This window comes from Canis lupus, chromosome X, assembly GCF_003254725.2.
Source record: "Canis lupus dingo isolate Sandy chromosome X, ASM325472v2, whole genome shotgun sequence".
Lineage (NCBI taxonomy): Eukaryota > Metazoa > Chordata > Mammalia > Carnivora > Canidae > Canis > Canis lupus.
This window is the reverse complement of record NC_064281.1, coordinates 122,050,882-122,185,831: the sequence shown is the minus strand read 5'-3', so window position 1 is coordinate 122,185,831 and position 134,950 is coordinate 122,050,882. Positions and strand designations below refer to the sequence as shown.

Genomic DNA, 134,950 nt, shown 5'->3' with positions numbered 1-134,950 from the left:
CCACTCTCGGAGGAGAGAAGACTCAAGGTTACCTCCGCACACCGGATCCATTTGCCATCCAGTCCACCCACAGCCAGTTTGCCTAATGACTAGTTGGTCTAATTACCGGGTCACCTCCAAGCCGGGATTTGGAATTCAAATGAAGGAATTTATTTTCACCTTTTATTCTAACAGTGACTCCAGCTTAATCAGTCCTTTAATGATCAATTTGCCCAATTAAAAAAAATCATGCATTTGCAACCAATTCACCGAAAGGCCCTTCTGTGGCCCTGGTGCGTTTCCAAGGATCCCTGCGCAGCTGGGTTGGGGGTTCCTCGCTCTCCTGGGAGCTCTTTCTCGTCTTGCCATCTTGCCAACGTGGCCGGGTCCCTGCCGCAAATGTGTCTCCACGTTGCAGGGTTTCCTAGAGCTGCCCATTAGCCCCTGCAGCACCGGCCACATGGCGGGGAGGGGGGCACTCGCGCCACCGCCACCAGTTTTGTCCACTGAAGGGGCAGGTGGGACAGCCAGTTACTGCCCTTGGCTGCACGTTATGTTGCACTCTATCGAATTCACAAAGGAAATGGGTTTGTGAAACACAAAATGTACAAAATATGTTAATAAAATATACTCATGTCTAGAACAAAACAACCTTTAGGGAAAGATCTTTATATACCAAAAGGCAAAGAAAAGTCCTTGATGTAGTCCAAAGAAGATAGAAGTGGACAAATGTGGTGGGTGTCCCCCTGGCTTCTCATGGCCTCTGGATCCGATGACTCTGCTGTCACTGGCCCTTGACCCCGGACTGGTTATACCAACCTCCTCCTCCCTAAAATGGGGCAAGAACAGCGTGTCCTTCAGAGGAGGAGGAGTAGGCGAGTTAATCCATTTACTGTTTGCTGTGGAGGCCAGCAGATCCACTTTAACTACTATAGAAACACAGATTAAAGCGAGCTACCCTGGGAGGAATGCTTTGTTTTCCTCCTTTTTTTTTTTAAATTTTAATCTTTAAAATGCCAAAAAGTTGGGAGAAAATAAAGCCCTGGATATAGACGGGGTTTGATGCACCTGATGCCTGGGATGGGAGTGGAGGCCCCTACAGCCTCTGGGTACCTTCCTGGGGCAGCCTGGCTTCCTCCCGTTGAGTTGAGTTTCTCTTGCCTTTCCCTTAGCAAGGAGAGTTCCACCCAGACCTCTAGATCTTTCTCTTCCTTTACTATCCTCCCCTACAAGCCGTTGCTCCCCATGAGCCTCCACCACCTTTGGGGGGCAAGGCCTTCTCTGCTGTCCTTCACCCAGAAGCTCTTGATGGTCTTGTGGGGGGAAGGGTGATCCCCAGCCCAGGGTCGAGGGGGCTCAGAGTGTCACTTGGGAAGAAGGACCCCTTGCTGTGTCACTTCAGGGCTGCCTCCCAAGTGGGAAGTGAGGTATGGGGAGCGAATTCTAGGGAGAGCTGGGCTAGTGGCCCTGGGAAAGTGGGCGCACATGGACTCAGGCGTGGGTACCTGCGGCTGCCTGCTGGGGCTTCTGGAGGCACGGCATTTGCTGGTGGAGCTGCCCAGCTGGCCCAGGAGGGACTGTGCTGGGAGAGAAAGGATGGGGCACCCGTACCCTGGCTCCACTCCACCCTAGAGGCAGGAAACCTTGGGTCCAGAGGGCCGAGATGGGGAGCACTGCCTGGACAGCGGTCCTTGCAGGGGGGACTCACCTGGGGTGCGGGCTGTGGACGTGGCTGGGGCCCCAAGAGGATGGGGCTTGCCAACCTTAAAGAATTATCAGCAAAGAGGGGGCTGAGCCCACCCTGGGAAAGAGGTGACCCCCTTGGCAGAAGCCACAGGCAAAGATGGAGCACCCTCCTCCCTTCGACCTTGGGCCCGAGACAAGGCCTGCCGGCCTCAGCCCAGGAGGGGGTGGGGAGGGGAGGGGAAGTCAGAGCACCCTGTCTCTATTCCAGTCCATTCCAGTCCTGGGGCTGGGGAGGGGGAGTTTCAAATAGGATGTGAATCTGGGCTGAATTTTAATCACCCAAAAGAACCAGAAAAGTTAATGGTCAGGGGTGAGGGAGTGGGGGTCGGAGGAGGTGCCGGAGCACACCTGACTTGCATAAACAAATGTTACCCTGACTTCCCTTGGCAGGAAATGTCTGGAAAGGTTGGTGGAGCCCCAGGAAGTGCCAGGGCGGCCGTGGGCCCAGGTGCACCCCCTCTTGCGGGGCTCTGTATGCCCTGCCCCCCCCAGATGGGGCCATGGGCCATGGCTGGGGCTCACCCGTGGCCGAGCAGGAAGCATTGCAGCATGTGGGGCAAGGGCCCCCTTCTAGGAGGCAGCCAGGATGGGGGTCTGGGGGCAGTGGGGCCGCACCCCAAATGACTCTCTATTTTCCTAAAGCCAAGCCAGGCTGATGTGCAGCCCCAGGAGACATCTCCCCTAACTGAGGCTACGGGGACAGAGTCGGGGAGACAGTCAGTGAAGACAGAAAGGTCACTGGGCTGTGCTTTCAGGGTAAACTGGGGCAGAGGTGAGGGTCCCAGAGCCGGCCCAGGGCAGCCTGTAGATCTGGGGGGCAGAGGGACTCAGGTGTTTACCCGCTCTCCTGGGAGGGTGGCAGGTTGCCTGGGGTGGGCAGGCCTACAGGGCATCCCTGGGCCCTTGCAAAACAGACCTGGCTCAACAGCGGAGCCGCAGCCCATGGGGAACCCCCTTGCCCGCACCCCTGCTCCGACCTACTAGCAATTTCCTAAGGCTCCAAATGTCAGGGCGGAACAGAGCTGGACCTCAGAGTCTGTGGTGCTGCAGCGCAGGCTGGGGCCCCCCAAGACACTCCTCCCGTGGGTAGCATGGCCTTTGGCGCTCTCCCCTCTTGCTCTGCTTCCCGGGCCCGGAGAGAAGAGGGGCTCCCCGGCGGAGAACCCAGCCCCGTGGCCAAACCAACTGCACCCCCCCCCCCCCGCACCCAGCTGTGTTAACTTTTGACTTTTTATTTATGAATTGTTTTGATGGTTTTTGGCAGTGCCTCTCTTCAAGGCCTCTTGATCGGTGTATGCTCTGGGAGTGTGTCACGCCCTGACATTTACTCTGGGGCGGGGGACCTCGGGGACCAGGGGTGTTCCCTCCGGGGCCAGCATCCCGTCGCAGGAAATGGCTCCCGAGCCGGCTGCCGGCTAGCAGGGTGGAAACCATGGCAACGGGAAGCTGGGAGGATCTTCCCTTCACCCCGCGGAAAGGGCAGCCTATTTCTGGGACCTGAGCCCAGTTATTCACTGGTTCTGCATTTTGCTGTGAATTTCAATTCTGGAGAGCTGGCGTCGGGGTGACTGGGCCCGAGCTTGGGGGCGCGGGACGAGGACGCGCTCCCCTTCTTCCTCGGAGGCCCCGCAGCTCCGGCCCCCAACCTTGGCTCCCCGCAATTCGATCCCTGGCTCAGGCGGGACGGGGGAAGATGGGTGCTTTGGAGGGGCCTGGGGGGCGGCCCGACCCCGCTGGGCTCCCCCTCCCGGGCCTCCCCCAATTCTTAGGGGCCTGCTTTCCGGCTTTCAGCAGAGGGGACCCTCCGAGCCGCCTGGCTGGGGGCAGGAAGCTCTGACGCGGTGGGGGACACAGCTGAGTCCCTTCAACCCCGCGAGCAGCACGGCCCCAACGCGCGGGCACAGGCGCTCGCTCGTGCACACGCGCCAGTTGTGTGGCTTTTGGGGTGGACTCGTGTGCCCCCTCGTGGTCAGCCTCCGCCAGCACCCCGCGCTCAGAGGCAGGTGGCTGCCCGCGCTCCCTGGGATTCCTTCCAGCCAGGACGTGGGACAGAGGGCTTGGGGGACGCGGGAGACCCATGGGACACTGGTCCTCCGAAGCGCGGGCCGCGGAGAAGATCGCAGGCTAAGCTGGGGGCGGGACAGGGTGAGCAAAGCATCCCAGGAGGGGGGACCACAGCGGGACCCTGCCCAGCCAGTCTCCACTTGCCCCACTGTCTTCTGGGGTGACTTCGGTTCCTCTCCTGTCTGCCCAGGCCCTTCCACTGGGGTCGCCCCAGACCGGGAACAGCTCCTTGATGCCCCCCTTCCACCTTCCAGCATCCAACTCCTCTCCCGTTCTGGGGGGCTTACATCCCAAATAGCATTCATTCATTCACTTGCTTATTTTTAATTCTTCTTTCTTTATTTTATTTTAAAAAAGATTTTATTTATTTATTCATGAGAGACACACACACACAGAGAGGCAGAGACACAGGCAGAGGGAGAAGCAGGCTCCATGCAGGGAGCCCGATGTGGGACTCGATCCCGGGTCCCCAGGATCAGGCCCTGGGCGGAAGGAGGTGCTAAACTCCTGAGCCACCCGGGCTGCCCCATTTGCTTATTCTTAAATTCTTTATTTTATTGATTTATTGATTTTTTAAAAAAGATTTTTATTTATTTATTCATGAGAGACACACGGGGGGGGGGTGGGGGCAGAGACACAGGCAGAGGGAGAAGCAGGCTCCTCGCAGGGAGCCCAATGCGGAACTCGATCCCAGGATCCGGGATCCCACCCTGAGCCAAAGGCAGATGCTCAACCGCTGAGCCACCCAGGTGTCCCTATTGATTTATTTTTAATCACAGTATGGGTGACACACACCGCGACATTAGTTTCAGGAGTACAGCAACATAGCGATTCAACATCTCTGTATGTTATGCTATGCTCAGCACGCGTAGCCACCATCTGTCCCTATACAATGAAACAGCTTTTAAAAGAATCCATTTGTGGAAAAAAAAAAACCAATCCATTTGCGGTAGGCATGATTTTGGCCCTTGTGACCTTTGCCCTCTGATGGGATGCCTGTGAATATGTTACATTGCGTGGCCAAGGGGACTTTGCAGATGTAATTAAGGCTACTGACCACTTGGCCTGAGTATAAGAATATCAGCCTACATCATAGGCTGGACCCACTGCCGTCACAGGAGCCCCGACACGCAGAACTTTCCCAGCTGAGACCAGACGGGAGTCCGAAAGATTCAAAGAGGGATACCTGGGTGGCCCAGCCGTTTAGCGCCCACCTTCAGCCCAGGGCGTGATCCTGGGGACCCGGGATCGAGTCCCACATCGGGCTCCCTGCGTGGGGCCTGCTTCTCCCTCTGCCTGTGTCTCTGCCTCTCTCTCTGTGTCTCGTGAATAAATATATATATATATAAAAACCTTTAAAAAAAAGAAAAGAAAGACTCAAAGATAACGGGAACAATTCCACCCACCATGGCTGGCGGCAAGAGGAAGAGGCCATGTGTCAAGGAAACGGTGACCTCCATCCCACAGCCTCAAGGACGTGGGTCCTGCCAACAGCCGGAATGTAGAGTCTTCGGGAGCCTTCACATAAGAGCCCCGCCCACCTGACATCTTTGTTGGGTTTTGTTTCGGTTTTGAAATGATTACAGTCACAGGAAGTTCCGAGGACAGTACAGGGACACGTGGGTGCTCCTCTCCCAGCTTCCTCCAATGGTGGCACCTAACACACCTACAGCGCAGCATCAAACCCGGCCTCGAGGTTGTCGCCTGGCTTCTTCCCACGCCAGGGCCTTCGCTCAGGACGACCTCCCTCACCTCCTAGCTAGAGTTGCTCGGGGCAGTAACAATGCAAGCCTTTCCTTCTGGCTTTCACTTTCAAAGTACAGCTTTGTTGAGGGATGATCTGCATACCAACTCCCCCATTTAGAGGGTACAAGTCAACGGGTTTTAGAATAGTCATCGCTATCACCGTATTGTTCTACAAACACCACCGCTGTCTCATTCCAAGCCATTTTCATCACCCCCAGAGAAAGCTCATGCCCACTAATGAGTCACTCCCCTCCCTAGCACCTGGCAACCATGAATCCGCTTTCTGCCTCTACAGATTTGCCTATTCTGACCTTTCCCACAAAAATGGGATCATACAGGGATCCCTGGGTGGCGCAGCAGTTTGGCGCCTGCCTTTGGCCCAGGGCGTGATCCTGGAGACCCGGGATCGAATCCCACGTCGGGCTCCCGGTGCATGGAGCCTGCTTCTCCCTCTGCCTGTGTCTCTGCCTCTCTCTCTCTCTGTAACTATCATAAATAAATAAAAATAAAAAAAAATAAAAAAAATGGGATCATACAGCATGCGACCTTTGGGGCTTGGCTTCTTGGACTCGGTGTGATGTTTTCAGAGGTCATCTGTGTTGTAGCATCTATTAAGACTTGACTCCTCTTTATGACCAAATAATACTCCATTGTATGGCAAGACCGCACTTTGTGTATCCACTCATCTGTTGATGGACATTTGGGTTGTTTTCACTTTTTAGCGATCATGAATAAATCTGCTATAAGCATTCATGGATAAGATTTTGTGTGGCCATATGCTTTCATTTCTCTTGGGTATATACTTAGGAGTGAAATCGCTGTGCCATATGATAACTCTATATTTAACTCTTTTGAGGAACTGCCAAACTTTTCCATAGTGGCTGCGCCATTTACATTCCCACCAGCAATGTATGAGGGTTCCAATTTCTCCACATTCTTGACAACATTTGTTATTATGTCTTTTCAGTTATAGCTACCTTAGTGGGGAGGAAGTAGTATCTTGTGGTTTTGATTTGCATTTCCCTGATTGTCTGGTGATGCTGAGCATTTTTTTCGTAAACTCATGGCACGCTGTAGATGGTCTTCAGAGAAATGTCTATTTAGATCTGTTGGCCCTTTTAGTCGGGTTATTTGCGTTTTTATTATTGAGTTGTAATGGTTCTTTATATATTCTAGATACAAGTCACGTATCAGCTGTACGGTTTGCAGACGGGTTCTTCCATTTTATGGATTGTCTCTTTGCTTTCTCGGTGGTGTCCTTTGCATCACGGAGCCATTTAATTTTGATGAAGCCCAATTTATCTAGTTTTTATTATGTTGCTTGTATTATTGCTATCATAGGTAAGAAACCATTGTCTCATCCAAGGTCACAAAGATTCATGCCTGGGTTTTTATTTACTTTTTTTTTTTTAAGAAAGAGTTTTATAGTTCCAGCTCTTACATTTAGGTTTATGATCCATCTTGAGTTAATTTTTGTATTCCCTCTTGGGAATACAAAAGGGGGGTGTCCAACTTCATTCTTCCGCATGAAACTATCTAGTTGTCCCAGCACCGGTCGTTGAAGACACTCTTCTTTCTCCCATTGAATAGCTTGTCACTCTTGTTGAAGATCAGTTGACCATACAGTAAGTATGGGTTTATTTCCAGGCTCTCAATTCTATTCCATCGATCTATGTCTATCCTTGTGCCGGTAGCACACAGTCTTGATTCCTGTAGCTTTATGGTGCGTTTTAAAATCGGGAAGTGTGAGTCCTCCCACTTTGTTCTTTTTGAAGATTGTTTTAGCTATTCTGGGTCCCTTGCATTCCCATATGAATTTTAGGATCGGCTTGTCAATTTCTGCAAAAAAAAAAAAAAAAGCCAGCTGGAATTTTGATATGGATAGTATCAAATTCGTGGATCAATTTGGAAAGTATTGTCACTGTAACAATAGGTCTTCTGATCCATACCGAGAGATGTGTTTTTATTTATATATAGCTTTAACATCTTTCAATAGTAGATGGTTGTACAAGTTTTGCCGTCCTTTTGTTACACTCATCCCTAGGTGTCTTATTCTTTATGACGTCATCATAACTAGAACCGTTAATTTCATTCTGGGTTGTTCATTGGTAGGGTTCAGAAATGCAATTGGTGTTTGTATATTGGCTCTGGAATTCTGCAATTTTGCCAAACTTGTTTATTAGCTCTGAGAGTTTTTTTTTTTTTTTTTTTTGTGGATTCCTTCGGATTTCCTCTATACGAGATTGTGTCGCCTGTGAATTGAAAGTTTTATCTCTCCCTTTCCACTCCAGAAGCACTTTGTTATCATTTCACTCACTTACCTTCACCGTAACATTGTAACTCCTCTAACAGCGGCTCCCTATCAGTAGACAAGTGCTTTCCACAGCTACTTCTTCATGTAACGAGTTAGACCTTCTCTGTTGACTGCCTGCCAGGAGGATTGAGGGCTTGACCTCCTTGCCCAGTAAACAAATGGCAAAGACAAGATCTCGGACTGGCTTCACTTGTCCTTTGCGGAGTCCCCTTCTGGGTGGAAGGGAATGGTTCACAAAGCGATGGCCCCAGGTACTCCCGGAGTGGCCCTGCTGAATGGATGTCCCTGGGCTCCTGGACTGACTCCTTTCACACAGTCCCTTCCACGAGACCCAGTAGGTCCATTGGCCTGCCCCCAGGGGACCAAAGTCGGCTCCCTGTTTCACAGCGACGACGACGTGTTCATTAACTAGGCTCATCCAATCAGATTCTCCCTCTGGACTTTGACTCTGGAGACAGAGTTGGTCAAATGATGGTGGGCACATGGTTGACGGGCTGGGTTGTGCTGGCCCCGTGGCCAAGGACACGGGAGCAGGGAAGCCAGGGGGGAGTGAGGAAGGCCGGTGGCTCTGGCTCCGGGCCTCAGTGATCCCAACCACAGGAAAGGCTCTGCGGGCAGTCACCCCGAGAGGGTCCTGTGGAAGCACTGAGAGAGGGGGCGCCGGCAAGGATGACAAAACTAGCCAGGACTTTACTTCCCAGCCTCAGTGGGGGACATCTGGGATGACAAAGAAAGCACTGTGCCAGGAGCTAAAAGCCCCGCGTTTGGAACGGCATCCCTGTGCTGCGTGACCTTGAGAAGCCACCTGACCTTCTTGGATCTGATGTCTTCATCTGCATTCCTCTCATCTTTTATTTCTCAACGCCCTCGGATGAATTATGCCTCCTCGGGCTTTCTTCCCTCCGACAACAGGGTTACCGTGCATGGGCGGCAACATCCGTCTTGCTATTCTCTGCGGTCTCCGTCTCGAGTTTATCAGCGGACATCAAGGGGAAGTCTCAGGCACCCCCTTCCCCCTTGCAGGAGGCTCCTGTGGCTGCTGTCACAAACGACCGCAAACGGGGTGGCTTAAACAACACATAGTTCTTCTCTCATGCTTCTGGAGGCCAGACATCTGAAATAAAGGTGTCTGCAGGGCTGCGCTCCCTCTGGAGGCTCTAGAAGGATCCTTCCTTGTCTCCTAGCTTCCCGTGGCCCCGGGTACCCCTTGACTTGTGACTATCACTCTGGTCCCTGCCTCTGTCTTCAAGTGGCCTATGGGTTAAGGAGGTCACCCATGAAATGGACTTGGGTCAAGATGTTTCCAGCAACTTCCAGTCGGGCAGGTGGGCCTCCTGTGTGCAGAGCTAGAGTGGACTTTTCCGCCAGCACCCCCGGGCCTGGGCGCTCCCCATCCCAGCAATCCACTCAAGCTTTCCCTGCCCAGGGGCCTCACATCTCAGAGTCTTGGGTTTCAGAACTGACACCGTTAGCCCCATTTCAGGGCCTCCGGGGCCTCCTTGCCTTTCCTTGAACTCCTGTCTCCTGCTACCCAGGGTCCCTGGGCCTTTCTCTAGCTCAGCATCATATCCTCGCTGCTGACGGCCCCCGGCTTCTCGGCTTCTGCTCCTCGGGTCTGTGTGTTCACTTGTCCGCGCAGGGCCTCAGCCCTTCGAAGAACCCCCTGGCTACATACGTATCTCGTGCTCCCTCCCCCCCCCGCTGCTTGGCCCTCTGCTTCTCTGTGCTGGCCAGTCTTCTGGCTCTTTTTTATGAAATCTCCTCTCCTCGTGAAAGGGTTTGGTCCTCGGTGGCACAATTGTCCATGGGAATTTAAAAAATAACAGCTTTATTGAGATACGATTCACATGTCATAAAATGCACTCATTTAAACGGTACAAGGCAATGGGTTTTACTGCCTTCACGGAGTTGTGCCACCATCACCACAATCCAATTCCAGAACATTTTTTATCACCTCCCCGAAGAATCCCTGTCCCTATTAGCAGCCACTTCCCTTGCTCCCCCAGCCCCCCCCCCCCCAGCCAGCCCCTGGCACCCACGAATCGACATTCTGTCTCTGGATCTGTAGCAGCCATGTGTGCATATCTAGCGCTGGGGTAGGTTTTCGAACCTTCGTGCCGACTCTCAACACTTCTGAGGTCCAACTTGGTCACACACCAGATCTCGCGGGTGTGCAGAGCTTGCTCAATCTTTCTCTCTACTGAGCTTGTTTTTACTCAAAACTTTGAAAAAAGGAAATAATCTCAGGTAGTAGATTAACCAAAACCTATAATCCCCACAGTGTCTCCACTTGTAAGGAAACTTCCACCTTCTTTAATAAAAGTGAACCCTGACCCGCCAGGTAAATAGAGCTGTGTCCGGGCAGCTTGTGTAGCTCCTGCAGGCTCAGAGAGGGAAGGGCTGCAATCAGACTTTGGTTTTACAAAGGTGGCTTTGTCTGGAGCGTAGGGGGTGGGGGAGGAGGGCAAGGCTACTGAAGGGAGACCCTGTCTGCTCCGTCCCAGCACCAGGCCTGAGCCTGGCTCATGCAGGCACTCGGTCACTGAGGGAAGGAGGCAGGGAGCCGGGAGAGTGGGGGGGAGGAATCCACAAGCGGAAGATGTTCGGGGCAGGAAGGAGTGTGTCGTGGTCTGTCTTCAGAGACAGGATTGACCTCCCACCCCCAAATTTGGTTTGGACAGAGACTGATGGCACCACATCCACCGGGAGGTTATGAAAAGGTTCCTTACTCACATACTGAGGCTTTCTGGGGATCGCAGGGCAGGTCCCCAAGCTGGTCAGAAAATGACTTGTGAGGGCACAGAGAGGAGACTGGCAGGGTTCTTTGTTACGGTTGGAGCTAGGGCAGGGGTGAGGGCTCCTGCATGTGGTTTGAACTCTCCTCTGCCGCCAAGGAAGGAGCACTTGCCCAGATGTGGGGCACAAGGGGACAGGGACGATGAAGCTCCAGGGCTGTCAGCAGTCAGACTTGAGAGCACGGAGAAGCCAGGGCTGCTGGGAGGAGGCCGCTGGCAAGCGGCGCCTGACCTTGGTGGGTGCTATGGTCTGAACGTGTCCCTCCTCCCGAACTCACGTGGCGAGCCGGAACGCCCGGGTGATGGTATTAGGGCGTGGGGCTGCCTGATTAGGTCGGGAGGGCAGAGCCCTGGGAACGGAGTCAGTACCTCTTAAGAGACCCCAGAGGGACGCCTGGGTGGCTCAGCGTTTGAGCATCTGCCTTCGGCCCAGGGCATGATCCTGGAGTCCGGGGATCGAGTCCCACATCGGGCTCCCTGCATGGAGCCTGCTTCTCCCTCTGCCTGTGTCTCTGCCTCTCTCTCTCTCTCTCTGTGTGTGTCTCTAATGAATAAATAAATAAAATCTTAAAAAAAGAAAAGAGACCCTAGAGAGCTGGCCTGCCCCCCTCCTTGCCCACCGTGTGAACCTGGCTTTCCGCAACCGGGAAGAGGGTCCTCCCCAGAGCCCAACCATGCGGCCACCCTGATCTTGGATCCCCAGCCTCCAGAAACCCGAGAGAGAGAGATGTCTGTTGTTTATCAGCCGCCTAGGCTGGTGTTGAGCTGTAGTAGCCTGAGCGGACGAGGACGGGGATGGTGTGGGAGGGCCGGATGTGGGGCCCAGGAGGCTGCGGAATCGGGGGACACACGTGGCTTCAGAGTCACATAGTGAGAAGGACGGGAGGGCAGAGGGTAGCAGAGACGGGCAGGCGGGCCAGGAGGGAGGCCGTCGGGCTTGCTCGTGCTGAGGGGTTGGAGGCGCAGAAGGTGCTTGTGGACAGGGGCAGAGGTGGGGGAGAAGGGGTGACAGTGGGCTGAGGTTCTCGGGTTGCGAGAAGGTTCCAAGGACACGTGACGGGACTGCACTTGGATGAGGCTGCCCTGCAAGTGACCACTCCTAGGGCGAAGGCCGCTGGCGAGGGCGTGGGTGGGGCGCGAGGGCTCTGGAAACCATCTCCTGCCTGCGGACGCCAGCCGGGCTCTCCAGCGGCCCTGCCTGGGCGCGGCCTTCCCTCTGCACCCCGATGCCTCTCCCCTTCCCTGGCTCATCGGTTGAGCTGCAGCCTGAGCCCTCGCTCACTCGCTCACTCGCTCACTCAGTAGTTGACAGCGCCATTGTGAGGAGGAGGCTGCGGTTCCTCAGCGTGCAGGCCCGCAGCAAAGGTTAGATAAGGAAGCGTTGGCAAATCCCACAGGCTCCTCCTCTGGTTCGCCTGTCCGCCCCTCCTTTATTGACCATCTTCTCCATACCGGGTCTGGAGATAATCCCCGGGCAAGGTCAGGGGGTGGTGGGGGTGGCGAGAGGAGGGACACCACCTTTCAGATTGGTGACAGGTGACAGGGAGGGCCCAGGCGGCGGGCGTGGCTTGATGGTGGGAGACCAAGCCCTGCCTAGAGGTTTGCTGGCTCCAACTGGTGGCTAGTGAATTATTCATTTGTCAACCACTGTGTCCAGGCTGCTTGCCAGGAGGGTGCCCTGTGACCCAGGGTTTTAAAAATTAATGTGTTCATTGAGTCATTCCCCTGACTCACATTCACCGGCACCTATTACTTGCTGAGCCCAGACGCTTCACACCACAAAAGGCCCAGGGGGGGAAGGAGGAGTTCAAGCCATGCTGTTTAACCGGCAAACACAGGGGATGGGGAGGTGACAGGCAGGCCACCGGGCCAGGGGCCAGAGGGGAGAGTGATGCGATTTGGATGTGTGCATATGTGTGTGTACTGTACGGTTTTGGGTGATTGTGGGTGTGTGCACCACCCCTTCAGGCTGGTGCTCTGGGTGCCTGGGTGTCTGGGTTTCGGCCTCGGACGGGGGGGCAGACAGCGGTGATGGGCATGACAGGTTTAGCAGCACAGGGGCCTTGGGCCCTGAGTCCCTCCACACCCACACACACGGGCATGCGTGCACGTACACGCACATGCACACACAGAGGTACTCAGCCCAGAGGGCCCGTGCCTTGCCCCTGACGGAGGGAGCTGGGGAGAAGGGTTTGTGGAGCAGGAATCCTGTCACTGGGGCCGAGCGTGTACAAAGACCCTTAGGTGGGACACCATAAACCTCCAGGGAGTTGCTCGAGGGTGTTGCCACGAGTGGCAAAGTGGTGAGACCCGAGGCTGGCTGGCCGACAGGGTGACTCCCCAGGAACTGGCATGTGAGGCTAAGGCCTCGGCTTTCTCCTGAGTTGGAGGGGTGCTGGAAGAGGGAATCCAGGACCGAGCCCCTTCTGGCTTTCATCCGAGGAAGGTGGCTCTGGCTGGTGGCTGGTGTTGCGGGCCAAATGGTGGCCCCCTCTGCTGTACCCGCCGGAACCTGTCAATGTGACCTTACTTGGCAAAAGGGTCTTTGCAGATGTGGTGACGTGAAGGATCTCAAGTTGACACCATCCTGGATTTCCTCAGTGGGCCCTGAAGGCGGAGGCCCGTAATAGGACGGACACAGAGACACAGAGAGGAGAAGGCCGCGGGACAAGGGGGCAGAGACTGGAGTGAGGTGGCCACAAGCCAAGGGACGCCTGGGGCCACCCACAGTTGGAAGAGGCAGGAAGGATTGTGCCGTTGGGCCTGTCGGCATCTTGCTGTCACACTTCTGGTGTGCGGAGCTGGGGGACGAGGAGTTCCTGCGGTGCTAGGTGTCTCACTTTGTGGTCACTTGATACAGCGGGCAGCGGAGATGAGCACAGATCACAGCTGGCATGGAGGGAACTGGGGGGGAGCTGGGCCGGGGCAGGGATGGGGGAGCTGAGGAAGGAGATCAGGCTGTCCTGGGTGGATCAGGAGACATCAGGATTGTCACCGGGGTCCGGTCACCCTGGTGGAAGAGCTTGGGAGCAGTGGCTTTTTCGTCTCAAAGCTCCCAAGTCTCTCAAGTCGTGGCCACCATCCGATTGTACCAGAAGGACGCAGATGCCGGTCGTTAGCTGGGGCGGGGGAGGGAGGGCCTGGTGCGCTGCATCCCTAATGCCTGTGAAGTGGCACCGAGAGCTGGGGAGTCAACACCCCGCACTGGTCTGAGGCTCCTCCAGCGTCCAGCGCCGGAAGGGGAGCAAGGAAGGGGAGCAAGGCCCGATCGCCCAGGGACGCAGAGCCAGTGCCCGGCCGAACCCCGCGAGGCGCTCTTTCCCCGCGCCTTACCCCCGGGGGCGCGCTGGGGCTCGGGCAGAGCTGGTTCCGCTGTTAGGGCGGCTGCGCCCAGTCCCGGGTCCCAGCGAGAGCGCCCGTAGGCGCCCGTCGCCAGCAGCTCTCCGGGGCCTGGAGCGCAGCGCAGCTTCGTGGCGCCGCCGGCCCTCGCAGCCAGGGTGCCGGGGTGCGCGGGGGGCCGGGGGCCCGGGAAGCAGCGCAGCGGGTCGGGCTCCGGGGAGCGCGGCGCGGCCGTAGGGGCGGGAGCCTCCCGGGGGCGGGGCGCCAGCTCCCCCCGCGGGGCGCGCGCTGCTCGGCGACAGGCGGGCGCCGGCGGGCCACCCGGCCGACTGGGCCTCTGCGCCTGCGCCGGCGCCTGCGCGCAGCCGCGCCGCACGCTCCCCCACCCCCCCCCCGGCCCCGCCGCGCGGGGGGAGGGACCCGAAAGGCGGGGCGGGCGGGGCGGGGGCCGGCGGGGCGGGGCGGGGCGGGGCGGGGCGGGTGGCCGCGCCCGCCGCGAGGACCCCCGGAGCCGGCCGCCGCGCGCTGGGGGCCCCTTGTCCTTCCGGCGGGGGGTCCGGGGCCGCGGGGCGGGGCCTCATGGAGGCCCGGGGCCCGGGCGGTTGCGGAGGGGGGGACGCGGCGCGGGGCGCAGAGGGGCGGCCGGCGCCCGAGGCCAGGGTGCACTTCCGAGTGACGAGGTTCATCATGGAGGCAGGTAACCGCGGCTCGGGAGAGGGCCGGCCTCGCGGGGACCCGCTGCCCGCAGGAGGGGGCGCCAGGGCGGGAGCCGGCGCGGCCGGCCGGGCGGGGGGGCTCCCGGCGACGGGCCTCCGCGTCGCGCCGCGCCCGGGGCTCGGCTCTGAGCTGCGCGCGGACGGGCGGGGGCCCGAGGAGAGGACGTGGGAGGCGCCGGCCCCCAGCCCGGGCGCCCGCCGCACCTGCCCGCCGGCGCTGCGGCCCGGGACGAGCCCGAGGGCCGGGGCCCCGCGCGCCCCTCGAAAGCTCCGCCGGCGCGTCCGCAGCCGCGGCGGCCGCCCGGGCTCCCAGTGGAGACAATGAAGCGAAGCGGATTCCGGTAGAAACACTGTCTCTCCCCGGCCCTTGCATCGGCTCTGGCGGCCACACAGTTACTTCCGATCTTTGTTACTTTGTGCGCCCCGTGCGCGTGCGGCCTCTGGGGGGTCCGCTTTCCAGGCCAGCTCAGCGGGGCCCGGGAAATGGTGCAGGACGATTGAGCCCCGGGATTCGGACGCTGCCCGGGGCGGGAGGGAGGACGGCGGGGCCTCTCGGAGGCTGCCGTGCTCCCGCGTGGACGCTCCACGTAACGCAGGGCAGCACGCGGCCCTCTGAGCACTCGCCACCGAAACAGGACTTGGAGGGGCATGCGCAGCTCTAGCGCCTTCTCTGACATCTCTGGGAATGAGGGGACCCTCGTCCCAACGTGTAACTGAATTTCAAAGCTTGAAAGGCCGAAAGCCCTTCCGGGTCCCTCTCGGAGGACTTCTTGAGACAATGGCCTGCATATGCCCTTGCTCCCCCGTGGGACGCTGAACACTGGCCCTCCGAAGGTGTTCCTATCCCAAGCCCCCGCACTGGTGACTGTTCTTACCCCACGTAACGACACGCAAAGGAGAGATTTTGCAGATGACATTCAGCATCTTGATGTGGAGGGCAAACTGCCCTAGATTACTCCCCGGGCCCAGGATGATGCCACCCACCACGTCCTTAGCGAGGCAGGAGTGATGGGCAGAGCGGAAGGCCACGTGAGGACGGAAGCACGGTTAGAAAATGCTTCCCCGCACTTTGACCAGGGAGGAAGTGGCCACGGGCCAAAGACTGCAGCCACCTCCAGAAGCTGCAAAGGGCAAGGAAACGTTCTCCCGTGGAGGCTCCAGGAGGAATCCACCCTGCCCACGCCTCCAGCTTAGCCCCCTGAGACCCATTTCAGGCTCCTGACCACAAGGGCCGTAAGAGAAAGGATGCGTGTTGCTTGAAGCCACGGAGTCTGTGGCGATCTGTTAGAGCAGCCCCAGGGGACTAACGCCCCTCTGGGAGAGGCTAGCGAGTGTAATCTTAATGATGTTGGTTGTCCTCCACCTTCTTTCAGTCTATTGGATGCCATTTAATCTTCTCATTGTGAACTTATATTGGTTCTGTGACCCAATGCCGTGATTTCCTTAGGAGCTGTCCAGAGGCGGGGCCGGGGCGGAGGCTTTCCCCTCTGCTGTCATCTTGGCAGGATTTTTGTTAGGTGAGCTGTGGGGGTGGGGCGGCCTCTAGTTAAATGCCCCCTAAGGTAGCCACAGACACACGACAGCGTGTGGCCCTTTCCGTGATGTGGTGCAGAAGCCGACAAGCCAGCTGCTAACGGAGCACTAGTCTGAAGCCTTGCCTCTCCTAGTGTGGTCTGCACATCTGTAGCTTGGGTGTGACCCGGAGTTGACCCCGGGTGGCGGGGGGGCGGGTGGCTTGGGAGAAGTGTGCAATCCACAGTGCTGCTGGAGGGGACACCGCATTTGCACACGACCCCCCAAGGGCCTCACTGCCCCATTAGGACCTGAGAAGCCTGGCTGCAAACCTCTCAGGTAGAGGGCCCAGTGAAAGACTCAGCACCCAAGGCCAGCTAGGCTCCAAGCTCCTGGTCTTGTCTGAGCAGTGGGGTACCCCCTTAGTGCCCAACAGCAGCTCCACTCACGCGGTAGCACACGCTGAGCACTGGACTGAAGTAGCCTCCTGCCTGCTTTCTTTTGGTAGGTGTCAAGCTGGGGATGCAGTCCATTCCCATCGCCACTGCTTGTACCATTTACCATAAGTTCTTTTGTGAGATCGACCTGGACGCCTACGACCCCTACTTGGTTGCCATGTCTTCCCTTTACTTGGCCGGCAAAGTGGAGGAACAGCACCTGCGCACTCGTGACATCATCAACGTATCCAACAGGTAATGGCTTCCAGGCCTGGGCCTCTGGGAGGACTCACTGGTGTCCACCCAAATGGGAGGGCAGAGAGGTCCTGCTGGGCCCTGACCCCCCCGGGTGCCAGCAGCCAAGCTCAGAAGGAAGCGCCAGGGTGGTCTTGAACCAGGGCAAGAGGCACTAGCCACAAGGGCAGGAATGAGGCCAGTGTCAGAAACCCCCGGGGGTCAGTGGAAGAGAAGCTGGGGCCAGATGAAGGGAAGTCTAGAAGGCCAGAGGGAGTGTAGTGGAGCCAGGCTCATGGCGTGGGGAGCTTGGCTAGAGCACAGGGAGCTTGGTGAGATGTGTCCAAGTGGATCGTTTGGAGTTTTGGGGCAGGATGGATCAAACCAGCTGTGTTTGGTGGGACCTATAGGACTTTTCCATGTGGGGGGAGGGCGTGGACCCAGTTGGGCAATGATTTTATTACGATGGTGTGAGAAGGCGAGTCAGAGTTGCTAACCAGCGTCTCTTGCCCTGCTGTGGCTATGGTGCTCTGCGCGCAGCACCCTTGGGCGCAAGCAGCCGTATTCCCACTGGGGAAGGGTATGGGGGTCCAGCCAGCCAGGCTGCATCGACTCCCAGGGGGCTCAGGAGAAAGCAACTTGTGGAAAGTCACTGACCAGCAGAATGGCATAACCTTTCTAGAAACCAGTCATTAGGAAAGAAACCTGTTTTGTGCTGCTTCTCTTTTAATAAACAGGTAATGGAAAAAGCACTCCCTCCCCCGCTAAGCATGACAGGTTCATGGTGTACCGCTAAAGGCTGAGAGAAAAACCGGAGAGGGAAGCAAGGGAGAGCTGCCAGAGTCCACCTGTAATTGCCAGGTCCCCAGCAGGGAGGACCGGCAGAGGGGAAATTGTGTGGCTCGCTAATTGGACATGAGCACCTGGGTGGGATTCCGTGGGGGAAGTTGGAAAAGGAGTGAGGAACTAGGAAGGCTGAGTCATCAGCAGGGAATTTTGATCACTTGAGTGTGAATTCTGTTCTCCTGCATCTTGGTGATCCTCCTTAGGTGGGAGTGTTGTGGATATATATGGTGTAAATAAGGACAGAAGGATCTGGAACAAAGGAAGGACGATCTGGGAAACGTAAAGCTGAAATACAGTTATTCTTCTGCATAGAGCATCGCCACCACATGTTCAAATACCTCCCGTGGGCCCAGAGTAAGAGCCCTGGGCACTGCCGGGCCAGGTGATCCAGACTGTCCCTCACAGCGGGCCGACCGTAACGGGAGCACGAGCAGTGCAGGGTACTGGAGCTTCCAGGGCTTCTGGAACAATTGCACAGAACTCGTCTTTCCCCTGGACATCCTGTTGAGTGATACGGGACAGCCCATGAGGGCTGAGACTAGAAGCTGGCTTCTTTTTGCTGTTGGTTACCGTTTTATCCTAAAGCCTAGACAGGTAGATGACGAATGAGTTGAAAAGCACCAGCAGAACTGGCCCGATCTATGGCCGAAACCCCCTGGAGTTTGTGTCTCTCTCCACGCAGGTACTTTCACCCAGGCAGTGAACCCTTGGAGCTGGACTCCCGCTTCTGGGCGCTCCGGGACAGTATAGTGCAGTGCGAGCTCCTCATGCTCAGAGTCCTGCGTTTCCAAGTCTCCTTCCAACACCCACACAAGGTACCTGCTGGGGAATCGGCAACTATTTCTACAGGCATGAACCTTTCCGTCTTTGATCCAGAAAGCGCGCCCACCGAACCCTCAAGAACATGTGGGATATGTGCGGGACAGCAGAGGCGCCACCGCCGGGCACCAGGGCTCCTGACTGCGCCCAGTGACCGGCTCAGGCGGCCTCTCTTGTCCCACTCACCGGGGCTTCTCAGACAGTTCCGATTTCTGCTTCTGCCTCCCCGCCTGCTCGGCCGAGGCCACCAGCCGGGATCCGCGCGACTCTTGAAGTCCTTGCAGATCCCGTGACCCATATGGCTTGTGTGCTCAGTGAGCCACAGGGAAGCAGGACGGGTTTCAGGACCTCCCAGACACCCTGGCCCGCAGAGTTGCTGCTCTGCCTCAGAGCTCACACGCAGCCTGGCTGCGCTCAGAAACCCACCAAAAAGCTGAGTCACAAAGTCAAGTAGCACACTTTTCACCACTAGGAACACCTAGGTCCCAATCGAACTGTTTCAGGCAGCAGCAAAAGGGACCTGTGACACCCCTAGAGCCCTTGGGCATGATACCTTCAGGGCCCCAGGCCCCCACATGGGCAGCTGGGAAGCACGGCCTGCAGGGAAAGATGTGGAGCCGTGCGGGGCTGGGACATGGGCTGCGAACAGGATTTTTTTTTTAATTGGCATTTTTATTGAGGCAATGGTAGATTTACAAGCAGTCGGGGGGAATAACCCGGAGATCCTATTTGAGCTGGAGACTTTGCCCAGTCTCCCCGAACGGAAACATTTTGCAAAACTCCAACCCATATACGAGCCAGGGTGTCGGCACCGACACAGCCCCGCCCCTGCCAGGGATTCCGGGTCTTGCCTGCTTGTTACCTGTACCGCGTGGTGCTGTAGGACTTATGACATAGCACCTGCGTATATCCTCCACCGCAGTTAACGTACAAAGGTCCAGCGGCACAGGGGCCCTTATAATCACACCCCACCCTTCCAGACTGCCTTTCCAGTCCCAGAAACCCCTGGTGGAGATTTTGAAATAGTTGTGTCTCCGGTCGGTCGGTCGGTCGGTCTGTCGGATTGTTGGTTGCACGACGCAGGGGGGAAGGCAGCAGCCGCCCTGCCTCTGTGGGGCAGTCACGGTGCCAGGCGCTGGGTCTGGGGAAGAAGGGCACCTGCCAAGGGGGCTGTCGGTGCCTGGAGCCTCGCGGCCCCCGCTTCCATCAGGTCGGGACGGGGCATACGGCGCCGAGGAGCCCCCTCTTCCGGGGCGTGCTGCAGTCCCGTGCGTGTGTGTTCGAGCCCGTCGAGCGGGCCTCTCGGTGGGTTGGCAGGTCGGGTGGTTCAAGCAAAGCAGCCGGCTTCCCAGAGCGGGAGCTCACAGGCAGCTGAGCCAGTAAAGCCAGTAAAGAATTTCCAGCTGAGGACAGCGCTCCTGGCAGTCACCAGCCTCGATCCCGAAAGTGGGCGTCCTGTCTCCGGGCAGCCCCTGGCCTCGGGCCGGGCACGGGGGTGCCATGGTCTGTTTGGAAGATGAGGACGCTATTCCTGGAGCTTATGTTGAGCTGGGCCAGGGCATACACAGAACGATTTTTGACGATGGCTAAGTAGGGCTGTGTGACAGAGAGGGACCGTGGTAGGGGTGGCCACCAAGAGTGGCTCGGGCAGGTCGGGGAGCAGGCCAGGAGTTGAGAGCGGGTGGGCACATGGGCCCTGGGGCGGAGAGAGAGATGATTTGGGGCCGAGGGAGCAGCAGGGAGCAGCAGCGAACGCCAGGGCCCACGCCAGGGCCCGAGGGGAAGCTTGCCTGGCAGGTTCCAGCACGTCGGGCGGGTGGGGCGGGGGTGGGGCGGGGCCCCGAGGCCCGAGGAAGACACCAGGGCCTTTATCCAAGTGACGCGGGCAGCTGTTGGAGGGTAGGACAGAGAGATGATTCGATCCAGTTTGTGTTTGGTTCCTGAGACAGCTCAGGGGGAGAGTGGCCGGTGGGTGGTGTGGGGGGCACAGTACCTCTCAGCGAGGAGTCAGGTGTCTCGGGGGCTGGAGCCCCGAAGGCCAATTGGCTGACTGGTGTGTCTTTGCAGTACCTGCTCCACTACCTGATTTCCCTCAAGAACTGGCTGAATCGTTACAGCTGGCAGCGGACCCCCGTTTCCGTCACTGCCTGGGCCCTGCTGCGGGACAGCTACCATGGGGGGCTGTGCCTCCGCTTCCGGGCTCAGCACATAGCCGTGGCAGTGATCCACCTGGCCCTGCAGGCCTACGGGGTCGAGGTGCCCGCCGAGGCCGAGGCCGAGAAGCCGTGGTGGCAGGTGAGGTGACTGCTCAGTATACTGGCCTGTCCCCCTTTCCTTTGCCTAAGGATTTCCAGATGTCCTAGTACCCAGATGTCCATGTTTCTCTGTAGTAACTGTCCACGAAGGAGGCTACGGGCTGCTTTGGAATGTAGAGGCTGGAACAGACCCCGTCATAGTCGTCTCAGGCGGGGGCTGTCCCCCTTGGCATTGTGGACTTTTGGGGCTAGGTCATTCTCTGTGGCAGGACCGTCCGCTGTAGATGCCAAGGAGCATCCCCCACCCGGGTCATGACACCCAAAAATGTCCCCGGACGTTACCAAGTGTCCTAGGGTGGGGATCACCCCCACTTGAGAGCCACTTTGTTCAGCCAAGCACTTTTATTGAATTGAGCGCAAGCTTGTCACATATCACAGGCTAACAGACTTGGAGTCACATCAGAAGAGGCATAGGGAGCCCTCTAGAAAGATGCATCGATGTTGGAGAGGCAGATAGATGACAGCTAGAACGACACATGACAGAGGGGGAGCGGGGTGCGGGACAGACACATGGAGGACAGAAGAGGGACGGGTGGATGGCTAGACGGCAGATGGTGAGGCTGACAGTCCAAAGGTTTGCCGGCCTGGCCCAGGCCTGCCGAACCCACAGCGCGGTTCGTAGAGCGCGAGCGTGGGGGAAGGGCCGCCGTCCAGGACGTCTGCAGTCCTCTGGCTTGGCCCCGAGGAGTGCCCACTGTTTCCCAGGGTGGAGTTTTGAGATCATTTCCCGCTTTCCCTTTCCCACGCTCGAACTTTGCTGTTCCTCTTCTCTCGCCTCGTTGTCTGGCCTTGCCCTGGACGCGTTCTCTGCGAGCAGTGTTTGCGCTACCTGGAGCTTTCTCGTCCTGTGCACCCGCCCTCCCTGGCAAAACCCCGAGGCCAGAGGTCCTCTAGAATGTGCCGTCTGTTTCCTGAACAGAGGGTGCCTCCTGGGCGCCCTCCTGGGGCCGCTCCGGGCTCCCCCTCCCTTCCTGCAGCCCCCCTCCGCGGACACCCAGCTTCTGCTTTCTGTTCTCTTGTCCTTTATTGTCTGTGGAACCCCTCCACCTGACCAGATGGTGGCTGCCGGGAGGTTAGGGCTCTTGTCTGCTTCACCAGCTGCCCTGGGTCCGGCGCCGAGACCTGGCACACAGTAGGTGCTCGTGCATCCTCGAGCAAACACGTCTGTCGCCCTGGTCTCCGGCGAGACGCCCCTCCTCTGGCAGCATGGGGTCGAACGCCATCTGCATAGACAGCAAGTACTGCTCCATGCTGGGCTTCTCAGGGAACTTCCAGGTCCTGTGACCATAGTGTCGCTGCTCGGCTGGAACCGGGTGGCAGCAGGAGGGGCTGCCACTTGCCAGCCCTGCTCTCCGAGGGCATCTGGTGGGCAGCCCCTGTCTCTTGGCTGCTTGGGTCTGCGATGTCATCACTTGCTTCCCACGTTTTCTGCTCTGCCCGTGTCTTCCTCTCCACTCTCCTTTCTTGTCGCCTGCTTCTGAACTTCCCGGGGCGCCACCTCACCGCCTCTGCCTCCCACTCCCGGCCCTCCGCAGAGGAGGGTGCTGGGAGGCAGCTCCCCCGCCAGCCTGCTTTCACAGGCTTACCCGGGACCTGTGACGGCTGCAAGGAGCGGGGTGGCATACTCGCTCAGCGCTTCACCTTTCCTGGGTGGCTCCGGGCCTCGGGCGCCCGGAGTATCCACAATCTGGGTGCCTTTGGGCTTGTGCCGCGCCAGGCCCAGCACCTTATGATAAACGGCTCTGGATGACGCCCCCCGCCTGCCCGGCTGTGGGCGCTGCCGCCTGAGCTCGGAAATACTTTTCCTCCTTGCGCTCGCTCCCCGCCACTCCTCGCAGCTGCCTCTGTCGTCTCTTGTCTCTTGTCTGCCGGGGGCTGGGGCTTCGCCGTGCTGGTCAGGAGCCCTGGGAGAGCTTGCTGTGCTTCCACACCCGGAGCCTGCCTGCACTTGAGCGTGATAGTGGCGAGGCAGGCTGCGTGCCAAGCTGGGTCGGGCCCTGGGCGGACGAGGCACCGACTCTAAGCAGTAGCGTGTTGTGGCAGGTGTCAGCATCTCTGCCCTCACGAAGGCTGAAAGCTGTTCCTCGCTACGGCTCGACACATCGTGTCCGTGCTTTCCTCCTCGGGGGGACTCTTGGATTGCTTCCACCTTTTGGCCCTGGACTACTTTTTAACAGTCTTTTCTCGGCTTGGGCTCCCCAGGAACATGCAAGTAGCGGCCCTTGGCAAGCAAGCCCAAGCCCATATTTCCGAGGCATTAATTTTCTGCCGAGAGTCTGGGGCGAGCTGGCCCATCTTCCTGAGCCAGGGCTTAGGGGATTTTCGGGCCGCTGTTTCCTACCTGCAGCAGTAGCTTATGGAGGGCCCTGGCTTTCTACGGGGGCCGTGGAGGGGGTACACTCAGGTCTAGTGTTTGCCCTGGCTTGGCCCAAGGTCTTGACCCTTCTGGTACCTTGGTTCCCCAGGCAGCAACCCCCGGCCCAAGGGGCCACAGCATCTAACCAAGATCTCCTTGTTTTGCTTTTTATTTGTGGTATCAGGGCTCCCCTAGCGCACCCTCGGGCTTGGTGCTCCACCAGGGGGGCTCCCAGGACTCAGAAGAGCCGTAGATCAGCTCACAGTTATGGTGGTTGTGGTCACTCACGGTGAAAGCACATGGGTTGGAACCAGCAAGGACGAAAGGAGCTCAGGGCAGGGTTCGGGAGAGAGCAGGGGCGAGCCACCAGGTCCCTTGCCGGGGGAATCTCCTGCGGTGATGTGTGACAACACGCACAGGGCGCTGCCACCAGGGCTGCTTCCCCGTGTGCTGGTGTCTGGGGCCTCGGGTGCAGGGTCGGTCCCGGAGGCCCGGAGCTCCCGCGGGGTGACCTCGGATACCCAGGTCCTGCCCCCCAGACGTGAGGCCGAGAGGTGTGGCCCAGGGCCCTACCAGGAATCACGCTGTCAGCACAGACTGCCTGGCGGAGCCCTCGGCCCCAGGGAGACAGAGACCCTCTCGTCAGGCAGGACACGCCAGGGGCCTAGAGGTCCTTTCCCAGGGGTTGGGCAAGGGCCCCAGCTTCCTTTGGGGACATGTGGGGTTGGCCCTAAGCTGTACAACCCTGTTGGTTTGGGCCCCTGGGGGTTTACTTTACAATTTTATAAGCTCTCCAGCATGGTCTGGAGGATGGCTGGTCCAGGTTATAGAACCAGGCCCCGGGTGTTCTCCAGGGGCCAGCTCAGGGTGGGGTGGGGTTCAGCAGTCTAGCCTGTTTACTTCTGGAAACGCGCTCCTGGCCCAGCTCTGTCACCAAGTCCCTGTCCTATTTGGGTCAGATGATCACCCAGGCCTCTTTCATCTGGAACGTTCTCTGCTTTGTGATCAGCCTTAGCAGGCTGGAGGCGAACTGGCTTTGCAGAGAGCCGCTCTCATATCTGAGAGCCACCCCCCCCCCGCCCCGTGTGATGGGATGCCCTGCTTAGTGGTGGGTGCCTCGTTTAACACAGAGGGAGTCTAATCAGCACCTGTTTTCCTTCTCCTTTCTAGGTGTTTAGTGACGACCTTACCCAGCCAATCATTGATAACATTGTGTCTGATCTCATTCAGATTTATACCATGGACACAGAGATCCCCTAAGGCCCTGGGCCAGGCCTGCCCAAAGAGAAGCCCGGGATGCTCAGCTGCCTGGGGATGGCACCACCGCATCGCCGTGACGGCTGGTCCCCAGACGACCAGCTGGGAGGACTGGTTTTGTGCTGCTGGAGACGGGCTGGCGAAGGCGATGACCTGCAGCCGCTTTGGTTCTCATGCTTTGACTGTCCCTGGCAGCTGCGGTCCGGACGGTGACGGGAGCTGTGCCTCCTGCGGGCAGGCCGGGGTGCGCCAGGGGAGGGGCCCCCAAGGCATCCGTGTCTGCTTTTGTCCTTTGAGAGGACACCAACTGCAGTTGAATGTGGAATCATTGGAAGGAAAAATCAAAGAACACATGAGACTGCACTCTTGGGGATTTTTTTAACGCCAGATTTATAGGAAGTATGAATGTGCAACATAGATGGAATTTTATTTTGTGTAATAAAAGATGATGCAAATCAATGGAGATGCCCTGTCTCTGCTCTGTGGCCGAGGCTGCTCTGGCTGCTGGGGGTGCCGTCCAACCTCAGTTTCCCCTGAAATGCTCTCCTCGCGTGGAATCGCCCCTTGTGCTCCGGAGGCGTCCTGGAGGCAGGCCCCTCTGTTGCCTTCTGAGGGCGTGGCGGCCCGGCGTGCACTCACACCGTGGTGGTGTCCCCCGACGGAGTCCCCGTGTCCTCCCTCCTCCACTACTGGGATGTTCGTGGAGCTTGGCGCTCGTCCTGTTCGGTGGGTGAGCATCGGTTTTGGAGAGAGGGATGAGGGCCTATCCTTTGGGTTCCCCAAACCCAGATCTGACCAAAATGTAACTGGAAAGTAATTGATGGAGTTTTCTTTAATGTCAAGACTGTGACTCTAGATGGAGAGCCTGGGGAATCTCGGGGCCACGGCACCCTCCTGACCCACTCGAAGGGCAGTTCTTCCAGAAGACCTGCTTTTGGGTGCATTAGAGAAACCGAGCAGCCTAGGTGGTTCTCCTGGGAATCCCCACTGGGCTCCACATGCCATCGAGGTGGGACTGTCCCTCAAGACATGATGGTGTGGGGGCCCGGGGACTGTCCCAGGTGCTTCCCCGGATTTGTGACGTTGTTGCCAGGGGAGCACGGGTTTTGGATACTGGCTGCTTACTGTCGGTTTCCATGGAACTGGGCCACGGCTGTTTCACCTTTGGAATCTGTCTTCTCTCCCCTGACCAGATCACAGGCTCTTAGAGCAGCTTCAGTTTCTTTGGATCTGTTCAGCTTCAGCCTCCCGTGAGGCAGCTGCCCTCCACCCCTCCCCGCTGGATGCGAGGTTGTTTTCTCAGCTCTCAGAAATCAGAACCGCCTGCTCTGGATGGGAGGGCTGGGAGGGCTGGGTGGGGGGGTCCGGGCCAGCCCTCTGGCGAGTTCTCTCCGTCTGCACCTGTTCAATCTGTTTGCTCGCCACCCCCTGCCCCGGGGCCTACCAGAAGGAAGGGAGGATGGTTGGATCAAGCCCTGGAGGGATTGGTGACCCTCCCCACCCCAGGTTGTGAGGCGCCGAGCTGAACTGGGAAAGCATAGCTCGGGGCTAGCGGCGCTGTGTGGAGATTATGCAGCTCTAGGTTTCCTTTTATGCCTGCCGCATAGCAGACCGCATAGCAGGCCGGTTCCTTTCTTTCTGTGGGACTCGGTTTCCCACTTGGTAAATTGAGCAGGTTGGACCAGATGATGTCAGACTGGGATTGCTGGTTGCTATTTTTATTTTCACTCTTTTCTGACTGCTGTTTTAGAGCCCTTGGCCCGCCTGTGTGCCTGTCCTGCTGCCCGGCGGGACTTGCAGGCCTCGCGGGCTGGCCCCTGGGCCTTGTCCTGTCAGCGCCGGGCGCTCTGGGGTCATCCGTCTGCCTCGCTGCGGCTGGGGCCCGAAGCTGTACCTTCAGTGTGCCATCCTCGGAACAGAGAAGCAGGGAAGGCACCGGTCAGCAATGCAGGAGGCAGATAAGATGTTCTGAAACCCCAAGCTTCCACGAGCTTCTCGGTTCAGAGCACGTCTTCCTTACTGGAAAGTGATAAATCGCCGAGCCTTGCCTGGCCTGTTGAACCGGTTGAAGGAGTGGGGTGGGGTGGGGTGGGGGCAATCCGGGTTCTAGGACAACCTGGGCCAGTCTCTGGAAAGCTGTGGTGCAGTGGACCCGGCCCCCAAAAGATGTGTTTGTGTCCTAACCCTTGGAACATGGGGTCTTTGTAGGAATTGTCAATGTAAGATGAGACCCTATGGGAGTCGGCTGGGTCCGAAGCCAGGGTGGCTGGTGACCTTATAAGACACAGTGGTGGAGTGTGCAGAGGGAGACGGCCGTGTGACAACAGAGATGGGAGCCATGCGTCTGGCAGCCAAGGAAGGCCAAGGGCAGCAGCTGGACGAGACGAGCTTGGGTGCCAGAGCCCTGGGAGGGGGCTCCGCCCTGCCCACACCCGCGTCCCTGACTCCTGGCCCCCGGAGCTGGGGGAGCTGGGGGACGCTAACTTCTGCTACTTTAACCACCGCCCCACCCGCCAGCGTGTGGAACTTCGGCAGCTCACACCGGGCCTTCCCTGGACTCCCACACCTGCTGGTGAAAATGGTGAAACCCTGGCGGGCTTCGTGAAGGAATGAGCGCCGGAGCGCTTCCTTGCGCCCCCTCAGTTGGCTAGCTACCAATCTGTGCACGGGAACCTGTGGTGTCCTTGATAGCGGGAGCGGAAGAGTGTCCACAGGCAGGAATGAGCAACGTGGGGGGGCGGCATCGCTCCCTAAGGTGCCAGCTGTCTTGACGTGGCATCCGGCCCCATCTAAACTCGCTCAGCCTTGTGCTTCGAGGTGGATTCACACATCCGTGAAGCAAGGGCTCTTTGCTATTTGTTTGCTGTTTTGTGTTATTTGTCTTTTTGCCTTTTTTAGAAGTATGGACTCGTGGTGGTGGGGAGGGAGCTTTTTTATGGGGAGGGTGGAGCTTTTTCTCCTTTCTTGGCAGCTTCCCTGGAAAAGGCATCCGCTGGCATTGCCAAGTTTGGAAGGGTGATGTGTGGAGTGGAAAAATAGAAACACAGGGAAAGGAGATGTGGGTAGTCTTGGCTGTCACCGTGGTCGTCATTTGCAAGGGTTGGACCCGAGCTGCCTTTGTGGGCAGGGGCTGGGTCGCAGAGCACAGAGGCCCCCCTCCCCACAGGTGTTCAGAGACACCAAGTGTGCGAAGGAACGGGTAGGGGAATGACCCGGCGAACAAGTGAATGAAATAATGGATTTTCTTTCCATGGCTTTGGCTTAAAGGGGAAGTCTGTGATTGCAACCCTCGTGTGCTGCTGGCGGGAGTTTAAAATGGTGCGGCCGCCGTGGAACACAGTGTGGCACCTCTTCAAAAAATGAAGCCTAGCACTACCGAATGACCCGGCAACCCCACTCGTGCATGTAGACCCAGGAGGATTGAAAACAGGGACTCAAAACACACATCTGCACACCCGTGTCCACGGCAGCATGGTTCACGGTAGCCGAAAGGCAGAAAGGAACCCAACGGTCCACTGGCGGGTGAACGGGTAGGGAAACTGCGGTCCATCCACGCAGTGGAATGTTATTCAGCTTTAAAAAGGCGGGAAATACAAAAATTAATAAATAAAAAAAATAAAAACAGGAAATTCTGACACAGGCTACAACGCGCGTGAAGCTCGAGGACACTAGGCAGCGTCTCTTGGAGCAGTCGATTCAGGGACAGGAAGGATGCTGGGCACGGGGACCTCGGGGCGCACGATGAGGGATTAATGTCTAATGCGGACACGTTTCAGTTCGGGGAGATAAAGATATTCTGGGGACAGATGGTGGGGATGACTGCGCAGCGCTGTGAAAGTACTTGATGTCATCGAGCTGTTTGCTTCAAAACGGTCAGGACAGTGACTTTTATGTTCTATATCTTTTGCCACAATAAAAAAAAAAAGAGGGAGGCCGCATGTGTGCCAGGGTTCTAACATTTGGGTTGGTGGCCTCTGCCCTCACCTTCCTTTGAGGACCCCGGCCTGGACATTCAGGCTGGGAGCCTCTAGGCCACGACAGTTAGAGGACCACCATGCAAACCTCGGCTAGCAGGGCCTCCGACCCCACAGGGCAGCCGAGCCCTTTCTTCCTTCCAGAAGGATTGGGCAGGTGGCTGCATACCAGGGGGCGCTCCGCACACCCTTCCTGGGGCTCGTCGCAGCTTGGTGAAGCGGATGAAGACACCTCCTTTTCATTCCAAACGAGAATTCACCAACTAATAAATCACACATGTTACCCAGACTGGGACTGTAGCAGCCTTTCATTTTTTTTTTTTTAATACACAGAAATTTTGGTCTATTCTTTAGGAAATTCAACTACAGACTCGAAATTATTATGCATCTGGTCTTCCTCACGAAGATAATTTTTGTTCAACTTTATAACAGGCAAATAAAAAGGTAAAACATATTTAAGAACTGAACACAGTTGACCAAGCCATTCCGTATAATATGCTTTTATAGAGAGGGGCTTCCTCACGAGACAGGTCCCTCGGCCTGAAGACTGTACAGAAACCAGAGCGACAATCCGAGGTCACGGCGCCCCTTTTCTGAACCCCACACCCCGAGGAAAGGCAACGTAGAAACTCAACAATGAACACACACAGTAGGCAACTTTGTACAGCAGCAGTGAGGGTTTTTGTTTAATATATATTGACCGTTTGTTCTACCGAAGTGTCTCTAACAGAGAATGAAAAGAAGCCCATGAGCAGAGCGTATGCAGCTTATCTTCTTCAATTGAAAGATTTCCGATTTTATTTCTAGTTTAAGAACACACAGACCCTCAACAAATTGAGTTGCCCTTTTTGTTGTTGAAACAAGGACATTAGGGAACAGTTTACAAATGGGTAACATTCTCGATGTGCCCTTTGGAATAAAGGGATGGCTTTAAGTTATCTGTAGCTGGCATTTTGAGTGGGATTTTCTTTTCTAACTGAAATTCCTTTGCCCGAGATTGGACTACTCCTGCTCAGGGGTGACATGGCATTCGCGTTAACGGTAGGGACCGAGCGTGTTTGGGATGTCGACCCGGATGCTCACACAGGCAGGTGGAGGTGAGACGAGTCCCCTGCCGGTGGGTGCAGCACAGGGGACGTGACGGGTGAGCCAGCCTCGCTGCCCATCCACACCTGCGTTTCCGTTCTGACCCGTGTCCCTCAGCCCCCCGCTGTCCCTCAGTGGCTCAGCCTCAGGCCCAAGTGATAGGCACATGTACAAGCTGTGGTCGGGCCTCAGTGGCCTCTCTGCAAAACGTGAGACAGATGAATTCAGAAGGTAAAGGAGCCTCTGCTTTTCCTGCATTTCCCTCCCTGGTTAGTGTGCGTTCGGGGGAAACTGAGGCTTGGCACCAGCGGTGCCCATACGGCAAGGAGAGGTCCCCGAGGGAACCGTCTGGGGAGCCCAGGCCCAGCTCTCCCACCCGCAGACACGGGGCTCTGCCGGCTCGGCGAAGCTGACCTCCTCAGCCTTCCGGGGCGCGCGAGGAGGAGCCACAGGTGTGGCAGGAGCAGCAGCAGCCAGGTGCCCTTGCTCCCAGGTGCCCTTGCTCCCAGGGGCTGCACTTCTGCATCTGCGTCCCCTGCGTCGCCGCAGGTGGCCGCAGACACGAAGCCATGCCTCCGTGGGTCAGAGTTGTCCTTGAACGAGAAGACCCGGGTCGGAAGAGTGCTTTGGCGGGTGGCGACTGAGACCTTGGCCCAGTCACTCGACAGATCCCTCAGCCCACCTTCTCGCTTGCACTCGCGTCCGCTCCTCTTGGGTTTGGATGGTGCCTCTTCCTGTGCCACCTTCCACCTGGCTCGCGCTGCTCTCCCCGCCACCCCACTACCTCGGGGCCCTGGGGCTGCTCCGGGATTCTGGGCTCTGCCAAGGGGTCGACGAGGCGGTGGGGGGGGGCGGCACTTCATGCTCTTGAACTTGGGCTGCGGACAGAGAGTCCACGAGGCCGACTTCAGGACTGGGAGCCGAAACCGACGGAAACCGAGAGCGAAACTCCCCTTTCCACCTACTGGAGGGGATCATTCTCGTCAATACTTTGGTATTTTCCTTTTAAATAAAAAATTCCATTGAAAGGGTTTGTTTCTCCGCTATAGGCAGGGGTCTCAAAGTGCAAGAGTTCCAATTAGATCCGCCCCGGCCTCGTGTCTCTCTCCCCGACCTTCCCAGGGGTCTGCACAGCGACGGTCCCCGGGACTGTGTGAGACAGAGGCCCGGGGTGGAGAACGGAGGCTGGGCGGGAGGTGGGGGGGCCGCGATCGGGGAGGCCGGAGGGCGGGGGGGCGGGCAAGCAACCAAAAAGATATTCTCGCAGTCTCGTTCCCTGAAAAAAACCTGCCACAATAAATAATGAAATTTCAAAATCAAAACACCTGATAAGAGGAATGGAAAGATCATGCTGATAAATAGCTCCTTATTCTTTAAATATGCATCTGGTCATCTGTGCACGTATATGTCTATACGCACGCACATACCTACGCACACACGCACACACATACAGACCGCACGTGGTCCTGGGGAAGGGGCGCTCGGTGATGCGGGTACATTTGCAGGCGGCTCCCAGCTTTTGGGGGGCTGTCCGGGCGGGGCCGTCCCCCCGGCCCTGCGGAGCAACGTTCATCCTTTCTCTTTCCGTCTGAACCTACCGGGCCCACCGCTCTCCGGCGGGTGCAGGGAAATAAAAAAAAACAAAAAACAAAACCTGACACCAGCCCCCTGCCCCACCGCACAGCCCCAGCAGCCAACATCTGGTGGAATTGTCGTGTTCATTAGAAAAAAAAAAAAAGCTTCGATAGAAAAAAGGGAAACACAGCTGTTCTCACGCTCCGGCTTCTCCGTCCTCGTCCTGGGTCCCAGGTCAGAAGCCCCGGGTGGGGAGGCTTCTTGCCAGCGCCGTGCTGCGAGCCCCGTCTCCAGCCGCCTCGGCCACGTCCACGTCCACGTCCACGTCCTTGCAGGCCCGAGCCGTCCGTGCGCGTGTGTGCGGCGCGCCGAGAGCGCTCCCCTAGAGGGACGTCTCCACGCTGTGGAGGGGGCTCCCCGGTCTGGAAGAAAGCACTGACGAGGTAGCTGACTTGGTGCCGTGCGTGCTCAGGTAGATGCCGCTGTCTATGGCGTTGTTGTTCTGGTTGGGGGACGGGGGCGGGGGGGCCCGCAGGCGCTCCTCGTTCTCGTCCACGTCCGTGTCATCGATGAGTGGGATGTTGTGGGTGTAGTCGTTGATCAGAAACTCGGGCGTCGCCATGAAGTTATGAATGGACGTCTTGGATTCGGGTTTCTCCAGGCCTTCGTAGAGCGAGCTACGGAATGCTTTCACCACCCGGATCTGGAGGGGGACGGGGGAGCCCAGGGGCCCGCGGCGGGAGCAGGGACGGAGGGACGGAGGGAGGAGACAAAGAAGGAAACAAGGAGACAGTCAGTGGCTGGCCGGTGCTGGCAACGTCCACCCACACCAAGAGCGCAAGCTAGGCTGCGTGACAAATGTTCATCCGCGGGAACGGGACGGCGGGGGTGGCAAGGGCCCTCAGGCTGGGGTCCGCGTCCCACCAACCGGTCCCTCTGCAGGACACGTGGCAGCGGCTCTCTCTGGGCCGGCCTGGGCAGGTAATTAGGAACTCGAGAGTGACCACTGCGCAGGACTGTTGGCTGTTGCCTCCCGCTTCCCAGCACTGGGAAGTGGGGAGGGGGGCGGCTTAGGCGGCCCCTGGGCCCTCTGCCACATGCGAACTCCAATTTGGGAGGACAGAAAGGTGACCCCACAAAGGGACAATGCTACAGAGTGGACTCTCCACTTCCTCTTACCAGAAAGGCGGCAGAACTTTCTGGTAAGAGAAGGTCCCCGGCCTATGGGCGTGTGGCTGGCCTTTCTCCAGTGGGGTTTCCCTCCCTGGCTTCTCTATAGTCCTCCACTCTGTCCCGCCAGCTCTTGTGACTGTCGCCAGCACCCGCCATGCCCAGACCCATAGGGCCATCAGCCTTCCTTGCTGCTAAGTCCAGTGGCTGCTTTTGTGTCCCTGTCTTATGTGGTCTCTCAGGGGCACCCAACAGAGCTGACTGCTCCTCTTTCTGGAAGCTCCTCCCGCCTTCCCTGACATTGCCACGGCCTGGCCCTCCTCCTACGTCACCGGCCGCTCTGGCCCTGTCTCCTCCACTTCTCCTTCCTCTGTCCCACGGGGCCCCAGAGCCCTGGCCTGGCCCTGGTCCTCCTCTTCCTTTCCGTTCATAAGCCCGGGCCCGCCTCCGGCCCTGACCACTACCACGGGGCTCACCTGGCTGTAGCCGGGGGCTGTGGCCCAGGTCCCCCCCTGCCCCAGAGCTCCAGGCCCGAGAGCCTGCCACTCTCCCGTCTGGAGGCATCCGACCCTGAAAATGGCCCTACTTTTGATATGCACCCACTAAACCTGTCCTGCTTGGGTGCCCTGATCCCCCGCAATGCTTGCTCCTGCCTCCTAAAGCCCCCCCAGCCCGTGGCTGGGTGCCTCTGACTGGTGGTCACTTCCCTTCGCAGACCCCGCTGCCTCCGTGTCTCCTGCCTTCACAGGCACTTTGCAATCTGGTGCCGCTTGCCTCTCCAGCCCTCCCCGGCCTGCACTCTCCTCCTCCTCCTCCTCCTCCTCCTCCTCTTCACTTTCCAAGCCAGACAACTTCTTTTAGTTCCTGGAATCTGCCCTGTTCTCCCTCTACTCAGGCTTTTCTACGTCTTGTTCCCTGGCTGTCCCACGGTCACTGGCAGACCTCGGATCAGCATAACTCCACAGGGAAGAGCTTCCCACAGTGCCCTGGGCCCCGGCTATGGTGGCCCTTGGCCCCAGCCGAGCTCAGGCACCCTCTGACCCCCGCACCTCCCCTCCTGCGGGATCTTGCTCCCAGAACTAGCCCGTCAGTCTGTGCGATCACACCTTCGCCTCCGTGAGTGCTCAAATGTCGCCGGGCCCATGAGCCACAGAGCCGCTGCCTCTCTCTGTTCCCTCCCTGGTGCCCCCACCTGGGCTCCCTCTTGGTTCTAGAAGCCCGACTTGCTGGGAAGGCCTCTGCTGGGCCCCACAGGAGCCAGCTGGCCTGGTGCTGAGATGGACCAGCCAGCTCTTCCCCACGTGAGAGGGTGGACATGGCATCAGTTCTAAAGTCATTTCCAGGTCGAAGGTTCTAGGGCTTGGTGTTCGTGGTCTAGACTAGGCGTTGGCCAATTGTGGCCCAAGGGCTCACGCTGGCCCTCAGCTTGGTCTTCTAAAGTGTTATTGCCACACAGCCACGCCGTTGGCTTCTGCATCGTCTACGGCTGTCTTCGAGATCCCAGGGCAGGGCTGGCTAGTTGTGACCAAGACCTGGCCTGCAAAGCTAACCCTGATTACTTGAAGGTCCTTGAGAGGAAAAGTCGGTGGCCCCTAGGTTAGACCGTGAATCGTACCGCTCACAACGAGTCCCTTTCGACCCTCCGCTGTCTGGATCCCGGCACTGCCATCGCGTGGCCAAGCACAGGGCTCCTAAGTCACCTGAAGCAAAGACAGTCAGCCAGAGCTCGGGAAACTGGGATTTCCTAACCCCAGATCTCACATCTGGTGAGGATTTTCTCGGAAGTTGGTGAAGTCACATCTTCTGGGTTACGGATGGCCAACTATTTGCCCTCACTCCCTTGACTCCCCCAGGCTGGCCTCTGAGAAAGGAGCCACCCAGAAATCGAGGTGAGATTCATTTGACACTTTAATGCAAAGAAACAGAATTCACGTTTTGGAGGCATTGCAGATGGAGCCTCATTCTTTGGGCCTTTTCTGGTGCCAGAATTGTGGGGGAGCTGCCGGGACATTTGTGGCGGCTGCGTGGCGGTGCTGCGGTGTCTGCCCCAGCTGTCGGCCACAGCCCTCAGGTCACCGCACCCCAACGCCGCCGGGCCTGGGGGCCTGGGGGGTAAGCCTGGCAGCAGTGACCTGGCCACGCTGGCTACACCCTTTCCTGTAGCTGAGCGGCTCCCCTCAATTGGACCGGGGTCCCCTGACGGCTGGACCCCTGCTGAAACCCGTCTTTGGGTCTCCCCGTGCCTGGCTCAACTCCAAAGCCTGCCCCCAAACGGCAGCCAGCCCTTCCCTCTCTAGCTTCTGCAGTTCTGGAATGTTCCTTCAGGGCGCTCCTCCCGGTCTAATGACCCTCTTGCCACCAGCTCGACGGAGCGAGGTGGCAGGTGGCGCCGGGGCTGCTCACGCACCCACGCGGCCGGGGGCTCGAGGCTAGGCTTGTGTCACCCCAAGTGTCTGAGAGCTGGCGGACAGTCAGCTTTCCTCCACGTCCCACTTCCCCGCGTGAGACCTCAGCCTGTCATCAAGGTGCTCGGTGTTGGTGTTCTGATGGGGTGTTTTCAGGCCCCCCAACCCCGAAGAGCCCCGAAGAACTAACCTCTTGGGATGCTGGTTGGGTAAGAACCAGCCAACGCTTCGAGAAGAGAGGCCTGCCCTAGAGACCCGAGCTCACGCGCGGGGTGGGGTGCTGGGGGGACCTGGGACCGCCCCACGGCAGAGCTCAGCGTGTCCCGGCACGAGAGGGAGCGAGGCTGAGCCAGAACAGGGCCCTTCCCCCACGCCCTGCCCTGCTCCTCAAGCTCCAGCCGAGGCCCAGGGCGGGCTCCCTCGGGTCACCTCTCCAAAGGGACCTTGCCGCCCTCCAGGCTGTCCGTGCCACCGCACCACCCGTGTCCGCAGCCGCACGGGCCCGTCCCAGCGCACGCGGTGGCTGACGGCTCTGTCCAACCGAAGGGGCTGAGGGTCACCCCGGGCTGCCAGTCCCAGGGCCGCCGATCCCCGACCCCGGTGCCGCGCTTCAGCATGTCCCGCAGCCCCCGGTTCCCCGGCCTCTCCACCCTAGAGCCCTTCGTGGCTCCCCTGAGTCCCTGGCGGCCCCTGGGGCTCGGCCCCCAAGGCCAGAGGCCCTGACTGCCCGGCCTCTTGAGCCTCCCTGCCTCCCGCCCGCGGGGCGGACGTCTCTGGGGCCCCTGGCAGCCTCCTTCCCCTCTGCCTAGCGAACCGCGCCCTGCCCTCCAGCCTAGCTGGTGGGGACGCCCAGCATTCCAGCAGGCGATGGGGCTGCCCTGGCTCCACCCTGAGCAGTGGCGGCATTCACCCCGCTGGACCCCGAGCCCCCCAAAAGTCCAGTGACTGTAAACGTTACAGACAGACACGAAAAGCACTTCCCAGTAAAGATGCCTCCTAGGGTTACGGCCACGGCGTCTGGGAAGGCTGAGGAGGATCAGGTCGGGGCCCGCTGTGCCCCCCATTTCCTGAGGCCCGAGAGGCAGCTCTGCTTGCCCTGGCACTGCCTGGGTGCCCCCTCCCCCGGCCCCTGCACCCACTTAAGCATGTTGCCCCCCTCCCTTGCCTGCTCACACATCTTGTCTGAAAAAAGAGACCCTCTCGGTGCCGTGGTCCTCTCTAGCCGCTGCCAGTGGCTCCTTCCTGGCCCCCTGCTCCCCAGGGATGTCCCCAGCTGGGCACTCAATGCTCCCCACACCACACCCCTGCTGCCTGGCTGTAGCCGGGGCCCCAGGTTCTCCATCCTCTCCCCATCCCCCCACACCCGAGGGCCCCGGGGCTCATCTTTGGGCCTCCCCCCGCCCCCCACGTTTCCTAGCTGCTGTGACCCCAATGGCATCTGTCTGCTGACCAGCCCCACATCTCTATCTCCAGGCTCGGGGCTCGGCCTGCCACTGTAACCTCACCCCCCACCCCACGCCTCTTCCTCGGTCTCCCTGCTGCTGCCCTTGGCCTCTGCGGTCTCCTCTCATGGCAGCCCAAGGAAGCCGGTCAAACCGAAGCCAGAGCCTGTCACACCCTGCGCCCGTCTGAACCCTTCAATAGGCGGGGGTCAGGGCCTGCCTCAGTTCTTATCCTTGACTGTCTCCGGCCTCAGCCTCCTGGCTCCTCCCACGCTCCTACCTCAGGGCCTTCGCACAAGCTGTTCCCTCCGCTGGGAAGCCTCCTCCCCAGGAAGCCTCCTGGCCCCCCCTCACCTTTTCTGTTTCCAGGCTCAAACCTCCCGGCTCCCTCAGAAACCCTGCACCTGTTCCTTTCTTCCCCGGCGTGGCTCACTTTCAATTCACCGCCCCTGCCCATTGTTCTCTCCTCCGCCTCCTTTCCGCAGGCCCCTGAACACTGGGGTCTGTCTGGTTCACTGACCACCCCGCTCCCAGCACCCAGCACGGTGGCCGCGCGGCCGGGGCCCAGTGGGCGGCTGCTGAAGGTACCTCTCACCAGCTAGCTCGGGTCCCCCCGGCAACATGACACCTGCCCTTTCCGCTGCCTAGATTCTTTTGCCAGGATGTCCCGTGCTGGCCTTGTCTCTTTGTTCAGAACCCGGCTCGCATATCCATCCTTCGAGAGGCCGTCCCCAGACAACCTTCATCCAGAATAGCCCCCCTGACACTTCTCTTGCTCTGCTTTCTTCTCTCCTGGGGCTTGTGACCATCTACACTTAACAGAAGCTTACTTCTCGATTTGTGCTTTGCTGTCCGAGCCGAGAGCTCCGTCAGCGGGGACAGGCAGGGTGACACTTCGAACCCACAGCACTGCTCCAGCCACACGGAGCCAAAGCAGAAGGGGTGCTTATGTCACACTGTGACACATGACCATGCTGCTGATGGATGGCTGGGGACGGGGCGGCAGCGGGGCTGAAGGTCGCGGTTCCAAGTGGACGTGCTCCGCTTTTGGTCTGACCTCCCATCGCTCAAGTTTGCAATGCAGGTGCTGATGGGGGTGGAGAGGGGACGTGGAAACGGGGAGGCGAGGCGAGGAGGGAACACCCACCCAAGGAAAGGAATGCAAAAAGGGAATGAAAAGAAAAGAAGAGAAGAGAAAAAGAAAAGCAAAGGCCCCCGAACAATGATGACAACGGCAACAACAGAAACTGGGTTCGACAACCTTCTGGCCTTTTCTGCTCTGTACCGTGGGACACGCAGACCCCGGATGGGGAGGGGTCGTCATGCTATCCGCCCCCTGCTTCTGTCTTGCTGCTGCTCCCTCAAAGCCCCCTCATGCCTGATGGGCACGCCTGCCTCTGTACCAGCCACTCATCCAGAGTCTTCTGCGGGAGGAAGGGGACCTTCTGCTCTCCTGGCATCCAGGCTGTGGGTTTATAGCACATTCTGCACATAGCGGCTGGGGAGAGCCAGGGGGACTGCTTTCCAGGAACTTCGGGGCTCCCAGGCCCCAAAGCATCCCTGTACGCATGAGGGGGTGTCTCGGGGCTTGGATGGGACACCAAGAGGCGTGGGGTGACATACCCACAATCGAAGAGGAAGGCTCCCTTTCCTCACCATGGAATCAGGACATGTGAAAATGCAAACTCCTTTCTGAGGGATCGAACCCCAAACCAAACTAAAGACAGGGCTTTGTGCGCGTTGGCAAGTCAAAAATGCTAACGGCCGGCACCTTTCGTGAAGTTTACCTCCCGTCCTGTGTGCATGCACCTGGGCCCAGCCTGGGAGAGTCCAGACTCACGCTGCTGCTGTCAACAAGCTGCTGCACTGAGCTGACCCAGGCACGGTGAGTCCCGGGCCTTTCGGGTGGTCGGCCTGGCTTTTCATCCCGGCCACGTCCGGCTGCAGGGCCTTGAATAAGTCTTGAGCTTCCCGGGCTCTGGCTCCCAGCCCCGGGAGTCAGCCTGGAAGTGCCTACTGGGGAGGGCTGGGAGCAGGGGTTCTGGGTCTGCCTCAGGCCTCGAGCCAGCCGGCACGTTAGGAAGGAGCCGGAAGGTCCCTCCCTGTGGTCGGGCCCTCGGTGACGGGAAGGCTCGGGCAGGGCACGGCTGATGCTATTCCTAATGTGGAAACAACGCTGGCGAATAGCTGAGACAAGATGCCAGCACACTGTTCCCAGAAGCCCAAGTGGAGAGACTTGGCTTGGAATCAACGAAGTTCCCGAGAAAGGCGCAAACTCCAGCAAACAAGACTGCTTGCCCTCCGCAAGGCTCCTTCCTCCGCGGGGCTGCTGCCCTGCGAGTGTGCGATGAGCTTGGCTCCCCAGGCCCCAGAGGGTGGTCCCAGGAAATCGGGGGGCGGGGGGGCTTACCTGGCATCGGCTTTGCCAAGTTGGATGGAAGGCTTTCGTGTTGCAAAAGGCAATTCAAACAAAGCAACTGCTACGGTCTGTTCCTGGCACGGAGGGTCGGAACCAAACAGCCCCGGGGAGCCCTTTGGGCCGCATCTGACCAAACTCCCCGGCCGCCCCTGCCGCTGTGGCCCGGCTGGGTCAGGAGCCCGCTCTGCCGCCGCGGGGGGCTGGGGGAGCCAGGGGGGCAAGCGGGGTGGGGGGAGCAGGAATGCAGGTGTGGCTGGGAGGGGGCGCCGGGGCGCTCAGGCCTGGGGGCAGCCACCTGGCGCCCGCCTGCTGCCCGGGAGTGAACCCGAGTGAGCACAACACCCCGTCGGGCCAGGCCTTCGGGCCCCCGCGGCCAGCCGGGGAGTGGGCCCGGGCGTCCTGCAGCGCGAGTGGGTGCGAGCGGGCCGGGCCTGACGGGCCTGGGGACGGGGCACGGGATGGCAGTCCCTGCTAGCTTCCGGAAGACGGACAGGGCTGGTCAACGATCGCAGGGACGACGACGGCCGAGGTCCCGTGCGGGCCGGGGGGTGGCCTGGAGGTGGCGGCCCGTGAAGGGCAGGTGTGATGCCCCGGCCAAGAACGAGAAGGCTGAGTGAGCCGTCCTGGGGCTGCGAGGTCGCCGTGTGTGTGGCCAGGGCAGTGGGGGCCGAGTGGGGCTCCCAGATCCAGAAGCCGCAAAGACACGTGGGTGTAGAAAGCCCGGGGGCCCGGAGGTTGGCTGGAAAGCTTGGGTGCGTGTGAGCGTGGGTGTGCTGAGCCCCAAGGATCTCTGCGCCGCCAACCGTCCTGCTCACCCCTCCAGGGGGCTGTCCCTTGCCTCCGGCTCCCCCTGCACCGCGCTGCGCGCTGGGACCTGTGTCGGTGAGCCACGTCCCCTGCCCTGCGGCCCCGGGACTCCTGCACTCGCCCGGCCCTGGGCCTTCGGCCGGGAGAGCCCGGGGTTCTCGGCGGGAGTGAGTCAGAGCAGGGGCCCCGTGTGCTGGAGAGACTTGCCCCGGCCTGTGCGATCACGGGCAGACCGGCGGGGCGGTGGGCGCAGGGGACAGGAATCTTCCCGTGAGAAAGGGCTGGGTTTTCCTGGGGAAAACCTTGCGGCCTGTGAGCACTGCAGCCTCTGCCAGGCTGCCTCTCGGCTAGGCGAGGAGCTGTTGTGAGCCGCGCCCGGCCTTCCTTCCGGTAAGTTCCCAGAGGGGGTGAGGGCCAGTGCCCAGCCCCCCTCCCCGTCCCCCGTGCCCTGTCCTGATTCGTCCAAAGAGGGTGCCGGGCTTAATGATTTCTCTAGGTCCTCACAGCTTGCACTGGGGGCCGGTTCTGAGTTCCAAACCCGTCTGCCACACAGTGATGATGGCGGGAAGTGCTTTTGGTTGGTGGCTTCCAGAAGCAGGCATGTCCCCTGGTGTTGCCAGCATCTTCCTCCACAGGGGGGTCCTTTCTGAGGTGCGGCCGCTCAAGTGGGATGAGCCTTTTAGGCTGGTGCTCGTAGGTTGGGACCTGGGGACCCCCTCGCTATCACAGCAGCACCCTCCTCAGACAGAAGGTGCTCCGCTCTCACTGGGGCCCGTTCCTCACCCGGCGGCACGTGGGTGGAAGGGACGGTGGCCCTGTTTTTGGTCAGGCACGAGCTCGATTCCCCGGGAGTAGCTCGTGACCGGGGGGCGGGGGGTGTCTCTCGCACTGTTCTTACCAGGCACTGCTGGGCTCCCCAGAGTGGGAAGTGGGATGATAGATGGCTGCAGAAGGAAGGAAGGCGCTAGGAAGACAGGAGAGAAAGAGCCTACCGCCAGGGAGGAAGCCCAAGGAATCCAGAGGGAGCCAAGAGACAGTAGGCCTCGCCAGGTTCCCAGAGGGTGGCCCTGGCTGGCCCTGGAGTGGAGAAGGCCTGAGGGGTGTGACGAGTGGGGGCTCTGTCGGCTGCCTCCCCTCCCTCGCAAGTCAACAGACAGATGGACAGACAGACAGACAGACAGGAAGTGCAGAGAGAGCTGGCAAAGAAACGTATGGAAAAAAGTCAAGGGAGAGGGAAGAACAGGGGCAGGTCAGTATGTGCCCCTTGGGCCGACCCACGCCCCCTTTTGTCCCTTCATTTCCAGGAAGGGGGGTGCTGCTGCCTCAGCCAGGCCCTAGCTGAGGTGCTCCCGGGGGCCGAGACCTGTTTCTGTCCTCAAGTGACCTGGAGCTGAGCCTCCTGCACACCTCTCTGGGTGGAGTGGTGGCAAGACCCCTCTGGGACAAGCTCCCGCCTACGTGATGGCTGTTGGCTAATGTTTGTGGCCCGGGTGGGGAGCCCATTGAGTGTGCAAGGGAGCTGGAGGTGTGTGCGGCCCGTGGTTTGGGGAAGGGGTGTGTGTGTGTGTATGTGTGTGTGGGTGCGGGTGCGTGCATGCACACGTGCTGTTTCCGGAGGGGACAAGGTGGTCCGGCGGGGACTGGTGCGGCCCACATCCCTTCCTTAAAGGGCAGAGTGGCCTGAAACGATAGTGTAAGCAAGAGGAGGGATGCCCCCCACTGGGGACCTCTCACCAAGTCCTAAAAAAGGAAAAAGAAAACGAGAAAAAAAAAAAAGAAGAAAAACAAAGAAGGGGAAGGGAGGGAAGACAAAGAAAGACAAAAGAAAAAAGAGAAAGAGAAAGAGAAAGAGAAGAAATCAAGCAAAAAGAAAATCCCAGAGTCTGGTGAGGGAAAAAGCGTAGTTAACGGCTCCCATCTGGGGGGAAGCGATGTGTTCACGGAGGTGAGAGTTGCCGGGTCTCACTGGAAGGAAAGGAAAGAGGTAGCATCGAACCATCCCGGGGGGCTCTGGGCTCATACTCGAAGGCTCACTGTCTGGTGTTTGACATCTCGAGGTTGTTACAAGAGGCAGGAGGCCCGGGAGGAGCTGGGGCTCACACGGTTCCCGGCCCTCTGGCTCGTTGGGGAAACCCCGCCGTGGCGGGTTCGGGGGGGCTCTAGTGGCTTTCCTTTTGTCTTTGTAAAAAGATGTGAGCAATGGTGGAAGCTTCTACCTCGCTTAGGGCAGCCCTTGGGGGGGGGGTTGCCCTGGAGCACAGAGGAGGGAGCCTCCTTCTCCCAGCTTCTCGGAGGAAGGAGGACAGGGCATGTGGACCGGATCGGGGTAAGACCTGCCAATGCTGAGGCCTGTTCGGAAAGAGCGGAGGTGCCTGGGGGACAAGTGGAAAGGTGGCAGGGTGCAGGCTCGGGCTGTGAGGAGGACTCCGGGCCCAGGAACACCTTGGACGCCTCTAGCGGCGTGGGCTCGGGGCACGTGAGCACAAGCGGCTGGCCACCCCGGAGCTCGCCCGGGACCCGGTGCCGGGGCCTCCCGAAGCCCGCCTCCAGTGTGACACCTCCGCAGGGGGAGTTCTGGAAGCTGCCGCTCCCGCCCCACGTAGGTGGGCTGGAGCCCTGCGCTGCCAGCGATGCCCGGGACGGCAGCTGCCTCCCCGTCCGGCCCTGGAGGGCAGCCCCGAGCCCGCGGGCCCCCCCACGGGCCGCCCCACGGAACCTGAGCAAGGCCCTGCCCCGACACCAGACAGCACCAGAAGCGGCCCGAGTTCATGAAGAACCATCGGCAAGTGCAGACAAGTTCAAGAAAAGAAAGACCGATGACAGAAGGAGCGCTAAACGAAAACCAAAAAAAACCAAACAAAGCAAAGAACAGGAGGTCCAGCAGTGCCATGGACTCAGGACATTTCATAAGAGAATATGGCTTTGGAGAGACACACCGTCTGGGCGGGAAGGACTGGACAGGGCGGTGGAGGAAGAACGGAAAAGCCACGGTGAGCGGAGGATGCAAGACTGGAAAAAAAGAGAAGGAAGAGGCGGGGAGGCTTTTCTCCCCCCGAGATGCCATTTATGAGAGAAAAGGGGACTCAAGACTCACTCCCAGCGGCACTGGTGGGATTGGCGGCGGAGAGAATTGCGTGAGTAGGGGTAGAAAGATTGGTTACGTCATGGAGCTGGCTGAGGACCGAGGACCTCCGGCGCACGGCACCCTGAAATGAAGCGCTTCTCTTGAAGGTACTCACTACCTCCATCTGTGGGAGAGAAAATGAGATAAAGGTTGGCTTGCACTGTTGTCCCTGCCAGCGCGCGGGGGTGGGGCTGGGTGAGGACGGGGCGCCACGCTGGGCTCGGGGTGTGACCACGACGCCTCATCTAGGCCGCCCCGCTCCCTGGGAGCCGACAGTGCGTCCGCGCCGTCCAGCAAGAGAGGGACGGTTTGCTGAGCGAATGACGAGCACCCACAAGACCGGGAGGGCGGGGTGGGGGGGGCGCCGCAAGCAACCGTCGGGGAAGGAGCCGCTTGCGTTCACCGCATGCTCATCGCAAGCCGCGTGTCAACAGGTCCCCGCGTCGGCCGGCTGCGGGGGGCATGTGACAGCTCCCCTTAGGACGAGGCCCCCTGCGGCCATCCTCGCGGGTGGGGTGGCGTGGGTACAGGGGCCCTTCCCTGGCCTGCCCTGGTCTACGCGACACGCATCGACCGCTTGGCACTCCGCTGGCCTGGCCCGCCCTGCCCTGCAGTGACTCAGGGGGCTCCCCCGTGGGCGTGGGCGCTCTCGGTGAAAGACTGGACTTAAAAAGAGAGAGGGGGGGATTTTGCCAAAGCACCCGCTCTGTCTTCCCGGACCCCTTCCGCAGGGCCACAGGTGTGGCGGGAGGGACAGCAGAGAGACCGGAGGGGCCTGGGAGCAAAGACGGCTTTTGCTTTGTCCTCCGCCCTTTAAGCCTCCCAGGCGTCAAAAGGCAGGTGGGTCTATGGGAAGTGAGAGCCACGTGGCAGCTTGCTCGGAGTCCCCGGGCCTTCCGACTTCCCGCCCGCGGCCCTTCACCGGCCTGGAGGCCTGGGGGTGAATCAGGCCTGTGGCTCAGTGGCCTCGCTGCATGTGGCCCCGTCGGAGACCGTGTGCCTGGGTTCCGGGAGGGGAGGCCGGCCCAGCACGGCACGCTTTTGGCTGCCTCTTTGGGGATGCCTTCCAGGGCTGGGGTGGGGGCAGGCCGTTTTGGCCTTCGAGGGTGGCTCTGATTTCTGGAAAGTGCCATACAGTTCACTGGATGATGTGAGCAGCAAAGCAAATATGCAATTCTGGACCTGATGCACACTGGCTACCTACTCTGGCCCAGAGCGAGGGGCCCCATGCCACCCCCAAGTCCTGCGGTGGCTCTGTGCTGGCCACTAGGTCCAGCGGGGTGTCTGACACGGGGCCAGGCTTCTCGGAAGAAGGCAGTTGAGTGCTCAGACTCCCCCACCCCAACCGAGATGAAGATGTGCATGATTTCGATTCCTAGACGCGCAGTGGAAAAGGCTACTGCCGTGTACTCTGCCGCCGAGCCCCCTTCCACCCACACAGCCCGCTCTTCAGCAAGGGCACCTCACTGCCGGGACGGACACCCATGCATAAGGCACACTGAGTGGCCACGGGGGGCTGGCACGGCGTCTAGTGTGCCCCAAGGCACGGAAGGAAGACGACCCAGGCCATAGGGCCCCCTCTCCCTGGGGGCAGGGAGGCTCTCCTCCCTCGATGGCCAACAGGTGTCTAAGGTCTGTCTCAAGAGGGCACTCTCTACGGCAGCAGAGGCGACGAGGGAAGGAAAAGATGCTTTTCCTGCCTCTGATTTGACCTCTCCTCACGGTGGCCCGATGGGATGATGGTATCAATCAAAATACCTCACACTGGCCCCCTGCCCCCCAAAAGCCCACTTGCTGCTGAAGCTTCTCATTGGCCCATAATGCAACGTGAAGTAGACCGCAGCATGAGCGCTTCAAAAAAGCTCCATGGTCTCCATTTCAAGGACTCTTAGCAATTCTGGAATGACCCCCCCCCCCCCGGTCCCCAACCCTTTGGGTGTATTAACACGTTAGTATGGAATGATGGTGACAGCAGGTAGCAGGTTACAAAATGCCTTCACTTAGCAACGTAAAATGCTGCGCTGGCCTCCCAAATCCAGAGAGCAACTTTGTGGTTCGCAAAATCCAGAAATCTAGGGCCGGCTGCCTGGAGCGATGCTTCCCTTGGCTTGGGGGATGCCTACAGCTGGAGGACTTGATTTGTTTTCAAGCAGGTATTTTGAATCACAAAGAACAGATGCTCTTTAAGAAAATGAGCTCAAGTATCAAGTAGCCAATTGGTTTGGCACTCTTGATGAGCATGGGGGATGTGAGGTGACAGTGTGACCTCTGGAGGCAAGAGTGGCTGTATGGGGAGGGCTAGGAGTACGCTAGGGGATGGGGAGGGGAGACTCTTGCTGGGTGACTTCGGACAAGTCCCTTCTGTCTGGGTCCCATTTCACCATGTATAAAGTGACTGGTCAGCGTCTACATGGGCGGTGATTATCAGAACGGCCCGTAACTCCAAGACCCTGATTGAGGGGACACACTTGACTAGCCAGGCAGCGGTGGCAGGCCCGGGAGCCCATGGGCACACCGACACAGCTGGCCGGGAACCGCTGACCCCCAGATGCCTCACACTGGGCAGGGCTGCTGTCTCAGCTGCTAGAAAAGCACCATCACCTTGGGCTCATCAGCGGAAGTGGAGGGGGCTGCCTGGAGGAGCGGGGTGCTGCTGCAGTCACCCCCCGCCTGCCCCCCGCCGTCTCAGGCTGACTGGGCTCTGCCGCTGAACTGGGGCATGACAGATGGGAGCCCATGGGGCCAGGATGGGCTGGGCAGGGGCTCACGGCGTGCTGCAAGGCAATGAGGGGAGACCTGGACATCTGGCCACGGAGTCGTTCCTGTTCCTCTACTGGGCACTCAGCGGTCCATTTGGACCTAAGACATTCGTCCCTGGCCACGTTGGCCTAGGTGCTCGGGATGCAAAGACGAACGAGCCAGAGAACTGGCCTCCTGCTTCTCCGCTGGAGAAGCCCCTTGCATCCCTGGGGAGCTCCTTGAAGGTGACTTATTTGGGGCCGCCTCACCCAGCCCTACAATATCCCCAGCCCTGGGAGCAGCCCAGGACTCTGCAGTGTCGGTAAGTTCCCTGGGGCATTGTGCTCCTCGCCGATTCTAGCGCCCTGGGCTGGGAGCACGGAGGGAGTGGACTCAGAAGGCTGCAGGAGGAGGAGGGGCCCCGAGGGAGCACGTGGGAGCCGGGGAGTCCTGGGGCCCCGAGTGGCCAGCATGGACTCATAGCGAATGCATGTCTAGAAAAGCAGCCGGGGTAACAGGAACACAGGGTGCGTGGGATGACGACGCCAAGGGGCAGGGGCTGGAAGGCCACGGTCGGGACTCGGGACTCGGCCCTTAAGACAGGAAGAGCGGCTACACGGCCACGGCGGGGACGGGGGTCACCGGAGGGGCTCGGCGAGCAGAGGCTGGAGGGGCAGGCGGGAGGCCGAGAGCCTGTGGCCGGAGCTGAGGCTGGGGCCCGGGGAGGGGGCCTGAGGCTGCGCCCCGGGACACTGCCGGGGACCGTGCGGCACTAGCTGGCAAGCTGCGTGCGCCAGGAGCGTCAGGCCCGGGCGGGGTAGGCACGGCTGCTGAGGGCACCTTTGTGTGAGCTTCTTTGGGACGAGCCCGTAGCGCTGCGTGACAGGCCGTGTGACACCCCGGAGGCACACACTGGGGAGAGGTGTGCTCTCAGGTCATGCCCCTGGCCCAGGGGCCCTCGCGGGAATGTGCAGAAGGGCGGGGCTGGGCGCGAGGTGGGACCCCCAGCAGAGCAGTGGGAGCCAGGTCAGGGGCACGGGGCTGGGCGTCCTGGACAGAATGGACAGAATGTGGAGAGAGACCGGTGTCACCGGGGGCGACAGAGGCAGCAGGGAGACCTGAGCCAGGCAGACACTGGCGGGTAGGCCAGGAGGATGGGGGCCGGGGTGGCTGATTGAGGACATGCGTTCGAGGGGGACGGCTGGCGTACCAGCTGTGTGCGGACACAGGAAGAGCGTCTGGGATGGCACTGGGGCCCCGGCTGGCTCAGGGGAGGTGACGGAGCCATCAGCCAGCAGCTCAGGGGCTGGGAGGAGTTGGGCTCCGGGACTGTGGTCCGGGCCAAGGCCACTGTGGGCGTCTCGGTTCAGGCGTGGCACTCTGGGGGCTTCGGGTCGGGCAGAGGAGGAGACGGGGAGTGGGGGGCACTGGGGCGCCGTGCGAAGGCTGCCAGGGAAGGGGCAGGCAGCGGGGAATTGGCCAAGAGGCGTCCACAGGGCCCAAGCAGAGGCCACGGGACAGGGTAAAAGGAGGGGGACTGCAGCTGAGGCAGCCGAGGGTGGGGTGAGCTCTCACCCGCTCTTCCTTCCGCCCCTACTAGGTCCCGTGCCCCCAGCTCTGTGGGACTGTGCACGTGTGAGGGCCGCAGCAGCGGGGACCAAGGTGTGGGTGGGAAGTGGGGGTGCCAAGCAAGCGAGGCTGAGGAGCAGACAGTGGGATGGAGGGGACGGCAGAGAGCGGGGCCGACTGCACTCATGGAAGGGCGCTGGGAAGAAGCCTTGACGCAGGATGGAGGGACAGCCCTTGGTGACAACTGCCTCTGGGACGTTGGGGCAGAGGCCAGGCTGTGGTGGGACCACCAGTGAGTGCGAGGAGAGGATGTGGAGAGACAGCGAGTACAGAACATTCCAGCAGGAAGGCCACCTGGGAAGGGTTGGGGGCAAAGAACAGGGGTTCCTCGGGCAAGCGAGTCTCGTGAAGCCTGGGAAAGCGCCCGAGGCCGAGTGGTCCCCGTGACCAGGTGACTCCGGAGACCCCGGGCTCCCCGAGCTCTGATATTTGGACACTGAGATGAACAGAAAGGCCCAACCCTGTGGCCAGAGTCCGCTTGCACAGAATTCACAACACAGGCCGTGAACGGCGAGCTCGCCAAAGGCTGTTTGTAATGGGCATCTGGCTCCTCCAGGTTGTCACCCCCCTGCCACCCGGCTGTGTCCGGCAAATGACGCAAGGCCCCGCAGCCACGCAGACGGTGGCTGGTCTGTGCCCCCCAAGAGACAACTATCGGTCACAACAGATACCTTTCGGTGACACCTGCACCCGGCACGGGGGAGGGCCCCCGGGCTCTGAGGGACGTGACAGAGACAGGCCATCGAGACACCGCAGCCGCCAGCAGGCGCACCTGGGGATGGCCCTTGTCGCCGAGGCAGCAACACCCAAGGGTTTCCCTACTGGTAGGGGGCTCAGGTCGCCCGCTCTCTGCCTCTTGCTTGCTTGCCACCCTCCGAGGGCGGGAAAGCCAGGGTGGCCGAGTGGCACGGCGGCTTACCTGCGTCTGAATCCGATTGAGGCCCCGGAACCAGAGGATCTGGCCGCGGCGGAGCTCCCGCTCGGCATGGTCGATCTCTTCCTCCCCCTCGGCCAGCTCCTCGTCGGTCATCTCATCCTTCCCGGGCCCGTGCCCTGCTTCCTTCAGGCACTTGAGCTGGCTGGTGGGGATGGTGGCGATGACCTGCGGGGCCACAGGTGAGGGCAGCGGACACAGGCGGCTGTCAGAGCAGCGCTGGTCCTTTCCGGGGTGTGTGGGGGTGGAGGCGGTGGGGGCTCTGCTGGGCCCGGGAAAGGCCCCAGCCCGCCCGCCGCCCTCTGACCCAGGCCGAGGCCCGCGTCTATGCCCCTTGCGCTCCGGCCTCGTGCACCACTGTCTCCCCAACGGCTCTTCCTTGCGGGTGGAGCCGGGGACGGGATGTCCTTTCCTGGTCCCCGAGGCTGCCTGCCTGGGCCACCTGTGCCTGCTGCCAAGTGCTGCTCTCCAGAGAGATGCCAGCCTCTTTCCCCTGACCCGGAGCGGTCCTGGGGGAGCGGGGCGTGGAGGCCGTCGGGAGCAAGGAGTGGTTTCCAGCGAGGGGAGGTGTGGCCTTGGGCCTCGGCTCCCGATGGGACCTCTAGGCCCCCAGTGCGTCCTGCCTGACGAGGGGGTCTCCGTCTCCCTGGGGCCGAGGGCCCGCCAGGCAGTCTGTGCCGACGCGTGATTCCTGGCGGGGCCCTGGGCCACACCTCTCGGCCTCACGTCTGGGGGGCAGGGCCTGGGTATCCGAGGTCACCCCGCGGGAGCTCCGGGCCTCCGGGACCGACCCTGCACCCGAGGCTCCGGACAGCGGCCCTGGTGGCAGCGCCCCGTGCGTGTTGTCACACTTCACCGCGGGGGGTTCCCCCCCGGCAAGGGACCTGGTGGCTCGCCCCTGCTCTCTCCCGGACCCTGCCCTGCACACACTCGATCTTGGACTTGCAGCTGCCAGAGCTGTGACAGGATGGCATCCGCTGTTTAAGCTGTGCTGTTTGGTTGGGGTGGCCTGAAGGGACTAAGACGCAGGACAAAGTGGATCCTGGACTTGGCCTCCTGTACAGTGTTCTAGAACTGCAGAGCAACGCTCTTGGGAGCCTCCTGTGCGCTGTGGCCTGGGCTGTTTCCTAACGTAATCGCTGGGTGCCACCAGCCTCCCGCCGCACGTGGCTTTAACTGCCAAGGGCTTGAGGTGTCCGACTTTCACCTTCCATCATCTCAAAGTGTTTCTTCACTTCCCTTGACCCTTTCTCTTTGCCCCTCGGAGAATTTCACAGGGTTGTTTAGTTTCAAATGTATGGGTACTTTCCAAGCCACCCCCATTTTAGGGGACGATTTTTGGCTTCTACCATGAAAAGGGGAGTGGTGGGTGATTTTGCTGGGGCTTTGTGACATCCCAGCCATGGCCCTTTGCCTTTCCTGTGCTGACACTGTCACCTGCGGCCTTGCCCCCGAGTGGTGACACGGCCCAGCCCTGAGCCCTGCTGTGAACCCACCGGGTGCAAGGGCCCCGAGGCACCACGATCCCCCCGCATCGTGCCCCTCTCTGGTGCTCTTGTGAAGGACACAGCTAAGGCGTGGGGCTGGGGAAGGCGACAAGGCAGACACTCACCTGTCCCCAGACCAGCTCCCCAACGCCAACGAACAGGCACCAGAGCCACTGCTCCGTGGACAGGGGGGAGCAGCTGAAGGGCTTTCCACCGAACTGGACGATGACAATCTGCAGGGGTGGGGTGGGAGGGAGGCAGGTCCAGCCCGGCACAGCTACTGAGGCCCCTCCTCCAGCACTCAGGGCCCGCCCTCCAGCCCCCCTCCCCGTCAGAGGTCACAGGGGCTGTTGGTTCCCCAGGCAGACGGGCCTCTGGCGGGGCTCAGCGGATGGGCCGCATTTCCAGCTTCTCTAGACCCGACGCTTTAACACCTGCCCTGCGCGCGTGCTGGCAGGCCGTGATCCGGACACCGAGGACATGCCCCGCTAGCCCTGCCCGGGCCACCTGATGCCCCGCGGCCCCTTCCTAGGGAAGAACAGCCCTCCGTGGGGTGAGCTTTTTCAATACAGACCAACCAATCCGGGGCCCACGCCACAGCCACCCCTGTAACTGTGCTCTCCTCTCCAGGCCACTGCCCCTGCCTGCCTGACCCAGGGCCAGGGCCCAGACCAGCAGAGGCAGCCCTGTGGCCCCCAGAGCCCTGAAATCATTCATACCGTGAGTCCTCAGCCTGCTCACCCCACCTCAGTTTCTCCCAAGAAGCCTCCATAAGCCTCCCCGCTCCCTGCTCTGCCTCCTGACTGACCCAGGTGCTTCCGCGGGCGGCCCCCCCACGGCAGGGCGGCCCCCTCCTTCGGGAAGCGAGGAGCTCCTGTAAGGAGCGAACTGTGCTGGCCTGTTGCCCTCACCACGCCTCGTGTTTTCTATTAATACACCCCATTTCTGAAGGCTCAGCCTCTCCTCGAGAGTTGACTGGCCAGCCTGTCCACAGCACGGGGCAGGCAGAGGCTGGTGTGTCAGCACCGGAGCTAGGAAGCGCATCCCGAGGAACTTTCCGGGGTTCTGGTGGCCCCCCACCAAGGAATCATATGCTGGAAACGGGAGCGGCAGACTCCGAGAGGACGGTGAGGGGGTTCATCCTGAGTAAGGCCCTCTCCGGCTCTCTGGGACCCAGCGGGTGAAGCCAGGGCAAGGCCAGGACGCTCTGAAGATGGGCACAGAGGACACGGGGTCCCAGGGAACGCGGGCAGGGGCTGGGAGAGCACAACGGGATGGGCGGGCCCCTCGCGGGCCCGGGACAGAGCCCCTGCGCCCCCACCTGCTGTAAGAGTGGGACCGCCCCTCCTACCTGAATTGCAAAGGTGCCCAGGACGATGGTGCAGAAGATGGGGTTGCTGAAGATGCCATGGAAGACGTTCCGCTCACCATGGATCTTGCGGGCATTGATCTCGTTGAAGAGCTGCATCATGACGAAGGTGTTGAAGATGATGGTGTAGTGCTCGGAGGGTGGGGAGTGCAGGGGTGCGTTCCTCCCGCTGTCGATGTCAAAGAAGAGCTCCCCTGCAAGCCAAGGGGCGCGTGAGGGGAGCCAAGCCCTGGGCGGACACAGCTCCCTGCCGGCGTCACCTGAGGGGGGCCGGGGGGCCGTGCCGGGGGCACACGCAGCCCCAACCCTGTGGCGGGACGGCTGAGGGCAAGTAAGGAGTCTCACCCCACAACCTGACTCGCAGCCAGGTGAGAAACCCCAGGTGAGAAACCCTCCCCAGGGCAGGAACGGAGACGCTCAGGCCAGGTTGAGCCGCAGGTGGGCCCGGGAGGAAGCAGGCTGCAGGCCGGGCCTCCTCTCTGCCCTGTCCCTAAGCCCGGGGCCAGGCGACGGCCCTCAGCCAGGCCACGGGGCGCTTGGGCTCCCAGGACATCAGAGGAAGGCCCCCCGAGAGACCCCCTGCGCCCCCCTCCCCGGGACTGCTGTCCCGCAGCAAAAGCTGTCATTGGGGACTTGCCCAGGGCGCCCTGACATGAGGGACAGGGGCCAGGACCAGCAAACCCAGCCCCGCTGCGAATCAGGGGAAGTGCCAGACACAGAGGCAGACGGGAGGGGGGCATAGCTGCCACTGCTGAGGCTCGGGCTCCGACTCCTCCCGCAACTGCCTTCCCCTCCTGCCCTCGCCCCCCTTCCCGCTTCCTGACCCTTAGTGCCTCTCCCCTCCTCCTCCTCTCTGCCTTCCTCTACCGCCTTCTTCTTCCTCCTCCTCCCCCTCCTGCTCTCCCTCCTCCTCCCTCTCTTTCCTCCCCATCCCCCTCCTCGCACAGGGCTCTGCTCATTGTCCCCTGGAGAGATGGTCGTGGGGCGCGTGGACGGGTGTGCGCGATCTGGCTCTGGGTGGAGGGTGACACATGCTGTCTGTTCTCTGGGGAGTGGACGGTTTCTCGGCTGCTCAGGGGCCTGTGACCCCTGGGGGGGGCACACAGACAGGGCCGGCAGGGAGGTGAGGGAGGGGGCTCCGAGGTGCTCATCCGTCCCTTCCGCGGGCGACCTACCGACGAACAGCAGCGTGAAGATGATGGTGAGCTGGTACACTGCGTGGCCCAGAATGTTCTTCATCATGGTGCGAGAGATCAGGGGCTTGTCGCGGCCGTACGGTTTCCGCAGCAGCAGTGCCTCGGTCGGTGGCTCCGTGGCCAGGGCCAGAGAGGCGAACGTGTCCATGATCAGGTTCACCCACAACATCTGCACGGCTTTGAGGGGAGAGTCCTGTGGAGAGGAGGCAGTCACCCGAGCGCGGGGCGGGAGGCCCGCCGGCGCCACTCCCGGCGACCAAGTCGGCTTGGGGGCAGCGTCCCTGGCAGGACATGCGGCAAATCTGACTCCCAGAAAAAACATGACCTGGGGCAGCCCGGGTGGCTCAGCGGTTTAGTGCCACCTGCAGCCCAGGGTGTGACCCTGGGGTACCGGGATCGAGTCCCACGTCGGGCTCCCTGCATGGAGCCCGCTTCTCCCTCTGCCTGTGTCTCTGTCTCTCTTTCTCTCTCTCTCTCTCTCTGTGTCTCATGAATAAATAAATAAAATTAAAAAAGCAAACGTGACCTCTCCGTCCCTGTCGTTAAGGTTGGCGGCGAGTTTTTGGTGTGTTTTCGGAGTCCCGCTCCCTGTGTCACCTGGGGGCAGTGGTCTAGAAGGTGCGGTCCCAACTGTCAGCAGGAGCTTGGCAGCCCCGGCCACTGCAACGGGCGCTCTCCCGACCTCCCGCACCCAAGGGGCAGGAAGACACAGGGTCTCCCCCGCACCTTTCTCCTCATTGCCCCTGTGCTGGCGAGAAACCAGCCCCGTTCTGGATGATTGTGTTGCTCTGAAACTTCCAGAACTACAGATCCACAGAGGCAGAAAGCAGATGAGTGGGTGTGGGGAGCTGGGGGCAGGGAGGCTGGCATCGGGGTGAGGCAAAGGTGGTGGCCCGGGTGCTGCCGGGCGGTGCGCGTCCAGTGGCTACGACAGGGCAGCGTATGCGATGTGGACTTTGTCTCCCTGAGGAAGACTTTTCAGAGGGACGCGGATTCTGGACACTCAACTACGGGGGAGAACTGGACTATCGAAAACGGGGAAGGGGCTCCTCCGTGGGTTTAAATACGGAGCTCCCATCGGAGCCGGCACTGGCCTCCCGGATCTAGCCCCACGAGAAGGGAGAGGTCCCCACAAACGCTTGTATGCGCCTGTTCACAGCCCACAAACGGTGGAAGCGACCCCAGTGCCCATCGATGGAGCCAGGGACAAACGAGAGGCGCTCGCTCCATGCGACGGAGCACGGGTCTCACCAGAAGGGACGAGGTGCCGATCCAAGCCATCGCATGGATGGACCCCGAAAACATGATGCGCACCGAAAGGTGCCAGACACAGAGGACCACGTGTTATTTGGTCCCATTTGCACGAAAGGTTCCAGAACGGGCAAGTGTGTAAAGATGGAAAGCAGACCCGTGGGTGCCAGGGACTGGGGGACGGGCACGGGGATGGGGTCTTCTTAGGGGCTGTGAAAATGTCCAGAAGCCAGACAGGGGCAGGGGCTGCACACACTGTGGCTGCACCGATGCCACTGAACGGCGTGTGCTCTCAGATGGTGACCTTTTTAGCATGTGATTTCCACGTCAGTTAAAAACAACGTGCAGCGGAGCAAAGACCTGGCTGTCGCCGGCGAGCCCTCGGGCAGGGCTCTTCGCCCGCACGCTCCTGGGGGGGGGGGGTCGCACTGGCAGGGGGGGGAGCGCCGCCTTCTGCAGACCCCGTGGCTGGTGGGAGGGCGAGCCCGGGGTCGGCCTCGGGCACGGCACCCCCTAGTGCCCACCTGAGTGATGCAGGCGCCGGTGAAGGCCACGATCACGGCCACCACGTTGACCGTCAGCTGGAACTGCAGGAACTTGGAGATGCTGTCGTACACGTTGCGTCCCCACATGACCGCCTTGACGATGCTGGTGAAGTTGTCATCGGTCAGGATGATGTCCGAGGCCTCCTTGGCCACGTCAGTCCCTGCGATGCCCTGGTTGGGGGGTGCGGAGACACGCACAGTGTCCACGGGCCCCTTCCCCAGCCCCCCACCTGGGCCGCCGGCCCGGCCTCCCTTCCAAACGAGCCTCCCCACCAGCTAGACACGGATCTTGTGTCGCGCATCGCGGCCTCTCCTACGGGGCAGGTGGTCTCACGGCAAGGTGAGGGTCTTGGCTCAAAAACCGAGAGGGTGCCGCCACCATGGCCACCGCTGTGGCATCACGTGCGGGGCCCAGCTGCCAGCGCGTGGCCGCCGACCAGCCTTCCGTGCGGTGTGAGCGTGCCAGGGCCGCTTGCCATAGGAGCTCCGGGAGCGCTGGGCCGGGCGCCTCGGCAGAGCAGGGACATGGCTGTCCGGCCTGCACGGAGCTGTTTGGAGGAGGACCTGCGTCCCTGCTGCTCAAAGCCCCGGGTGCCCGGACAGCTGCGGCCTGGCAAAGCTGCACACCCCGTCTGCTGCCCCGAGGCTGGTTCTCACCGAGCCTGGGGGCTGGGGCTTGGTCCCCTTCTGGGCCCGGGGTTCTGAGCCGGACTGGCCTGTACCCCTGGCGCCCGCCCACGGCGCGCTGCAACCACTGTGGTGCCAGGCGGGGAGAGGGGCTCGCAGGGTTTCCGCCTTCGGCCACCGAGCGGGCCTCGTCGCCCTGCCACCCGGGCAGCGGGCTCAGGGCTTTACAGCAATACTGGCTCCACAGAAGCAACAGGAGAGCAACACAGAGGACAAGCTCGTCTGGGGGGCTGTGGTGATCACACTTGGGCCTGAGGGTCACTTCATTTTATTTTATTTTATTTTATTATTTTATTTTAATTTATTTATTATTATTATTTTTTCTGAAGGTCACTTCATTTTTTTAAATTTATTTTTAATGTATTTTTATTTTTTTTGTTTTTTTGTTTTTTTTGAAGGTCACTTCAAATGACCCAGTCCCGGCCGAGGCGGGTGCACAAGTGCCAAGTCCCCCCGCGTCACCTCGAGCATCCCCACACCGAGTGCCTTTAAACAAATCGCACGTTTGTCCCCTGCCCCGCAGAGCCTGTGGGGGCCCAAGTGGCCGGGATGAGAGAGGAGGAGGCCTCGACACCAGCTCCCACCTTCCTGCACGAAGCTCACATCCTCGAGACATAAGACACTACCTGGTGTGGCGAACCAGGTGGGCGCGGGGTGGCTTACCATGGCGAAGCCCACATCTGCCTTTTTGAGGGCTGGCCCGTCGTTGGTGCCGTCCCCGGTCACGGCCACCACCTGCCGCTGCTCGCCCGTGTTGCTGTCGATGATGCCTGCAATGCAGAGTGGGGCGTCTGTGCCCAGGGCTCCTGCCTGGGCGCCGTGGGGGGCTGGTGACTCACGAAGCCCTTCAGGCTCGCCACCGTGCCGACGGCCCCCCGGCCTCTGCACTTCTGTCACCTTCGCGGTCCAGTCCCTGTGCCTTGACAGCGGCCCGGCCCCCTCCCCCGGCCCCGGCCCCACACCCGTCAGATGAGACAGGATGGTGCAAAGGGGCAGAGGCAGGGGGCTCAGCACCGGGGGACTTGGAAAAGCGTCTCCCTCCCCGGCGCCTCAGTTTCCCCATGTGTTACAACGAAAGGCCATCCTGTCCTGGCGTCTTCCACCCAGGTTGTCAGCCAGGAGGGGCAGAGGAGTGAGCGCTGGCCTGTCAGCCCTCGTTACCCCCTGTTTTCCTGGCGAGGAGACTAAAGTGCGGGGGGCGGGCATGTCCAGCAGCAGCCCAGGACCCCACCTCCTAGGCAGGCCCTGGAGCTGGGCTTTGGGAGTCTGGCGGGGCGGCACCTCGGGGAGGGGTGGGGCGTGGCGGGGCGAGCCCCATTACCTTTGACCAGGGTGTGCTTGTCGGTGGGAGACGATCGGGCGAGGACCCTCAGCTTGGGCCACACCTTGTCCAGCCGCTCCTGCTCTATCTGGGAGGGGGAAGCACACAGAGGCTGCAGAGCCCGGGTGGGGGGTGCCGGGCAGAGGTGGGGGGACAAACAGCCAGAACCCTGCACTGAGCCCGGGGCGCCGCCAGCCCGGGACTACCTCGCCTTTCTCATTGCGGATCCGCCGGTTGAACTCCTTCCCCTCCAGGCACAGGAAGTCCTCCCCAGGCTGGATGATGCCGCACTTGGCCGCGATGGCCCGGGCCGTGTTGATGTTGTCTCCAGTCACCATGCGGACCGTGATGCCAGCACGCTGGCATTTGCGGATGGCCTCAGGGACCTGGAAGAGACGAGAGAGTCACTGAGGCCGGGCCCATCTGTGTCTGGGCTGTTCCCTCTCCCTCTGTGCCATCCAGATGTGTGGCACCCTCCCCCCATCGTGGTCCCCAAGGAGGGCATCTGGGGAAGACACAGCTTGTCTCCTCTACTGCCTGGTCCGCAGCGGGCAGGGTGCCTCCTCAGGCCCCCAGCACCCCTCCCCAACGCTGGTGCTTGCTTCACGGTGCTGGGCCCCAGGACCGGCGATGACTCAGACCCAGGCCTCCAAGCACCAAGAGGGCTAGGAGATGGCACTGGAAGCTTTTGCGCTGTCGAGGAGGCACCACCGGAGTCGTGTCTGGAAAGGTGACCAGAGAAATCGGCCGGCTCCGTCAACCCCATTTTCCACTGGGAAACGGAGACGCAGAGCCGCCGAGCCAGGAGGGGCCCTGGTCACCAGGCTGGCTGGCAAGGTGGCTGTGTCAGTTAGCTCTGCGAGAGTGAGAAGGCACCTCTGTCCCCAGCTACCCTGCCAGATGGCAGGGCTGACGGCAGGCCTGTCCCTTTGGGGCCCTGACTCAGGGCCGGCTCCTGGGCATCAGCAGGCTTGTGGCCAAGCTCTCACTCGCCCGCCCCAGCCCGCTCGTTTTTACGACAACACAAAATCTGAGACACATAGAGCCACAGGCTTCACGTGACAAGGTCCTGTCACTCCTCCTTAGGGGAGACGGAGCAAGTGGATGAGCTACTGAGGTGGAAGGGGGGCAGGCTGCCTTCGGCGGTACAGAGATGGCTGTGGCCAGGGTCCTGGGAGTACAGGGACGATGCCCCCCTGGGTCCCGGGGGTGTTCCCACACCCAGCAGCCTGGGAGCACCGTTGAACGCCAGCCAGGGGCCTGTGGCCGTGCAGGGCTGTGGGGGGGCGGAGGCGGTGGTGGGCAGCTCCGTCCAGAAGGCGAAGGCCCTCGGGTCTATGCCAGGGGAGCAGAGCGGTGTGACTCGGCCTCCTCGTCTGTGCCTCCCCTCCCCTCTGGGTCGAAGAGGAGAAAGGCCCAAGACCGTGCATCCCCAGGGTTGGCCCTGCTTTTGACACGACGTGGGTGCCACCGGAGAGGCCTCGGGAGGAGACAGAGGGTCCCTCCGTGCCTCTGGCAACCCGCGCCGCCTGCACCTTGCACGGTCCCCATGGGGCCTGGTGTCCTAGTGCTGCCGTGGGCGCTCCACCCTGGGCTCAGCCCCGCGGCTCTCCCTCTCTCAGGGACCTCCTGTCCCTGGGGACCGACAAGTGGCCCCTGTGTTCCTTTGTTCTACGGCCTGTTCAGCTCCCGCCCAGTTTGTCCGTTCCCTCTGCAGAAAAGCTGCTGGTAGAGCCATCTACGCAGACCAGCTTCCCATCTGGACCCTTCCTACAAGTCTCTTTGAAGCCTCCTCCCCCATCTGTCCCAGCTGCACGCTCACTCCATGACATCCCTCAGATAAGGATGCTTCCGGAATCTCTCCCCCGCCAGGATCTTCTGCTTTGAGCTCCCCACTCCTACAGATGCCTACCCCTTGACATCTCTACGGGGATGCCCCGAACCTCACTTGGCCCCAACCGAACCCTTGACTGAGGACTGCCCCCCGCCCCCCAGACCTGTGTCCTCTCGGACTCCCAGCCCAGTGACAGCACTGCCATCCACCCGTGTGTCTGAACCAGAGCCCTGGGAGTGGCGCCTGACTCTTCCCTCTCCCTGACTCCATCAGTCCTGCGGGTGTCACAGCCCTCGAAGTCCTGCCGGCGCCGCCTCTCACCTGGTGGAGGCAGAGCATGAGCAAGGGCGGGAGGGCAAGGGGGATCGAGTGTGCCGGGGAGGTCTGACCTGGGGGACTCCGAGGCCCTGCCCTCGCCCGCCTTTCCTGACCTTTCTGGATTCCAGCAGGAGGTCGTGCGGTCGCAGGGCAGGCAGGAGAAAGGGGCCATGCCGCGGAGGCCGGATGGGAAGAAGGGCTGCCCCTCCACCCAGCCAACCACCTGGGCCGCTCGCAGAGAGGTGGGTGGCTACCTCGGGCCGCACGGGGTCCTCGATGCCCACGACGGCTATGCAGGTGAGGTCGCCCACGACCTCGTTCTCGTTGTCCCAGTCGGGCTCCTGAGCCGCGGCGAAGTCCCGGTAGGCAATACATATAGTGCGCAGGCCGTCGCAGGCCATGGGCTCGATGATCTTCTTCACCATGTCATCCCGGTCCCGGGGGCGAAAGCCACGCAGTTCACCGTGGCTGTTTAAGATGTTGCTGCACCTGGGGGGAGGCGGGGGACAGAACGACACGGCTTGGTGCCAATGAGGCGAGGGGAGCTGGACCAGCCGGCGGTCTCAGCGGGCGCCACTCAGTGAGACGTCCGTCCTGCGTGGCAGAGGCTTCTCAGGGAGGACGCGGCCTGCCTCTGCGGGGCCTAGCGGGGTCCCCCCACGCCTTCACGTTCCTCCCAGCCCCTCAGAATGTGACCTTATTTGGAAAGAAGGTTCTTGCAAATTCAGATGAGGTCATGTTGGTTTGCAGTGGGCCCTTGGTCCACTAACTGGTGTCCTCATAAAAAGGACATTGAGACAGAGACACACACGGACGGGGCAGCGTGAGGACGCAGGCAGAGATGGGGTGACACATCTCTGCGCCGAGGAGCTCCAAGGACTGCTGGCAGTCGCCAGAAGCTGCGAGAGACCAGGAAAGAGCCTCCTCTGGCAGCTTCGAAGGGAGCACGGACCTGCCCACACCTTCGTCTTGGAATTCTGGACTCCAGAACTCTGAGAGAACAGTTTTCTATGCTTTTAAGCCATCAAGTTTATGGTCCTTTGTCCTGGCAGCTCCAGGAGCCGGAAACTCATAGACCTGTGTAGGCAAGGCTGACCCCAGCCTCACAGGGACTCTGGGAGTTGAGGCACATTGTTCTTGCCCCTCTAGGCTTTAGGGCGAGAGTGTGGGACACCAGCAGAACTGTCACTCCATGGAGTGAGGCCATGACAAAGAAGCCACGGTGGCGTAAGCCCTGGTGAGCCCACGATGGCGGGACTGGTGGGACTCAGGTGCAGAAAAGAAGGGGCAAAGGCACCAAGGACACCAGAAGCAGGCGGAGGGCGAACGGGAGCCCCAGACAGATTGGGGAAGGGCGGGAAGTCACCATCACAGGAAGAGCCGGTGGGGACTCCAGCCTTTCTGTGGATTCAGTCACGTAAATCTCACGACATTCCCAGGAGGGAAGTATTTGTGGTGTCTCCGTGCAGGGGAAACTGAGTCTGTGGCAGAGGAGTAACTCGATGTTCACATGCCGGCTAAGAGCAGAGCACGGGCTGGAGCCCAGCGCCCAACTACAGGAATCGGGCTTTTGGGCATGGTACTGTGCCTGCCGGAGGGGAAGGGAAGCACACGAAGGGGGCTGGGCCCCCAAATCCAGCTGCCACACCCACTGGGATGCGGCAGGACAGCTTCAGGGAGAGGAGATGAACCCCGGGCCTCCCCCAGTTGCAGCAACAACTGCTGCAAAGGGGGGGGCCTTTGCACCCGGGGAGTCTGTGCCTGGGCCGAGTTTTGGGGGAGGATATTCTTGTTTTAGAAGGTGGCTTTGGAGGAAGTGAGGAGCTAGGTGGGCAGAGTGGAGGGCGGGGGTGGGGGCCTGGAGGTGGAGCTGCCTGCTCCCCCCAGTTTAGTTCTCATTACAGCTTTATTGAGATCTAATCCACACACCACACAATTTGCCCATTTAAGATGTAGAGTCGTGGGCCGCCCGCGTGGCTCAGTGGTTGAGCGTCTGCCTTCGGCTCGGGGCGTGATCCCAGTCCGGGGATCGAGTCCCACATCGGCTTCCCTGGAGCCTGCTTGTCCCTCTGCCTGTGTGTCTACCTCTTTCTCTGTGTCTCTCATGAATAATTAAATAAAACCCTTTAAGAAAAATGTGGAGTCGTGCAACTGTCACCACAGTCGATTTTAGGACATTTTCATCACCCCTAAGAGAAACCCCATACAAGCAACACAAGAAATAAAGAGATGAACTGGACTTTGCCATTGGAAGACACTTGTGCATCCAGGGATGAGTCAAGAGGATGAAAAGAAAAAAAAAAAAAGCCAATCAGGAGAGCGAAAGACGGACCTCGGCCGGGGAGAAGGTAATTAGAAATCAGGTGTGGTGAGGGTCTGGTACCCGGCGTACAGCAAGAGCTCTTCCAGCTCAGCGACATCAAACCCAAAAACTCAAATCGAAGAAGAGCAAAGGCCTGGACTAGCTTTTTCTCCAAAGAAGGCACACAAATGGCCAGGGAGGGTATGGGAAAGTGCCGACATCACGAGTCGTCGGGGAAGCGCAAAGACAACCACCGAGAGGCCCCAGATCACAGCTAGTGGGATGGCTACGAGGATGATAGCAGTCGTGACAGTCCTAAGGGACGCAGAGGGACCCATGTTGGCGAGAATGAGGAGACGCTGGAACCCTCAATTCAAGTGGCCGGGCTTGATGTCACAGGCACTCTACCGCCATAGGGCCCCCGTCCTGCGTGGCCGGCCGCCAGCCCCCGGGCGCCCGCTCACTTTTTCAGCAGGATCTCCGAGGCGCCCTTGCTGAAGAGGCGGAAGCCGCCGTCAGGCATGCGGATGACTGTGCTCATGGACTTGCGGACGGAGTTGAAGGTGTACACTTTGTAGAGCTTGTCTTCTGGAATCTGCTCCCGCACAGGCTGGAAGTCCCGCTTCAGGTCCAGGACAAAGCCCAGCAGGGCACACTCCGTCTTGTTGCCCACCTGGCGTGGGAGCGCGCCTTCCTTCTCTGGAGGCTACGAGGCAAGGGGAACCAGCATGGCACCGGGGCGGGGGCCGCGTCTGCCCTCCTGGTGGCCCCCGGGGCCCCGCCTGGCTGTGGCCGCCTTGTCTCTAGGGGGTGCTGGCAGGGAGCCGACGAGGGCCTCCGCGGGGACTAGATGGGCAGGCTGCCCACCGCGCACGGGGCTTGGAAGGGGTTTCCAGAAGCTGCGGGTGCCCGCCCCGAAGCCAGGACCGGAGCCCAGGGATGAGTGGAGGCCGACCAGCGTCCCGGAGACCACGGTGGCCCTGGTGCCAGCTGACGCTGCCGTCTCCCGGCTGGTCCCCTTCCTTCGCCCCGCCCCAGCCTGGCCCGGCCCGCGGCCCGCTGCCCGCTGCCCGCTCACTAGTATTTTCGTGGTGTAGGCACTGTTGATGGAGATGGCGTGGACCAGGAGGTCGAGGATCTTGGGGGTCAGGGTGCTGGGGGCTGGAACCTCCTTGTAGTGGGTGTCCCCGAGGTAGGACTGGACCACGGTCATACGGTTGGTGGTGAGTGTGCCGGTCTTGTCCGAGCAGATGGCTGTGGCGTTGCCCATGGTCTCGCAGGCATCCAGGTGGCGGACCAGGTTGTTGTCCCTCATCATTTTCTGTAGAGGGCACGGACGGGGGCTTGGGTAGCCAGCTGTCCCCGGGAAGCTTGGCCCATGGGGTGGGGGAGCGGGAGGTTGTCAGCATGTCCCGTGCCAGTCTGCTCGGGCGTGCCAGCCTTCTGGGTGGCACTAACAGCCCGGAGGGCCTCGGTCAGCTGGCCAAGCGGTCAACTCTGGGCAGCCGCTCTCCCTAGAGCTCGCCTGGGGCCTCCCTGCTTCCAGGACACCCCCCTGCGTGTAGCCCCCTCTCAGATCACCCGCTGTCTCTGTGGTCCCCCCACCCCGCCCCCCATGATCTCCCAGTGTCTTCAGCCCCCTCCTGGTCACCCACTTTGTCTCCGAGCCCTCTTCTGCGAGTGACACCAGCACCCTCAACGTCCTGCAGAGGCCAGGGCTATCCCACGGCCTCCCCGCTTCCCGGCTCATCTCACGGCTCCCCTGCTCAGCGCCCCCGCGCCCCCCACCCCGACCTGATCCCAAATTTCCTCCAATCCCCGCCGCGCCAAGTTGCTTAATGGCTTCGAACTCCGCCTTCTGGGTCTGTGTCCTGGTATCAAGGGATTCTCACTCCTACTGTGTTGTTCATTATTATGATTACCTTGACCGAGTAGGCTAAGGAGATGGTGACAGCCAGAGGCAGGCCCTCCGGGACGGCCACGACCAGCACAGTGACACCGATGATGAAAAACTTCACAAAGTACTGCACGTAGACGGGCGTGCACTCCGCCAGCCACACTCGGCCGTCCACGACGAAGGTCTCGATCACAAAGTAGAGGACCAGGATGATGACAGTGATGGCAGACATCACCAGCCCTGCGGGCCACGGGAGCCACCGAGGGTGGGGGGGAGGGGAGTTAGCGGGGTGAGGGAGGGACGGGGGAGAGCGAAGGAGACGTAAGGGGGGCTGCAGCAGGGGCCGCTCCGGCTCAGGGGGGCTGGGGGGCACCCCCTTCGCCCGGCCTCACGGAGGAGGTCGGGAGCCCCGCTCTCTGCCTGGGGCTGCGCCAGACCCCATGGCCACTGCGGCCCCGGCGGGCCCCTGGCTGCCTGGCTCCCCCCCGCCACCTGCGGCCCGAGCCCGGAGCCCAGCGTGGGCACCCACGGGTGGCGCCGCGGCCCCGCCTCCCCTGGCCGCACCTGCTTTCCCGATCTGCACCGCCAGCTTGGTGAGCTTGCCCTGCAGGACCGACTTCTCCTTCTTGGGCACGCTGGCTTTCTTCTTCTCCCGTTCCTCCATCTCCCCGCCCTCCGCGCTCTTCAGGGGCTGCATTTCCATGGCCACCGCCCCGTCCTGCTTCTTAGCTGCGCACAGGGGAGCCCCCCAGCCCAAGTTAGGGCCCCGGGGCGGCTGCGAGGGGCTGGTGGGCTCAGGGGCTGTCTGTGATTTCCGAGTGACACAGCCCAGGGGCGCTGTCCTCTCCCTCCTCTCTGCCCGGCAGCCCAGGCCCTCCTGACGTGGGCGGGGGCTCCAGGGCCGTCCTGGCCGGGGTGGACGTGGCCATCTCGGGCCCTCTCAGCGCAGAGGACACGCACCAGCACGAGTCACTGGGACACACACACACACACACACACACACACACACACACACGGTGGCCGGTCCCATGAGGCCCCAAATCTCGACACCTGACAGCAGAGGCCCGGGACCCAGGGAAAGTTCCAGAACCTTGAGCTGACCAACTGGTCCTCCGGTGTCCAAGCCACCTCCCTGCTCTCCCCAGGAGGCCTAGGGCCCCCTGCACCCTTCTCCCCTGCTCCCTGCCTCTCCAGTGGGTGCCTTGACTTCCATCAGGCTCCGGGCCCGCCCTGGGCGCCCCCTCGGCCCAGTCCCTGGCTGCAGGTGGCTGCCGCTGGGACGGGCCAGGCCTCTACGGGCAAGCCTCGCCCCTCTCTCTCCTCATGGGGCCCTCGCTACTCTCCTGCAGCCACTTTGCTGTCTTCTGGGACAGGTGGCTGTCCCCCTGACCCAAATGCCCTCCCAACCTTAGCTATCCTCTGAACTCCAGTGTCCTTGTCTGACCTCCTCTTGGTCTCTGGGTCCCCGGGTCCCACAATGCACTGGAGTCTTGCCCCAGGTCCGTTCCTCTGCACCGTCACCGTCCCAACATCCAGGACCGTGCTTATCCACCTGTGCATCCCAGGCACCTGCATCTGACCACTGACAAGCCTCATCCGGCCCCAGAGTAGCAGCACCCACCAGACACTCGGCTGACAGGAGAGCGGGCGCCAGATGGCCACCCAGTCACCCTGCCTCAAAGCTGCAGCCGAACTGGGAAACCCACAGGCCTGAGCCTCAGTTTCCTCACCCGGAAGCCCACTCACAGGTGATCTCTGCATACTTCTGGCAGGGTCTGCGGATGCCCCCCTCCCCCCGCCACCCCACTCACCTGGGTGCTGCTCCTGCAACTGAGGCGGGCGGCCCCCACCCCGTGCCACACCCCCGCCACCCCACCCTGAGCACAGGGCGCACATTACCTTTGGTCTGGCTACTCTCCATCGCCCCGTCCTGCTGCTTGCCTACAGTGGAAGAGGAACGACAGACACGAACACTTGAGAACACCCACATGGTCCTGGCACACCCCCATGCACACGGGACAACGGGACACGGACAGCGAGGCCAGAGAGCACGGTGGAGAGTGCGGAGGGAGGGGACGACGGCTCCGTACCCCCAGCCACACTCCGGCGGCCCATCGCGGCCTCCCGGCACGTGGGCGCCCCGCTCTGGGCTTCCTGACGGACGCCCCAGGCCTCCAGTGATCCCTCAAAGCCGGCCCTGGACGCACTGTGGGTCACGCGTGGCCAGCAGTGGGAGGTCTCCAAAGAGGCCGCCACCGTGGGGAGCTAGAGCTGCCAGCTGTGCCGACGTGGAGCAGGGCCCCGAGCGGCTGACCCAGGGGGCCCCTAGCCCCGACCGGCCTCGACATCGGCTCTGCGCACAGCCAGCAGGTAGCTCCAGGAGGGCGAGGCTCTAGAAACCTGCCAGCTCTGGGTGCCCGCCCGGGGGCCCTGGAGGGGGGCCTGCGGGGGGGGTCATTCACGAACACGCTCTGTGACCACAAAGCCGGTGCTGCGGACCGTGGCAGTGGCTGGCTCCCCAGGCCAAGGTCAACAGTGCTGGCGGCGAGTCCGGCACCGCGCTCAGGGTCAGGCTCTGCAGCCAGCTCCTCCGGCCCCGTCTCTCCAGGGCATCAGGGGTGGGCCACCGGCGGGCTTTTGCCCAGCTGGGTGAGGAGGGGCCCAGAACCGAGTCCTGGAGACCTCGGACACTTAGGGGCCAGACCTGGAGGCGGGGAGCCCGGGGAGGAGGGTAGAAGGAGCGCCCTGCCAAGCAGCCGTCGCCGTGTCGAGGCTTCCCTGGAGAGGGGGTGGGGACTCCGGCCCAGCCCAAGGCCCAGGGCCACCCACCCACCTGCCTATGGACCCCAGGGGGCTCACCGTGGGAGCCACTAGGCTGAGCCCTGCAGGGGGAGAGGCTTGGCACGGCCAAGCTGGACAGGGCCCGCGGAAGCTTCTAGGCCACAGCGGGTCATCCGTCCCCTCCTCACCGCCTCCAGGAGCAGAGTAGCCTAGGGCTGGGGACGCTAGCACACCCTTTCCCATGCTGACCTGCCCCCTTGTTGCCTATTTTCTGGGCCTAGGGGCCCTGACTGAGGTGCAGCCGGGGACTGGCACCCCGATGTCCCACTGCCCCAGGGGCCCCAGCTGCAGGCTTTTTACACGCTCTCCGCACACACGTGCAGGTTCTCTGTGCTTCTAGTAGACCCGAGTGAATTCTCTCGGAGGCACACATCTAGAAAGTTCTGCTCCCCACCTGGCTGGACTGCAGGAGCAGCCTGAGGGGAGACCCAGGTCAGAGCAAGGTGAGCGCTGAGCTGGTGCAGGTAATGGGGTCCTGACCCTGGGATTGGGACTCTGGGAGGGGGCTGGTGCCGAAGACAGTTCTGTCGTTTTGTCGGCGCTGCTCTGAGGACTGGAGAGGAGGACGCTGGCCACACCCGGGGCTCAGAGCAGGGGCGGGAGGAGGCAGCAGGAGGGCCGTGTGCCGGGGAGGCCACGGTGGCTACAGAGCTGGGCTCTCACAACACATCCGTCCCTCAACACTGTTTTCCCTGGGGGTGACGGCCCCCACCCCGTCCCAGCTTCCTCTGGCCCTGCGCGTCCTCTGGGGGCGGGGCGGTCCGTTCCGCTTGGGATGAGCGCACCCAGGGTGGGCACAAGGTCCCCGGCAGCACCGTCCCGAGCCCAGGTGGCTGGCCCCTGTCCCTCCAACCCCATTCCCACCCTGGCCCACACTTCCCAAAGCCTTTGGGGAATAGCTGCCCGAGGGAAGCTGCCCTTACGCAGAACTGCCCTCTACCCCATGCTGGCTCTGGGCAGACCCCAGAAGACGGGGTCCCCGAAAGGAGTGAGAAGAGAGGGTGTAGCCTTTCACCCCTGAGGGCTGGAGCTGGAGCATGGAATGAGGCCACAGGGGATGAAAGGAGCAAGAGGCGGCTGCACACACAGACGGCCAGGCCCTCGTCGCCGCTGGGGACGGACGTCGCCGTTTCCTTACCTTTCTTATCCTTCTTCTCCTCCTCCTCTCCACCGGCTCCGAGCAAGGTAAAGATGATGCCTGTCTGGGAGTTCACACCAACGGCAGTCACCACCATTCTTCCAGAACCTTCCATGACATGAGTACCTGGCAACACAGAGGGACCAGGACAGGGATTTGTACCGCTGGTAGGAGGCGCACCAGACACCTCCAGTTCTCTCCTACGAATCCCAGAAGCAGGGACTCATGTTTGCAGGCCCCTGGAGGCTCTGCTGACCCTGGCTCCGAGGGGACCTGGAGGCCCACACGGGAGCAGCTGCCTGCCCAGGAGCATAAGGCGGGGTCCTCGCAGGTCCCACCTGGGGTCTCCGGCCTCTCTGTCCTCTTTCCCCCTGCATTTGCCGCTGGGATAAGCACTGGGCTTAGCCAAAACCTTCTGGAAAGGGAACACTACCCGCCTGGTTCTTCCTGAGTGTCTGGGTTGGGGCGGCCCACCGCAGGATGCTGACTCAGCCAGTTCCCCACCTCTAGGGGTTTTCGTCTGGGTATCGGGGGGCCCTTGGGGCTTGGAGTGCCCATTTCCGTTCCCAGTGGCTGGAGCCACCACCACCATGCCTGCCACAGGCCGCTCTGGCTCCTGGGCGGGGGGCGTCTTCAGACTCTCTGACCAGGGGACCCCTGGCTGCGGGGTGGCGGGGCCGCATGGCCTCCCAGGCTCTTGGGTGCTGAGCTGGCCCCCAGGGCAGCGGCAGCCTGCGTCCTGGCCTCCCCACAGCCTGGCCCGGCGCCCCGGGCCTCACCTGAGAGCAGCATGGGGTCCTTGTCAGCTGATTTGCGCACGTGGTCTGACTCGCCTGTCAGGGAGCTCTCGTCGATCTTGAGGTCGTTGCCTTGGATGAGCACGCCGTCAGCAGGCAGCAGGTCTCCTAAGGCCAGCCAGGTTCAGGTGGCCTTCCTCCCTGCCGCCTCCCAGCTGCCCAGGAGGGCTCTCGAGCCTGGAGTGTGGGGCCCTTGTCCCCGGGCTCCTCCCTTCCGGGCCGGATTCCCCCGACCCCCAGCCCTGTCTCCGCCCGAGCCCCCACCTTCGGCCCCCCGACCCAGCGGGTGAAGGCCCAGGCGCTCCTGGGGGGCAAGGCCAGCTTGGGGTGCACTCACCGTACTTGACCTGGGCGATGTCTCCCACCACCAGCGCGGCCACGGGGACCTGCAGCAGCTGGCCATCCCGGATGACGGAGAACCTCTGCTCCTGCTCGATGCGGCTCTGCAGGCCCCGGAACTGCCTCTCCTTGCTCCAGTCGTTGAAGGCCGTGACCAGCACCACGCAGGTGACCGACAGCAGGATGGCGGCTCCCTCGATCCAGCCCGCCTCGGCCTCCCCTTCGTCCTCTGCCCCCGCTGACACGTTCCCGCACGCTGTGCCCGAGGGCGGCAGGGAGGGACGGGGTGGCACACAGTCACGCCGCGGTCCCTGGGCTCAGGCCCCCTCCGTGCCCCCTGCCGGGCCCGCCGCTCACCTTCGCTCTCCTCTCCGGGCGGCGCGTAGAATGACAGGCCCAGGGACACGATGGCGGCCACCTCGAGGATGATGAGGGTCACGTCCTGCAGGGCCTCCCACACCAGCTGCAGGAAGGTCTTGGGCTGCTTGGGGGGGATGAAGTTCTGCCCGTAGATCTGCCTGCGCTTCTCCAGGTCGTTGGCATTGTTGGCCAGGCCTGTGTGGCACGGGGACGGAGAGCGGGGACACGGGGGACCGTGGGGGACCAGCAGCACCAGGCCCTGCCCTTCCGCCCCGGCTCGACCCGGGCGTCCGTCCCGCCCCCCAGCCCGCCGCACCCCAGCCCTTCTGCAAGCCCCGAGGGCACGGATGCGGGGGCGCACGCCCCCCAGCTGCCTGGGCCACCCTGGCACGCCAGCACCCAACATGCAGCGAGCGACGTGGAGCCCCTGGCATGCCCCCCGCATCCCCCTCGCTGGACCATCCCCCCGAGGGGCCCGGGGACATCTCCGGGCTGCGCTGGGTCCCCCAAAGGGCTGATAGGAAGGAGAGCAATAACACACAACGTGGGGGGGGGGGGTGGGCAGAGGGAACCCAGCCGGGCCCGGGATGGCCGAGTGTCACCTGGACACAGAAGAGAACGGAGCTTGGTACGAGACTGGGGTGCACGGCCCGGGGGCAGCAGGCCACCGTCAACTGGGCCCAGTGGTTGGTCCCACTTGGGCCGTGAGCCGGCCAAAGGGCTCGCTCCGTCCCTCCAGGGTCCAGAGGAGGAAACTGAGGCCGGAGAGGGAAGGGGCCTTGTACCCGTGAGTCAGAGCTCTGGACGGCAGCCCAGGACTCCAGGTCAGGACGACAGGGGCCTCACGGATGCGCAGCCACCGAGACGGGGGCAGGGCCAATCACTGCGTGCGGGCCCCGGAGCCTTTATCATCTGACAGGACATGGGGGAGGGTCGGGCTAGGGGCCCCAAGACCCTTTCACCCGAGCATGGGAGCGTGGGCCTCGCACCCATGGCGCCTAGGAGGTGCGCAGGAACCATCCCCGGCCCTGTGTCCTCACGGCCTGCCCTCTGGACACAGCTGGCTCCTCCCTGACGCCTTCTCTAGACCCCGCTGCCGTGCCAACCTTGAGCTCCGCGCTGGGCGCCCCGGAGAAGGGCGGCGATGGGACGCGGGACACCCTGCGCACGCGCACCTGCTCCGGCCTGGGCGGCCGCGTAGGTGGCAGTTGGTGAATGAACATGTATGAGGCTAATGGGATTGCCAGTGATTCATGCTGATGCCACCGTGTCCCCGGGCCACCAGGCAGAGGACAAGGAGGGTGAAGGATGAGGAAGCCAGTCCCAGTGGGGACCCCGTGCGCTCAAGGCCCGGGAGGCCCCGTCCACATCCCAGACAAGCTGCTGTGCCGGCGCAGGAGGCAGGATGAAGGACTCAGGATCGACGCCCACGGAGGGGCGAGCTCCGGCGTCTGGAAGGTGGGCCCTTAGCTTACTTCTCACTCTTGCCACAGCCCACTTCCTACCCAGGCCGGCACCCAGCCCTCTGGGTCTGCCTCTAGAGCACGAGCCCCGTCCGGTCCATGCCTGAAGCTACCAGAAGCTTCCATGTGGGAACCGACACCCAGGCCACCGCCCCCCAAGGCCAGATGCCCACTTGGCCATCTTCCCCCGAGGCGGGCAGCCGGGACACAGTCCCCTGGACCCGCCCTCAGCCCTCAGGACGCGGCTTCCTTCTAGGCCTGTCCCCCGGGTGTCCAGTCCCACACTGACACCTGGTGGACGGACGGCGGCTCGCCGCTCCCGGTCCAGAGGAGTTGCAACTCCGTTGGCCTCCTGAGGGGGCAGGGAGCAAGCGGCAGGGCGACGCGAGGTGGGGGTCCCCATCCCCAGCCTCTGGGGTGTCCCCAGCTGGCTCGGGCGGGCACACAGGACGTGGCCCCCAGGCACCCTGAGAGCAAGGAAGTGAAGTGCTACGTGGGGGCGCGGAAGGACTGGGGAGGGAGGAGGGTGGGTGTCCCCCGGCAGGGACATCTGGCTTTGGGGGGGCGCAGTGGGGCCCACCTGAGGCGGGAGTAGAGCCAAAGGCCGCGGGCGGGCGGCACAGCCCCGGCGCGCCTCCCCAGCTGGGCCCCCCACCTCGCCGAGCCCAGCTGTCCCTGGCCTCCTCCCCGGGGCCTCCCGGAGCTGGGCCCTGCAGGGGCTCAAGTTTCTAGAGGCTGCAACTTTCCAGTTGGGTGCCCGGGAGCTCAGGACCTCGGCTCGTGGGGGCTGGGGGCCTGGCTGAGGGCCTGGGCCCCGCTCCCCACTGAGGCTCGGGTCTCTAAGCTACGAGACGTGTGACAGGTGGGGTCAGGACTCTGGAGGCCCCTGCACCCTGGCCCTCACGGGCACCCAGAGTTGCCACGATGCCTGCCTCAGGAGGCCACAGGTCCGGAGACCCTCAAGAGAGAGCCCACGGATCCCCTCCTCGCCCTAAGTCTGCATCCTGCCTGCCTCACTTCCCGCGCCAGCTTGTTCCCAAGGGAGGCCAGGCCCTTGGGGCCCCTTTCCCAGGACTGAGCTGGCTCGGTTCCTCCCTCCCCCTCCCCCCTCCCCCCCACCTTCAGCCTGTCCCTTGGCCTTGGGTTGCCCTTGGTGCTCTAGCCATGCTTCCTCTCCCTTGCCCTACCGCAGCCCGAGGCCACGGCATTCCTGTCGGGCTTGGGGGTCTCGGCTGCTCCCGGTAGTCATGTGGGGGTCAGAAGGGAGCTGCGGCCGCCCGGTTCCAAGCATGTGGCTGCCCGGCAGGCCCCCAGCAGCGGCCGGAGTGCCGGGGCAGGGGCGGGCCGGTTGGCATGGACACAGATGAGGGCCCTACCCAGAGCAGAGGCCAGATGCCATCGGAATTGGATTAGGACCACGCCGTGCGGTTCCTGCATAACCCGCCCGCTCCTTTCCACGGCTGCTGGTGAAGGCCAGGCCGGGGAGGGCTGGGACTCGGGTCCCTCCGGTCGCCTTGCCACCGAGCTTGGCCCAAACCCCAGTTCCCCCAGCTTCTGGAATCCTCTTAGAATAGCTACAAGGGCCGAGCCCATTGATGCGCTTATTGCCGGGAACAGACTAGGCCTCCTGCCCCGGTACGCCCCGCCCCCCGCCCCCCTGGCACACCTTGCCAGGGCATTGATGTGGGGCCTGGGGTGCAGCTAAGCCGCACAGTGGCCTCGGCGTTGAGAGGGGCCCAACGCCGAGGCCACCGTGTCTGGGCAGGAGCGGGGACATCTGGGTGACGGGCTCCAGGGCCGAGTCGGCCTGGGTGCAGGGGGCCAGGGCTCCGGGGCTCGAGAGGGGAGGGGTAGTCCTCACACTGCTGGTGCTTCAGGATGCAGATCAGGCCCGGCTGGCTCCCTCTGTCGCGGCCTGGCCACCCACCTGGGCACTTGCCCTTCCCTCCACCCACCCTCCACAGGCACCGGGCAGGCTCCAGAGCCACTGTGGCAGAATCAGGCAGGTTCCCAGGGGCCTTGACATTTTAAATATTTAACAAGGCCTGACAGGCAGAGGAAAGAGCTGCCAGCTGAAGCCCATCTGCTTCCTTTTATCTGGGAGAGGCCAGAGCCCTTGTGGCTAAATGGCCCTCCACCCCAGCCTCCCCCCAGCCCCAAATCCTGGGGGGGGGCAAGGAGGAGGGAAGGAGAGAGATCCCTCTGGCCCTGAGCCAGGCCATCTGCCCTGATAACACAACACACCAGGCTGAGTCCCTTTGGAGCACAAAGAAGAGAGACCCAGGCGGCCCGGGGAAGGCCACTTAGGCTTGGAATTTCCTGACCTGGTGCGGTGGGCACCCTCTCACCCAGCCCTCGGGCCCACTGCCTCCTGGGTGGGCCACCTCTGCCCCCTGCCCCAGCCATGTACCCCCCACAGATGGACAGGGCCAGGGAGCGGGGGACAGGGGTGACGGCCAGAGCCCTGGGTCGACAACGGTGTGACAGCTGAGATGCGAGCTGATGAGATCAATCAGTGCTGGCTGAGAACAAGCCTGGCACTGGGCTGGGACGGGCCTAGTGGCCCTGCCAGGGAGGTGCCAGCTGGGCCAGAAAACACTCCAACTGCTGGAATCTGGGGCCAACCTGGCTCCTGGTGGTCCCAGCCTCCCAGCAGCCCCAGCGAGCAGGACTGGGGAAGGCTGGTGCAGGGTAGGGCAGAGCTTTCTCTCCAAAGCAGGGACAAAGGGCTACTGGGCCTCAAGATGGCAGTCAGGCCTCTACCTCTGGAACCTTCTCGAAGTGGTTCCTCAGCCTTCCTAAGGCTCTGTGCGGCAGCTCTCTTCAGGTCTACGCCGCCTCAGGCTTGCACCCCGTTGGCAGGCGCCAACTCTACCAGCGAACCTCCCGTGCACCAGGCTTGTGCGTCTCTGGGACGGCCTGCGGCCAGTGGCACCTCCACCCAGCACCCTGCTCCCCTCGGTTTCCAGAGAGAGGCCCCCCGTAACCAAAGCCCTCACAGGACCGGGGCCCTGCACCCCTTCCTCGTCTTCCTGCGCCCTCAGGGAGCCCTGGGGCCGATAGACAGGGCCTTGCCCGCGTCCTCCGCCGTGCGCGGGAGGGTGCCCATCCTGTTGCTCACAAGAGCTTCTGGGCTTTCTGTACCGTCCTCTTCCTGCCCCTTCTCTGTTGCTCCATTTCTACCGAGTCCAGAGAGGCGAGAGCAGAGAGCTGCTGATTATGGAGCGGATCAGACCACAGCTCCTCGAGGACCCCAGGTCACCGAGAGGAGGACCTCCACACCCCACACACAGCAGCTCCCGCTGGAGGGCGGGGGGGGGGAGGTGGGCAGCCACCGTGGGAGGGCACAGTCAGGGTCAAGACTGCCTCTAGGAAGCGGCTGCAGTAGCCCCACCCAGCCTTGACCAGGCCTGCCCTGGGGGTACGGAGCACCCTCAGGACCCCTTGAATGGGGGGTGTCGGGTGGCCCGTGACCGTACGTCCCTGATGCCCGCGTGGCCTGCACCGGGGCCCTGCCGGGAGCCTTACCCTCTGTGGGCGAGGTCTTCAGCCTCCTGCAAAGCCCACTGACGTCGCCGTAGGCTTCCTGGACCTTCTGCAGCGCTTCGGCTCCTCGGAGCTCCATGAGGGAGCGCAGCTCAGCCAGTGTGCACCCGAAGCCGCCGGCATGGGGGGCCTCCCGCTGCTGCTGGGGCTTGGGGTGGAACTCGATGGAACTGTTGGCCATGTCGCCCATCCTGCCTGCCGCGCTGGGAGGACAGGGCGCCCGACCTCTTCACAGGTGCAGCCTCGGCTAGGGGCGGGCGGCCACCCGAGGTCCCAGGGCCCGGGTGAGGAGGGGTGCGGGGAGCTGCAGCCGGGGACGGGGACGCGGCTGAGCACGGACACCTGGGGAGAGGTGAGAAGAAGCCAGGGGTGAAGGTGAGACAAAACTGGGGTCCACGCTTCCCAGCCATTTTCCGCAGCTCTGCACTCCGTCGGGGCCACGGAGATGCCGACCGCAAGGTTCACCTCCGAGCCTGGGCCCGTGGCCCTCGTGCCCTGCCAGGCCCACTGCCGGGCGACCCCTAGTCCTGTGCAGCATGAGCTGGGGCAGGAGGACTTGCCTCGGTGCGGAGGGAGCCAGCGTTAGTGTCCCCTGGAAGGGACCTGCTGCTGCCGGCACAGCCCAGCTGGGATCCAGGGGCTCTAACTGCCTCCCAATCTGTCTAGGAGCCAACAGCGAAGTGGAGGCGATGTGCTGGGGGGCACGGCGGCACGGGCGGGGGTGCGTGGACCACCGTTCTCCGTGGCCGAGCCCCACAGCGGTGGGGGCGCTGGTCCAGCACAGCCTCTGTGGCTCCCGGTCTCAGGCTCGGGGCCGAGGGGGGGCGGCGGGCAGGGAGCGGGCCAGGCCCGGGCTTAGTGTGCAGGGGTCTCGGCTGCCCTGAGGGCACCTGGGCGGCTTGGGCAAGGAAGGGAGGTGGCCCGGAGGGAGGGAGCGCGGAGGGGGAAGGAGGGGGGAAGGGGAGAGGTGGGGGCGGGCACACAGGAGAGAGCGGAGGGCAGCGCGGGGGCCCTGGCCACTTGCACATCAGCCCCCCCGCGGCTCGGTTCCACCCGCCCCGTGCACGGCCTCCTGCCCTCCACGTGGTGGGTGGAGGAGCCGCCACAGACACACATACTGCCAGCGTGAGTGCAAGCGTCCCCGAAGGTCACACTCCCAGGACTGCACTAGGCTAGGTGCACGCGGCCTTGGCCTTCACAGCCGCGGGCGGCCTCCTGACAGCGAGGCCCAGGTGGGCCTCACCCTTGCCTTCGGGGAGGCTCTGGGCTCCGAGGGATCTTCTGGGAAGCAGATCGTGGCCAGCGCCCCAGGTTTCTGACCTAGGACCGCCCGTGGAGGCCCAAGGGCCCGGAGCCCTGCGGCCTCTGCTCCCGGGAGAGCCCCCGCCTCCTACTGCGGGCCCAGCAGACACCACAGGCCCCGGGGGACAAGGCCAGGGTCCCTGGGAGGAAAGGGCCAGCCCCCGTGCCTACAGCCCCGACGGGCCTCGGTTCCTCCGGACGCTGGCCCTGCGACGTCAAGAAGCAGCGCAGGTCCCTGGGCCGGTCCCCGCCCGTGACGTCCCCCTGCGGTGGGGCGCAGACAGGCACCTCAGAAGGCGCCTTCCACACTCTGTAAGCTCGAGCACCGAAGTGTTAATCCTCTAGCCTCTGCACAGGGAGCAGCCTCCGTCCAGAAGATGCGGGAACATCTGCACCCTCCCCCCCGAGGATGCGCGGCCTCCGCCCTCCCACGCGGCCTCCCGCTGCCCGCCTCCCTGTTTGCCCTCTGAGGGGTCCTTACTGAGCACCTACTAGGTGCCGGGGCCCGGCCGCCCAGGGGGCTGACGGAGAAAACGGCTTCAGTCGGCGCCCGGGCCAGGGGACACATTCGAGAAAAGACCAGAACGTGCTGGAGGAGTGATCCATTCCTCCGGAGGGAGGAGTGCTCTGATAGTAGGGAGAAGGCGGGGGCCGGGACAGGCTGGGGGGCGGGGGCTGCAGACCCCGCGGGGCCACAGGGGACCCGGGCGTCACCAAGCAGGAGCTGCCGGCTGAGGACAGGCTGGAGGGGCGGAATTTGAAGGAAGTGAAGCTTTCATGTTCAGGGCGTGTGAGGCAGAGTGGGCTCCCTCCGGGGTGCTATGCCAGGGCACCCCCTCGCCTGGGTGGTCACAGGAGGGATCACCGGGAACAGAGGTCGGCCGGATGCAGTGGGCCACCTGGGTACTCTGACCGCAGGCCATTTCCGGAGCCTAAGGAGGCAGCCGTGGCCGCCTTGGATCTCTCTAGATGCCTTGCCTGTTGCCCCCCGACCCCCAGGATCCTCCCCCGCTGCTCAGGACAGTGCCCCTACTGGGCGCACCTTGTCCCCCCCCCCCCGGACCCTGAGCGCCGCCGGTCTGCCTCTCCCTTCCCAGTACGTGGCGACCCCAGGGGGAAACCCGCAGTGTTGGGCTCCGTGTCCCAGCCCTCTAGCCTGTCGGCCGTGGGGCACAAGGGACAGGTCTGGCTCATCTGTGCAGACATTGGTCTCACCCCGCCGATGGGCACAGATGCCTCTGCGAGCAGGCCCCAGGCAGGCAGGGCTGCTGCGAGAAGACCAACCAATGGGCTGTGGGAGGTGTGAGTCCTGGCAGGGGTCGGGGTGGGGGATAGGGCGGCACTTAGCAAAGATGTGAGTCAATTGTCCCCAAGCAGAGTCCCCATGCCATGTCAGTCCGGGCCGGCTGGTAGGTCCCCTCGTCAGGCTGAGGGGAACGGGCGGCACTCACCCCAGGCTCTGATGCCTCTGGCAGGCAGGCCACTGGCCAGCACCCTAGACCTTCCACTTGGGCTCCCGGGCCCCGGGGGCCAGCTATGTGTCTGCACGGCCCCCCCAGAGCTGCCTAGGGACTCCACGGGGCTCCTTCTAGAAGGGAAGCCAGGTGAATTATTTGGTTCCTTCGGAACCCTTTTATCTCTTTGGCCTCTACACCCACTTGGAGAAGGTTCGGTTGGAAGGCACCCAACCCCACCCAGATGGCGTCAGAGGGCTTCAGGGGTGACAGAATGAATGGTCCAGGGGCGGGCGGGCTCAGGGGCAGGTGCTGGGAGACGGCAGCACAGCCTGGAGGAGGGCACCCCTCCGTACACCTGCTCACAGCGGAGGCACAGCCCCCCCAACAGGGCTCCCCGAAGGTGAGCTCTGGCCTCCCCTCCTGTTCCTACGCCTGCCCCCTGGGGTGGCCCCGCCTTTGATTAAGCAACAGCGGTGGCCCAGACAGCCACACAGGGTCCTTGAGCCGCTCCTAATTGGTGTGCTGTCATCACTGCGGCCTACTGGGCCTGTGGTGACTCATGTAAGGGAACCGGGCAGGGAGGCGAGGCCTGACCTTCGGCGGGACACAGCGCGCTCCTGCCCTCGCCGCTGCCTCTCAGCTGGTCCTGCCGCTCCTCCGCACTCAGTATCCCCTGGCTCCCCGCCTGCAGCTGTGGCCGCTCCCTCTCGCTCAGCGCCCACCGCGCAGGCCCCACGTCTCCACCTGCCACCTCACAGCTTGCCCCCAGCTGGGCAGCTTGTCACCGCCCTGCTCTGGGAGACCACTTTCCCCGGTTCAGATGCTGCCGCTCTCTCTGCCTCTGCGCTGCCTTCTGGGAAGCCATGCCCCCCGTTTCAATGTCCACCTCCCCCATGAAACAGAAACCAGCTCCTCTCTGCCTCCGCTGGTACCGCAGCTGCCTACCCGTGGCATCATGCGCCCTGCCCCAACGGCCCTGCCCGCTCCGCACGCCCCGCTCGCTCCACAGGCACCTCGCCCCGCACACCCTCCGTCCCCTCTCCACCGGATGACCCCTGACACATCTGCGTGGCAATTCAAGGGGAACATTCTCCACAAAGTCTCTGCCCAAATTGATCACTGCTGAGTCTGTAATCCGGCGACCGTCCCTGTTCTACTGTGCTCGCCGGTGACCGGTGAGCGCGTCTTCCCCGCTCTCGGGGTCGTAAGCCGTTGGCGAGACGTGGTCATTGAACCGGCAGGAAGTCCACCCCGTGGCCAGCCCTGAACGGGAACGGGGGCCTGGAGGCGTGCGTGACCTGGGGCCTGGCTAGCGAGGAAGAGCTGGGAGTGTTTTGTGTGAGGTGGGGTCACCATCCCGAGAGCACGAGGATGAAGGGCAGGAGTGCCTGGACCCCCAGCACATCCCTCTCAGTGTGCCCAGGGGCTCCGCCCGGGTCTGGGGGGCCCCTGGAGTCCAAGACCGTGCTCATGCTAACCTTCCTTGGCTTCATTAACTCTACAGGCAACAGGGCAGCCAGGAGCCATCAGTTAAATCGAAGTCTGTCTTGCGTGACTGTTGGCTCCTGTAGAGACCGAAGGCAAATACTATCGTTTTTCTGGGGGGTTCTCTGTAAGCTGGGCAATTCATTCCCTCGTTCCGAATAAGGACAGTAACCGTCGCTGGAAGGGCCGAGAACAGAAGCGACCGGGCCTATCTGCAGGCCTGACGGAGACTTTCTGGCCTGGGCTGGCTGCCTAGAACGGACTGTAGGCACTAAAAGTGCAGGGAACATACCATTTTGGTACTTTCATCTTTCAGACCTTAATTGGCTTAATTGAATTGCAAACCTCCACAGAGAGGGACTCGCGCCTTCTGATATTTGCTCCATCCTGACCCAAGTTGGCCAGCACGTTAGGGCGGGAAGGGGGGGACTACAGCAGAGACCTGTGGCGGGTCCTCCGGCCCGCCACACCCCTGCTCTGTCACTTTCAACAGGGTGCTGCCAGAGGTCAAGTTCGGGCCTGTCACCTTCTGGACCCTTCCCTCCTGTGGGGCCTCAACACCCTGAGGCCTCCTGTCCCCCCGCCCAGGGACTCACGGCGATGTGATGAGAGACCCGGGAGTCCCCGTCTGCTCTGTGCCTGCCCTCCCTGGCCACTTCTAATTAGGTTTTGGAGGGTCTCCCAGCACCCCTGACTTACCCTGCCCTGATCTCCCACTTGGCCTCCTGGATCTCCTCCCTCAAGGCTCTGGGCAGCCCACCACCCGGCAGGAGGCTAGGAGCTTCCTGAAGGAGGTGGGGGCACCTCTGTTCCCAGGCTCCCTTCTCTCGGGACCCCAGTCCAGATGCTTCCCTCACGGTACCTCATAAGCAAGGGGCAAGAACACAGCTGTCCGTTTCACGGATGCAAAAACTGAGGCTGAATCCTAACGCGTCGCCACCTCTGACTTGCGGGATTTCGTTCTCCAGTCCTTGTCCCCTCCGTGAAGGCGAGCGTGGGCAGCCCCCACGGGAGACCAGGCCCCCTGGGGGAGCACCGGGGGGGGTCTCCCTCCTGGCAGCCAAGGAATTCAGCCCATCCTCAACTGTGGCGACACGGTCCCCCTGCAGCCCCTGCCCGCTGCCGCCGGGGTCTGAGTGGACAGGTGTCCCCAGGACGGATGGGTCCTGGCTGGCAGCAGAGACTAAAAGCCAGGAAGTCCCAGGTCCCTGCGTCACTCCAAGTCACGGTGTCCTCACCCTGTGGTCAGTAAACTGGTGACAAGAACATCCCCCCTGTGCTTGCCCAAGGCAAGAAAGGAGCAGAATCCGGCAGAGCCAAGTCACCTCTGAAGCGGGGTCGGAGGGCAGGACACGGGCCTCAGGGCCCTCCCGGGCACATGCCCTCCACCACCGGCCTCCTTGGGGCACACTGCCTGCCGCCAACTCCCGACAGACCCACCGAGCCGGGCCGCTTTCCAGAAAGACCCATGGCTCAGCAACGTGACTCACTGTGGGGATTCCTTGGAAAAACTGTCCCTCCTCTGTCCACCTCCTGGGCCCCCGGAGCCTGAGGGGGGACAGCGGGAGGCCCCCCAGGCTGGCCCTGGGCCTCCCTCGCACCTGCAGAGGTGGGGCGTGGCCAGCGGGAGCAGGAGCAGGTGGGGAGTGGGTGCAGGGGCCCTCGGCAACCCGCCGCCAGAGCCCTGCCCTCTCCTGTCCCAGGCAGGTGAAGAGGTGGCTGGGCGCCCCCGGGACCCCTGGCCGCCCCCTCCCTTGCGGGGGGCCCTGTTCCTCCTGCCCAGCCCCGCCCCTCCCCTCTGCTTGACACACCTTGGCTGGCCACCAGGTAGGGGGAAAGAGGGCTCCGGGGATGAGGCCTGCATTCAGCCGAGGAGGGAGGGAGCGCGCTGGGAGGGGGGAGCCAGGCCGAGAGCAGCCTCATTAATATTTCAGAGGCACCGTCACTGCAGCTCCTGGGCCCTCGCAGCCCCAGCACTGGTGCTAGCCGAGGGAGGAGGATGGGAAGAAAGAAGGAAATCAAACAGAGAAAACAGATTTAAAGGGACAGTCCCCCCTCCGCTCCTTCCTCCTCCTTGTTCCTGGTACAATCTGTGCACAGCCAGGCGGCTCTCACGGGGAACGGCTTTGGGCAAAAACAGAAACAGCAGAGAAGGGCCAGCCCCCCGCTCCCCCCACACCCCTGTACCCCGCAGCACCCTCTTCCCAAATTCACGCACACACGCCCCCCATCAGCAGGTCCCTGCACCTCCGCCCCCGCAGGGCCGCCCCCAGGCCACAACCAGGCCACGAGGGCCACCTCAGGGACCCACTGGGGGCTGCCAGCAAGGGCAAAGGATGCTCCCTACCAGTGCCTGGTCCAGGCTCACACGACCGTCTGAGGCCGGCAGAAAGACAGATGCACAGACGCCAGACATTGGAAGTCTGCTAATTAGAGCCGAGCCAAGGAGGATTCTGGAACCCGGAGAAACTCAAGTCTAGATTCCTAGAGGCGGCAGGGACCTGGGGTTTAGCCCCGGCCTACAGGTGCGTGAACTTCTACAGTAGCCCTGGCTACTAGGGCCCAGGACTATTCTAGAGAGGTGGATGCCAGCCGTGCAGGGCCCCCTTTCCACAGGGACTTGAAAGATGCACAGCCCCAGCCGAGGCTTCGCAGTCGCGAGAGGGTGGCCCTGGGAGCGTGCAAAGCCCCTGCCCGCGGAGCCCCGGGGCCCAGCCAGCTTTGATGCCCCACGTTGGCCTGCCTTCGTGGCTCGGGGAGGGCCCAGAAGCCTCCAGCTAAAACACGCCCCGACGGATAATGTAAAATGGTGCAGCTGCTACGGAAAACAGTACAGCCACTCCTCAAAAAACCGAAACACACAATCACCGTGGGATCCAGCAATTCCGTGTCGGGGTCCAGCCCTAGAAGAATCGGAAGCAGGGTCTCTAAGAGACTCGCACACCCGTGTTCGTAGCGGCTTGATGCCCAGTAGCCAAAAGGCAGGAGCAGCCCCAGGGCCCCGGGGGCACGGGGGGATAAGCCCGATGTGGCCGGCGGTGCAATGGCACGCCGTGCGGTCCCCCAGAGGGAGGACTTTCAGACACCTGCTACGACACGACACACGTGAACGCGGGAGACATCCTGCTGAGCCCGAGAAGCCAGACACAAAAGGACAGATGCGCGGGAGTCCGCGTCTACGAGGTGCCCGGAGCAGTCGGATTCGGAGGGACGGGACGTGGGATGGTGGGCGCGCTGGGGGGGGGGTGGCAGAGGGGGCGTCCGTGTCTCACGGGACAGGGTTTCAGTGGGGACGCCCGAAAGGTGCCGGGGCAGGGTGGCAGGGGCGGCTGCACAAAATAGGGACGCTCTTGGTGCCACCGCGCCGTGCACGTGGTTAACATGGTGAATTTGAGGTCCTCGGGGTTTAACCACAATTGAGAAACCAAACAGGTCTCACCGCCCCCTTTGCCCTGTGTCCAGGGATCGCAGGAGTCCCACCGCCTTGACTGGCGGGCGGGCCGGTGGTCGTGCCCACGGAAATTTTAACTTTCAGGAGCATCCATCCCCTATCTGAGGTGGAAACCTAAGGCGAGCCGTCTGGGCGGCCCTACCCCCACCCTTTGCGCTGGCTCGTCGTGACCTTTGACACCGCCCACATCCTGCCTCGGCTGGGTGGTTGCCCTATTAGGTGGCAGAGACGCAGAGAAGCCGGGAAGCTGGGCTCACTGGCGGCCACTGGCACCGGCTGTTGCCCTCCTACCTGCCGGAAGTGTGGCCCCCCACTTCCCACGCGCCCCCCACCCTGTCCTCAGAAGGGACCAGAAGGGATGGCCAGAGCCGTTGGGGAAGGCCGGGCCTCCCCCTCTGCATTCTGCTTACATAAGAGGCCTGCGGAAGTGCTAACGAACCCCCAGGAGGTTGTGGCAGAGACTTGCTAGACATTCCCCGATCTCTGCGCCTCTTTTCCAATGTTGTATTTTAATTTTTAATCAGGCGTCTTGTCATCCAGCAGAACGACTGCATTCCCCCAACTCTGGTGCAGCTCCCTGTGACCACGTGACTCGGTCCTGGCCAACGGCAGCGGGCACAGGGACAGGGCCTCAGCTCACTCTTGGACTGCACGTGGGATGGCACACGGGACAGAAGGGGGACAGGGCCAGCTTCAGGGCCGCGTCGGAAAGGGCAGGAATGCCCCCGCGGCTCGCCGAAGTCTCTGCCACCTAACCCAGGCCCACGCGTCCACGCGCTCCCTGGGACACGCGACGACCCGGAGCTGGGCTCCTGCTCACCTGTGTATTGGACCCTGTCCCGGAAGTTGTAGCCGAAGCAGAAGACGCAACCGCGCTAGTACTGAAGACAGACAGAAGGACAGTCTGGTGACAGGCGATGCCCCGCGCCTGGGCCTGGGCCACGAGCAGCGCCGCTCCCCGTGCCTGACGGAGGCACGCAGGAACGGATTTGTTCCGAGCGGCCGGCCGCTCAGCCAGGAAGGGGGGTCATCCCCACTTCTGAGCTGAGGCCCAGAGAGGTTGAGGAGCTCCCTCGAGGTCACACAGCCAGCAAGGAGCAGAGGCCAACGTGAACCCGAGTGGTCTGGCTCCAGAGAATTCTACATCGCTCCTCTGCCAAGTGACTGCCCAGGAAACCCCAGAAAAGCAATGAACACATGATTAAAACCAATTAAAAGAGTTCAACAAAGTGGCTAGACAGGAAATCTGTTCCCATAAACCTCAGGGCTCGGGAGTGCAGCCACCGGAGCCAGGCCTGGCTGTCCCAGGCGGCTCAAGGCACAGTAAGCAGCAGCTCTCTGGGGCTCCACGTTCGCATCTGGGAAATGGCCATCGTTCCTCCCGGCTGGGTGGCTGTGAGCTCTGAGGACGGTCCCGCAGGCCCGCGTGCCTAGCCAGGTCCCCAGGGCGCCTGCTTCCCCGGAGGGAAGATGAGGAAGGCCCCGCCCCTTGTTGGCTGCTCCCTCTGCCACGCCCACCTGCCCGGAAGCCCTGAGCTCTCTCTGAGCCCATGTGGACCCCAGAATTCAGAGGTCGGAACCAGGCTCCACTAGAGAGACCAGAACATTCTGCTTGGTCAGACGCCAACCCCATGCAGCGCTCGGACGCTTCCCCATTCCTGGGGCCATGCCCCAAGCCGGCCGGGGCCACGGATCCCTCCTGGAGAGTGCTAGACACTGCGGGGACAGCTGGCTCCCCACGATGCTTCGGGAGGGAAGTCCACACCCCCACACCCCCACACCGGTGCCTCTCAGAGCACCAGGTGCCCCTGGGTCCCACAGGGAAGTCGGAAGCCCCTTTCTGGCTGGGGCCTTGAAGTGTCATTATAGGGGTCACAACTGTACCCTGGGGAAGGCAGTCATTTGTTTCCTGCCAGAGAAGGCGAGAGCTGGGGAAGGAGAGTGCGAGAGAGCAGGAGAGGAGAGCTGATGGGCAGGAAGCATAATGACACTAATTATCCAATTACAGCGGGCTGCTCAGGACAGAGCTGCATTGCAGCAGGGAGCCCGAGCCAGCCGCCCCTTCCCCCCCGGACTCGTGGCCTGGCACACTGTGGCCCACGCCCCTCCTGCTCTATCCCACGAGCACTTGGCAGGTAGTGAGGTCCCGGGCCTGCCCCACAGAGCGCTGAGCCGGGCCCGGCCTATGGTCTCAGGAGTGACGGGCGGGAGGGGACCCGGGCACACCACGGCTGGCCTCTGGGACCTGCCTCCAGCCCACGAAGGGGCCGAGAAAATACACGGGGGGTCTCGGAGGTAGCAGATCCCTGTTTCCCAGGCTTTCGTAGAGGACACACGGACAGAAGGAGGGGTGCCCCATCCCACTCCTCTCCCGTCTCCCCAGCTCTGTCCGTGGTACCACACACTGGCCGCCCCGCCAGCTTCTGATCCCCAAAGCCAGCAGCGAGCCACTGGAAGCACCCAAGGCCCAGACAGGAAATTAAGGAAATGGCAGGCCGCTGAAGGCCACGGGACGCTGCAGGCCCACGGGTGACCAGACAAGGAGGCTGCCGGGAAACACACGTGTCCCCCTGGGATCAGGCTCCACGGGGGTCCCATTGTGGCTCCTGCTGAGGAGAGGATCTGGTTTCTGGAGTCAGGCTGAAGCCCTTGGGAGGACGGGCTTGGGGAGACTCAGTGGGTCAAGGTCGGGGCCAGGAGGACTGTCAGGGAAGGAGACCCACTTCCTGGTGGCCAGTAAGAGTCTGGAAGACCAGGTGCAAACTCCCACACATGTCCCATCCCACAGACAAAAGGGTGAAGCCTTGTAAGGCCCCAGTTGGCTGAGGTTAGGGGCAGGTCCCTAGAGCCAACTCGACGTGGAGAAGGAGCTGACCGGGGCCATCACCATCTGGGGAACTTAGGCACAGGTCACTCTGAGCACTTAGGAAAGACCTGGGCCTTGGCCATTGCTTTGCAAGGGGAGTGGCAAGGGTGCGGGCCGAAGCGGAGAAGCCGTGTTCAGACTGCAGATGGCAGTTGACTCTAGCTGGCCTTCCGTGACCCAGACACCAGAGCGCTCACGCCACCTTTCCGGGCTGACTTTGGAGGAGTACCTGCTGCTAACGGCGGTGACAGAGGAGCCAGTGACGGGCAGGGAGGGCTAGCTGCAACGCCTCCAGGCCCGGCCCTGGCACCCTTACTAACCCCGGCCGGCCACTGTGGCAGGAAGCACCGGAAGGTCACCGAGGGCCTGGCTGCCATCTCCTGAAAGATCAAGCCCCGCCACGTCCCGAAAGCCTATTTCTGGCAGAGGACCCCAGGACACAAAGCCAGAAGCATCTCCTGCAAAGCCCTGAGAGGACACTGCAAAGCTCTCGCAGGCCCAGGAGGTGCCGAGAGGGACGGAGGGCTGGCGCAGAGGCGCGAGGGCCCCTCCCGTGTGGGGACGCCTCGACGGTGACGGCAACGTGGCGGGCGCTGAGCCTCCCCCCTCGGCATACCCCACACCACGGCCCATCGGCCAAGGACCAGGGGCCTCGGCAAGGAGGCACCAGGCGGGGGTGGGGGCACCCTGCACTGGCCTCTGCCGGGCATGTGCCCACACCCCTCTCCTGCAGGTGTTGGACCGATCAGGTGCGGGCCTTCCTCTGACCGCGGGGGCGCCCCACTCACGGGGCAGCACTCGGGGACCCCAGCAGCCCAGGGAGCCCAGGCTGCCTGTCCCCGGGCCACGTGCCTCTCTCATGGGCCTGTGGCTCCAAGGCAAGATGGGAAAATCGGGCCCCGAGGCACCAGCGGGGCCCAGGAAGCACTCGCCCGGGCACCTCCCCACGCTATGCACCCAGGGCGCTGAGCACTCCCTGCCGGCCGGGTTGACTGTGGAGAAGGACCCTCCCCGCACGGTCGCGCCCCGTGCCACCCTCGAGGCCTGTGCCAGCAATCTTGCCCACGGAGCTGCTGCAGAGACGGGCTGCCCACGCGTCTCGACCCCGGTGCGGGGTTTGTGCCCAAACGGCAGCGTGCGGGGATTCCCAGGGTCCGGATGGTCCAGGGACCCACGCCGTCCCCAGGCCACTTGGGGGGAAAGCAGGCGGTGGTGGCTCTTGGGACTCTCCTTCATTTGGGGCAAGCCAGCGACGTGACTCAGCCCTGTGGTCGAGTCCCACGCCCCAGCCGGGTGAAGGTGGCCAGCGGCGATCCCCACCTCTCCCTGCCCCTTCCCGGCTTTGCCAGCTTTGTTTTCCTGTTTCTTAATCAAGAGGCCCTGGTGCTCCTGGGCTGTCTGGCCGTCCTCAGCTGTGAGCCTTTGCTGCGCACACTCGCCTGCCCACACCCGCCTCCCCCGGGCATCTCTGTGAGGAAAACCCACGGTGTCTGTGGACAGCAGAGGACGTTCGTCTGGCTTTAAGATTTCTAAGGTGTGACCTGCAGGTCGGGTATTAAGAGATACAAGGTGTGGGGCCACACACAGGTCCGCAGAATGGGCCGGGCAGCTCAGAAACGGGCCCTACTCCACATCAGGACCCCTGGGCTTAGGAGGCCCCCACGTTAGCTGGGGCCAAAGCATCCGAGAAAAGAAACGGGGATGACGGGCTGGCCCTCAGGGAGACAACGCACCCCAGAGCCTCACCTTGAATTAGTCCCCAAGGCAGGTTTCCTTTGGATGAAATGGGGTTTGGTAAACTATGGCCCAAGGGCCAAAGCTGGCAGCCAAGTGTTTTTGTGAATAAAGTTTTATTGGCGCACGGCCACATCCATTCATTTCTGTCCTGTTTGCGTTTGGGACAGAGACTGTGTGGCCTGCAAAGGGGAAAATATTCACTCTCTGACCCTCTGTAGGAAAAGCTTGCCCACCCCTGAATCAAAGGGTTGAACATCTTCGAAGTGCAAACTACACACACACACACACACGCACGCATGCACGCACGCACGCACACACGCACACCCAGGGCAAACCCCAGAAAGGCTAGCTCTCAGATTTTTGTCGGGGGTTTTGTAAGCCCAGAAGCAGTGGAAGAAATCACAAGAACCCGTGACATAGAAAGTGTTTATCTTGTACGTGAAAACATTCAAAGGCAAGGAACAAAGGATTTTCCAAATCACTTGCAACAGGCACGCTCAATTGTCAACAGCGTTCATGTGTCGAGTTTATCCAAACCCACGAGAAAACCACTAGGGTCGCAATAAAGGCGGGGCAGGGACAAACCCCTAAAAAAGCGAGAGACGCAACTAAATGAACGTGGGAAAACGCTCACGCTCACAGACAATTAAAGAAATGGATACTGAAGTCGATATTTTGGACCTGGATATTTCTGCCAGGTTGTTTGATTATAATATCTGATGCTGGCACGGCTTCGGTGAGCCAGTCTTTCGGATGTGCTGAAGAGCCCTTCTGGAGAACAATTTGGCAGAACGAGCTTCTGTCTGGGCACTCTCTCCTCGGGACAGGATGAGCATTACCCACCAAGATGCTCAGCAGAGCCTCACGTATGACAGCAAAACGGATCTGACTGCCTGGATCTCCACAAATAGCCAAATAATTAAGCGAATTATAATCTCTTGAGAGAATATTATTCAGCCATTAAAAATTGTAATTACAGCCCTGAGGACTGCCTTGATACATCCTGGGTGCCGGGTAAATCGCTGTTGAATGGGCAAATGAGCATTCGCAGCTCTTTCTTCGCACGATTCAAATGCCTTCCCGATTTTTGCAAGAAGCACTTACTGCTTTCGAAAGCTTCAAAAAATTAAACCATATCCATTTTGGGAAAAAAAATTCATTTAGGAAGGGATTATATTAATAAAGAAAATGCTTATGTGAAGTAAAAAATAGATTACACGATTGTGCCCACGGTATAATTACAGTAATGTGAAAATAAACGGCCTATGCAAAGAAAGCGGAGAGGAGCCCAGTCCAATAAGATGGAAACCCTGGCTTGCATTCTGGTGATAGGATGGAGGGGGTTCCTACGTCGTCTACGTCTCTGTGTTTTATGAATCTTCTATAAAGAGCATGCATGTTAAGAGCATGATTTTTAAATGGAAAGAAATAAATGGGTTTTTTTAAATTTTTTTTTTTAGACCCAAGAACCTCGCCCATCTGTGCAGAGCTGTTCGGGGCCGCCAGCATGTTCCAGGTGAGCAAGCCTGAGGCGCAGGGCAGGGCCAGATCCACATTTGCCCCCAAAGCCAGTGTGCCAGGGCCTCGTGCACGTGTGCTCCCAGCATGAGGTGCTCTCTCGCCATGTTTGTGGGGGCCCCTGGGCTGGCCTTCCGCAGTGGTGGCAAAGGTCCCCAGGCTCCCCAGGGGGCAGGCGGGCTGCCCAGAGGCCTCCACACCACCCTTGACCCAGTCCCTTGCAAGGAACCATGGGGGGATAGGCAGGGCAGTGAGCTCGGGGTCCGGGTGACGACTGGAGTCTGTACTGGCTCCGGTGGCGCAATGTGACAGAAGCTTCTGGAATGATGGAAATGTTCTCTGTCTGTGGGCTGTCCGGTACAGTAGCCACCAGCCACGTGTCGCTACTGGGCACTTGAAATGTGGCTGCTGAGACTGAGAAACGGAATTTTTAAGTTTACTTAATTTGAACTAAATTACCACTTGTGGCTAGTGGACTGCGAGGCTCTCTGGACAGCGCCTCAACATCGTTGCTGCAGGAAAGGACGTCCCGTTTGTATAAGGGGTTCCCTTTTACTGAGGGACCCACCTACGGAACCTCAGGCAGGCTCAGGACCATTTCAAATAAGGCGCTCCCCGATAACACGGGCCCGGCACCCCATCCGCCCAACTCCGATTCCGAGCCAAGTCTCTGGAAACCTCTTGTGCTCCAAGGCCCCCGCCAGTGCCCGGAGGTGGGAATCGGGAGAAACCTCCAGCCCTTTCCTCCCCCCGGGCCTTTCCACTTGATCCTGTGGCTCTGGCCCGGGCTCTGCCAGCGACTCGGCCATGTGACCTCGACCTCTGTCCCCTCCCGACCTCGGCAGCCCAGGACACCCAGCCTTGATTGACTCCCGCATCCGAGATCCTTTCCCTCCATCCCGGCGACGCGTGGGCTCGGATCCCGCTCTCCAGGCGGTACCCCGGCCGCCTTCCAGCGCCTCCCACCCGACAGAAGGTGCACAGGCAGGGGACGGCGTGCCAGCCGGGCGCCACTTGGCCCGGCTTCTGCCAGCCTAGGCAGGGCAGGGAAGAGGGGCGCGGTGAGGCGCCAGAGCCCCAGCCCAGGACGCGGCCCTCCGGGAAATGACGGCGCCCGGGAGGGGAGGCCACATCTGCGCACGCCGCACCTCTGCCCTGCCCCGCAAGCACGCAGCCCGAGCCTGGCTCGCGGGCCCATCTCGGAGATGGCACCGGCGAGGCTCCCGCGCAGCTCGCCGTCGGAGGCAGGCACCCGCCTTTCAAGCCACAGCCGGGCCCGTCCACCAGCTGCCGCGGACACCCGCGGAGACGCTCCTCCTAGAGGTGACCCGGAGGGGCCAGCACACTTGCTGAAGATCGACCCCCAACTTGCTTGGGATTGACATCCACCCACCGTGGGTCCGACCCCCAACTTGCTTGGGATTGACATCCACCCACGGTCGGCCGTTTGCCTCAGTGGCTTCGGGGCGGCGGGGCCTTCCCGGGGCGGAAGGGCCCTCGATCATCGGCTCCCCCGTCCAGCTAAGGGCCTGCTCTCCGATCTTGGTTTTGCCACCTGCCGGCTGCACGACCTTGGGCAAGTCACCTAACCTCTCTGGGCCCCATCCGAAAAATGGGACAGTCACAGCCCTTGCTTCATTTGGTTGTCCTTTCAACGGAGTGAGGGAATGTGCCTGAAGCACTCCAGGGAAAGACGAGTGCCATTATGACGACTGTCACTACTGACTTTATTGAGCGGGCCGGTGACCTCCGACGCAGATGGCAGCCCCGAGTTTAAAACTGGAAGGCAGTGCAATGGGCAGAGCCCACGTGCGTGCTGACAACTTGATCCGTAAGTGGAAGCAGGAAGTGGGGCCTGAAGCTCAGCCCTCAAAGCCCCCAGGGGCCCGGGCACTCCGGTCCCATCCAGCGGGAAGGCAGGGGGCCCCTCTCTCCAAGCCACGCTGAGGAGGGGGAGGGGCCGGAGCTGCCCCCAGCACCCTTGGTTGCCTTCCTGGGCTGGGAGATGTTCTGGGGTGGCGAGCGCGCACTGACTCAGGGCCCGGCCTCTCCCCACTCGCTCACAAATGATTCAACCTCCAGAGCTCTGGGCTCAGAAGCCTGAAATGTCAGGGGAGCCTCTGAGACCCCCCCCCCCCCGCCCTCCCCAGGCCTGGAGCAGGGAAGGGACTTGGCCAAGGTCACGACGACCATCAGGCCGGGAGCTGGCAGCAAAGTGGAGCTCCCCGTGGGCCAGGACACCTCCGACCAGCGTCCCTGGCCCCTGGGTCCCCTGCAGCATCTCTGCTGCGCTCTCCCCTGCGCTCTTAGCCTCGGGGGCTTCCATCCCCAAGGCATGGCTTTCCTTCTGGCTCTGCACAAAGCCCCCTCCCACGCCACCCCAGTTCCATCTGCCTGTGCCCCCCCAACACACACACACTTCTGTGCTAGAGCTGCCTGCCCCTTCACTTGAACCACCTGGCAGCGCTGGGCAGGGACCAGGTTGATTTGATCAAGACTAGCCGTGTCCTTGGCCGTCTGTCTCCTCTGGGCCGGCAGTGGGGACAATCAATGCCCTGGGACCGACGCTGCCCGGCCCCTTCCAACCGGCTGGCTCTCCAGGGGCCAGCTCTACCCGCGGACGCGCCGCCAGGCTAAGGCCCTGGCAGCCCCGCGGCCCTCTTCTTTGTGGGCCAGTCGGTGGGGGCTCCCAGCAGCCTGCTCAGCAACCACATGGCTCGCCTGAAAGGGGGCAGTGCAAACAGTGCGGGCCTGTGGTGTTGACAGAGTCGGCCTCGGGGTGGGGGTGGGGGTGAGGGGGGTCCAGGAACCTGCTTTGAATGGTGCTGGGACACGTGGGAGGTGCTCTGTCCCACCAGGTGCCTGGCAGTGTCCCCAGCCATCCACCCAACCAGTCAATGCAGGGCCGAGGCCCGTCCCCTCCTGAGGCCTCAATGATCCCAGGTGAAAAATGGGAACAGAGAGCCCAGCCTTGCCTCCCTTGTTGGGTGATTCTGCAGATTCAGTGAGGTCAAGGTCGCCAACGTGCCACACAGACACCTGTGCCCACTGTGAGCCAGGCCTGTGCTGGGCACTCCAGTGCTCCCTGCCTTAAAGGGCTCCCAGAGGAGTGAAGGGTGATGGCCGTGGAGAGGGCACTGATCTCGTGGGTGAATGAGGGGGATGCCTTCCGGGCTGGGGGCCAGGGGAGACTGGGATGGCCAGGGTCAAGGCTGGACTCGACTCTGTGGCCCGCAGGGATCCACTTTCGGTCCCAGGCTCAATGACCTCATCTTTGAAATACGGAGTGGGAGAGGGTGCACTCACCTGCCCGGACCTGGGGAGTGTCACGCTCCCAGCTGAGGGATGCTGGCCCTGCCCTGCCCTGCCCCTTGAGGGAGTGTTCCCCAGGGTCTTCCACGCCCTCACAGGCTCGCACCCCAACACTGCCAACACATCAGCCCTGGGCCCTGCCTCTACCCTGCTTGCCACCCCTCCTCGCCTGGCCAGCTGCTAAGCCTGCGGGGGGTGGGGGGCAGCAGAAGGAGGGAGACCAGGTCCTAGAGAGAGGATCTAACTGTCAAAGGCGGAGACCCAGGGCTCCCTCCTTTGGGAGATGCCGCTCGCACCAGGCTCCAAATTCCAGAATCCTAAGCCCAGAGAGCACTGAGGCCCGATAGGAGAAGCCATCTGGCCAAGGTCACACAGGTGAGGAGGGGGAGGACAGCTGTGCGTGGAGGGATGGAAAAGGAGTTACCGAAGTGTGGCCTGGGAGGCTTGTCGTCGGCGCTGCCCGGGCCAGCGGCGGGGTCTGCTGGGCAGCTGTGTGGGCGTGCTGGGGACAGTGTGGGAACGCGGGAGGGTTTCTCGGTGTGCTGGGGAAGATGACACGGTGAGGGTGCACGGGGGGAGGGGGGGGTGTCAAGAGACTCCGGGAGGGTGCTTCGGGCGCAGCCTGGCTCCAGCCCAGGCCCCGGCGCCCAGGCTATGCCCGCCCAGGACCCCGCCCGCAGCCCCCAGCGCCTTTTCCCCCCCACCGCGGCGCAGATGCGCGTGCGCGCGGGATGCGGGGCGCGGGGCGCGGGGTGCGGGGCGCTGCCCGCCGGCCCAGGGCCCCCGGGGTGACGCTCGGCGCCGCAAGGACACGCAGGCCGGCCGCGGGGCGCAGGTGCCGTGGGCGGGGACCCGCGTCCCCCCACCTGCCGGCCGCGCCACCTGCCGGGCCGCCCGCCCCGCCCGCCCTTGCCTGCGCGCCCCAGGCACCACTCACCCGGTCCTGGGCACCGCCAACGCCGCGGCCTCGGCTCCAGCGGCTGCTGTCGCTGCAGGCGGGCGCCCGGCGGGCAGCGATCCGCTCCAAGGACGGAAAGGCCCGAGCACAGGGCGGCCTGGCCGGAGGCGCGGGGCGCGACCCTCCGCGGCAGGCGAGAGCTGCGGCCGAGTGCTCCCCACGCTCCGCACCGGCGGCGGGCGACGCGGCGCGCTCGGCTCCAGCCGCAGCTCTGAGCGCGGAGGGAGGGAGGGAGGGAGGGAGGAGGGAGGGGAGGGAGGCAGCGAGCGAGGGGGGGGGGGGGGGAGGAGGAGAAGGGAGGAGGAAGGAGGGAGCGGGCGCGGGGGGCGGCGCGCTGCGCGGGGGCCGCGGGGCTCCGGAGCCACACTCCTGGCGCGCGCCCTTCGGTCCCCGGGATGCGCGGGGGTGTCTGTCCCTCCTGGCCTGCCCGTGCCCCCGGAGGGCGCCAGGGCGCCGGCGGCTGAGAGGTGGGCTTGGCTGCAAACCCGGGGGCCCTGGCACCTGGGAGCGCACAGAAAGAGCGCTGAGCGTGGGAGTGGGCGCAGGGCGGCTGCTCCCCCTCAAGACCCCGTCCTCTGGGTCCTCGCCCTAACAGTCAGGTGGAGTGAGGCGCTGGGTTACGGATCGGTAGCCTGGGGTGCTTGGGCGCCTGTGGTTTTCCAGGGGGCGGAGATACTCTAGAACCTGCCTGCTGTTGGAAGCATGACCATCCAAGGCGTCTTTGGGAAGGCCACTGGAGCTTATGACCCGTTCTCAAAGTTGGTGACCCCAAAAGGTCATCACAGAAACACCATTACACAGGACACCGAGATACTGCACGCAGGTGGACACCCAGAGACATGCACGGGGACGTGTACACTCCAGACGGAGGCCGAGACAGACACACAGACCCCAACTCGGAGAAGACCCACACCCACACCCACACCCACCGACACACATAGGCACACCCCCGGCCAGGGACCCGAGGGTGTGCCCACGGACACCTAGCAGCGGGGGGGGGGGGGGGGGTGCTGGCTGGCCCATGCGGCTCCTCCGGAGAGTCCCTAGCTTCCCCAGGTCCAGGGATAGTGGGCGCCTCCAGACCCGGAGGAGGCCTTCCCCACCTTCCTCGAGCATCGCGAAGAAGTGCAAGGGGGCTGGGGTGGCCTAGGAAGGGGACCGGGTCTGTAGGGAAGAGAAGCGACAGGCCCACAGTATGCGCCACCACCTCAGGGCAGGCGGGGCTCAGAGCCCCAGAATGTGGCCGCTGGAAGACACTTGGACCTAGCCACACGGTCTTTCTTGCCTTGCACAAACAGGGCCCTGGGGTGTGCAAGGTCCATGCTGGGCGCCGGGGACACAGCGGGGCGCAGAAAACAGGGAGCCGGCAGGCAGAGACGTAAAGGACACAGAGGGTTTGCCCTGGGCCGGGGACTGTCGCACCTCCCCAAAGTGGGGTTCCGAGGGTGGCCCTGGAGACCCGGCACCTCTCCCCACAGGCGGAGGCTCACGCTCACATGTGCTCTCTCACACACACCGATGCTCGCTCACATTCATGCCTGCTCAGTCGCACTCACACACACTCACACGCAAGGTCACATTGCCACAACCCACACTCTGTCACTCACACACCCTCGTGCGGACACGTGCTCCTGTGCACTCGCCAACCTACCTGCGCACACCCACACCCGGCTCTTCACATGCACTCACCTACTGTCGCACTCACACACTTGGACACGCTCAGTTATCCACACGTGTATCTAGTCAGACACATCCACACTTACAATCATTTGCATCTATTCACACGCACACCCACTGACACCCATTGAGCTACGCACACTCTCGTACACCCCGACACAGAGAGCTCTCCCACGCACGGCTGCGCACAGTCGTTCAGCCCTGCTCCTGCACCCTCGTTCTCACGCACGCTCACGCGCTCACGCGCACTCTTGCACACCTCCTGCGGGCCTTTCCTGGCTGTTTGCTCTTGGAGAGCTAGCAGGCGGCCCCCGGCCGGGGTTGCCCCAGACGGCTGCAGCTGTCCGCCGCCCCAGAGCCCAGCCTGCCGCCGCACGGTGCCCAGAATAGGGCCCGTCAGAGGCGGGGCGGGCCGGGGCTGCCCGTGGAGCCTCCCGCCACGTGACGGGCGGCCTCGGAGTTGTTCTTGCTGTGCCGCCCTCCGAGCGGGCGCCCACCGGGCCCCACCTGAAGCCGGCTGTGAAGCTGGGTGGGCCTTCCCCCGGGGCCAGGAGATGGGGTGCCAGCCCAGCCCCGGGGCAGCCACACGAGGCAAGAGGAACCCTGAGGGGTGCGAGCGCCTCCTGAGAGCCTGTGGCCTCCTCTACCCCACAGACTCGCCCTGGGTCCCCTGCTCAGCCCCCCACAGCGTGGCAGGCCACCGAGCCTGGCCCAGTGGCATGTCCTTCCGTCCCACGCCCGAGGCCCCTGACTCCAGAGCCAGAGGAGGCCCTGGTGGCCCTTACGAGAGCCTCCCTGGGGCAGGACGCACACTCTGCCCGAGCAAACATTCGGTTATTGGTCAGCCTCTGAGCACAGGTGTGCGGGGGAGAAGTGGGTGCTGAGCTGGAGGGGGGCTCTCTGGCGTGCAGGCCTGGGAGTGGCTGAAGAGAAGGGCTGAGACTCCCTTGGGACCGCGTCACTGCCTTCCTTCAGGGACCAGCGGACATATGGATTGCCCCTGGGGACACGTTCATTTCCCCGCTGGCTGCTGTCGCCATGGGGGCAGTGGCACCAGCACGTGAAGTCCCCGAGAGCTTGGAGCCAGCCACCTCAGCTGGACAGTTACGTGGGCCCCCCTCCTTGCTCTGCATGGGGTTGCCCTTGAACACCCAGGGGGAAGAAAGGAGTCAAGGGGAGAAAGTGAGAGGCGGGGCGCACTCACCACCACCCCTCCGCCTCTTTCCTAGGGGTACTGCCAAGGGCTAGCCCAGGCCAGAGTTGGCCGGGCCACACGCCTTTGTGATGAGGCCTGCTGTGGCCCAAGTCAGCTGGCCAAGGAACAAGGTATGTGGCCTTCAGGAGAGCCCAAGGGACGGAGCCACAGCTCCACGGGGTGTCGTGAAAATCCCCAGTCTCTGGCTAACAGCCAGCCCCAAACAGCTCATGAGCCAGGAGAGGGGATGGCCCCCTTTCTGTGCTTCAGAACAGTTGATCCGAAGCCTGTGGCCCCGAGGCCAAGAGGGAGGTCTCAGGCCAGTGAGGGGGCCTGGGTGCCAGGGAAACTGTCCCACCGTCGTCAGCGATGGCCCTTGCTCATTGGCCAGCCCCTCTTGGCTTCTCCGTCTCTACAGAGGTGGGGGGGAGCTTCTCTAGAAAGTTCTTGTTTGCATCAGGCCCTGTCCCCTGTACTGGAAATGCTTAGGGGGCAGCTTCGCGGGGAGGCCCACGGCTGGGGTGTGAGCAGGGGAAGGCGCTGGGCTCGGGCCGGGCCTCCCTGCTTCCCTGTACCCTCCCTTGGTGGCTCCTGCAGCCCCACACCTGTCAGCACTGTGCTCGAGCCCCCTCCTGCCCCCTCGGGAGCCTCGGGCCTGGGCCTGGGTCACTGCCCCTCACTCCCGCTCTCCTCCTGGGACGTCTCAAAGGCACTCTTGGCCCAAGAAACAAAGCCAAGAACGGGAGGCCCGCCCTCAGGCCCGGCTCCCTCCAGCCCTTCCGCACACGCTCCGTGTAACAGGAATCCACCCTCCCCCTTCCTGCTGACCACCCCCTCCTTGTCACCTGCCTCCAGCTCCCCTCCCCCACCGCCGGGTGCTTTCTTTCCCAGGTCTTCAGCCAACCGTCCCCACTCCCCTCTTCCTGGGCCCAGCAGCTGCCGCCCCTCCTCCCCTGCCTGGTTTCTCTCCTGCTACTTTCGCTGGGGCCTCCGCAGCCACCTCTGGGGAGGGCAATTCTCAGCCCAGCCCTGACATGGGGGGCCTCTGGCTGGGCCCCGGGGCCTTCTCTTTTCTCAGTGCTCCCTGTCTCCCTGGCTGAGATCATAGACCCTTCCTCTCCCTGACCCCCAAGGCCTTGGGGGCCACCATCGTGCTGGGGTCCCCGGGTCAGTACTCCCCTGCGGCCCTGCGGCGGGCTGCCATGCCCCCCAAGAGCTGTGCATGTCCTAACCCCTGAAGCAGGCTGGGATCTTATTTGGAAACGGGGACTTTGCAGATGTGATTGAGTTGGGGATCTTGACGTGGAGAGATGATCTTGGCTTATCTGGGCAGGCCTGAGATGCAGTGACAGGTGTCCTCATAAGAGGGAGGCAGAAAGAGATTTGACACACGCACCCACGGAGGGGGAAGCCACGTGAAGACAGAGGCAGAGACTGAAGGGGTAGCCGCAAGCCAAGGGATGAGCGGGGCCACCGGAGGCTGGGAGAGGCAGGAAGGATCCTCCCCTGGAGTTTTCAGGGGGAGCAGGGCCCTTGACTTGAGCCCTGAGACAATCAGTGTTTGAAGCCAGGTGCAGAAAACTCATACCAGTCCCTGACCCGGCCCCCAAGAAGTCCTGGGTGTCCCTGAACCCTGCCTGCAGCATACCTCCCCTTGGGCCTCGCGGGTGCTTGGCCTCAGTAGATGATACCCCAGAGGTTCTGGAGAGCCAGGCTTCCCTCTCCATCCTCAGGAGCGGCTTGGGGCTGGCTGGGGGGAGGTGGCCTTTTGGCTCTGGGCTGCCCAGGGCGGCGGCCCCTGCCCTCCCAAGACCCAAGCCCAGAGCCCACGGGGACGGGCCTGGAGACCACAGGGGGAGCAGAAGTGAATGAACACTGGCCCCGCTTCCCAGCTTCTCGAAGCAAGCCCTCCACCTGCCCGTTCAGGTCCTTCAAGGAGGGGTTGTCCTTCGGAGGCGCCCTGCCCCCAGCCCCGGCCATGGGCTGTGGACGCCTGGCTGGCTGCCCCTCCGACAAGCCCCAGCTTGTCTAAACCCGAGCAGTGGATTCGGCTTAGGCTCCAGCTGGGCCCCGCTGCATTCAGAAGGCACCTGACCCGCAGTAAGTACTTGGAAATGTCCCCCACCCGGGCCCCGTGTCACTGACAATGCTCCTTGGCAGCCACTTCTTGCACGGGACAGCCCTCCCCGCGACTGAGCTGCTCCCGTGACTTTTATGGCCCTGTGTGCATGCGCGAGCACGCGCGTGCGTCTGTGTGTGTGTGTGTGTGTGCGCGCACGCACTTGTGCCCGCCTCAGCTCACTCTCTGCCTTAGGTCCCTCTGAGCCGCATCCACACACTCAAAGCGCCGGGGGGCCTCCTGGTCCTCATGTGATATTCCTGGCCTCCCCTTCCTCTGCCTCCAGAGGCCTAGGACCTGGGGGTGCCACACCCCCATCCTGTCACCATCCCACCCCCTTCCTGTCACCCCACATCCAATCTATCCCCAAGTGCAGGGGCTGGAGCCTGGTCCCTCCTAGCATCCTTCCTGCCGCCTTTTGGGCATAGCCGAGGCTTTGAAAACGGGCACCCCTGAGCCCATCTGCGTACCCACAGCTCATAGTGGGGCACCCCAGCCCTCTGGGGCTTCCTGTGACCTCGGCCAGGCCCTGAGCTCCACGAGGAGGGCACTCTGCATGGCCTGAGCCGTAGGTGGGGGCTGGCGGCTGGCAGGGGTAACCTTCATGTTGCCCTGGGTTTTATTTATTTATTTATTTTTAAAAGATTTTATTCATTTATTCATGAGAGACAGAGAGAGAGAGAGAGAGAGAGAGAGGCAGAGACACAGGCAGAGGGAGAAACAGGCTCCATGCACCGGGAGCCCGACGTGGGACTCGATCCTGGGACTCCAGGATCACGCCCTGGGCTAAAGGCAGGCGCCAAACCCCTAAGCCACCCAGGGATCCCCCCTGGGTTTTATTTTTAAGCCCAATCAGTCCCCACTTTTGTATCGTCATCATCACCACCTAACAGCTTGCGACACACTTGAAGCACAGGGAGACGACGTCCTCCATCTCTGACCAGCTGCTCTGAGGATAGAACCCTGTTTTCCAACCACGACTCACAAGCTTTTGTGGGGTGAGGCCCTGTTCACCTCGCTGGGCTCCCGCCACGGGCCCAGATGGTCCCCTGGGTGCCTCGAGGCCTCTGGTCTTGGCAGAGTATGCGTCCCGACTTCAGGGCATGGTCTCCTATTGTGCAGGGTGACCCACAAGGTCCACGGATGCTTTCCCTGGAGCCCAGCCACCGGGATCTTATCTGAGCCTAGCAGCATTATTACAGTTGTCCTACTAGTTTTTTTTTTTTTTTAGAGAGAGAGGGAGAGAGAGAGTACACGTGTGTGAGTGGCTGGGGTGGGGGGGACAGAGGGACAGAGAGAGAGAGAATCCCAAGCAGACTCCATGCTCAGTGCAGAGCCCGAGGGGGGCCTCTACCTCACAACCCTGAGACCCCGTCCCCGGGCTCAGATCAGGGGTCAGCGGCTTAACCAACTGAGCCCCACTCGTCTCACTGGTTTGTCAGGGCACCTCTGTCCCTGCGAGAGAGGGAGGCAGAGAGGAAGGGAAGGGCGGGAAGGCTGGGAGAGAAGACTGAGACCTACGGGGACTACGTTGGACCTGCACGACAGGGTTCAGTGCCCCGGGCCGGCCCACAGAGAAATGGCCTGAGGGCTCCACGTCCCTGGCTCCTGCAGGCCCCAGTTCTGGCTCTCCCTCCTCACAGCCAGTGAGGGGACTTGACTGAGGCCCTGTCTCTTGGCCCCTGGCCAGTGCCCTTGCCCTGAGCCTGCCCAGCTCAGCAGAGATTGCTGGGCTGTGCAGCACATGGCCCAGAATAGTGCTATGATGCCGACGGGTGACATTCTATCACAGGGCCACCATGCTGAGCGGCGCCTCCCATCCCCAAAACGGGAAACTCAGGGACGCCGGGCACCCTGGTGCCAGGCCAGGCAGAAGGGCACGCAGCTCTGTGCTGGGAGCCAGCACGTGGAGCCTCCGAGCTCCTTCTGTCCTGGGCTGGCACTCGTCATGGGCTCCGCCTGCTGTATTTTCATGGGTGACCGGTGGCTCTGGGGAAGCCCTGGCCCCCCACCACCCGAGGCGGAGGGCCCTCGTGGGGGATGAAGGAAGAGCGGCCAGGCTCTGGCCCGCCACCACCTCAGTCTGCTGGGCCTGCCAACTGAGGGCACACTGCTCTGGGGACCGTCCCTCCCCTGCCCGTGCTGCCCTTTCTGGGGCAGACCAGTGTCCCCAGCGGGTAGGCTTCTCAGGCCGTGTCCTGGATCCTTTGTCGGGAGCCAGTGGCAGAGCGCTGCAACCTGGGCTTGGCTCTGCGGGCGCACGGTGCGAGCTCCTGGGCCGAGCTCCTGGGCCAGGCTCCTGGGCCAGGCTCCTGGGCCGAGAGGCCAGCGCAGGTGCGCGCTCGCGGCCCGTCTGAGGCCTGTCCTGCCCAGGTGTGCGCCCCCTGGTGCTGACTGGGGTGCTGCGCACGGTCCCCCCACAGCCGGGATGTAGCGTTGCTCGCAGCCTCCCCCAGCCCATCAGGACAGGCTCCCCTCTCAGAGCGAGGGTCTGGTTGGGTGCTCTGAAGGTGGCAGGTGCTTGGCAAATGCTCCGCTCTGGGAGGGCGGATGCTCCCTCAGCCAGGCCCGCTCTAGGGGCCCAGTATAAGGACCGCTGGGGCGATGGAAGTGCCTAGAAAGAAGTGGAAGGGATCTCCTTGTCCGGAGTCAGACCTGGAGGAATTGAGGACCCTGGCCTGCGGGCAGGGAAAGCAGCAAAGGGGAAGCCCACGGCTCGGAGAGGGCACGAGGAGGTGGAGCCTGGGCCCACCCCGGTTCCCCTCTCCGCTCGGTCCCCGGTGCCACCCCGCGAGTGGCAGCACACAAAGCCATATTGCACAGTGTTTCTTTAATTGAAAGACAACAACCGACCTCAGAAGCAGCCCCTCCTCAAGCTGGGTGTGATCGTTAGAAACCCCCACCATACCAGGGGCCAGAAGGCGAAGGGAGGGGAGAGCTAGCCATCTCGTGGGGAGAGGGGGACGATGAAAGCTGGCTGGGGCTCCAGTGGGAGGCTGGGCCCTTTCCGGGGCCAATGCTCCCCTTTGGAGTGCGGAGTGCATGCAGGGTGCATCGTCTCCACCTGCTGACCTCCTCCAGGACTGTCCAGGCTTGGGGGCAGCTGCCCTCTGCCCCGGGGCTTGCCTGGGTAGGGGCTGAGCAGAGGCCCCGCGCCACAGACAGCGGACCCAGCTGGGAGATGTGAGAGAGGAGAGGGAGGATGAGACGGACACGTGGAGAGGGACAGGGAGAGAGAGCGAGCCAGGGAGGAAGATCCTGGTCTGGAGGCCAGTAGAGGAAAGGGGCTTGGATGGACGGGCCAGGCCATGAACTTGCAGAAGGGGGGGGGGTGGGAGGCCAGGAGCAGCAGGCCAGGCCAAGGACGGTTGGGAGCCGGAAGCACACGAGAAGGAGGAACGTGCGCCCGGCAGGTGCGGTGGGCTGTGTCCATCCTTGTTAGCCCCTTCCCACCCCTAGACCCAGGGCCCGTCTTTCTTGGACTGGAGCCTCGGGCCGTTTGATTCGAGGGTGAATGGGAAGAGAGCTCTATGAGGGGGCCTCTGAGTGGCTAGGACGGTGGGGGGCGGGCAGGGGCAGCTCTGAGGCCAACAGGCATGTGATGGGCGGCTGGGTCTTGTGCCCCATCTGCGTGCTTGGGAGCCAGGATGAGGGCGTCAGGAGGCAGCGAGTCAGGGTCCGGGATCAGGGCGGGGCTGGGTTGGGCGCAGCTGGGCGCTGGCTCGGCTCCTTGGCTCTGCCCTCCCCTTCGGGATGTCTGCTGTGCTCCCCAGAGACCCGGCCCAGGCCACCACGGCGGCTGCCGCTGCCTCTACTTTTTGTAGTTGCCAAACTGGATGGCCAGGCGGTCAGTGACGCAGCGGAAAGTGGCCGGCTGCACCTCCCAGTAGGGCACGGGGTTATTGAAGAGGCTGATGCCGTTGTAGTAGGCCCGCTTGACCCCGAAGCCCACAGGGCAGAAGTCGTTGACGCCCACCTTGGTGATGTTGTTGGTGTGCAGGTACACCACCTGGGGGCAGAGGGGGTGGCTCAGGCCCAGCGCCTGCCCTCCCAGCCCGGTCCAGCCGGCCGCCCAGTGGCGGGCAGACCAGACGGCAGAGGGCTCGGGCCTTCCCTCCTGGCTGAGTCCCGCCGGGCCGCCCCACGGGTGGGGTTTCATGGCCGCGCTTGCCCTTGGAGGGCCAGGACGTGGTCCTTCCATTGTTGGGAGGAGCCAACCGAGGCTTGGGGGTGGCTCTCCGGTAGGTGTTGCTTGGGATGTGGAGGCACAGGTGCGTGGCCAGGGGCCGGGATGAGGGGCCCGGATGCGGCGCGTGGCGGTGGGAAGTGAGGGGCACGGGACGTGGGTTCGGGTGCAGGAAGGAGGGCACCTGGGGCTCCCCCGGGCTTCCCAAACTCCAGGCCTGCCCCTGGGCCGCAGCCGGTCACTCCGGAGACCCCGTGGCATAGGTGCGAGAGGAGAAGGAGCCCGGATATGACCTCCTCTTCCTTCCGGGCCCCAGGGGCGCTCGCTCTCCGGCAGCCCTCAACCTCCCGAAGCCCCACTCTGGATGGGGGGGCGGAGGAAACCCCCAAGCGAGGAGGTGCTCAGACTGCAGCAGCGCCCTCTAGAGGCAGAGCGGACAGCGGCCGCTAGAGGGCGCGCTTAGCCGGGAACGGGCCTCCGTGAGGCAGCATCTGGGCGCCCCCGCCAGCCCCCCTCCCCGGGGCAGGGCCCGTCCGGACAGCCTGTGAGCGGGCAGGTCTCCTGGCCAGTGCCAATGGGGCCGAGGAAGAGACTGGAAGCCAAGCCAGGGACGAGGTCCCTGAAAGAACCCCAGGCAAGACCCTGCACCCCCCTTCCCACCTCGACCTACTTCCTGCCCTGAGCTGAACCCCCCCAGCCGCACATCTGTGCACCTCCAGTGCCCAGGCTGCTCCCTGACCCCCCAGGCTCCGCCGTGCCTTTCTGGGGTCCCACCGCCTACGAAAACTTCAGCTGCAAAATCTACCAGGCCAACTCCTGCGGGCACCTCGCACCCCCACTCCACGCACCCCCAGCCCGCCATCCCCAGTGCAGTCCCCGCTCGCCTTCCCTGCTTCCTCAGCACGGATCCCTGTGATTGCTTCTTTCCAGATGACGAGGGGGCGCAGGGAGAGCAGGAGCGGCTGGCCAGCGGCACAGCAAGGCCCTACTAGGCCCCTCCGGCTCAGGGCAGCCGGCATGGGGGCGGCGGGCGGCTCTCACCTGCAGGAGCTTGAGGTCCGGAAGGCCGGAAGGCACCCTGGACAGCTTGTTATTATCCAAGTGCAGCTCCCGCAGGGTGGGCAGGAAGCTTAGGCTCCCGTTCTCGATCATGCGGATCTGGTTGTGGCCCAGGCCCAACCTGCAAAGGACACGTGACATGTACCGAAAGGTAGAGGAGTGAAGAGCAGTGGGGGCAGGGCGCCCGGCTTGGATCCCCAGCCCACCTGTACAGCTTGGAGTAACGGAGCAGGTCCTCCAGCTCGATGGCCTGGATTTTGTTGTGGTCCAGGTGGAGTTCATTCAGGGTCTCGGGGAGGTCTGCCAGGAAGACAGGGTGCTTGCAGGGGAATGCAGGTGGGGGGAGGCCAGGTGTGTGGGCTGGGTCTGAGTGCGGGGTGACGACGGGAGCACAGGGCTCCCCAAGCCTTCCCTGAGTTGACTGGTGACTCCAGATATCTCCGGGCCCCCCCCACTGGCGCCCACCTGTGCCATGGACGCTGGACAGCAGGGGGAAAGGGCTGCCTTCCTACCTTTGGGGATGCCGGTGAGCTTGGCCTCAGAGATGCGCAGGTAGTTGAGCTTCAGGCCATCGAAGGCTCCAGGCTCAAAGCCACTGTTTTCCAGGGGGTTCCCGCCCATCTCTAGGAGAGAGGCCCTGCTCAGCCCCAGCGCCGGCGCTCGGTGGCCGCCCGCACAGCCCCAAGTCCTGCTGGCCTCCTGGCTTGGGCTGGCCTGACGGGCCCGGCTCCCCCAGGTCCCCCAGAAAGCAGCCCTGCTAATGTACCGGGCTGATCGCGAACTCCTGGCTGTCCAAGACCGTGACCTCCCAAGGGTGTTGGCCCAGGCATCGGCCTCCGGGAGGAAGGGAGGCAGGAGGAAAGGGACGGGACCCAGAGATCAGCTGCTCAGCTCCTCTGGCTGGGCCCTTGGTGGACCCCGGCTGGCCGTCTGGCTGCACTGGCCCTTTCCCTTCCTTCTCTCTACGGACCCCAGGTTTCTCTTCATCTTGCCATGGCAGCCCTGGGGCATGCCCCGAGACCAGCCTCTGGAATGTTCTATGAAGCCCACCAGGCTTGTCCATGGCACCCGGCCACGCCGGCTGGAAGAGGTCCCTCTCCCTGCGCCCTTCCCGCCGGCCACGGGGTTGGCCAGGCCGCACTCACCGATGCAGTTCATGTTTCGCAGCCCGCTGAACACGCCCTTTGGCACCTTGCGGATGCGGTTGTCATGGATGCGGAGCTCCACCAGGGAGCTGGGCAGGTTGGGAGGGATCTCCACCAGGTGGTTCTTGGAGATGTAGAGCTTCTGCAGCTTCCGCAGGGGGCTGAAGGCCTTCTCGTGGATCTTGGAGATCTTGTTGTTCACCAGGACGAGAGCCTGGGGCAGGGAGGGCGTGGGACGTGAAGGCACCGGCTCCCCACTCCGCCCTGCCCTCACCACTTTCCCCCTCCCTGGCCGCCCGGGGTTGGCGATCAGTGGGGCTGCCAGTGGGGCCTTGAGGGGATCCTGCGGGCAGCGTGTAGAGCCCGGAGCCAGCGCTCGGGCCTGGCCATGTCATTATTGCCCGCATGGCCCACCGCCTCGCGGCACCCCGGTTTCCTGGCTGGCACCCGGGCCGTGAGAGACTGTTTCCTTCTCATGTCGCTGGGATGCAGCAGTACAGCAAGAAGTTCTCAGCTGGAGAGGGAGTGGGGCTGAGCGACTGTGTCCCGTGCTTGTGGCTGCTGACATCCACACATGTGACCTGGGTCCTGGGGCACTCCCACCGAGCCCTCGTCCAGACTCCACGGCCCCCGCCCCCTCTCGCACTGCACACATCTGCCCCCACAGCCGTAAGCGCCCAACCCCTGACACTGCCACCTCCGAGCCCCGCGGCGGCCCGGGCGGCCTTACGTAGAGGTGGTGGAGGCCCTTGAAGTCATCGGCGCGGAGCTCTGAGATGTCGTTGTTCTGCAGGTCCAGCAGCATCGTGTCGGGTGAGATCTCCTTGGGCACGGCCTTCAGACCTGGGGGCCGGGGCCGCCGTCACCAGTGTGAGCGCCTCCGAGCAGGGGACACACACGCACACACGCACACACGCGCTCGTGCAGGGGCTCTGCCACAGGTGAGGGCCCTTCTCACTCTCCGCTCGCCGGCAGCCGAGCAACCGGACACCATTCCACGCTGAAACCAGGCTCCCCACGCCCGCGCGCTGGAGTCACCCCATCCCTGACCCCACCCCTTCGTGCCATCCCGCCGGGCAGGTGTGTGTCTCCCCAGTAGGGCACCGAGGCCGGCCGGCGCCTTCCTGCACCCGCCCCGCCCTGGTCCCGGGACTGACCCAGGTCGGAGCACTGAACAACCCGCAGGTGGCAGTGGCAGCCAAAAGGACACATGGCGCTGTAGGTGGGCGTGAGGGCGTCCAGGTCCGGGACGCCTGAAGTTGTCTCAGCGCCTGAAGCCTCCTCGTCGTTCAGCATGGGCAGCCCGTCGTCCAGGGTGAAGTCCCAGAAGCCCTTCTGCTCAAAGGGCAGGGCCTGGCTCAGGGCCAGCAGGGAGGCGACGAGCCACAGGGGCCACATGGTGGGCATGCCTGGGAGGCTGGGGTGAGGAGGGGCGGTCAGGAGGGCCCGGCTGGCACCCGTACGTGCCCCCTGGGCCCTTTCCCGAAAACCTCCAAACACCAGGAGCTGAGGACCCGCACGTGTTGGCACCGTGTTCACCATCCCTCACATGGGGCCAGCCGGACCCCAAGGCGGGAGTGGCGTGGGGGAAGGTGGCAGAGGGACGGGGCGTGGGCAGGCGGGAGACACCTCCTTCCGCTCCCCTCTGATCCTGGGCAGGACAACGGCTTTCATGGGCAATGGGTCGTCTTGCCGGTCAGTGAGTCGCGTTCACCCCCCCCCCGCCCACTGCCCCCCACACACCCCCTCAGCTGGCAGCCTGCCTGGGGACAGGGGTCAGTGAGGCGAGCAAAGGGAGTGGAGGGGGCAGAGAGGGAAAGGCAGCTGTCTGCCCCATAAAGGCTTTGAAGAATTGGGATTTGAATAACCTATTGTGGCCAGGGCCGATCCCACATGCTCCGGGCCCTGTGGTGCAGTCAGCATTGAGCTAGACCACCATGAGTCACTTCCTTTCCTGCCTGAGCTCCCCCTTGCAGCACACCCACATTTTCTGAAGAAAAGTCGAGAGGCCAAGACACCCTGCTGGGCACGCTGGGCTGAGGCCTGGGGGAGCCACGGAGGCACTGCGGACAGAGAGAGGGGCGGCCTCCCGGCCAATCGCTGCCGGGGAGGGGGCGCGGCCCCCAGCTCCCCTCCCTAAGGCCCCCCAGGGCCTCGGCACCCTCTCCTGGCCCGCAAGACTCCCCCTGGCTTGGCCTGCAGAGCCCCGGGGCTCCCACACCGGCTCCTGCCTTCCTTCTGCCCGTGGCCCAGCCCCCCGGAGAGGCCACCAGAGGGGAGCTGGCTGCTGCCAAGGTGGCAGGCAGGATCGGGCTTGTCCGAAGTCTCCCCCAGGCCAGGCAGCGGGGTGGGCGTGAGGGGGAAGCTGCCCTGCCCGAACCTGCCCCAGGGGCCCGTTTTTACCACCTCCTTCCTTCCCCCATCCAGAGGCTCCTCTGCTGGAAGGTCCCGTACAGGGAAAGGCCGAGCCCCTGCCTCTCCCACCACCCTCACCCTCCCGGATTTCCCCCAGAAAGTCCCAGCCAGCCTCATTTCCCCATGTGTTCCGCGGGCGTCCGTGTGCCTGCCCTGCTCCGCTCCCGGGCTCCGGTGTCCGGGGTTGCCCCGCGTGCATCTGTGGGCAGTGAGCCTGGCCGGGGGCCTGGGGCTTCCTGCAGACCCTCCTCACTTGGGGCCGTGACGGGCTTCAGTGGGGCCCGGGGCACCTCTGAGCCTGACTGCTGCAAATAAACGTGGCAGGAGTCCCCGGGGACTGGAGGGCTCTGCTGGATTTAAGCCTCGAGAGCATCTCGGCCCGGTCTGCTGCTTTGTTGGGCGAGCCCGGTTGGTGTGGGGCTGGGCTGGGTGCTGCGCAGCCCCCTGGAGCCCTCCCACCAGCAGGCCAGGGCACAACTACTCTGTGCCCCAGGTTCCCATCGATCCCAGTCCTGCCAGCCCCTTGCATGCTCCCCAGGCATCCCCTAAGTGGGTCATGTAGCTTGCCCCGGCTCCCACTATCCCCGAGGACACTGGTGACCCGGGGTGCAGTGTGCTGGGCAGGCCGAGGTCACAGACCCAGGACATGGTTCAGTGGACTCGGCTGGAGGGCCAGCCCCAGAGTGCCCCCAGCAGGTCCCAGCGGCCCTCCTGAGTGCATGGCCCCCAGTGGCAAGCTCAGAGAAGCTGCCTGCCTGTCCCAGGTGACACAGCAAAGTAAGCGTCCCCCACGTCAGGGGAGCACCCAGTCTGCCTGGCTCCCTCAAGCCCCAAGACACCACGATCACACCCCAGGTCCTGCCAGCCCCAGACTGGCCGGGCAGGACCCAGCGGAGCCCCCGGGAGGTCCTGGTGTCGAGTAGGGAGGAGGCCCTGTGCTTGCCTACCTGACAAGGTGTCCCTCCTTCTTCCCCTGATTCTGCAACCTCCAGCGCAGAACAGGACAGGCCGAGGCCCTGGGTGCCTGCTGCCACTGCTTGGGACCCTTGCTTGGGAACCACTGGAAGCCCGGGGCTGGGACGAGGACGAGTGGTCGGAGAGAACAGGAAGGGGAGGATGGAGGCAGGAGAGCAAGATGGAATGGGAGAGAGGGAGGAGACTGTTGTCTTCTTGCCTGGCACCCCTGCCAAAGCCGCTACCTCACAGGGGGGATGAGTCAGGGCTGGAACGCCCAGTGGGAGCCTGGGAAGGCCTTGGGATCCACGGCTCACCTGGATAGGTGGGGGTGGATGGGGTCGTCTGGCCGGGCCCAGGGGAGGCTGTGGTGGGAGGTGGGCAAGACCAGGCCTCCTCTAGCCCGCCGGGGGCTGGGAAGGGCCAGGGGTCTCCCGGGGAGCCTCCGCCCCCAGATCTGGCCCGGCCGCCAGAGTAGAGCAGGACGGCACTGGAAAGGCCAACCGGGGTGAGACTGGCCACCCAGGCTCCACGTGGGCTCGTGGGACGTGTCCTGGAGGAGTGGGGGCTCGAGATGATTCGGCTCGAAGCAGCCAGGCTTGATGTTGCTGCATCTGGGGGCCACAGGCAGGGGCCCTGGGCTCTAGTGCAGGCTCACTCTCGGGGCGTGGGGTGGGGGGACGGAGGCTGACGGCCGGGAGGCCCTCCACCAGGGCCCTGTGACCGAGGCCGAGGACAAGGCGTGGCTGGTTCCCCCGCCGCCCGCTCCCGGCTGGGCCCGGGCAGTGGACAGGCTGGCAGGGTGGGGGCTGGGCGGGCTTGCCAGCAGAGCCTCATTTCCACTCTGGAAGCTGGTGGAACTGCACAGGGAGGGGAGGGCTGGCCGGACAAGGAGCCGGGCAGGGTGTCCCCGAGGACTCCGGGGAGGGCCTCGAGCCCTGTCAAGCTGTGCTTGGAGCTCGCTGGACCCCTGGCCCTGACAGCAAAGGCAAGAAGTGGTTGCGGCGCCGAGGCCTCCGGCCCAGTGCCCACAGGTGTGAGCGAGGGAAAGGGCCGGGCTTCCTGGAGCCCGCGCCCCAGACCAATAGGGCCTCCTTGTCTCGCTCTCTGAAAGCAGGCGCAGTCCTGCGAGCGAGGTTGCTCCCGGTCCGCGCCAAACAAGACGCATTGGCAGCCTCTGAGAACATGGAGCGGCCGTGCCAGGCATTCAGGCCAGGCCAAGGGCGGCGGGAGCAGGACTTAAGGTCTGGCATGCCCTGGGAGCTTGCTTGCGAATGTGTGGCCTGCAGCTGCCAAGTCGGAGACGCCGGGCACCGTCCCGAGGCCTCAGCCCGGCGTGTCCCCCCCCCCGGCAACCCGACCTGAACTCTGGCGCGGGTGCCACCGTCTACCTAGCCTGCCGGGTCCCCGGGGCTGCGTGGAAGAGGAGGGGCGGGAGGGGACGGGCAACACGGGGTCCCCTTTCCCTCCGCACCCCTCTGTCCGCCAAAGGCCTCGGAGGCCGGCCTCGAACAGCCGGCGGGGGGCGGGAGCGCCGTCCAGAGCTGCGTTCCGCAGGTGGGTGCGCAGCCGCTCCTCCTGCCCCAGGCCCCAGCCCGCCCGCCCTCTGGCAGCCTCTCACCTGCTCTCGGGGCCACCCGTGGGCCTGCTGGGGCCCCCGCACGTGCGCGTGTGTGCGTGTGGGGGGACCGCGTGAGGGGCTGGCGGCTGGGGTGGCGAGGGCGCAGGCCTGTGCCCGAGCCTCCTGAGGCTGCAGGGCGAGCAGACGCCTGCACGTGGCCGGCCAGGGCAGCTCCTTCCCGTCATGGCCCTGGCACCGCGGGGTATTCAGGGAGCGATGCGAACTGGACGTGGCAGGCGGAGGCCGTGGGGAGCTGGCAGGGAGCCGGCCCATTGGCGGGAGAGGGCTGGGACCGGGGAGCTGGCGAGGTGGCTGCGCGGGCGAGGCCAGACCTCTGTCCCCACAGCATTCGGGAGAGCCCTCCGCTCTGTCGGGAAACCTCTGGAAGGTGGGGCGGGGGTGGGGTGGGGAAGGGGTTAAACTGCCGGCCAGGGGCCAGGCAGCTGATGACCCAGGTCAGCTGGGGGTCCTGAAGTTCCCAGTCCCTTCACACCTGGGCCCGGTGTCCTTCCTCCTCCTCCTCCCAACTCACTGAAGAAATCCTGAGCTCCGCCTCACCTCATTCTAGAATGTTTGAGGAAGAGGGTGGATGCTATCGCCTCCCACGGATGGGGCAGGGGACTCAAATGATCCCTTAACGTAGCCCTCCCAAAGACCAAAAGAAGAAAGTGCTGTTTTTGCCACTTGATGAAAAGGTAAACTGAGGCTCACACTTTGCCCAAAACTCTGGCCCGAGGCCACACAGTAAGGAAGCGGTAGGACTGGGGCTCCCTGTCTGTCCATCTGTCTATCTGCCTGTGTGTCTGGCTCCATCCTCTGCTGTTCCAAAGCCACGAGACCCTATACTCCCTGGGCTGTGCAGGGGGTGCTGGACCAGCCTGTGGGGCCCTGGCGAGGCTCCCCGGCAGCTCCCTCACCCGAGCTGGGAGGTGATGCTGTTGGAAAGTCAAAGGGCCCTGCTCTGTGGGCCCTTTGCCCATCGTGGCTCCTGAGGCACAACGGCCCCTGGCTCTGACCGCCACTGATGGTAGGTCTTCGGGTGCCTCGGGCCAGCCGCCCCGCTGGCCCCAGCACCCCCAGCGGGCTGGCCACAAGCCTGGGGCTTCGGCGTGCCCCGGATCTGCAGGGGCATGGAAAGGCCATCATCCCAGCCAGCCAGGGAGCTTCCCTGGAGCCGTTTAGGTCCCAGCTGGCAGCAGCCCCCACAGGGAGATGTCCTCAGCCTGGCTCCCAGAGCCTGGCGCCCCCCTCGCCTTGCTCCCTGGCTGAGCCCGGCCGAGGCGAGGGGGCTGGGCCCCGCTTCCCGGGCAGGACGGTGGCCAGGCACCCCTGGGAGTGAGGAGTGAGGCCCTGCCCTTCCTGGGCCCAGGGTTTCCTGCAGCTCCTTCCGCGCACCGGCTGTCAGCCAGGGGCTCCGGCTGGTGGTGGGAGCCAGCCCTCGGCACCCGGCCCTGGGCAACCCCCAGTGCACCCCGCCTTGCAGCCGGGGGCCTCCATGGCCCTGCTGGACCATAATCAGGGGTGAGCAGGGACTCAGACTGAAGGATGATCAAAGTCACCTTTGCCTCTGGTGTCCTGGGACAGAGCTGCTGGAGCCAGCCTCTCCCTGCCCCTTCCCTCTCTCCTCCAAGTCCCACTTCAGTTCCCCAAATCCCCAGCCCTGTGTGCTGGGTCCCCCTGGGCCATCTGTCTCCCAAGGGGTGGATGGTGGAGGAGAAACCAGGGTGAGTCTTGCAGCTCAGCCCAGGCTGGTGTTTTTGTGGAGTTTGGCTTTCAGGTGCCAGGGACCGGGAACGCCAGGTGCAAGGAGGCTGGACAGAGACCCCAGCCCCTTGAAACCCAGAGATGTGTCACCACAGGGAGGGGCCGGTGAGTCATCTGAGTTCCCGGCTGGGGAATGTCAGTGATGCTGCTCTGTAGGCTGCCGTGGGAACTGAGGCTGGTGGGCCCTAGGCGAGAAGGCTTCCTCCACGGCCACCCCAGGATCTGCCCTGACCCAGAGCGGGGCGGGGGACGGGGACAGGAGAAGCCAAATGGGGGGGCTCTGGGCAGCTCCCAGGAGCTGGAGTCCCGGAGGGAGTGAAGGAGGCCCCGGGAAGCTCGGGCTGGGGGCTCCAGTTGAGGGGGGACAAATCGCAGTCACCCATCCCTAGAGGAGGTGGCCACGCGGGCCCCACGCCCACCCCCGGGGCCACTGGGAGACTGGCTCTGGGAGACGGAAGAAGGGCCCGGCCGTGTAGCCTCCAGGGGTCTCAGGCCCGGGGGACGCGGCGGAGCTGACACCCTCCCGCCCCCAGCATAGCCCCTCTACCTGCCTCCTACTGCTCCCTGGGAGGTGGGACTTCCAGAAGGCCATTCTGTGGGTGATCAAGGTGTGGGCCCCAGCGTGTGAGCAGGGGACAGGAGGGAGAGGAGGGGCACTGACTGCCACAGGGGCCAGCTGACAGGAGGGGACAGAGCTGCCACGACTCTGCCTTCAGGGGGAGCCCTTGCTCACTGTCACCGCCACCACCCAGTGCCGCACACGGAGGCCCACAGGAGGGAGGGTGCCCTGGGACAGCCACCATCACTCCTCAGCCTCTCGATTTGAGCCGAGCCCTTGGGCTGGTGTGCCCCCCTTGCACCAATGTAGAGGGAGACAGCTCCGGGCAGAGACTGAGCTCTCTCACCCTGGGGTGACTGATGAGGAGGGTGGGGAGGGAGTCATGGTGGGGTGGGAAGAGCTTTCTTACAATCAGGGGTTTGGGAAGCTCCGCAGAGACGTGTGAGACAAATGACCCCGCGGCCCAGCAGATGAGGCTTCAGAGGCCCTGGGGCTGGGGCCAGGGCTGGGACCATCCTTGGGGCGCGGCGGGGAGGGGGTGCAGAGTGGACGGTGCCCGGGCCACAGCCTACTGCTTGTGTGTCCCAGGGAGATCCTGGGGGACTGCCACTCTCTCGTGCCTCAGCTGTGTCCCCGGGCAACTAAGGACAACTGACTGCTGGGACGATCCCGTGCTGCGCTGTCTCCACGGGGCTTCTCCAGGGAGTAGGCGAGGGATGGCAGTGGGTGGCCCGGGAAGCAGGGCGGCTGGGAGAGATGGGAGGCCCTATTGAAGGCTCTACCGTCTTCTGGGGACTTGGCACTGGCACCGGAAAGGCCACTCTGGGGTCTCTCCTCATTTACGCCCCCCAGTGAGCCAGGGCCACTGGTAGGACTGGGGCGGGTTCGGTCAGAGGATGGCATGCCAACTTTCTGGGCCCCTGAAATGAGCCTGCAGAGAACTGCCAGCAGCCACAGCTGGGCTTCAGACTCCCCACACACGCGACGGGGACTCGGGGCCCTGCTCCGGGGCAGGGCACAAGAGCGCTGGGACGGTTAATGCCCACCGTGGCCCGGGGTCTCGGGGCTTGCGGGTAGGCCCCTGGGCGGGCGGGCCCCTCGGCAGCTGCCCCCCGGCTCTCCGTCTGTTCTCGCGGTCCCGTGGGGCGCCCTCCTTTCCATGCACCCCACAGTCCCGCCCTCAAAGGCCGCCCCATGCTGTGGGGGGGGGGGCAGAGGGCAACTCCCCAGGGAGGCACCCACTGGGGGAGGCACAGGCGGCCTCGGGGCGCCAGGAGGCGCTCACCTGCGCGCTCCTCACTGCGGGCCAACCCGCGCCCCCGAGGGAGATCCCCAGGAAGCTGAGCATGTCCAGCTTGTCCCCGGGCCAGTCGGTCCCTCCAGGGCGGAGACCTGGCAGGCCAGGGAGCAGGGGAGGGCACAGATGCAGGAGCACACTGAGGATGGGGCTGGCCCTATCTGCCACCCCAGCGGCCCTTCACCAAAAGTATTCAAGAACAACCTCCCTGGCCGGGAGGAAGTCTACCCTGCCCGCCCCAGCCCCCCACCCTCTCCTGGGGTACCCCGGGCCTCCTGCTGCACCCAGCAGAACCGACCTGGGCAGCCCCCACTAACCAGTGCCCAGGCCCAGGCCCAGCCCCACCCACGGAGCAGTGGGGGGGGGGGCGCTCCCCTCCCCCAACCTCCCAGGAGACCCCGCGACCGGGAAGAGAGCTCCGTTCTGCCTGTCTCCCGTCCTGGGTCCCCTGGCAGCCCCTCAGCACTCCAGCCATCCTGGGAACTTGCAGGACAGCGGCCAGGGGCCCTGTCACATCCCTCTCCAATGCCCACGCGGTGCCACAATTGTCAGTATCCATGGCCCAGTGACCCCGAGGCTTCCCCGGGTGCTATGGTGTCAATAGGCAGGGCTTGTGGGTCAGGAGCCCTGGCTCGTGGCCCCAGCTTTGTGTCCGACTCGCTGTGCAACTGCGGGCACGTGCCTGCCTGTCTCTGGGCCTCAGTTGTCCCTTTTGTACAATGGAAGGAGTGAGGGTGAGACCAGCAGGGGCCCCTCCTCCCCTCCCCGAGAACTCTGGGGGCAACCTCGCAGCTAGTTTTGCTTCAGACGTGGGGTGCACCCTCCGTTCTGGAGGCGTCCCATGCACCAGTAGGCGGGGGCTACTTTTGGGGGACAGAGCAATTAGTCAGCGAGCTCTTGAGCCTCACCGGTCGTTAAAGGCACCCATCCTGGGACCATGGTGTCCGAGTCTGGAAGTGGGCCTGTGGCCTCACTCCTCCCCAGGGTCCCCAGGGGCCCTCCAGGGCCCCAAGCCAGGCCTCACAGGGTAACATGGCACAGTCGCCTGCATCTCTCTGTGCCCACCCCTCCCCATCCTGAGTCTCAATCCAACGGGGTTCCGGGGACAGACAGGACCGAGCCCCCCAGGCAGCCGCACCCAGGGGACCCTGTGGCCAGGGCCTTGAGGAGCCACCCCTCTCTCAGGAGGAGGCAGAGGAAGGGAATTAGCCTGCGGGTAAGGGAGAAATATCTGGGCAGGCTGCCTGGGGTGTGCCGGGGAAACCAAGTCTCTGAGCCCACGCCAAGGACTGGTCCTGGCCGCCGGGGACCGCTCCCCGGCGCGGAGCCCTGCCAGCCCTGTCCCCAGGCTGCCCTCGGGACCCGCAGTGAAGGAAGAGGGCTGGGATGCCGGCCACCGGGCCATGCCCAGGCCATGCTCGGGGTGGGGGGGCGGCAAGGGGCAGAACCCGAGGGGGCGAGGGAGGCAGGGAGAGTGGAGCTGCGTGAGGTCAGAGGGGAGAGGAAGGCTGGGCAGAAAATGCAGGAAGGGCCAGGGACGGCGGGGCCGTGGGAATCACAGGAGCCCGGGAGCAGGACACGGAGGTAACGTGGCGGGGCCGAGGGGAGGGATGCGGAGGGCTGGCGGGGGGCAGCAGGGACGTGGGCATCTCCAGGGCGGCGAGAGGGCAGTGGCAGCAGGGATGAGACAAGGGGGGGACAGCGGGCACAGCGGGGTGGGGGGCGCTGGGGTGGGGACCCTACCTGGGGAGGGCGAGCGGCTGGGCACAGGCTGGCTGGCAGGCTCGGGTGTCTGGCAGTCAGCGCGTCCGTCCGTCCGTCCGGGCCCTCCGAGAGCAGCTGCTCGCTCCTGGGCAGTTCGCGGAGAGAGGGAGCCGGCGGTGGGAGGGAGGCTAAAGGCGGGGCGGGCTGGCCGCCGGGGAGGGGACGCGGGAGGGGGCGGGGAGGGAGGAAAGGAGGGAGGGGGCTGCCGGCGGAGAGGGAAGGCGCGGCGGGAGGGAAGACGCAGGGAGGGGGCCGGCCTCCGGGCCCCCCTGGAAGCTTCAAAGGGAGCAATTTTCTCGTAGACGGCTGGGCTGGGCGAGCTGCGCACCCCCCTGCCGCCCGCCCACCCCAGGCGCGTGGGGAAGGGACACGCTCTCACTCACACAAGGACCCTCCGTGTCTCTGGGCCGGCACAGCCTCAGACACTCAAACTTTCCACTGCCCAGATAGGGACACTGAGGCCGGGAGAGGGGCGGGAGCTGGCTTGCTGGCACTTGCAGGCGGAGGGCAGAAGGGGAAGGGCGGCGAGGGGGAGGCGGCCTCGGGCTGCCGGTCCAGTGAGTGGCCCCCGGAATTCTGGCCTGAGCCCGCCCAGAACCTCCAGCAGCCCAGCCTGAACAAGGAGGTGGTTCTCCCCAGTCGGGGCGGGGTGGGGGGGTAGCGGCTGTGGCTTTCTGGAAGGCCTTGATGCAGGCTTCCAGGTACTCTGGACACCCCAGCCCCCCAGCCCTCGGCAGTCTTTGTCCCCCCTCCAAAGCAGGACTGGTCCTCTCTGCGTGATCTCACCCCGGGGCTCAGCTGGGGCCTGACGAGAAGGCGTCCCAGACTCTGGGGGGCTTCCCCAGCCTGCCTGCCCCGAGGCGCAGAGGCCCGGGCAAGCTGAGAGTGGAACAGTGAGTCATCTTTCTTTACTCCGTCCGTGCGGTCCCCCAGGAGGCAGTGAATGCTCTGTGGGTGGGCACTTCCTCGGGGCTGAGCCCCACGCTGGCCACGTACAGGGGCGAACCGGGCGGGCCTGCCAAGGGTCCCAGGAAGAGGCCGCCAGCGGCCACCACCCCACGTGGTCGCGCGGAGCTCAGCTGCTCCCCCAGGGCCTGGAGGAGCCCAGCTCCACCTCGGTCCCGAGCCCAGGGCCTTAGCACACGTCTTCCCTGTCCTGTGGGGTCCCCTTCCTCCCGTGGTCCGTGTACCCCACGTGCAGCAGAGCGGGGCCACAGCCAGCCTCTGTCACCGGCTGACACGGCCTGGAGGGAGACTCCCACCGGCGAGGTGAGGGTAGACACAGCTGGAAACCGAGGTGAGGAGGCCCACTAAGGGAACAGCCGGAGAAGCTAAAGGCAGGCAACAAGACGGGAGGGCATGGCCCCGAGATCGAGAGACGAAGGTGCATGGAGAGAGGACAAGCTGTCCAGGGCCACGTGCAGGTGGGCTCTAGAAGGCTCTGCCTGGGGATGTGGCTGGGCCCAGAGCCCCTCCCTTCCATGTGCACCAGTGTCAGTTCAGGGCCCCCCGCTGAGGACCTGAGACACATGGTGGCCTGATCAAGCCGTGGCGCCTACCTGCAAGAAGCTTCCAGGCCATGGAGAAGGGAGACGTGGGCAAAACGGGGTCTGGGGTGGGAGCTCTTATTTCCCTGGGGGAGATGGCTGCAAATCCCCGGACCCGGCCAGAGACTGGCGAGAACACAAGCCCTTCTAGAGAGGGGGAGCCATTGGTCTGCTTGCTCGTTGGTGTTTTTAACGTTTTTCGGAAACATCCTGAAACTTCTCTGGCAGCGGAAAGACGAGATCGTAGAAGCCCCCGTAGCCTCACGGAGCCTCGGCATCCCCACGCACAGTTCCTGGCCGTGCACAGAACACTGTGCTCTGGGAAAGAAGCCGGTCACAAAGCCCCACATATTGTATGATTCCACACGAAAAATCCAGAATAGGCCAACCTATAGGGACAGAAGGTGCATGAGCGGCTTCTAAGGAAGCGGGGATAGAGGGTGACGGCTGAAGGCGTCAGTTTTCTTTTCTGGGTGATGGAAGTGTTCTGAAGTGGACCGTGGCGCTGTTGCACACCACACATACTAAAAACCACTGAACTGGACGTGTTAAATCGGTGAATTTTATGGCATGTGCGTTATATCTCAATAAAGCTCTTTTGAAAAATGAAAAAAACCCCACAAAACCCCGCGTAAGACAAACCTGTGGCCCCAGGAGCCTGTAGCTGCGCCTGAGGCCCCAGCTGGTCTCAGGCCCCCGGGCCGCCCTCCACTGCACCCCGCACCGTCCTGGGGGCTGGGCCCCGGGAGCCATCACTCAGCTCCTCGGCCCCAGGAGTCGCGGTGGGGCAAAAAGCCGCGAGTATGGTGGCCGGAGCTCTGCTGGGGGACGCCACTCTGGGGGCTCGGGAACTGAGCCCTGCATCCTGTGGGGATGGGACTGGGGCACTCTTGTTTTCGGCCTCTCCGGGGCCACACACAGCACCAGAGGCTCCGAAGGGCTTCCTGGAGGAGGTGACTTGGAGTAGACAAGAGAAAGAGGAGGGAAGACAAATGTTGGTAGTGGAAGGAGTAGCACATGGCAAGGAGCAGCGGGGTGGGGGGCAATCGGCACAGTGGCACCCAGCAGCCTCAGTGTCCCCTGCACACTGCACAGCCTTGGGTGTTGGCCAGGCCCGCTCCTGGAGGGTGCTTGTCGGGGGGCGCGGGGAGGGACGATGGGCAGCACCCCGCACAGGGCCCATTGCGCGTCCTGCAGCTCTTTTCTGCACTTGGGGGACGCATCTGGAGCAATCCCTCTGTAAATACGGTTCTTGCGCCTGGAAGGCTCTCGTGTCTGTGGTTTGCAGTCTGCAATAAGGCCGGACTGCACGCCCGGCCCAAGGCCCACTGAATCACTCGGCCGGCCGGGCCCTCTAATTTGGGGGCCACTCCCAGCCCAGCCAGGCAGCACCTCAGTCCGGGCCTTCCCCTTCCCCCTCTTTCTCCCCAGGCCTCTGCTCCTCCCGGAGCCCAGGAAAAACCTGCCCCCCAGCTGGGAACAACACGTCCCTGCGGCCGCACAAGAGTCAGCGGGCCCCTGCCCTCTGGCCTCCCCGCGCGGGGAGGAGGCGGCAGGAGGCAGAGGAGGGCAGGCGTCGGGGGCAAGGCCAGAGGAAGAGCAGGCATTTCCTGAGGCCCCGGGCTGCGGAGGAGGCCCATGCGCAGCTGTCTTAGCTCCCCCAGAACACGTGGTGGACAGGGCTGGCCAAGTCAGGGGGTCCGGGGGCTGGGTGACGAGGGCGCTCTCCCGCCCGAGCCCGCACGCTTTCCCACCAGGGCTCCAGGGCGCTGGCTGAGCCTGCTGCTCCAGGCTCCAGGCCGCTCCCTCACCTGGCTGTCCTGCCCGTTCCCCCCGCACCCAGACCCGGGCCCCAGAGTTCGGGCGAGGCGCTCGAAGGGAGCGGGGCAGGGGCGGCAGGCAGGGGACAGGACAGGGGCCAGGCCGAGGGCGAGTGCAGGAGGGAGGGGGGCCGGGACGAAGGGAAGGCAGGGCTGCTAGCAGCTGCGAGGGGCTCCTGGGGCAGGGCCGTCTAAGCCAAGCCCACCGCCGTCCTGTGTGCCTGTGTGCGAAGGGCCTGGACTCAGCTGCAGCCTGTCCTCCGACAGCTGGCTCGCAGCTGTGTGTGCCCGGCCCTCGGAGTCTGAGGGGGACGCGGGGCAGGAAGCAGGGCACCCAGCAGGCGGGCTGCGAGTCTCCTTTGCACTTGAAACCCCGCATCTGCTGCTGCTGGCGCTCCCTGGGGCGGGGGGAGGAGGCTGGGAGGTGGCCCAGTGGGTCAAGGCCCAGGGGCTCCAAGGGGCCCCCACCAAGGTACCAGCAGTTGACGGAGCTCCCTCTGAGCTCCAGCCCACCCAGCTGCTGGTCCCATGAGCCTCCGGGGCCTGGAAGGAGCGGCATGGCCCGAGCTGCAGGGGCCCTCCGCCAGCCCCCTTCTGGCCTCCCTGCCGAGCCCTGTCTGCCTGGGCCCCTGCTCATTCGCTCATTCGCTCATTCGTCTCTGCCTCTACGCATTGTCCTCCCTGTCTGTGCTTCCCGGTTCCTCACTCTTTCCTCAGATCTCCCGTCTGTCCCTCTGTCCCTTCCCTGGGGACCACGTCAGCCAGCCTCACTGTTCTCCGCCCTGCCGAGCACATGTGTTCCTGGACCAGAAGCCAGGATGTGCTTGAGGAAGCACGATGGTGACCAAGTGTGATGAGCGCTACAGAGGGAGGGGCACCAGCCTAGGTACTAGCACCACTGGGGGTGCAGGGAGGGCTTCCTGGGGATAGGGGTGGCTCTCCAGTGGCCCCCTGGGCTGCCTTCCAGCCTCTCCCTGGAGTGGCCACACGGGGCTCCTGCAAAGCCAGCCCAGAGCAAGTGCTCTCACCCCAGGGAGGAGCCCCTTACGCCCTAGCCTCCAGGACAGATGCCCAGGCAGGGACGCAGCACATGCACACACGGAGGTCACATCCTGAGCAAGCGACCCTGCCCAGAACTCAGCCGAGATCCCAGAGAGGGCCCTGAGGATCTCGGGCACCGCAGCCCCCAAAGCCAAGCTCACGTCGTCGTTGTGCATGGGCCTCACTCAGCCTGCTGGCTTCCTGCACTCCCCATCTCCACGGCCTCGGGGGCTGGGCAGTGAGGGGGGGGGGCGAGCCACTGGGGGGCAGCCCCTCCCACCCCGAGCACCCCAGAGGCTAGCGTCGGAACCCTCTGGAGCCCAGACGTGGCCTACCTAATGGAGCTCAGGGGCCCCCTGGGTGTGGGAGCCTGGGAACCTTTCCCGAGGCTCACATTAAGCACCCAAGAGGGAGCCGACTAGTGCAGAGTGAGCCGAGCCTCCACTATCTGGAAGCTTCCCAGCGCCGATAGCCGAGGTGTGGCCAGTGAAAGCTGGCACTCTGTATGCCAGAGCTTTTTTTGACCTTCCCCCGAGGACATAATCACACAGCGGCTCTCTGGCCCAGGCCGCCAGGCTGTAATTTCAGGGCCCGAAGGGGTCTCCACGGAGGCTGGGCCTGTGTCTGGCTATCTTTAGAGAGGCATGGCCTGGGGTGTGGCCAGATGAGGGAAGGTGGACAGGGGGCTGTGCCACTGGGAGGCGTCTGCGGGCTGCCCGGCAGGCCGGTGCGACACAGGGAGGCCCTGAGGCACCCCGGGAGCCCCTGGTCTTCCGCCAGGGGGAGGCCGGCCCCCAGGAGCTGTGCCTGCATCTGGCTGCTGCCTGCAGGGCCAGGCGGCTCCGGTGGGGACAGTGGGTGAGGGCAGCACAGGGGAGGGGCCTGGGCAGCCCGTGTCTGGCCGACTGGCTCCGCTCACCTGCCATGGTGGCAACTGTTACGGGGCAGGGCCTGGGGGGCGGTGGAACAGGCATGGGGCACACCATGCGACACATACGCTTTGCTCCGCCCTGGGCCTGTTGTCCTGGAGGTGGGGCCTTGGGCTAAGCTTGCCACCACCTGGGGTACGAGGCAGGGGAAAGGCTTGGAACCAGATGTGCAGAGAGGTCGGCAGGGAGCCTGGCCCCCAGGTGGGGGTGCTGGGGATAGAAAGGAGAAGGCAGGTCGGAGGATTTGGAAGGCGATGGGCAGGACAGCGGGACTGTGGCTGGGCGGGGCGGGCAGAGGTGCGTGGCTCCACGGAGGTCCTGGGGAGGAGACATCGGTCCAGCCCCAAGGGCTACACCTCTGCTCCCTGTCCCCGTTCCCTACCACTGCACTTGTTGGCTTATGTGTCCCCCTTCCTGGTCCCCACTTGCCCCCACTGTCCTGACCCTCCGCCTCCCCCCTACATGGGACTCCTGTCTCAGTCGGAGGGCTGACAACGGCCTCCCTTCCTGCCATCTGACTGTAGTCACCCCTCAGATGCCCAGCGCTTTGGGTGTGACTGACTGGGCCTTGCCTACCCCTGTACCCTCCAGTGGGGTCAGTGGCTGCCCTGAAGAGGAGGGCAGTGGCCTCTCTCATGCTGGCACAAGAGCTGTCAAGGCTGACCCAGGATGTGGGTGAAGAAGGGGCGGCTGCAGGGCAACAGCGGGGGGGGGGTGCGGGGTGCTTGGTCCTGCCAGCCGGTATGACGTGTTCGTTCGCTGCCCGGGCTGGGGCTCCGTGGGGACGTCTCCCTGGGGGTGTGCCATGCCGCCTGGGCAGTCTCCCCTCTAGGCCGGAAGCCCCTGGCCTCTAGCTGCTGGCAAGCCTGCCCTGAGCTCCTGGCCCCTTTGCGGGCACCCCCGTGTAATGACGATGGGCTACGCACAGGCCGGGTCCGCTTGCCCCCCTCAGGACCCGCTCAGCTCCAGAGCACCTGCGAGGCTTGGCGTGGCCGTCATCCGTCACCGGCCATCTCCCCCCCCCCCACTGCTATTCCTATCCTCCCGTCCCCGGGGTGGTGGCCCCAAGAGCCTCCCAGTCAACCTCCTGGGGGCAAATCCAGTTTTGGGGGGCCCAGTGGCAGACAGCCACTCGGGGCTTAGATGCATCTGTGCCACGTTGGGCGCCAGTCTGCTCAGGCGTGGCTTCCAGGCCTGGGTTCAGCCCACCTGACAGCACCCCAAGGGCCCAGCAGCTTCGATCCGAAGTGGGATTTACCCCAGTAACCACCTGGGGCTGCCCACCTCCTGTGTCCCCTGCCCTCCTCTGCCCCTCCTCCTGCCTCCAGGCCAGTGGCCTTGACAAACTGCAGGCCCTGGGACCTGGGATATGGCCAGACTCCTCCTGAGCGCCCCCCACTCCCCGCCCCCCCATCTGCTCGGCAGAGGTGAGAACAGCAGGGGGGAGAGGCCAGCAGGGGAGGGGGTTCGCCTAGCCTGAACTCTCTGTGCCTCCCAGGGCCTGACCTCCGCGACTGCAGGGAAGGGGGGCACGGGGGCTGACCAGAGCAGGGGAGCAGCGGCCGGGCGGGCAGCTGGGGTGGAACGGTCATGAGAGCTGGGAAAGCAGCAAGCCCTCCCTCCCATCGGGGGCCAGCGCCTCCAGGGCTGCTGACCTCTGACCCAGCCCAAACAGGATGTGCCATATCTGTGGGCCTGGGCCCCGGAGGAGAAGGAATGCTCCGATGAGTCCAAAGCAAACACTCCCCAAGCTTCCCAGGCCTCTCCCCGCCCCCTGCCCGAGTCTGGCCCTTTCTGGGCTGAGAATTCGGGGGTGGGGGGGTGGGGGGCTGGCTCTAGAATGGGACCCACACAAGAGAGTTCCCAGGCCCAGACCCCAGCCAGAGGCGGTGGCCAAGCGGGGTCTCTGCAGCGGGTACTCGCTGCCCTTTCTCCCTCTCTCCACCCACATCCGGCGACACTGAAAGCCAGGGCCGGTCCTGCTCCCGCCACATCCTTGATGCCTGTCGCCGGGCTCTGTCTCTGGCCCCCACACCACTGTGAGCCTCCCACTGTCCCAGGGGGAGGGCAGGGGCAGGCTCAGCTGTGCTCTCCACTGGTTGCGGAACTCTGCCTGGTCCCTCAGCCTCCCTAGCATCGGGTGTGGTGGCATCGTGAGCTGTCAAGGCTGACCCCGTGAAGCCACTAGGGCAGTTGTCCCGCTGCCCTGGTGGCTTCAGGGAGCTCTGCAGATCCCATGTCCCCACCCAGCACAGCTGCCCTGTCCCGTCCTCGGGGCTTGGCCGGGCTGCGCTCTCACAGCTTGCTGGTGTCCGTGTCTGCCTCTCCACCAGGCAGACAGGCAGCAAGTCTGGCCCGGGGGATAGTCACCGCTGGGTTCCAGGGCCAGGCCTGGCCTTCCACAGACCAAGCACTCTCCACCCTTCCCTGGTACCGGGTCTCATGAAGGTACATTCGGGTCCCACAACACTGCCTGAGGACTTTGGGTGCGGCCCTGGTGACCCACAGGCTGGCCTGGGGATGTGCCTGCACCAGACATGGGGGGAGGGGAACCAGGATCAGGACCCGGGGACTTGGATTAGGGGTAGAGGGGGAGGCAAGGCGTCCCTGGTGTGACTGTGAGTGGCTTTAGGACAAAGGGCGGGCACCCTGGGCCTCCACATCAGCGTGCTCTGCCAGCAGAGCCAGGCCCTGTGGGTCCACACCGGGACCCAGATGCCTCCTGGAAGAGAGGTACTGATGCTGTCCTGAGCCGCCGCGCTGAGCTTGGCCCCCAGGTGGCTCGGAGCTGAGCTGCTGAACTGCCACATCCTTGTGAAGGGTGACTTCAGTACCCTGGCCAGGGCAGGTAGGGGTGGGGAGGCTCTTGGAGATGCTTCTGGAACCAGGCCCTCTTAACTCCCTGCTAATAGAGCAGTGTCCAGGATGCAGGCCCTGGGGGCTCTATGCACCACCGAGAGCCAGCATGCAAATGCAGCTTAAATCCAGGAGGGAGAGGGGGAGGCTGGTGCGGGCTCCGGGGCTTGAATGAAATGCATTTATTATGTTCATTATGTTCGAGTCCAAACCAGCGCTGCACCCTGCTGAGCCATTTACTAAGTGAAGGGGCCTCAGCCCTCAGTGGGAAGTGGGAGCATCTGAAGTGGCCGGGTCCTCTCGATCTTTCTCCTAGTAGTGCAAAGATCAAGTGGAGCTAGGCCTGCCCACCCCCTGCCACCAGTCCTAAAGGAGCAGGAGGCTCCTAGGAGCCCTCCGCCACCCCCTCCCGCTGCTGAGGCCGGAGGACCACGCTGCGATAGACCCGGATGCAGGAGAAGGCGGTGGGCGGGATGCGGCGCCGGTCAATAAGGTTGTTCTCCAGGTGTGTGGAGATGAGATTGGAGTTCTGAGCCACTCGAGCGTCACAGATGGAATTCAGGGGCATGTGCCTACAGGGTGGGGGTGGCAGCGTCAAGCGGAGGGGAGAAGACCTCAGAAAGGGGAGGCAGGTGTCACACAGGAGGAGAGGAGCAGAGGGCTCTGCGTGGAGGGGGCGGTGCCACCGAGGCACAGACACCAGACCCAGGGCAGTGGGTCAGGCAGGTCACTGCCACCACCTGCCACCTCCTCACCTGAGGCTCAGCCAGGGCCCTCTCACCTCCCCTTTGCCAGCCCCCGGCCAGATTTTTGCCATCTGCAGCCCTTGGCTGCCCGGGCCTGCCAAGCACCAGGCACAGCCTCCCGTGGTGGCAACCGTGATGGACAGTGGGGACAGCAAACGGTTTCTCCCGCGGGCCCACCTGGCAGGCAGGAACCCCTGGCCTCCGCTGCCCTTCCCCCCACCCCCGGCCGGCAGTGCGGGGGGCTGGGACGGCGCGAGGGGTGCAGGCGGCGGCCCTACCAGATCTCGTTGTGGCTCAGGTGCAGCACCTGCAGCCCCCTGAGGCCCAGGAGGCCGCGTGGGATGGCCCGCAGCTGGTTGTGGTCCAGCAGCAGCTCGGCCAGGGAGCTGCGAAGGCCCAGGAAGGAGGCGCCGCGGATGCCGTCGGTGCGCAGGCTGTTGTGGGACAGGCGCAGGAGCTCCAGGCCCGGCCTCATGTGCGCAAACACGTAGGCCGGGATGCGCTCGATGCGGTTGTGGTGCAGCGTCAGGCGCCGAAGGCCCCGTGGCAGGGAGGAGGGCACGCGCGCCAGGCGGTTGTGCGACAGGTCGAGGACCTCCAGCTTCCTGCGGGCCGGGGTGCAGGCGTGCAGTGAGCCGGCGGGCACCCCGGTCAGGTGCCCAGTGCACACCCCACGAGAGAGCAGGGTTTGGCTCCCTGCCGGCAGCGCCCAGCGGTGGGGAAGGGCCGGGAGGCCGGCCAGGCCCTGTCTGGCTTCCGCGTCCTCCTCTGTCTAAAGAGGCTGCGAAGAGGGGATCCGGGTGGGGTTCCTCCTTGTTCACCGCAGGGCCACTGAGGCCAAGGGGCTCCTCCAGTGCACACGGGACGAGTGAGGCGCTCGCCCACCTCCGCCTGTCTCTGCTCTGCCCTCCTCGGCCTGGGTCTCGGCCCCGCGGCCCTTGCCTCTCATCCCTACGCTCTCCTGTCATCTTCCTGTCTCACCCCAGGCCGAGAAGCAGAAGAAAGATCGGGAGGGAAAGGGAAGTCAGGCTCCCGGGGGTCAGGGCCGGGGACCCCGAGGGGTCAGGCGAGCAGGCGGTGGGGCTGGGGTGGCTGTTAGCCCGGGTCACTGGCTCCACGGCGGGCTGCGGGTCGGAACCAGGGCCGGGCAGGGGAAGAGCAGGAACGGAGGGTGGTGATGCTTCCAGCCCGGGGCCGAGCAGGGGAAGCGGCTTTCCCGGGCGATGCCCCCAGCTCCTGCGGCTGAGGTCGGCCCTTTGGCCTTGGGGCCCACGCGGCCCCCAGCCCCCGGGGGTCGGGGCTCCAGTGTCTCCCTAGCCTGCTTTGCCAGCAGCCCCCTCCCCTTCCCCGGGCCGGGACGAGCTGGGCGGCGCCAGCAGGGCTTGACTGGCCGCCAGCCCCCTGCCCAGGCCCCGCGGTGGGAGTGGAGCGGCTGCGTGGCCCCGCCCTGGGCCGCTGTCTGCTTTCCTTTGCCCCCTTGGCAAGAGGGGGAGAGGAAAAAAGAATAATTAAACCCAAACGTCCTGGTAACTTTTTCCTGGAACGTGAGGGTGCAGGGCGGGAGGCGCTGGTCCCTGCAATGTCAGGTTGGAGTGTCTGTTGACCCCGGCCTGCCACCCCGCTGCCCGGCCATGGTGGTCGCCAGACCCCATGGATTGCGCTCCCCAGCCCTCCTGCTGCTTCCCGGGCCGCAGCCTTGCCCCTTCGGTAGGCAGCGCCTGTCACGGCCGGCTCTCCTCCCTGGACCCCTTCTGTTGGCGCCTCCACCCTGCTATCCAAACCAGACCATAAGGACTCATCCTGGACCCTTCCTGTAGTGGGGTGACTAGTGGCCCCCAAATATGTGTCTGCCCAGAACCGGTGAGCACGACCTTATTTGGCAAAGGGATCGTTGTCGATGTAAGTGAGGGGTCTCCAGAAGAGCTCATCCTGCATTAGGGATGGCCTGAGATTCAGTGACAAGTGTCTTTATGAGAGACACAAGAGGACAGACTCAGAGACGGACAGACAAGGCCACATGACAACAGAGGCAGAGACTGGAGCACCCTGGCCACGAGCGGAGCCGAGGGACACCTGGGGCCGCCCGCAGCTGGAAGAGGCGAGGAAGGACTGTCCCCTAGAGCCTGAAGAGGGAGCGACGCCCTGCTGCCACTTGGCTTTTAGGCTTCTGGCCTCCAGAGCTGTGGGAGTAGAAAACTCTGTGGTCGTAAGCTCCCCAGTTTGTGGTATTTGTCTGGTACCCTGTGTGGCCCCAGGAAGCTCAGATGCTGTGCTTTCCCATGCCCACTGCCTCTTCTGTGCCCTTCCTGTCCCTGTCACCTCCCCGCTGAACTGCCCTTCTGTCCAGGCCCATGGCACATCCCAGGCCAGCTGGCTGGGGGCCTGTGGGGTGAATCCGGGTATGGGCAGAGGAAGGGGTTCCTGTGGCTTTGGGGATTTTGCTGGGTGGGAGGGACATAAGGAAATCTTGGAGGAGGACATAGGGGGCTCAGGACCACCCTGAGCCCTGGGCACAGAGGCTCATGACCCACCTGACACCAGACCTGAGCCACAGAGCCACCCCTCCTCCTGTCTGGGTTCCTCTGGGTGAATCCTCCCTCTCTGGCCTCCGTGCACCTGTCGGGGTAAAGCTCAGGCGGTGCCAGGGCAGGTGGCAGCACTCACGGGAGATCAGTCCAAGCTCGGGGTGCCAGCCGGTCCTCCTGGAGCTGGTTGTTGCTGAGCACCAGCACGCTGAGGCTGTGACTATGGTTCAGCATGCCCTCTGTCACCTCCTCGATGACATTGGTACCCAGGTGCAGCTCCTAGGGCCAGGGCTGACAGTGAGGGTGAGGGGCCCACCTGCCCCACCTGGCTCCCTCTCCCCTTGTACCTGGCCCCGTCCGTGAGACCCAGGTGTCAGCATCTCTGTGCCTCTCGGGGCATGGCCACGTGCAAAGGAGCCCAGCAACGTGTGGGAGCTGTGCCGCGGCTCCCCAAAGCCACACAAGACACAGCCCCAAGGAGCACCGTCCAACAGGGGGACCATGTGGCCCGGCGAGGGCCTGAGCCCTGTCCAGGGACACCCAGAAGGTCCAAGTCAGCCCCCAAAGCTCAACTCCGGGCCTCCGGAACGTCAGGTCAGCCAGAGAGGAGGCCGGGGAGCGCAGAGGCTTTGTGGGTTTATCTCTGAAACTCCCTTCCCAGGCAGCTGGACCCGCTGGTGGCAGGTGCTCCAGGCTTTTGCCTGCAGCGCTGCCTCCCCGGCCTGGGGCTCACCCGCAGGGAGGCTGGCAGGCCGGGTGGGATGGTCCGCAGATGGTTCCGGTCCAGTCTCAGGTAGAGCAGGCTGTGTAGGGGCTGGAAGGCCAGGGGAGAGATGTTGCCATCATGCAGCTGGTTCCCTTCCACCTCCAGGGTCAGCAGCCGGCTGAGCCCTGCGGGGTGGGGGTGAGGGTGGCGAGGCCCATGTGAGCCGACCGCAGAGCTCTGGGCGCCCCGCTGCCCCTGTACCTGCCGGGGCTCCGGAGACTCCCTGCCCCTAGACTCCAGGGTGCCCCTCCCCAGCCGCTGCTCCCTCCTCTGCCCTCCAGCTCCCCAGCCCCCCAGGCCCCTTCAGGCCCCCCGCCCCAGGGGCCTGCCCGCACCCCGGAAGCTGCTGTGCTGCAGGCCCTGCAGGACGTTGTCGTTGAGCTTGAGCTCCTGCAGGGAGGCGGGCAAGGCTGGCACTGCGGCCAGCGAGTTCCCATCCAGGTTCAGCCGTTTCAGCCGGGTCAGATTCTGCGGGGGTGGGGGGGGAGCAGAGGGGGCTGGGGACTGGGGTGCCACCAGCCAGGCCAGGCTTTCTGGGCGTGGCTTTGGGCCGAGCCCGCCCCGGGGACCCCATCTGGTTGCACTGTGGCTTCCTAGTCTCCCAGAACCGCTGCTCCCTCGCGGGGCCGCGTCAACCGCAACCACTGAGGCCCACCGTGCTGGGTACTCCGAGCACTGCCTCCTCCAGGCCTGAGACCCCAGGCAGCATCGGGGGTGAGGGGGACATCCATGGACACCGGGAGCCATCTCGGATATACAACTCCTGCCGCCGCCCCCGGTCTAGACCCCCTGGCGGCACAAGTGGAGAAGCTGCTGCACACCTTGAAGGCATCCGGGTGCAGGCCCTGGGCATCCAGCTTGTTTTTGCTCAGGTCCAGCCACTGCAGATTGGGCAGCCCCCGGAACGCGTGCGCTGGGATCTTGGCGATTTCATTCTCTGTGCAGACACAGGGTGGCTGTAGTCCCCGCTGCCTTGTCCCCCTGCGCTTTGCCAGGACCTCCCCAACCTGGGCCGGAGGAGCTGGCTCTTCTTTGCATTTATTTATTTTAGAGAGACGGAGAGAGAGAAAGTGGGCCAAAGCGGAGGGGGGCAGAGCAAGAAGGAGGAGCAGACTCCCTGCTGAGCACGGATCCCCCCCCACCCCGCACCCACGCCAGGACCTCAGGATCGTGACCGGAGCCGAAGGCAGACGCTTCACTGACTGAGCCACCCGGGCGTCCCTGGAGCTGGCTCCTCTCACTGTCCCAGGTCGGGGCATCTTCTCACGGCCAACCAGGACCCCCAGGGAGGTGGGCCTTCCAGCACAGCCGCGCAGCAGCCACCCTGGCTGGGGACCCACTAGAGGGCAAGCCCAGGTGTGTGGCCTTCTCAGTCCTGCCACGGGGGTGAGTGTGGGGGAGAGGGGTCACCTACCGGCCAGGTAGAGCGTGGCTAGGCCGGGGTCAGTCAGGGCAGGGATGTGTTTCATCTTGACATTGCTGCAGGCGATGGCCGCCCGGGCCAGGAGGCAGGAGGCTGGCAGGGGGGGCATGGCCTGCTCGGCGGCACCCAGGTCCGGAAACCTGTGTCCGTGCCCTTGCCTGCTCCTCGGCCTCTTCCGCTCACGGTCTGTGGTCTCCTCGGTGCAGCCGCCACCTTGGCCTTGGCTGTCATCCTTCTTTTGAGGCCGGCTCCCTGAGCCAGGTCGGCGGAGGACCCCTGGAGGACAACAGACGTGGCCCCAGCTTGGTCACATGGCACCAGAGGTCTGTCGAGGGGCAGGAGCTCACCTGGGGCCCCCTGGACCTGCCGGCAAATTGGCCGGAACCAGGCCGCTGGGCCCCTTCCCTTAGCACGAATGGGGGCCCCCAGGCCAGGGAAGAGAGCCAGGCTTCGAGAGCCCCCTCTCCCGCCTGTACACCGGGCCGCCCGGCTTGGGCTCGCTGAGAGTCGGGCGCGGTCCCAGGGGCGGGTGATGCCGGTATGATTGCGGGAGATGTGACCCGGCTTCAGCCACCGGAGGTTCGGGCACAGCCCTGTTACCCCCTGCAGGCTCCTGTCCTGGCCAGTTCTCACCTTTGGGGGGCCTCCTGGGCTTTGGGCCCCTTCTCCTGGCCCCCCGGCCTCCTGTCTTCCTGCCTTGACCTTCTCTGGTGGCCACCGCCCGCTCTTGGGCTTCGGCTACGGCCTGTGGCTGGGCCCACTTGCTGCTGGGCCCCTTGTAGTGACTCCACTCCTGGTCCCAGGCTGCTGGGGGCGACGCCTCCCTCTGAGCCGGCCTTGGCCTGGCAAGGGCCTTCCGGCTGGGGCCTGGGGGCTGGGTGCAGGCTTCATGGGCTCCTTCCTCAGGCCTGTCCAGGCCGCTGTTGCTGAGGGTGGGTCGCGCCTGACCTGCAGAAGGAGCCAGTGTGGGCTGGGGTGGCTGGGCCCCCCGCCTGGCTGAGAGGCTGCATCTCTGTCCTAAGAGGGGGATCAGCCACAGGCTGCCCCCCTTCCCTCCCCTCTCTGCCCAGGCCTCACTTCTTCCTCTCTCTCCTGTCCTCAGGAGATCTCAGCCTTCTGTCACAGACCCTTACCTCCCGAGGTCACCAAGTATCTCCTGCCCGCCTTTTCATGGCCCCAGACTGGAGGACCCCAAGCACCAGAGAGAGAGCAGCGTTCTGCTCAGTGTCACAAGCAGGCCAGCGGCCGCTGGGCTGGGTCATCCCACCTGCCTCCCCTCTAACACATGGCAGCCCCACCTTAACGATCCATGGGCATCCCTTGCAGGTCCTGCTGTCTGCAGAGGGTGGGTGCCTGGGCCCACCCACCAGCTCCTCTTATCCCAGCCCTGCACCTTGGGGTGGGGCAAGCAAATGTGGAGCCAACCACTGGCCTGTGAGATGGTCACATCACAGCTGGTCTCCCGGGGCTACTTGTGCCACCCCTCCCAAGCTCCGGGTCCCCCACTTGCAGCCTCCCACATGTCTCCCAGTCTCCTCAGGAGGTCTTAGGGCACTTGGATCCATAACTCCAGCCCTAGCTGCAGTGGCCCCTCCTAGGGGGTCTCCTTCCCTCCCCTGCCCTCATCCTGGGCTATGGGTACTGGGCCTCCCAGAGTCTGCAAAGCCCCTTACCCTCAGAGAGGGTTCCCTGAGGCCCAAGGGTCTCTCCTAGCCCCCTTGGAATTATCCAAGGGGAGCACTGGGTGGGCAGCCTTGGGGTTACCAAGCCTTCTTCTGCCCCTGCTCCCGGAGGGGGGATTCTAATAACAAGGCAGAGTGCTCCCCTCCTGCCAGCCTTTCCCTGCTGGTGCCACCTACTTACTCACCATTGGGGGGCCCAGGCCAGCTGGGCGGTGGGGGCTGCAGGGTCAGCATGCCCGGGGAGGTTGGCGTTGCCGCGGGCTCTCTCGGGCTCAGCCCCTGCTCGGCCAGGGCCCCTCCAGGGCAGCACCCCACCCAAAGAGCCAGGACTGGGAGCATCATGCTCCTCATGGCCACTTCGCTTGGGCCGCGCAGACCTCCTGGGCCAGCAGAGGGGCTGAAGAGCTGGGAGAGGTGGAAGCGGTGGCCACAGCGGGATGGGACACAAGAGGGATGGTGCACACGGTCCTGTGCCCTAAGCTCCTGGCCCTGGCTGCAGTGCTAGGAGCCTCCCCCACCTGCCCCAGCCCTCCCCCAGGAAGGACGCCCCCCCCTGCAAACAAATACCTCCTAGGCCTTGCCCCCAACCTCCCCCCATGTCCCCTTCTCGCACCTGAAGAGAAAGAGATGTTGATTTTTCTTGGACTCCAGTGCTCCCGGTCTTTTGCTGGAAGGCCTGCATTCTCCACTGGACCAGGCCCAGTGGCCCCCATGAATGGGGTTTCTGTCTCTGCACACAGTGGACCTGTGAGGCCCACCACAGGGCGAGCCGCCCGCCCCGGGCTGCCAGGTCCTCCGTCCACGGCCGGGAAAGGAGCGGATGGGCCGTCGGGCTAGGGGGCAGGTGCCAGGGCCGCCCAGGAGCCGCCAAGCCTGTGGGCTTCTGCCACGGGCGCCCGTGCCGAGGCCTCCCGATTCCGGAGGCGACCACGCTTGGGCAGAGCTAGGGTAGCGAGCCCCTCGGGTTGGGCCCCCCAGCGGCTCCCTGACTACCCCTAAGCAGCTCCCCTCCCTCCAGAACTCCATTTTCTCCTTTGGAAAAAGTAGGGGGGGGGGTTACACATCCCGCAGCCTCTCCCGCTGCGCCACCGTCCCTCGCTAACCTGCACGTGCACCGGGGCTGCTGGGTCCGGGTGACCACTGTCAGAGGCGGTCCCGGGATGCCCCCTTGCCTCAGGCGTGCCCTCTTGGTCACAGAGGCACTCGAGGATCGGCTTGGGCCAAGGTGGAAAGGAAGCCGGTCTGAGGGGTCTGAGGGAAGGGGCTGCAGGGTGGACCAAGAGGCGAAGCAGGGGGGGTCTGACCGCAGGCCTCCGGCCGACCCTCGGAGGGCCCCAGCCCCAGGCCCCGCGGTGGGAGCCGAGGGCGGGCGGGCGGGTGGGGGCTGGCAGAGAGGCCCCGTCTCACCACATGGCTCTTTGGGGCCAGCTTTGAGGAAGCTTTTCCTACAGCTCTGTCCAGCGTTGACTTATGTTTGGAAGCGATCTGAAAAAATGAGTTAATTGTGGGCAAGGCCCGGGTGGAGGGGAGAGGGGGAAGCTTGGGGAGGGTGCAGGGATCGGGGAGCAGGGCCAGGAAGGGCCATCTGGATGGAGCTTCCCACCACCATCTGGGGTTCGAGGTCTCTGTCCAGGGCACAGGAGAGTGTGTGAGATGCAGGTGGAGGGGGCGGCTGGGGGAGAGTCAGGGCGGGGAGGCCCCAGCAAGAGGGTCTTCACTGGGCTCCTCAACATTTTTGCACACGCAGGTCTGAGAGCAGGGTGCGGCGGGGACATGGGACTTGCTGCCTCCAAGGAGCCCCCATGCGAGCGAACAGTCCCATAAGAGCTACCCGGGGTCCACCGGCACCCTCTCCTGTGTCCCGTCCAGGGCTCTGGGTTATGGCCTGAATCTGGGACCGTGCCACTCACAGATCAGAGACAGTCTGTGGAGTGAGCACGACCAAGGGCCTAGGGAGCCAAGGTTGAAGCCAGCAGTGTGCCTGTGTGGCCCGGGGTGACACAGGATGTCTTGGGCTGCAGGGCTGCTGAAGCCCAGGGACGGGGAGCACTCAGGCAAGGGAAGGCTGTGAGGAGTTCGCCCGCGGATCCCGGAAGACTGAGTGCTCCCAGCCTCCCCAGTACAGACAAGGAAGCAGGGGGCGGGGGTAGGGCTTGCCCAGGTCAGGGCATTGCCTGAGGAGGGGTAGGACCCTTTGTGAGGGGGCCCCTGGAGCCGGACTGTGGCTGGAGCCCTTGCTCTGACCCTCCCCCTGCCTGGTTCTGGAATCCTGGCCCCCAACCCATTTCCCCTGTTCGTGCCGCTCCCCAGGCGCTGACTAAACATCCTGCCATCTGGTTCCCATTAGCTGGGCTGGGGGTGGGAGGAAGCCTGCTCCCAGGTTTCTCTGGCACAGCAGTCTGGAGGAGGGAGGGACCCCGCTTCTACCCACCTAGGCAGGAAGGGGCGAGGCCTGGGCCCCGTCGAATCCCCAGCTCCCATGGAGTCCTGTCCTGCTGTCCTCCTGCTGGGGACCCAGGGGCCACCTGGCCACCTGCTTGTCCGGTCTTGGGGCACCTGGACATCATGGGGACCTTGAGGCAACCCCCCAGGGAGCAGAGCCAGCCTGCGGGGGTGGGGGTTCAGCAGAACTTGAGGTACCCTCCCACGCCCACCCTTCGTGCACACAGAGCTCGCTCGTGGACTTGGGCTGGGACAGGCAGGGCCCCCGGCCAACACTAACCCTGAGCCTAGTGTCTGGAGCGCAGGGCGGGAGGGGTGTCGGGATTTTCCAGGAACCACGGATACAGCCTGGGGGTTGCTGGAAAGAGTTTTGGGCTCACAGCTCTGCCCTGGACAGACTGGCCATGTGATGTCGGGAGCGAGTCTCCCCGCGCAGGGCCTCGGCCTCTCCATGTTAATGAGGTGGGTGTGCGCTCTCTGCAGAGTTCTAGAATCTGAGAGCTGGAAGGGGCCTAGAGTCACACTGGATGACCAAGGTTGCTTCCAGCCGCGGGGTCCTAGGACTCTAAGGGCAAGGAGCAGACTCCGGGTTCTCCTCCTCCCGCCCTGCCCTTCCACGTGGCCCACTGTCCACACACTCATGCACACCCGTGCGCACATGTACACCCGCCCAAGTGGGGCGCTCTGATTGGCAGCCGGGAGGATGCCAAAGCAACACTCCTCATCCATCGAGCCTCCTTAGAACCGCACAGCCGAGAGCCCTCCTCCCATCAAGGGAGGATCGGAAAACGGATTCTTGGCTCAGGGAACATTCCTGAGCCCCCGCTGTGGGCAGGCGCCATGCGGGGCACTGGGTGGGGAGCGCAGGGACCCCTCATCATGGTGACTGGGCGGAGGGAAGCTTTGGATGGCGGTTCAGGTGAGGACTGTGAGGAAGTGACATTTGGGGAGACTCTTCACTGGAGCTCTGTCCTCCCTTCCAAGGGGCAAGGTGGCCGGTGCAAGGCCGGGAGGCAGAAAGGGCAGGAGAAGCAGCGAGCGGACGGTGCGCTGGAGCAGGCTGAGTGAGGGACAGGCTTGGGCAGGGTGGCGGGCTGATTTTGCCTGCGGCCTTGAGGGTAGCGGGGAGCCACCGTGGGCTTCGGAGCAGAGGGTTCGCAGCACCCCACTTACGTTGTAAAGGGATTTCACAGGCGGAGGTGGAAGGCCGGCTTGTGGGGGGACACAAGGGAGGACACGGGAGCCAGGGTGGAGACAGCTGCACCCCCTAGGGGAGTGGCGCAGGGTACAGGCCACAGGTCAGAAAGTGAGTAGAGTCGAGAGCTGAGTGCCGAGTAAGCCCGGGCCGAGCTCAGGAATCCACCTCCTGACCCGTCAGGTGGAGGGCGGGCAGTGGTGAGACAGCCAAGCGGGGATGTCCAGAGGGTCGTCCCGCATACGACGACTCCAAAGCCCGGGGCCAAGGTCTGGCTGCCAGTCCCGCCCTCCCACTACCTGTCATCTGGCGAGTGCATCAAGGCCCTACTGTGTGCCAGGCCTTTGGCCGGGAGCCACGCTGAACGAGGGAGCAGGCCTGTTCTTGAGCCTCGTCATCATGTCCAGGTCACACTGACACCAGCATGTCCCTGTGTGCCCGGGCACAGGTGCCGATGCACTTGGGTGCTGGCCCTACCCACGCGGATGTGTGGGAGGGCCTCTCGGGGAGCGCACTCAACCATCTGTAGTGCGTAAATAAGGGTACGGGCCGTTTCCCCCTCAAGCTCTGAGAAGAAAAGAGCCAAACTTTCTATGCGCTCTTCCTGTTGCCCACAGTTTCTTCCTGAGAGAAAACCCATCTTGTTTCAATGCCATTAAAACCTCAGAGGATCTGGTCCCAATTAAACAACTTTTTTTGGCAGATGCTTTTGTGAGCACTAACTGCATCAGCCCGTCCAGAGACCTGGTGTTCCTGAGCGAGCCGGGGAGGGGGTAGATGGACGGACAGACAGACAGAGGAAGGGGAAGGAGGCAAGGGGAACACAGAACCCCAAGCAGCCCAGCCATGGCTGGGGATGGGGTGTTGGAGAAGAAGGTGCATCCGTGGTCCCCGTAGAGGAGCCATGGCCTTGAGCTGCTGGGGCACAGGCATCCCTGGGAAGGTCCTGTGGCCCGCGGCCTGGAGGGGGTGGAGTCCGGCAAGGGGGGCTTTGGGCCACAAAGGTCCCAGGTGGCTGCTGTGGCTGGGATGAGGGAGCAGGGCCATGATTGGAATGGGGGTGCGTGGGGGCCACTGGCCCATCTCCGTCCCGGCTCTGAAACCCAGTTGGATCCTACCCATAACTTGGGCCCCGGGGTGGGCGCGAGGGGGTGCTCGGGCAGGGATCCGGCTGGGTGCCGGCTGGGGGCGTGGCTCTGGGGAGACCAGGTTGAGCGCCCCCTCCCCCGCCGGGCCCTCAGGAGTGGGCACGTTCGTGTTCCAGTCCTGGCGCCTGCGTCTCCAGCTCCAGACGCATGTGACTCAGCCCTGCCGGCCTTGCCAAGCCGTCTAGACCCGAGTGTCTCCCTGCGGAGGGGGCCATCCCCCCCGCCGTTTCCTCTCCTGCTGCCCCGGCCTGAGCCCCAGCACACACGTGCGGCAGCCCCCTCCCCCGGCCCCCTCCCTGGCCCCACGGCGCCCCCTGTCAGCACCTCGCAGCCACCCCCAACCTTCACCCTGCAGGGTGCAGCACAGTCCCTGCACTAGGGGAGCACGGTTGGGGGGGCTTTAGCTGGGATCCCAGAAGCCTCCAGGGGCCCAGCCTGCACCCCTCCCCACGGCATTTTTGGAGCCTGGGTCAAGAAGGCAAGTGAAGCCCCTCACCATGTCCCTCCCCCTGTCTCCTTCTCACCCCGGGATCCATGGGGGCCAGGAGCCGACTGGTGGGTCCACCCCCAAGCCCGCAGCCTGGCTCTGTCCACACCCCTACAGATGCCTGCAGCGAGGAGGGACTTCTCAGACCCTCCCAGACCCTGGGAGTAGCCTGAGATCTGATCTGGGTCCTAGGCTGTGAAATGTGCCCTCGCAGGAGGTTGGGGCCTGGGAGCCGCTGACGTCCCCGCAGGCTCCAGGGGCCCCTCAGCAGCGGGAGGTGAGGCTGGGGCCCTGGAGCAGGAGGCCCAGGCCAGGCCTAGGCTCCCTTAGGCTTCCCGTGGGCAGGGAGCCAGCTGCCCTGCCTTAGGTTGCCGTGGTCCCTGCCCCAGCACGGGGACCAAAAGTGACAGGAAGAAGAGGCCAAGGTCCCCGGACAGCCTCTGCATCCTCACGTGCCAGTAGCCTCCCAGTGTCCACACAGAGGTCCAGAAGGACAGCATTCTAGAATGGGTTGTCATCAGTCTGCTCCTAGATTGACAGTCCCATCCATCCAGTACTTGGATGGGAGCCGACTGACTCTCCAAGCCTGTGCCTGGGGCAGGCCCCCATCTGTCAGGCCCATGGTGGCAGCTCTGTCACCCTCCAGACTTAGGAGACGCCAGTAGCCTGTGCTTGGCCAGACCAGTCCCCAGGGCCTTGAGGTGGGTGGGTCACTCTTGTTCCGAGGACCCTCTAGGCCTCATTGCCCATGTGGAAGTTCGGGGTCTCGGCAGCCTTTGTGGCTTTCCTGTCTCCCCTGCCACGGCCCTTCCTTCCCAGTTTTCCACTCGCCCTCCCATCTGTGTGAAGATGGCTGGCTTTGGGTGGGCTCCTGGCTGGCACCGTGTCATGGGCACCAGGGTGGATGGTGACCGATGGCTCAGTGCGGTGGCTCAGTCAGGGGCAGGAGGGAGCAGGTGGGGAAGGAGGACGGGGAGCCGGAGGCAGGCTTTTCCTCGCCTGTGGAGAGTCCTGGCCTCAGACCATCCTCAGCCTGACCTCATTACCCTGTCTCGTCCCCCCTTCCCCCCCTGACGTCAGGACTGGCCTCTTACTTCTCCCACGGACTGGAGAAGCTTCTTGTTCCATGAGTGAATTCTTCCTCTGTAATGTCACACACGCACTCGCCACTTGCCTTTTCTTCCAAGGCCTGCATTGGTGCTCACCAGGGCAGGTGGTGAGGAGTCCCTACATCCCCTCTTCCTACTGGGGAACCACGCAGGTGAGGGGAGTGGGAGGGGGAGGGAGCCTCGTCCCTGGACGGTTCTGGCTGTCGGGGCAGGAATGAATGGGCAACAAGGCCTCCTGGATGCAGCGGAAGCCGGTCTGCTCTCTGCTCCTTGATGGGGAGGTAAACCCTTGCACTCCACCTTCCCTTGATTGGCAATGCCTACTGCGGGGTGGGGGGCCCTGGTTAAGACCCCCCCACCCCCGACCCCTGGGATCTGCTGCTAAAGACAGCTGGAACGTTGCAGTGGAGATGCTCCCGGGGCCTTCCTCTGGCCTGATGCCCCGCATCTCCCACCAACAGCTGCTGCTCCGGGGCAGGAAGGCCATCGGGGGAAGGCAGCTGGCTGGCTGTCTGCTCCTGTGCCCACTGCACAGACTGAGGTGCCTCACGCAGCTGGCTGCCTTGGCCTCCACTGCCTGCCAGCCCATCCCTGGCACAGTGGGGCCAGTGCCTGTCAACTGGCCTCATTTTCCAACCTGTTTTCCAAGTTCTGACACATGGCTGAGGCCCTGCTGGGACCCATGGCCAAGTTTCCCCCATGATCAGGAGGTTGGCTCTTGTTGCACGAAGTGCCTCGGTCTGCCCGGGGTTCCACACTCTCCACCGACCCCCTACCCCTACCCCTACCAAATCCCCTCCTAGGTGGATGGGTCCTCGGGCCTCATCTTTGACCTGTGACCTGCCGAAGCCTCTTTCACAGGACCCAGGGGCTTTCAGCGGGGATGCTCCTTACAGGGTCGTGCTCTCCTTCCTCACTGTACT

General features: G+C 63.3%; 5 protein-coding genes across 17 annotated transcripts; 1 reads left to right on the top strand and 4 right to left on the bottom strand.

Moving 5' to 3' along the window:
- The first annotated feature begins 14,524 nt into the window (after positions 1 to 14,524).
- CCNQ (cyclin Q) lies at positions 14,525 to 24,934 on the top strand. Of its 7 annotated transcripts, none has more exons than XM_049107233.1 (6): positions 14,548 to 14,676; positions 16,147 to 16,216; positions 16,720 to 16,903; positions 18,411 to 18,543; positions 20,615 to 20,842; positions 24,449 to 24,934. In XM_049107233.1, the coding sequence occupies exons 1-6, from the start codon at positions 14,563 to 14,565 to the stop codon at positions 24,476 to 24,478; spliced, it is 759 nt and encodes a 252-aa protein (XP_048963190.1). In that variant the 5' UTR covers positions 14,548 to 14,562; the 3' UTR covers positions 24,479 to 24,934. The 7 variants fall into 7 exon arrangements, with proteins under 7 accessions (XP_025316420.1, XP_025316421.1, XP_048963190.1 ...); XM_049107232.1 differs by having other exon boundaries at positions 24,389 to 24,934; XM_025460638.3 differs by having other exon boundaries at positions 14,566 to 14,680; positions 24,389 to 24,934.
- Positions 24,935 to 28,739: 3,805 nt separating this feature from the next.
- ATP2B3 (ATPase plasma membrane Ca2+ transporting 3) lies at positions 28,740 to 90,723 on the bottom strand. Of its 5 annotated transcripts, XM_035711389.2 has the most exons (23): positions 90,536 to 90,722; positions 72,453 to 72,812; positions 67,459 to 67,656; positions 67,100 to 67,357; positions 66,745 to 66,870; positions 65,966 to 66,091; positions 63,886 to 63,927; positions 62,551 to 62,715; positions 62,012 to 62,226; positions 61,168 to 61,410; positions 60,554 to 60,795; positions 58,042 to 58,276; positions 55,842 to 56,021; positions 55,636 to 55,723; positions 54,978 to 55,084; positions 53,607 to 53,798; positions 51,811 to 52,024; positions 50,618 to 50,829; positions 49,392 to 49,499; positions 47,765 to 47,947; positions 42,448 to 42,601; positions 33,896 to 33,980; positions 31,652 to 31,813 (listed from the first exon to the last, which is right to left on the bottom strand). In XM_035711389.2, the coding sequence occupies exons 2-23, from the start codon at positions 72,658 to 72,660 to the stop codon at positions 31,801 to 31,803; spliced, it is 3,594 nt and encodes a 1,197-aa protein (XP_035567282.1). In that variant the 5' UTR covers positions 72,661 to 72,812; positions 90,536 to 90,722; the 3' UTR covers positions 31,652 to 31,800. The 5 variants fall into 5 exon arrangements, with proteins under 5 accessions (XP_048963188.1, XP_025316424.1, XP_025316425.1 ...); XM_049107231.1 differs by lacking the exon at positions 33,896 to 33,980 and having other exon boundaries at positions 28,740 to 31,813; positions 42,488 to 42,601; positions 90,536 to 90,723; XM_049107230.1 differs by lacking the exon at positions 33,896 to 33,980 and having other exon boundaries at positions 90,536 to 90,719.
- Positions 90,724 to 98,360: 7,637 nt separating this feature from the next.
- BGN (biglycan) lies at positions 98,361 to 112,875 on the bottom strand. 3 transcript variants are annotated; one of them, XM_025460646.3, is made up of 10 exons: positions 112,695 to 112,713; positions 112,291 to 112,396; positions 105,300 to 105,426; positions 103,095 to 103,354; positions 102,668 to 102,780; positions 101,938 to 102,151; positions 101,305 to 101,415; positions 100,999 to 101,092; positions 100,775 to 100,913; positions 98,361 to 99,556 (listed from the first exon to the last, which is right to left on the bottom strand). In XM_025460646.3, the coding sequence occupies exons 4-10, from the start codon at positions 103,342 to 103,344 to the stop codon at positions 99,359 to 99,361; spliced, it is 1,119 nt and encodes a 372-aa protein (XP_025316431.1). In that variant the 5' UTR covers positions 103,345 to 103,354; positions 105,300 to 105,426; positions 112,291 to 112,396; positions 112,695 to 112,713; the 3' UTR covers positions 98,361 to 99,358. The 3 variants fall into 3 exon arrangements, with proteins under 3 accessions (XP_025316431.1, XP_025316430.1, XP_025316429.1); XM_025460645.3 differs by lacking the exon at positions 105,300 to 105,426 and having other exon boundaries at positions 112,695 to 112,875; XM_025460644.3 differs by lacking the exons at positions 105,300 to 105,426; positions 112,695 to 112,713 and having other exon boundaries at positions 112,291 to 112,630.
- Positions 112,876 to 120,889: 8,014 nt separating this feature from the next.
- LOC112668526 (extracellular matrix protein 2) lies at positions 120,890 to 125,800 on the bottom strand. The gene is made up of 7 exons (XM_049107846.1): positions 125,770 to 125,800; positions 125,363 to 125,658; positions 124,877 to 125,009; positions 124,509 to 124,666; positions 123,915 to 124,054; positions 121,529 to 121,855; positions 120,890 to 121,076 (listed from the first exon to the last, which is right to left on the bottom strand). The coding sequence occupies exons 1-7, from the start codon at positions 125,798 to 125,800 to the stop codon at positions 120,890 to 120,892; spliced, it is 1,272 nt and encodes a 423-aa protein (XP_048963803.1).
- Positions 125,801 to 125,942: 142 nt separating this feature from the next.
- Positions 125,943 to 130,817, bottom strand: LOC118353799 (translation initiation factor IF-2-like). The gene is made up of 5 exons (XM_049107845.1): positions 130,737 to 130,817; positions 128,750 to 128,860; positions 127,832 to 128,051; positions 126,598 to 127,056; positions 125,943 to 126,240 (listed from the first exon to the last, which is right to left on the bottom strand). Exons 1-5 carry the CDS (start codon positions 130,815 to 130,817, stop codon positions 125,948 to 125,950), a joined length of 1,164 nt encoding a protein of 387 aa, XP_048963802.1. The 3' UTR covers positions 125,943 to 125,947.
- Between the last annotated feature and the right edge of the window lie 4,133 nt (positions 130,818 to 134,950).

Coding starts and splice junctions, on each gene's coding strand:
- CCNQ (XM_049107232.1), top strand. CDS start 14,563: ATGGAGGCCCGGGGCCCGGGCGGTTGCGGAGGGGGGGACGCGGCGCGG. Junction 14,677..16,146: donor TGACGAGGTTCATCATGGAG/GCAGGTAACCGC, acceptor TGATTTCCTTAG/GAGCTGTCCAGAGGCGGGGC. Junction 20,843..24,388: donor CCGAGAAGCCGTGGTGGCAG/GTGAGGTGACTG, acceptor TCTCCTTTCTAG/GTGTTTAGTGACGACCTTAC.
- ATP2B3 (XM_049107231.1), bottom strand. CDS start 72,660: ATGGGCGACATGGCCAACAGTTCCATCGAGTTCCACCCCAAGCCCCAG. Junction 66,092..66,744: donor GGACCCCATGCTGCTCTCAG/GTGAGGCCCGGG, acceptor CTGTGTTGCCAG/GTACTCATGTCATGGAAGGT. Junction 62,716..63,885: donor GGAGAGTAGCCAGACCAAAG/GTAATGTGCGCC, acceptor CCCTGTGCGCAG/CTAAGAAGCAGGACGGGGCG.
- BGN (XM_025460645.3), bottom strand. CDS start 103,344: ATGCCCACCATGTGGCCCCTGTGGCTCGTCGCCTCCCTGCTGGCCCTG. Junction 102,781..103,094: donor TGTTCAGTGCTCCGACCTGG/GTCAGTCCCGGG, acceptor CCCGGCCCCCAG/GTCTGAAGGCCGTGCCCAAG. Junction 101,416..101,937: donor GCGAAACATGAACTGCATCG/GTGAGTGCGGCC, acceptor CCTCTCTCCTAG/AGATGGGCGGGAACCCCCTG.
- LOC112668526 (XM_049107846.1), bottom strand. CDS start 125,800: ATGCCCCGACCTGGGACAGTGAGAGGAGCCA. Junction 124,055..124,508: donor GCCTGCCAGCCTCCCTGCGG/GTGAGCCCCAGG, acceptor CCCTGGCCCTAG/GAGCTGCACCTGGGTACCAA. Junction 121,077..121,528: donor CTGAGCCACAACGAGATCTG/GTAGGGCCGCCG, acceptor CCCACCCTGTAG/GCACATGCCCCTGAATTCCA.
- LOC118353799 (XM_049107845.1), bottom strand. CDS start 130,817: ATGGATGAGGAGTGTTGCTTTGGCATCCTCCCGGCTGCCAATCAGAGC. Junction 128,861..130,736: donor GGGTGTACATGTGCGCACGG/GTGTGCATGAGT, acceptor CCTTGGCCCAAG/CCGATCCTCGAGTGCCTCTG. Junction 126,241..126,597: donor GCCCAGGAGGCCCCCCAAAG/GTGAGAACTGGC, acceptor GTTGTCCTCCAG/GGGTCCTCCGCCGACCTGGC.